At 37.5% G+C, this 126,124-nt stretch overlaps 1 long non-coding RNA gene across 4 annotated transcripts; it reads right to left on the bottom strand.

Moving 5' to 3' along the window:
• Positions 1-37,483: 37,483 nt before the first annotated feature.
• On the bottom strand, positions 37,484-88,530 carry LOC131410181 (uncharacterized). 4 transcript variants are annotated; one of them, XR_009221182.1, is made up of 6 exons: positions 88,230-88,530; positions 72,164-72,287; positions 71,338-71,459; positions 51,705-51,768; positions 37,685-37,829; positions 37,484-37,564 (listed from the first exon to the last, which is right to left on the bottom strand). It is a non-coding gene; the product is annotated as an uncharacterized LOC131410181 (long non-coding RNA). The 4 variants fall into 4 exon arrangements; XR_009221181.1 differs by having other exon boundaries at positions 37,484-37,829; XR_009221180.1 differs by lacking the exons at positions 37,484-37,564; positions 37,685-37,829 and adding an exon at positions 47,516-49,467 and having other exon boundaries at positions 72,164-72,272.
• Positions 88,531-126,124: the final 37,594 nt, after the last annotated feature.

The following is a 126,124-nucleotide window of genomic DNA, read 5'->3' on the forward strand; positions in this document are numbered from 1 at the left end:
AAAATTGCCTCCAAAGTAGATACTGCCCCAGAGGAGTTGAAGAAAATATCTAAGAAAAGCCACAGTTTTCCACTGACTTAACGGATGGTTGTGGCCATATGAAAGCCAGAAATGACAATGGTAACAGACACAAACCATGTTCTAGAAAGCTGAGAAGTTAGAGGAGAACACCTGCCAGTTCCAGAGTCAAGAGCATGCAATTCATCCAAGGGATGCTGGAATAAGCAGATGTGGTGTGAACACAGCTAATTTTAAACCCCTTGGCTTACAAAGCATTAGAAACCCAACTTGGATACTGAACAGTCACTCTTCTACGAAAGCCCTTTGACCATCGCACGTATCCAAGTATCAGGACAGGACAGCCCAAGGGAGAGGCAGGTGTCTATGTCTGCATTTGAGAGAAGCTGTATAGGAATCTGGTTCTGAAGCATCCTCATTCTATGTCCTCTAATTGCCATCAGCCCAGCCCTGCCTAAGAACATGATTCCCAGTCTAGCCCTTGTCTTTTCCCCTGGGTTAGAGAAGAAAAGGGAGAGCAACAGTGGGACAGTGACGATGAGAGGACAAAGGATGAACAATTAAGGTTCTGAAAGGGCAAACTGAGATGGAGGCTGCTGCCAGAGACACTGAACTGGGAATAGCCATTTATCTATGCATTCAACAAATGCTGATTGAGCCACTAATACGTGCACAGCATTCTGTTGAGTATCTCTCATGTTTGAGTGTCTTAAAGGGGGATTGTTTCCAGAGCCTTTTTTATTGAGGCTCACTGCTTCATTGGGTAAGTATCGGCTTTTCCTTATGGCGGGTCACACATCTTAACCCACCTTCATGCAGTCAGAGGCTCCCAGCCCTGGAGGCAATGAAAGAAGAGGAGAATTCCGCCACAGCTTTGGGCCAGAATTGCCTTAGATATGGTCAGCTTCTAAAATCAAAGCAGGGACTGGGTTCACGCAGTGTTCAAACAACGTAAAACACGCTTCATTTTCACTGCAGATCCCTGGAGGGACATTTTTGGAACAGAAATTTGAGAACACTTGGATTATTCACTAGAGCTAAAAAAAGGAAGCCAGTGAGGGTAATTTATAGTATTACAAGAGATTTTCGAGTTCAGCGATCGAGGACAGAGTCTATAAGATTTCAACACAAGTTAACATAAAGCAAGGGTTGTATGTGGTGAGGCTGAATGAGGATCCATTTCATCTTCTGATGGAAGAAAGATGCCCGAAGTCCAGTTTCCATTTCTCAAAAAGACCTTATTTCGCCTGTAGTTAGGCAATTGGAGAAAACGTTGTTCCAAAGCCACAGAATTCATCTTTTTTTTGATCTAGCAAAAATGTGCCCATCTGTGACAATGCAGATTTGGGCAGTTAGACAACAAGATCTTAGACAAGGAAATCTCAGCCACTATTTTCCGAAAGCTATCCTCAAGACGGAGACTAGGGTCGTTGCTCTCATTGACACTGTTTATTGGTCCCATCTGTGACAATGCAGATTTGGGCAGTTAGAAAACAAGACCTTAGACAAGGAAATCCCAGCCACTATTTTCTGAAAGCTATCCTCAAGACCCAGACTAGGGCTTTTGCTCTCCTTGACACTGTTTATTGGTCTATCTTTCTTTTCTGTCAAAAACTATATCTAAGAAAAGAAAAAAAAGTAACAGTGAGCACCGACAAGCTAATGTCCTGTTGTACCTGTACCTGCATGAGGCAAAGCTGAGAGCAGATAGTAAAAAAGTACCCCGACAAGGACTGCAGCAAGGGAGAGCAGAAAGCAGAAGATGCCTCCTTTCTCACTTCAGTTAATGTTTTGTTCCAAAAATACCCCTCTGAAGCGGTCTGGTTATTTGTCTCATTAAATGAAGCAACAAACCACTCTAAAACCAAAACCATAAGGCACAGCACAAAATAACTTACATTATTATTAGTCCCATGCCTTGAGTCTGATTAGGAAGAGTCGTTTAATGGTACGAACACTGAGAAACACAGAACGGCTGACTGCCTAACTCTAACCTATAGTTTATTTGTCACCTGCTTAGAGCAGAGGAAAAAGACATTGTACAGGCCAGTCCAAGAGCCTAAAATGCAGAGTTGGAGGTGAAGAGGAAGGAGGCTTTGGGATAAAAGGTGACAGGTTTCCAATTCCTTATACGTGGATTTCCATGGAAATGACAAATGGAATATAAAGACAGGGCAAGTCTGCATCAGTACTGGCAACTAGAAAGGGAGCGTCCACTGTCAGAACTGCTGAGGAATTTCTGGTGGACACACTGCAGAGGCATAAGGTCTGAACCCCCCTTTCACCCCACACACAATTCCTTCCCACACTCATGTACAGCAGTACGCAGAGGAGACCCTGACAGAACGCCACCAGCACACCTTTACGTGGAGGGTGAGGGCAGGCCAAAGGGTGGGCAGTCACACCAAGTACACCGAGGAGCTTCCCTCACAGGCGGCTGCAGCACTTGGCTGTGCCCTGCATGGCCACATAGACAGAAGAGGGCAGTTCCTGGCAGAGACGGTCCGCAGAAATGAAGTGGCCAATTGTGACAGTCTAAGACCCTGCTTCTTCATCACTCTCTCCACCCTCATTCCCACAGATGCCGGATCTCTGATACAGCAGTGTAAATTTACGTCAAACGTAAAAGTTTCCTATTCCTGTCAGTTGAATCTGAAGGATTCATGCAGTTCCCCATACCAATTTCTTATAGATCCTTCCTCAACTCCTACTTCAATTGCATGGTAGGCTTTCTAAGGGTCAATTGGCAGTAAAGTTGTGCCACTTGCATTTAGATTTATCTTACCTGATTAAATGTTGGGTTATCTTATGAAATACCACAATGAACAAAGAGATATTTCCTTGAAAAAAGCAAATCGAATTCTTTTAAAGAATCAATAAAGATGAGTTGCTAAGAAAATCTGCTCTTAAATTGAATGTGAGTGAGACACTGTTAATGCCAGGGAAGAAGAATAAAAATACACAAGGATTCTGCACCCATTATATAACAAGTGTCTTTAAGATTTTGCTCCTGTTTAAAGAAACTGAAACTGGAAATCATAGGTGATTTGTTATGAGTATGGTTATGTAAAAGAGATGGTATGCATAATCAGTCACCCATTTTCAAAGAAAATGCCTTGACCCTACACTAAAAGATGGACTAATAGAATGTCCGTCAATAAGCTTTATTTTAAAAGATGTGTCTGTATCATTTTCTATGACTCCCCATCTTCTCATGATTAACCAGCCTACTGGTTCTGATCCCAAGATATAAGAAGGCTACTGCTAAAGACAAATCAACAGAACTATTAAAAGATATTATGGTTCAAATAGAGAGGATAGACCTGAAAAACAGAAGGAAATGCTTGCCTTTGATTTACTACAAAGAAGAGAGGACGTTTTAAAATTTTTTGGAAAATTTTTTGCCAAATGATCAGTCCTCTGTTGACTAATTCAATGAACAACCAATTGGCTGAGCAATTATCTGACAAATACTTTAGACAGGGCATTTGTCATAGCCATTACAGCAGAGGCACAGATAGGAACAGAAGGAGAAGTGACAGGGACAGGGGCAAAAGTAATTAAGACAAAAATTAATGTTGATTTGATCAACACGATCATTCTATAGAAATTGTTGAATACTCTAGAAATGCTCAGGGTCTAGAATACGAAACACAGAATAAGTTGACCACTACATCTCCAGAAGAGCTCTAGTGACACTAGAGCAAAAATAAATTTAAAAAAAAACAACTCAATGTTTTAGCAAATTCATCATTTGGTCAAACGATTACTGGAGAATTAGCTTTTTGGTGAGCTGGCAGTCACCAAATGGTTTTTGGCAATTTCATGTTGGGTGAAGTGACCAGCTTCCCAGGTGAAAGAGGAGAGTGTTCTGGCTTGCACAAAGAAATCACTTAACTCCGAGGTCAGTTCCATCAGGTAAGAGACCAGGTCTGTTTAGTTTACTGCTGCAGCAACAGCATTTATCTCAGGGCCCAACACACACCAGACATTCAAAAAACATTTGTTTCACAAATAAATGTTGAAGACTAATAATGGACAATAATATTTGATACATAGGTCAGGACCCAGGCAGAGGAGAGCCATGGGTGTTAGGCTATGAATGCTGCACCTGATCCTATCTGTAAGAAGGAAGTCATCCAAGACTTCTGAGCAGCCAAGTTATATGACTGAAGTAAAGCGTAGGACGATTAATCTGTTTGCAATTAGTAGAATATGTTAAAAGAGGAGAAATTACAATCCAAATGTCCCTTGATGGATGAATGAATAAACAAAATGTGGTATATACATACAATGGAATATTATTCAGCCTTAAAAAGGAAGAAAATTCTTACACACACTACAACATAGATGAACCTTGAAGACATTATGCTAAGTGAAATAAGACAGACACAAAAGGATTATATTATATTATATATATTATAATATTAAATAATTTCACTTATGTGAGGTACCTGCAGTAGTCAGATTCATAGATACAGAAAGTAGAAGGGTGGTTGTCAGGAGCTAGGGTAAGGGGAATGGAAAGTTACTGTCTAATGAGTATAGAGGTTCGGTTTGGGAAGATTAGAAAGTTCTGAAGATAGATAGTGGTGATGATTACACAACAATGTGAATTACGTAATGCTACTGAACTGTACACTTTTTACAATAATTTACCAAAATTTTTACCAAAACTGTTGGAATGGTAAATTTTATATTATGAATATTTTACCACAGTAAAAAAAATCTAGAAGTCAGAGAGAGACTGGCTAGACTTGGAATCTGCATTTTGCCACATGACTGGAGCCAAGCATTTGAAGTGTGCAAGATCTGAGTTAGAGTGGTGATCAGACAGCATATCAGGAGGAGCCAGGCAACTATGATACGAGTTTGGACTTGGTACTGATGTTCGAATGATTCTAACTAAAATGTTCATTCATGGGGGAAAAAAAAAGAGGAGAAACTGTAACAGCAGGATCCGGGAGGCTATTTTATCCATGCAGGGTCTTGGGAACGGGGATGGAAAGAAAGGAAAGAACTGATGTCAAAAGTATCACAAAGGAATTATAAATGATTTGTTGATTGATTGGACGCGGGAAGGGAAAAAAGAAAATATCAAAGATTTTAGCCTGGGGGCTATAAAAATGATTGCAGCATTAAAAGAAAAGGTATGGCCAGAAGAAGGAGGTGGCTCACAGGTAAAACCGATGATTTCCCTTTTTGACATGTTAAGTTGGAGGTGACAACAGAAAATCAAAATGAGGAAGTCCAGTAAGCAGCTGGAGATGTTCCAGTAAGTGATGAATAGAGGGTAGCTAGCTCAATCTACCAAAGGTAGGCTGAGGACATCACCCTCACCAGGTGGCAGCTGGTGAATTAACAATGGCTTTCAAGCAAAAAGAATTAGTGGGGCCGGCTTGGTGGTGTAGTGGTTAAGTTTGCGCACTCCACTTCGGCAGCCCAGGCTTCACGGGTTTGGATCCCAGGCACAGACCTACACGCCGCTCATCAAGCCATGCTGTGGCACTGTCCCACACACAAAACAGAGAAAGATTAGCACAGATGTTAGCTCAGGGCCACTCTTCTTCACCAAAAATAAATAAATAAATAAATGATAAAAAGAATTAGTGTGAGTGCAGTAAACAAACTCTTCAATGAAAAAGATTGATTACTACCACAAAAACAAGTTATTGAAAAGGTTAAGAAATAAAGAATAGTATATACTACACCCTTCAGTCTAAAATTAAGCACATTTAGATGAATTATAATGTCCTTCATATAGTATGCTGAAATAATTTTTGAGACACATTTCCTTGGCTGGATTAATGGAATCAAAAGAGAAAACTTTAGGATCTATCAACTTTTCAATCCAGTTTTCTGAATTATTCAATCCAAGATTTCTTAGTTTAATATCAACATACATTCTAACAACACAATGTATGAAGGATTGCCACTACCCTATCCTTTGGTGATATTATCATTAATTTAGTCATTCAACAAACATGTACTGAAAGCTCTGTAAAGACACAGACACAGAATTAGAGTGGCAGGAATGCAAAGGGAAATGCCATGTATCCCATGCCTTGGAACAGCTCACTGTCTAGAGGGGAAAATAGCGTAGATGAGGCATTGATCCTGATCTAGCATACTAGTACTCTTATCCTGGCTCCCGGTGTAAGTCTCCTGGCAAAAACGCCGACCTGTAGTATTTACCTTAGTTTTTAGAAAGGCTCAATCATTTTATCAGTTGATTATAGCAAACTGTTACAATCAACTGTTACATTCTTGGTTAACCAGTACATATGTAATTATTGTAAGTATTACTTTAGATGTATGGAGAAAGCCAGGTGATAGCACTTAGCAAGAAAGGAAAGAATGAGCTTTCAAGTTACCAAATAATTTTGAAGCTCCTCTCTACTTAAATATGCAAAAAGTATTCTTTAATTAATCCAGAATCAACAATCCTACACAGCCCCTCCAGCTGGAACTTTTGCTACTTTTACTATCTACGCACTTCAATCTGGCCATGTTAAAAAGAAGGACTGATTTATACTGTTAAAAATTATTTCACGAATGTATCCATTTCTCCCCAGATATCATGCCAGCTCCTTAAGAATAAGAATTATGCCTTATTTTTCTTTTGAGGCTTCTATGAGTCTAGAATGGGTCTTAATAAATATTTGCTTAATCTAATCAAAACAAATTAAGTCTGTGCCTTGAAATCCTGTGTCAGTTACATTATATTGTAGAACATTGCCAAATTAGTAATTAAACATACCGTCCTTGGTTAACACCAAATGATTTCTTCACTTTTTGTTGTTTTTTAATATCCAAAGTGCTACTTCTCTTTCTCACAGCCAGTTCCTACAACTTTGGAATTTACAGTATTTTCATATTTCCATAATGACACCTGCTGGTAGGAGAAGAATGGATGAACTGCAGGAATTTTATTCAAGTAGCTCTAACTAGTTATAGTCCAGTCTGAAACAACTAACGTTCCTGAACACACAAAGAGTAAATCTCAATGACTCCAAACACCTAACTATTAAAAATTTGACAAAAAAAGATAAATACTATTTCAATGCTATTTTCCAACCAGAATTAAAATTTATCCCTATAATCTCTGTTCAAAGTAAAACTGCTACAATTAAGGGTAGTTATTATTAAGGGTCTTAAAACTATCAATTCACTTCTGTTAAACATTTTACTCTGAGAGTTGGCATTGAGATCATGGCTATTCAAAAGATTATCATTCTCTTAAACTTTTTCTATTCTTTTATATGATTAATTAATGGATCAAGATTTAAGTGGCCCAGAAGACAATGACTGGGGCATTTATCTCATGGGTACCCTGCGTGTCTCGCCCTTTAGCAGGGCAAGCGAAAAGAAGCAGCAAGCCTGGCCACCTCTGAAAACACTGCTGGGAAGCTTAGTATAAGCCGTAGGTCTCCTGCAATATTCAAGAAACACGGCTGCTCTGTTCATCTGTTCTACACTGTAAGCTTCAAGAGGGACAGGATTGTGCCTGGTTCACATCCTCAGTGCTCAGCATGCTCCCCAGCACACAGTGGACATCGATGAATATTCTTAAACAAATGTGTGTGCACGTGTGTGTGTGTGTGTGTGTGTGTGTGTGTGTGTGTGTTTAGCAGCCAAACAGACTAGATCCTGGGTAGATCTTACCCAGACACCAAGATGTTAATGAGATTAGGTAGGTTCGCTCTGAAAACACCTAAGCGAGTTTACTTAGTAGTTTAGAAAGCAAGAAAATTAACCAAGATGGCCTCAAAGAAAATACAGGTAAGCTGTATGCACTCACGTTTCTTAAACAATTACTAGGTAAATGTATAACTCCTTATGACACATATCACACAGACTTTCTTATTTAACCAACAATTCCTCTTCATTAGAAATCAGCAGTCTGCCAGAGACGGGGACAGAGGTGGTTTCAGAACAAGTTTTCTAACTGCCTGCCGGAGAGAGTCCACACTGGCCTTCACTCAGTGGATAGTCTGCTTGCGATTGTTCTGTCTTTACAAGTATGCTAACTTCTCAGACTTCCCTGGACTTGCTTCAGTTTGATTTCTTTCACACAGAAAAGGAAAAGCTTAGAGGCAAAGTGTGTGAAGTAGATTGTTTTTGATTCCCCATTTCAAAAACATTCCCCTTCTTCCAAAACAGCAGGGCAAGGGACATAATTATCGTGCTTATTAATCAAAAGCTGTAGTTTTCTTTCAAAAAGGAAAACCCTTTGGGCACTTTAAAAGTCTTTCTTTTCACCCCGACTGTATGTAGACTATCAATCAATTCAATAAATACTACATACACCTACTATATACTAGCCCTGCTAGGCACCAAAAAAAACTATTCTTGGATTTTGCCTTCAAAGAAAAGAGTTCATTGTCCAGCATCAGAGGCAGTAGCCTAGTCTGCTATAAGGACTAACTCATACTCTGACAGCAAGTCTGTATTTAGCTAACTTTGTGTTTCCAGTTCCCACTGCCACTTCACAGACGCTCTGCACAGGTGGCTGAAGCAAACTTATTAGAAAGACTGTGCTGTTCCAGGGTACTGTGGCTCATTAGGACACCCCATGAATGGAAAACCATGGGTCCCAGATTCCTACTTGTCATGAGAAGCCAGCATCTGGCTTAGGGCTTTGCTCATCAATATTTTTTGATGGATAGATGAAGCTTTGTAGAAAAACTGCAGTGATTCAGAATAATCTAATCCTTGGGCTATATCAAATAAATGTGAGTGAGTGAGAGTGTATGTGTGTGAGCGTGTGTGTGTGTGTGTGTATAAAGGCAGACACACCGAATTGGGACTTCTGGCCCAATACTCTACACAGCTGATGAAAGCACTTCATTCTTTGTGCTTTTTATACCCAGAGAAAATATCATTGTGATTCATTTTGTCCAAGGCTTTTTAAAGACAAGAGTCACAGGGGAAACCCCAACTCTCTTTTTCATACCTTTATATCAAAACTCATTTTGAAAAGACAAAATATTTCCTCACCTGGGTCCCTGACCTAAGATAAATCTGCGAATCATTCGAGAGAGGTCGAGGACAAAAGGGAAATAATATTTATTGAGTGCTTATCACATGCCAAGCACTATGCTAAGTGCTCCTTTAGGTCTCATGACAATCCTGTGAAGTACTATCACAAACTTCACAGCTGAGGGAACTAAAGTTCAGAGAGGCTAAGAAACTTGTTGAAGCCAAACAGCTTGTAGGTAGTAGAATCAAAGTTTCGCCTTCCATTACAGCATGCTGCTTTCTCTCTACACACGTACTCCCAGCTGCTAATGAATATGTCCACATGAGAGTGAAGGTATGGAACTGGGCAGATATGGGTTTTGTGGGGCCTAAAGCTTAGACAAACTTTGTGTCCCTCTTTAAGGAAAACAAAACACAAAGTTAGATACAAAAATGAACATTTATTAAGAATGAGTACAGAAATTACGGGTATTACAAATTTTTTAAAAGATGACAAATATCACAAATTTGTTCTTTCAATTTACACTTTTGGCTTTCAATAGGGATATGTCCTTCCTTTCATATCTGAATTTCTGTATGAACAATAATTCTGAAAAAAAAACCCAAACATACAAAATTAACCCGAAATTAGGGACACACAAGAACAATTCAAATGTTCCTCCACTGCATTGAGCTACATAACTGAATTCTTCTTGCACTGCATACTGTGACTTACAGATGAATATATGTGAGGTTTTTGTCACCAGAACACTTATTTCTCTGGGCATTTCTCTTTATATATGTATATGAGTTTCTAAATGTATACTCAGCATTGTAAAGCATATTCCAGACAGGGGAGAATACATTTGGCTAGGTATCAATCTTCTCACAATCTTATATCTGCTGAAGGTAAGGAATTTTCCACAGTTGAGCTTCTCAAACCTTGCTTCAAACGTTTTTTCCTCTACTACCCCTGAACTTCCAGTGACGAGTGCCATAGGATTGGTTCATATCCTTAAGAACACCAGCCCTCGCCTTTGCTCACCATCCATGCTGGGCGAGTCATCCAGTGGGTGGTAGGAGTATTTCTAGAAGCCATTCCTCACCCAGATGGCCACAAAAGGGACCGGAAACTACATAAAAATATCCCACTAAACTACATGGATCCCCAATTCAACTTCTTCTTAGCTAGACCCAAAACATGCCCATCACTCAGATGTCAGCTGACAAACTGTGATGGAGAAGAAGTCAGAGTAAAAGAGGTGATCCTGAGTGATTGCACTTAAACCACCTTGCTTTTGCAAAATTGAGAAACACACATGCCCATGTGAACACACTGGTAGCACCCCTTGCAGAGCCTTCATTAGATTGCTGGAGCCTGGCTGCTGGTGTGGAGTAGATCGTATTATAGGAAAACAGAATTGGAAGAGAAGCAAGCCAAGGGCCAAGAGGACATCTGATGAGCATAACAAGGTCTCCGGGTGCCCCTACCTATCAGACAAGACTTGGTTCAAAGCAGACACAGAGTCAGGGAAGAAGAGTAAAGGTTCAGCAATCATCTATGTTTCAATGATTTTAATAACCCACAGTCACCCAGGGAGACTGAGAATCTCCCCCAAACGTCACCTCCACAATCCACTCTAAAAAAACTTGGGAGATCAATACAGTACAGTTCAATAATTAAGATTAGCTTTCTGGCCTTTTTTTTCACCCAGAGTGGTAGCCTCTTATCTTCCTCATGTGCACATAATGGGCCACTTCGTAGAAAAACCAGCAGTACTATTGTCCCAGGCATTATTTTTAAGAGCCTGACATACACTGGAAGGTTGTGGTTGTGTTTTTTTTTTCCCACTCTTGTCAACTCATCAAAGCTTACATGTCTAGTTTCAGGGAAGGCAAACTGGTTTTCATCAAGGATTGAACAAATAAACATGATCGCTCACAAAAAGACAGTGCGAAGTCCCTTTATGCCATTAGATATTGCCTGTAGAGTTGATCCTTCAAAGAGAAATATCCATTAATTTCAGCTCCAAAGGACGCACAAAATTGACCCCTCAGGATTTGAGGCCTTCATTTATAGGTCTTATATAAACAACTGCCTCTTTCCTCGCCTATTGCTACCTGAATTGGGTGAGATGGGCCAGTGAGCTTGAGAATGCCTCTCTTCTCAGACACAGACATCCTACAAACTAACCCATGCTTGCCATGCTTGCTTGAGACTCCACAGCCAAATCACATCACAGATTCTCTTTCCATAATGCTGCTTCACAAAAGAAAGGAAACACAAAACTTAGCTGCTAGCTACTGTGTGCCAGGAACTATCATACATGCTTCATCCATACTCTTTTGAGGTAAATACTATTATCCATATTTTATAGATAAGGAAACTGAGGCTCAGAGAGATTAGGACATTTTCTCCAAGATCTTGTAGCTGTAAAGGTGCAGGAGTAGTATTCAAACAGAAGACACCAGACATCTGGTGAAGCGGCACCTACAGCATAAAGTGGAGAGACCATGGGCTTTGGGCTTAGCTCCTGGCTCTGCACAGAGGAGCAGTGTGACCCAAGACAGATGATGATGCTCCTTTCTTCATCATAAAAAAGGGGTAGGAAGAGCATCCACCTCAGGGGTGTTGCTAAGGTTGAATGAGCTGTGGATGTTAAGAGGCCAGCACTTACAAGATACTCAGTGATTTTTGTTACTTTCCCTTCCTCTCAGCTTCTTGGAGGCAGAGGCCACATGTTTTTTCTTATCTTGCACACACTCAGCCCTTAGCAAACATCTGTGGAAAGGAAGCCTGCTGTGTCCAGTGCTTTCTGGTCACAGCTGACGTGGTGTTTTCCAAAGTGACACTGGCATCCATATGCCCAAAATATTAAAATTCTCATTTCGACAGACCGATTGGATGAAATACCTCACATGACAATGCAAATAAAGGAGGAAATGGTGGAAAAAGCATTTGCAATTTATTAAATCATCAGTTTCAGCATCTTTTTTTTGTTAAAAAATATTTTAAGCCAGTGGAATGTAAGGTGAAACAATACTCAAGTTGTCAAACATTCTGAGCAGCATCACACCGCTACAACAGGCATGAATGGCTAGTGGGCCAGGATTATATCTGATCCAATCAGGTGATCCAGTGAGGCCTGGCTTCTAGGGTTCCGAACCAGCTGCTCAGACACTAACCTAAGCACATGAATGCTGAAGCCAGCCCCCAGTTCTAAATGAAGGCTACACTAGCATATGAAAAAGAGTTTGGCCTACAAATACACATTTTGGCAACAACTGGTCCACTTTTCTCCATTTCCACTTCAAACACTCTAGTGTAAGCCATCATTATCTCTAGCCTGGAATTCTGCAATAGCTTCTCTAACTAACATCCTGCTCCTGCCCTCGACCTCTTTCATCCATTCTCACACTGCAGCCAGAGAGAACTTTTCAGACTGTATCAGTCCCCTGGTCTCCCACAGTTCTTGGAATAAAAACTAAACTCTTCATTACGGCCTGGAAGGCCTAAGGGGATCCAGCTTATGCTTGCCTCTTTATTCAGTGAATGAATGAATGAACGAATGAATGAGTGGATAAACAAGTGAATGAGAGACATACAGCAACGCACCACCTATCTAGGATGAAGCCCAGAATGTCTTGCATAAGACAGGTGACTGTTACTGCTCTCACTTAACCTTTATGGAATGTCTTGAGCACACTGGGATGTGTACAGAACAACAAAGATAATTCAATCCCTGCATTTCAAGAGCTGTATTCCAGGAGGTGGCTTTCCAAACAAGAAGGAGGGGAAGGGTCTTGCTAGGCAACACTTTTTTCATTCTCTTTTTCCTTCTTCAGACTTAGAGACAATGGTGTGTAGAGAGCCATGAACAGCTCTGAGAAAGAAACTAGGAATACTAGGAAAAAGTAGATGTACTGCTAGGAGGGAGAGAGAGAAATCAGTAAAAAAAAATAAAATAAAATAAGGAATGGGGCAGGGAGGTCAGAGAAGGCAAGAATCAGTGAGGAAGAAAGGAAGAACCCATATATGGCTCTCTGTCTCTCTGCCTGAAACAGTCATTTGACTGGGACTCATCTGAAAAAGCAGAAATGAAGGTGAGTCCCTGTGACCTCAGACACACCTGTGACCAACCAGAAATGGACTGCAGTAGCTAGAGGAGGACATATGTACACTCAGCTCTGGGTAGATGGACAGAAGGCAAGAGCTACAGTTGGATAATATTCTCCCATTACTGCCTTCACTCCCATGTCTGAAAATAATTTTCCCATCAGTCTCCAAATTTCCATAGACACTGACAATACAAGAGCAACACTGCATGAACGAGGAAGTAAGAGATGAGTAAGCCTTCTTCCATTCCTCCTATCCCCTTTTTCATAGGGTTTTGGAGTCCTCGACCACTAAAGTAAGAGAAGTAGACTATAGATATTTGAGCTCTTTAAATAATCCCACTGTTCCTTCCTTTTTCTAAACTACTAAATCATTTTAAGTATCATGTATCATATACTGTCATCTTATAATTTAACTGGTTCATGAATGCCTTGTCTCTCTTAATAAATTATAAGTTCCTTGAGGGTAGAAACCATGCATTCCCTCTTTCATTTGTATCCCCCACAGCACTCAGCAGTGTCAGAAACATAGCAAGGATTCAAGAAAAACTCATTGCACTAAATACGATCCAATGCTTTATCATCTTCCGAAATCCTCTCTGAAGGACGTGACAATTTACAGTCTGACATTAGAGAAGAAACCGAGCAAGAATCACAGCTAAAATGTCAACAGTAATTTCAACAAATCAATGCACTGAACTTTCTCATCTGGATAGCTGGTCTACCACAGCAAAAAACATTCTGATACCGTACCATGATGTGAGCAGTACTAATAATAGTTTATCCCGTTGCCATGTAAACACCGAGAAGCTAGCCCATCAGTAGATGTGCTGGAAATGCTGATCCAATTCTAAAAATATCACTTCCTTTTCTCTTCAAGAAGCAATTTTCCAGGTTAATACAAATATGAAGGAGAATGCTGAGGCCCACCAAGGCTGCTGGGAACTCTCGTAGATTCATTAGCTGGATGTCCCAAGTTCTTCTCACACTTGTGAGGACTGGACTGAGTTGTCACTGCCATTGCTGGAATGCAGCAGAGTCTAAGGCTGCAATGACCACTCCTTCCCCTTGGGCCATGGCAGGAATCACTGCATGATGGAATTCTTTCCCCTGAGTCTAGACTTGGCCTCAGAACTTCTCTTGACCCAGCATCCCAACCCAAGCAGCCTCAATCAAGCAGAATGAAGCCTTGAGATGAAACCTTTTCCCATATATAGGCTAAGGCCTTCTAATCTCCCATGAAGAGCTACTGTAAAGACCAAACCCCAAATCAGGCTGTGAAACAGGTTACATTTGTCTTCAGTGACACCTAAACCCTCTTTACAGGAATTACTCCATTGTTTCTATCATCCCCATGACCAACAAAGCCATCATTCTGGGATGTTTATGCTAAGTCAAGCTGCCAAAATTCCATGCTATGTGCCTACCCCTGGCCTGCCTTCCACAGATGTTATTATATTCTCAGGATCTTTCTTCCTCCAACTTCCTTTTCTGTTAACACCTGAATGTCTATCGCCTAACTCCTCCTGGATCCTTCTTTCTTAGTTCCATAGATAACTGCTTAGTTAGTCTGACAAACTCATCTAAACTAATACGCTAATGCTCCAAAGGAACATATTTGAATTCTAGCAGGGCCCTTCTGGAAACAATGGCCTGAATGACACTCACAGGGAAAATTTCAGACCCTAATGTTAATGGGCTAGAAGAGAGATTTGGGAGTCTGAGAGAGAAACTGCTCCCTGTCACACCTCCTTGATTTTCTCTCTGAGTGCCCAAACAGTAACTCTTTTTCAATCAGTCACTGCCCTGGGTCTTTCTAGATCCATTTCAGCAAGCCAACCTAACCACCATATAAGAACATAACCCATAAAACACCTAAAAATTCCCAAGAAAAGCTAAGGTAGTTGAAAAAAGAAGTACCTGATTTCTGTGGGCACATGCTAACTGGAAGAGTTTGCTAGAACTCCCCCAACCCCAAAATTTAAGATGGTGCCTCTATAAGCATTAATCTGGTACCTTTCAGAAGCTGAATAAATTAGCTATCCAATACCACTTAGGTTAAGTGGCTTAATGTTTTCACCAGATCTGAATAGGCCTAGACAACAAAGAGTGGGTGGGGATGAGCACGTATTTTCATTTCTTTCATGAGCCCCATTCTCTGTGGACTGGTTGTTTCTAAAACTACACATGCACAAAAAGCTTTAACTGCATGAGTAATTTTTGTTTTGCGGCACATTATTATTCACTTTCAATCATGCAACTCAAAAATGACTTACAGGATTACAAGAGTGTAGTATGAAGTTTCTAATACAATTCAATGGCCCTTAAGTAAAAACATGAACACCATCAACTACAGTTATCCTGTGCAATGGCAGAAAACTGTCAAGCCCAATTATGTGAAAATGCAAGGGAACTATTTAGACAAGCTCCTCACCAAGCCTTTCCTTTGCTCATACAATAAAGGATGCTTAAGATCGAAATTCTAATGACATTAAATCAGTTTTCTAACTATAAAACATGCTTTTCAAGCTAGTTCAACATAGCATTCTCTGTCCTAGTACATATATTAGGATAAACATTACAATAGCTACTCCTAGAAGTAATATCACAGAAGCCACTTGCCAATCAAAATGTGTAGGTTCCAGGTGAAGCTAGAGAAAATTCTTGAGGCAAATTTACTAATGAAAAGTGATTTAAGAATGCAAAACTACTTGAGATACACACCCCCTCCCCAGTTATGTGTCCTGTTTTATTAATGTAATCCACTTCCTTATATACTTGCTCAATTGAAGTTTTGGAAAACTATTACATTAACATTGGGCACACTATAAGTGCACAAAAAAAGTTCCATAAACGAATGAATGAATTCTTAGATATACTAAGGAGCTCCAATAAATGTAGAAAACTGAGAACCATAACATGTGGAATCATATCTCACTTTCCTCAAAAACACTATTACTACTCTGCTGGTTCATTACTCTCCTTAAGGCAATTTCTCTTTTTAAAATGTCAAGGCATTTATTTTCCCAGCGATGAATTAAATGTTGGTTAAGCATCTGCACATCTATACATTTAGATATAGCATGTATTTTTTTTCCTATTTCATAGATTTCATAAAATGCAAAAGTTATACAATCCTGCCAGCATTAACTCATTAGCAAAGATAAACTCATGAGCTTTGTGTTTTAGTTTATCGCGCATTCTGTTTCATAGGCCAACCAGGTTTCTTAATGAAAATTTCCCTCTGCTGGTGCCTCAAATACTTTGTTTTTAAAATACAAATGATGTGACCAATATCACTGTGGTTTAGAAATGTTTTCCTCCCTGTTGGTCTCTGCCATGATCTCCTCTGGATATAGTTCAATTAGATGCCTTCTCAGTTTTTCACAAGTAGCCTGTTTTTGTAAAAGTTTGAAAAACTTTGAAAAAGAACTATAAAACGTTTTCACTGTCAATAGAAAAAAAAAATGGATTGCTTGAGCCAGACACAGCTCCCCGTAGAGCTAACCTTTTGATCCTGGAATCCTTTCATGCACTTAAGTCTTCTCTAGAGTCAATGGGAGTGTTGTGTATGCAGGGGCAGCAGGATCAAGTTCAGTCTCTTCTTTAGTACTCTGTAGCCAAGTGGGGTAGCCAGCTGAATCTGGTTTAGTTAAAAAAAAAAAAAACACTTTCCTGATGCTTTGAAGTTTTTTGGGCAGTGTAATAATATCAGGATTTGTAGGAGGTTATTTTGCATAATCCTTAATAAGATATTTTTATGGCTTCAAAAAGTTAGTGGGATAAGAAAAGCAAGAACCTCCTGTACTCATAGGAAGTATTTTTTAAAGTTTCGTGTAGAAATGACCCGAAATGCATTTCAGGAAGATGTATAATTATAGGACTGTCCAACTGTATGTCCAGGCAGGAATGTACCTAAAACTATTCTTGATTGATGGATTTCTACCCTATTTTTAAAAGAAAGAGGTATTATATAATATCCCTCAAAAAAATCTCCATAGAAAATAGAACGGTGGTTGCCAGGGGCTGGGGGGAGGGGGAAATGGGGAGCTAGTGTTTAATGGATACAGGGTTTCAGTTTTGCAAGACGCAAAGAGTTCTGGAGATGGATGGTGGTGATGGTTGCACAACAACCTGAATGTACTTAATGCCACAGACCTGTACACTTGAAAATAGTTAAAAGGGTAAATTTTATGTTATCTGTATTTTAACCACAATTTAAAAATACAAAAATAAAGTAAATTTTAAAAGGTCTCCAACTGCTTATACTATTTAGAATCAGGAAAATTAGAACTCTGTTAGGTGGACAACTCCTACACGGTTTGCAAACACTTGTTCATTTTTTTCTTTTAAATGATTACAAAATACTCTGATGAACACAAAGAAGCTTGGTGGAGGATTCTACTCTTTGTAAATGGATTAAGTATCCCTGTGACTAATCCAACTATTTGAATTGAAACACGCACTCTTTCGTTTACATTCATTATCACCCTAACCCCACAAGTACTCACTGATGAGGACGTTTTTCCAGGTGACGCCGGGGAGCTGAGCAAGGTGACTCCGCACTGCGGAAAAGGGGGCTGGAGAACGGAGAAGTACAGGGGCCCGTCAGAGAAGCCATAAAATCTCTCTCCTGGAAGCCAGTTCATGCTATTATTACCAAGAAACTGAGGTTCATTTTCTGGCATCTTGGCCTGGACATTAAGAATTTAAACTAACACCATTAGACACAACCTACTGTTTTTAACAATAAGCATTTTATTATCACTTTGTAGAAGGGTACTAAAACCCCTGTGATTTATTCATATTGGGACTCCAGCAGCAACTTGAGTCTGGAAAAAAAAATGGCCTCATTAATTAAGTGATGGTCCCAACACTAAATATGAGGTTAGGAAGCACTTTCTCTCTGGTTAAACACACACAGACACACACACACACACACACACATTTCAGAAGCATGGTGAAGCTAAAACAAACAGAAGGAAGGTGAACACTGTATTTAGTAGTGAGGAATAAAGTGTGTCATTTTATTTTATTTTTTATATATATATATATATATATTTGTTTTTTTGTGAGGAAGATCAGACCTGAGCTAACATCCATGCTAATCCTCCTCTTTTTGCTGAGAAGACGGGCTCTGAGCCAACATCTATTGCCAATCCTCCTCCTTTTTTTCCCCAAAGTCCCAGTAGATAGTTGTATGTCATAGTTGCATATCCTTCTAGTTGCTATATGTGGGACGCGGCCTCAGCACGGCCAGAGAAGCGGTGCGTCGGTGCCTGCCCGAGATCCGAACCCAGGCCGCCAGCAGCAGAGCGCGCGCACTTAACTGCTAAGCCATCGGGCCGGCCCAAGTGTGTCATTTTAAAATATATGAATAATTTATTTTGTCCCCATTTTTTGGAATCCAGATGTTGGGCAACCTAATCTTTGCTCCAAACGGCTATTTCCTCTTTAACAAATCTCTTACAACTTTAGTGGTGGACCTCAAGCAAAAAGACACTGCACTAAGAGGTAAAATCTCCAAATCCTCTTCTTTGCTATTTCTGACAAATGAGAACCACAGCTCCACATGTTCACTTATCAGTATACCCAGCTAAAGAAAGTATTTTGTTACTTGTTTGGAGTATATTTTAGGATTATAAAATTAAATTACTTCAGCAGGATAAAACAGGTCTCCGGTGTTTCAAGAGAAACCACTGAAGAAAGAACAGGCAATGTATAAAAGAAATACATAATGGCCAATAAATATGCAAAGAGATATTCAGCTTTGCTTGCCATGTAAGCAATGCAAATAAAACCAGTACAGCAATTTTTCTATCAGAATGGCAAATTCTACAAGATTGACAAAAATGAGAGTGTAGGGAAGAATGGGTGGAAAGAGATACCTCTTTGTACTGTTGATGATAGTGTAAACTGAGCATAAACTAAGCATAAATTTAGCAACGCACCAACTTTATCACTGTCGAACTGTTAAATATCTCTACCTTTTGCCCCAGCAATTCCACTTCTAGGAAGTTTCCTTAAACAGACCATTGTACATGTGAACAAAGAAGATGCAAAAGGATATTCATTGCAGTGTAATTTAAAATAGTGAAAAATTGGAAATAAATCATGTCCCTGAATAGGAGATTGGTTAAATAAATTATGGCTCATTCATTCATCAACTAGAGGTTGAGGGCCTACCAGAGTGCCAGGCAGTATTCTGTATACAATACACATAATTCACCCACTAAAATAATGATATATATCTATGGTTATTAGTATGGGAAAAGGTTACAAGATAGTTTGTATAGTATTATCTCATTTATGTAAAAGTGAATGTGTATTTACTTATATATATTGATATGTGAATGTATATATACATTGAGAGACATCTGTAAGGATGATCACCAATGTGTTATTATACTACCAGTGGTTATCTCTGGGACTTTTTTGTTGCTAATCTCTACCCTTTTCTATGCTGTTTGAATAATTTTACAATATAGCTATATCATTTTTATAATCTAAAAATATTAGAGTATATTCATTTTGAAGAGATAAAAATAGAACCACTGGTACAATTTAATCATATTAATATTCAGAAGAAAATACCAGACAGCCACAGAATTCCAGAAATCCAGCTGCAGTTCTAAGAAGTAAGATGCAAAAGCAGATGCTTGCCCACAAGGATGAGGTAAACAGGGATGAAGCACAACAGTTCCATAGAACTCAAGTGTACAATGCAGCTGAATGTACTCTACTAAACTAGAAATCCAGGCCAGCCAAGTCCCCAAAGACTGCGAAGCCTAAAAACTAATAACAATAAACATATCATACACAGCATTTTTATATAACTTGGATTTTATTTGCATTGAAACATTGGTCTTTTAACAGTTTGTACTGTTGCTTTTTAACTCTATATATCATTCCTTCTTCCTTTAAAAATGATCTCCCATGAACCTTCCCCATCCCTTTAATCCTTCAAGACAGTTTTTAGTCTGAGCAGGTGGAAAATACATAGCCTGGTTAAGAACTAAAATACGCTTGGCTTTACCTAATTTATGATTATCTTAGCCAAAGGATCAAGTGCATATCAATAGCATAATCATAATCCAAAATAATTCCTTTTTCTGCCATAATGAGTAGAATCAACAGGATGTGCATCATAAAGACAGATAGAGACCCCATAACACAGAATGATATACCAGAACTCATGCTAGAAATTCTCCCATGTATATGAATAGCTGGCCAATGTGAACAAGAGGACAGAAACATACAACCACATCGGATCTTTTAACTGTAAGGAACGAACATTCAAGATTTCTCATGTTAAATGCATGGAGCAGTTATTTAAAAGTCTGGGTTTCTTCTGTGAGAAGTGTACTAATATTCAACTTCGAATACTTTTTAAGTTTTTGTCGTTGTTTACTCTTATTGGGTTACTTTACATTTTTATACCTTGTACTATGAATGCATGATAAAACATCAGCTTTCTCAAACCTGTAGAAAACTTCTTCTCCAGGTCTTTAAGACAGAATCAAATCCCAGCAGTAAGCAAATACTTTGCTTTCACAGTTTTTACAATAAAAATTGAAAATGAAACATGAAGACATTTGGTTCAGTCAAACAGAATAAACAAAGCAAGTACTGTAGTCTAGTGTCTTTTATTAGGCCAACTTCCGAGTTCTGAGCAGCAAGATCCCTTGACCACAGAAGTCTTAAGAACAAGTGTGTGTGCGTGTGTGCGCGCGCGCACACGCGCGCACACTCCGTCACCTCTACCAAGGACCCATAAGATGCATCAAACATTCTAGCTTTGCTCCTTTCAAAAACTGTTTCAATGAATCAGATAACCTGTCAGCAGACTTTTAAAAGCTGAAAAAATATTTTGTAACATATGACTTTTCTGATTAGAGAGAGGGCACATACAGACTACTGACCAAACCCAAGCTTCAGGCTGCCATTGTTAGCAAAGCTCAAAGACTTGTTGACTTAACTGTTGTTACCTGGGCCAGAAGCATCAAGCTCTCTCTGGTTTATCGCCCTTACTTCCCCATTTGTTATATTCTTTAAATGAAAAATCCAACTTTAAGCAGTCTGCTGGTGTTCCTAAGAACAAATCAGGTTTTACAGACCTGAGTATCTTGTAAGAACAAAGAAAATCTAGGAAGCCTTAAGAATATTAGACTGACCCATTAATTTTTTGGACATTCACCAGATTAATATGAATAGGTCTGGTTACCCCTATTGGGGAAGGGAAAGGTAAGAGTTCAGGTTTCTGGGCTTTACATTAATAGTTCAAAGCTAGACAGTGGGGTGGGAGATTGAACGCAAGCCCCTCCTTGCCTGCCAAAGCACGTCCTCGCTGCAGTTGCTTCTTTCTGAATCTTTGTGAATGGAGCATTAAAGGCAATGACTAAAAGAGAAAGCATACACCATGTTCATCAGTCTGATGCTGCACAGTAAAATGTTACTTTCATTTTCTTTAATGACATTTTTATAGAATGAGGTCAGAAGTAAAGTTTAAAATACAGTTTTAATCTCAAAATTTTGCAGAATAGTTGAAAGAGAAAAATTTCTGGGCTAAAAACTGCAGTAGTATAATCCTTCATCTTAACTGTTTGGGAACAAAGGGTTTATATTTGGTTTAGTATGTGTGTTTGTCTGTGTGTGTGTTTTCATAATCAGCGTTGAGTATTGAATCAATCCCTTCTTGTGGTTCCACTGCAATAATCATGTTCAAAGCAACCAAGAATATTTTATTATCCAGTATTCAAATTTTTAGCACTTAAAACTGAGTAAATATTGTCAAATCTCTTAGATTGTGTCTAAATGAACTAAATTAAAAAAAAAGTTCAATTCAGTAGAAAGCATTGTACTAAACAGCTTATTTAACAAAAATAACAGAGTTGGTTAATACAATTTTACTTAAATTCTTATGATAATATTTACAATAATATATTTATTACTGTCATAGCAATACAATTCAAGGGTTATTAATAAGGCTAGAAAAACTCTTTCCCTGTGTTAAACTAAATGGTCTCCCCAAGAGTCCATCCAAGTCTAGAATCCTACAATTCTAATTAGTTTATTAATCAGAACTAAATGGAACACTTCTCCAAAGATATACACATACTTCTATATCTCAAAAGCTTAAAGGAAGGAGCAGTTTTCATGAACACACAGAAGCTATACTGTTGAGGAACAAAGTATTTGAGGCTTTTAAAAAAGAAAGAAAAAAATTACAAGGGCCCTTCACACTTCATAGACCTTACCCTTATTCACTCAGAATTCTTTGAAGGAGAGCTATGTATGTTTTACCCTGCGACAAGGCTGTATTCTTTACCTCCTTTCCACCCCTGCCCCAATCACTACTTTCCACCAAATAACAACTAGATACCAAGAAAATCAAGCCTGTGGCAAAATGAACACTGGCTCAGCATCTGCTAAAACAGTTGAAGGCGTGAACTAGCCTGGCACTTCTCCATACCTTGTAGGGCTGAGGTCCAGTTGGCTCAGTGTAGACTCAAAGGACCAGCAAAGGGCTTCCACAGGTCATCTGGTTGATTCTCCAGTGTCTCAGGCAAGGCGCCACCTATCTAAACCATTCCTCCCACATCAGTTTCTGTCTTATTTCCAAACATCTCCAGAAAAAGAGATGCCACAGTAATCCATTCCAGTGCTTAACAAACCTCGCTTTTGGGAAATTCTTCCCTACGTCCAACCTAGCTGCCTCCTGATGAAGTTAAAGACCATTTCCTTCTGTTCTCTTCTCAGCAGCAAGAAGAACAGCTGGTCTCCATACAATAACCCTTCATTTACTTGAAAAGTTCTGTCAAGCCACCCACCAGTTTCTCTCTTCCAAGCTGAATAATCCTAGCTCCTTTAATCTTCATAAGTCCTATTTTTTCAACCTTTTGATCAATTTTTTTCTTTCCTCTGTATTCTGTTCTTTCTCTACGTAATAGCCCTGGACTACTGAGAGTCAAATCCAAGGTGTTGAGGCTTTAAAGTTGAGTGGAGGTTTGAGGACTGTTCAACAGGGCCCAGAGATGGCAAGATGGGTTGACAGAAAACTGGAGAAAGATACACTAGAATTTAATTCATAAAGCCAAGATAGTCTTGGAAATATAAGTCTTAGTCATTCTAAATCTTCCACAATTTTTTGCAGAGTCATTGTATTTTCAAGACTAGCGCTGGATAACGTTACATTCAGTTGCAAGTTCTGTGAATGTCAGTCTTGTCCAACACCTGGAAAACATGCTGTCCAAGGCCCCCTGCAGTACAACTTCAGACTGCAATAAAACAGCCAGATAACATTGGCTGACTCAGAAGAACGCAAATCTCCAGTAACTCATCAGCTAATAAATGCCCAATGCAAATATTACAGGCACACACCACCAAGACACATGGTTTGACTCTATCCCAATCTTTCATCAAGACATAGAGTGTAATCAACACCTGAGATGAACATCCTGAGATGGTCACATGTGCCTTGCAGTTTTGACCTAAATCCCAGGTGACAGAAAGTCCCGAAGATGTCATAGTGTTTCTTAGAGCACCCTGAGTTCCTGTGCCTCAAAGAATGTGCCACACATAATAGACTGTGAGTTTTCTTCTCAAGCGGTTTTTTTAAATTTTTATTAAATAAGAATCCAAGAATAAATGCATTCAGATATATGAAGTTAAACTTTTTACTCTTGATTATGACAGGATATTTAAGAAAGAAAGAAAAAAGTTTTTCACAAGATTGAAGACGAAGCCTTCCCTACTTTGTGGCCTCAGTAAAGTTAAATACTGATTAGAGACACTTCGGCACGATGCTGCTTCTATCACGCCAATTTTGACAAGACAAACTGGGGTGGTTTACAAGTTCTTCTTTCTCAACTACCACATTTCTGCCTCAGACCTTTTTTCTTCTTAAGGCATAATTTTTTCCCCAAATACATGTGGTTCAGTTTGTATTTCTCAACTGTAGGTCAAAATCTATTCTTAAGTACCAAGGCAGGGTGCCTTAATAGCTGCATGTGTGTTCCTGCATCCATTGTGAATTGCATGTGTGAATGTGTATTTGGAATGTGTCTTTAATTTACTATCTGATTGTGTGGACAAGTTGGTCTTTCACTGATTGAAAAGGTATTAGGCTACTTATCAAAAACAAATTACTGCCATCTGTAAAATAAATGACTAAAGATATCAATACCATAATGAAATTCATGAATCAAGATCGATGAGGAAAGGGATACTTCTAATATCCAAATTTTGCTTTTCTTCTCCCCTCCAACCTCTGCATACTGAAAGAAGGTTCAGGCACCAATAACTGCAAACAAGATCCTTACCTCCTGCTGTTAAACCAAGGGTGAAGTTCTTGGCAGGCCTGGGGCATTTGCATTGCAATGCAAAACCCAGGGATGCCAGATGGAGGGTCGGCTCCTTTTATGTGTATCTTTCAGCCTGACTCCCCTGACTCCTACCACTGTAAATTTACGTGGGTGGCACAGGACATGGCACATAGTCATGGTCAATAAATATTTGCTTAATAAATGAAGAAAAAAGGTCATAGATTCCAGGTGATATCTTATTGGTACCAGCACTGTGCTAGAGCTGGAGAAACTTAGGCAAAGAGGAATAAAAGGCCTGTCTGTATGGCATAAACTGAACTTGGTGATCAGGTGTTCTTTTTATCCAGTTGTATTTTGACCACCTGATTTAATGAAGACATCATGAAGTGTTAGGATCCTAAACTGAATTGCTCTGTCTCACCGCTATTTATTAGATGCCTATATTGTAATTACCTACATTACCTGCCCAGAGTAATCCAGGCTATTAATTAATTCAGGGCCAGAAATCAAACACAAGCATCCTGGCTTAGGGTTGAACCTGCTCCCCATTACACCACGATCTCAATTCCTTTGTGACTAGCTACCGCTGCATTCCATTGTCATAAACTGAATCGCCACAGTAGAGTGCTATATTAAAATGGTGTTGGCTATATTTCAAAACATGGCCTATTTGGGAGATCTCTTTCCTAGGAAAAACGCATAGCAATAACTAGGGTGTATCTCCAGAGTCACAAAATCTAAAGATCAGGAGAACATTCGAATAAAATCGAACACATGACTTTTCTTTAATGACTGAATGAAACTGTGGCTTGCTACTAATGGTTACAATTCACTAAAATCAAGTGCTAAAGTGTGTTATTCAATGCAGATAAAATATGGTTAGCTTTACTGTAATATGCTTAAGAAAAGATTTTGAACCTTGGTCATTATAAACGCGAATGTATTTAAATTGCCATTTATTACACTGAATCTCCATTCGTCCCCTTTTCCCTTCCCCTAGGACAAGGCACTCCACCCAGTGATCTTGGGCTTTCTTCCACTCTCCCACTAATAATGATTTTTAGAAGCTCAATCAAACCAGACTCTAGTTACTGGAATAAAAATGACAATATCCTTTACAATGTTATCATTCTCAAAGGACTTTATATTTTAACAGAAAAGGAAATCTAAACCAGCCAGTTTCAAAATTTAAAAGAAGGAATATATAAATTAGTAATTTATTAATTCATCATACTAAATAAAAATAGAAATATAGTACAGTGAAACTTAAAATTCCTAAGGGTCCTTTACAAAGTCTCACCAGAATAATCAAAGATGATCAAGGCACCAGAGAATCTGAATTACTTTTTTTCCCTATACTTTAAAAGGAATGTCCTGGACTAAAATTAAGGTAAAAATTAGTGCAGTGGTGATGAAAATTTTGCCATAAATTTTGACCAGTTCAGAGTTGGAAAAGCGCAGGGCAGAGTTTCTTGTACATGGCTTGTGGGAACGTAAACCAGGATGACATTTCTGTAGGAAAACTAGCAATACACAAAAGTCACATGCATATAACATTTGACCCAGTCATTTTACATCCAGGAATTTATCCTAGGGAAATAATCAAAGATTCACGAAAAGATTTGGATACAAGATATTTATGCAACATGTTTAAAAGCAAAATAAAATAATTTCAAATCAACCACAATGTCTAGCTATAGGAGACTGATTAAATAAAAATGAGCATCCATGGAGGGGATCACTGTGTAGCCACTATGGTGAGGTAACTCTGGCTGCACACACTGACTAGAAAACATCCACCCTGTGATGCTGCCTGAAAAATCATGAAGTATGAAGTGGTGTGACTGGAATGACCTTATTTAAGGGAAAAAACTCTCACACACACAGACATACATACACACTTATATACTTAACATTTTTCTAAAATGACTGTAAGAATACACCCCAAGCTTTAAATGAAGTTATCTCCAGGGATTGTGACCGAGAAAGAGAGAGTGAGTGGAATGAGAGAAAGTTTAATTTTCTGCTTTGTAAAACTAGTTATTGTTTAAATCTTTATATCCAGCAAGTATCTGTTTTATAGTTCAAAAACAAAAATAAAAAGCTTTAAAAAATCATGTTTCAGAATAAGGATGTAGGAAGCAACTCATAATGTTGTCTCAAGCGAGAAAAAAAGCAAGATATAAAATAGCACAAATAATATGATCCCAACTTAGTAAAAATTAGTAATTATAATTAGTAAATCATATACGGCATAGAATATAACAAATATAGAGAGTGAAAAGGAATGAAAATATATCAAAATATTACTGCTTACTTCTGAGTGGTGAGATTAAGATCATTTTCTTTTCTGAATTTCATAAATTTTCTGCAATAAACACAGATCACTAGCATAACAGAGAAAAACATTAAATATTATTCTTAACATGTTTAAAATTTTTTAAATTGTCAGTTCAATAAGTGAATGGTATTTGCTTTTCTAATGCTAAGACTTACACCTTCTGCCAACATTGATATTCACTTTAAATGCTTAGCAGTGTTACTCAGAAGCTTGAGATGTCAAATTTCTACAGATGAGTATACTTTTAGCTCATTACGATGTGCATGTTCTAATAAAGACTTAAAATGTTAGATGAAAGAAAGGGACCTTCCATAGCAGAACAACGAAGCTGACAAAACTGAGGTCCAAAGAGTTAAAGTGGTTTTCCAAAAGCTCAAATCTTTTCATTTAATGGAAGAGCTGAGACGAGAACTGATTCTCCAGTCCAGTGTTTTTCCATGACATGATGCTGCTATGTTTTGGATGAGAATCACTGAAACCATAACAAAAATAGCACTTTAAGAAACGTACAGCAAAATGGCAAATGGACAAAATTTGTACGTAGCTTCACAGAGAACTGTTAAATACAGCAAAATCCAGGTTCCACTCTCAAAATCCCATTGGCCTTTCTGAGAATTCTATCTAGAGAAATGATTAGATTGGACCTAGAAGGATACTTCAGGAAACTTGATTTTTATTTTAATAGTAACACAATTCAAAGCTTAAATGAAAACATCTGGTTTCACTTTCTTTACTGATTATGATAGCTAGAGATTCTGAGACTTCAAGCATGACTCTGTCATTTATTTGATATGCAAATAAAGTTCTTGGCTTAAGTCTAAATCTTATAGTTTCAATTGTGCCCCTTGTAGCTAATTATTTTTTATATCCCCTCCTGGGTCCAAAAAAGCTTGAGGTAGAGTTATTCATTAAGAAATGCATCCTTCCCACAAAATGCCTACAGGCACAGTTCCCCCAAAAAAGTAGAAAAGAAGTATACCTTAATTAATTAGAATGCAGATCACTGGGATAATTGCCAATTCTGCTTTTTTCCACCTTTCCCCAAATGTTGTGACCCAAACTCAAGGATGAAAGCCCAAATGGGAGGGTAGGGGGGGAGACAACCGCATGGCAGAGGGATCAATTTCTATTGCAGCTACGAAGCAGACCCATTTATTAAGACCCAGGTACTGTGCTAAGTGATATTCAAAGATTACCAGGGTCAGATGAGAAATCTGGAGTTGTTCCCAAGGAGATCAGACTCCTAGAACTGTTCTCACACTGCCTGGCTCTCATCAAACACCCTCTACACATGAACACACACACACACACACACACACACACACACACACACACACAATAAAACAAACAAACAAAAACATCCATAACTCTCATTCCTCTCATTAATCAAATAAGTTTGATATAACAGAGTATTAGGCACTTCCACCCTTGCTAATGAAAACCTTGCTTTGGCTCTGTGTACCACAAAGCCAAATGTGTAATTCTGGATCTCAATGTGAACTACTTTTGAGACTTGTTGCAACACATCCTCATACTTCAAGGGGCTTTTCCTCACAGAGCATCCTCTCCTAGTCGGGAACTGGGCATATATTCATGGACATTTGCAGGGTACCAGAGTGTGGCTGTGTATTCCTTCATGTCAGGCAACATGACATTTCAGAAAATGGGGGACTGGGAGGACCCTGTCCCTCAGATTTTATTTCACCAGACCTAGATACAAAGTTGATAATTCCACCTGAACCAGAAAGAGACACTGAGGAGAGAACTCAGGAAATGGGGTACAAATATATACCTTTCCACAGTCAAGTGTCATAGTCTCACTTCACAGTAGTCCTAAATTTGAGGTGGGGGGGCCAAAATCCAGAATACTCCTTTATTTATTTAAGCAGGCAGAGATTAAATCAATGGGGAAAAAGAAATGACCACAAATCACAATTAACTACTGTTTAACTTTTTTTAAATAAACTTGTGAGTTCATATAGGTAGAATTTTTAAAAATATGTTCTGCAATCTACTTTTATGAGATGAGGGCAAATGAACAGTATTCAAACTGGCAGGAGGATATTCAAACAGGCAACTGCCAGGTTATAACGCTAAATTTGTATCTTTTAAGCCCAGTCTCCACACTTTCATGTCCAATGCTGCTGAGTAACAACTGCTATTTATAACTCATTGAAGTTCACTGTAGGAACTGTAATATCCTAAAATGCCTACTAAATGAATTCACTAGATTAAATTCTATTTAGTCATACTAATCAACGTATCTCATATTTTTCTCATATTTTAATTCATTGTAAACTAAGACACTTATGATAATACAGTCCAATTAGTCAAAAATAGCCCAATTCCAAACATTGAAAACCATGCTTGTTTTACAAATATGACAAAACAGAAAGAGAGAGGGCCACATCGACAATCCCAGAAGCTGTAAAAGCTGCCCTGACTCATCATCTGATATTACATACTGAAATATTTAACTACGTCCAAATTTTTACATTGGTCCAGATCTCACATCCCTAAACAGACATAAACTATGTTCTACGTGCAGAAATCAAGCTGGTTTCTCTCATCCCAGCTTCCTGAACACACTGACCACTGCCCTACCACCACCTCCCTCCACCACACATACCTTTTCACTATTTGACACACTGCAGGGTGAGGGAAAGAATGAGAAAGAGAAGTCTCATGACTTTTGAAAATGAAAAGAGGAATTAAGTTCTGAAAAGGAGAAAGAGAATGACAGCTTTGCTTAATGCCAGAATTGAGTAAATATTGTTGCTTAATTATTTTTTAAAAGATACACTAGATCTTTTTAGCCATTTCTCTCTTTAATTTATAAAAAGCGAAACTCTAATATAACGAAACTTATTCCACACACAAAAATCACTTCGCCCCTCACATCTGACAACATCCCCTCCACCTCAAATCACAGCTTGTGTGATAGGGCCCTACCTTGTGTCCTTAAATACCAAGCAACCTAAATGCTAAAATGAGGAGCCTAACACAGCTGAACTGGGAAAAACACAAAGTAGAAATTTATCCCCCTTGGAAAAATAAGTAAAATATATGTTAAGGAAATGGGTAATTCAGGGAACCAGAGTATTCAAATAAATTCCCAGATGTTTGTGCTGCTGTCTGAATGTTTTAAAAAGGAAACAGCTTTTCCTTACTTCATGAATCCTCCCTCATTGTGAAGATGATTTCAAAGCCCCTAGCATTCAAAAGAGAAAGCCTCAGAGTTATCAGATTCCTGCTGTGTCCTGGACACCACGAATGTCCCAGGAACCCATGGAGAAAGCTCAGGCCTGAAAACATGTCTGATTTTGACCTCCCAACCCCCAAGTCTATGTTAATATAATTAAGATAGATTTATGAAGCTTGGATAAAATCACATTTCAAATTTCCCCAATCAATATTTCAAAACAATCAAACCAATAGTCATATTAACATTAACAGCATGGATAGGATGGCCATAAATCCCCATACATTCCCCTGGACATCATAGGCCTTCACTGGGAAGCCTTAACTGCCTCTGGCAGTGCCAATGAATATGGTTAAAAATCAAGCAAAAAAAACGTCCGAATGTGCACACTCAGCTACATGATTTTCACTAAGACAAAAAAATTCTCAAACAATTTTCATCCAATTTGGCTTGTCTTTCTTGCCTCTAAATTGCAATACTGCCAAGTTACAAGTTAAAGATTCTGCCAGTTTCTCAGTTTTGTGAGCAACTCAAGTCAATGTAAAGTGTGTGTGTGTGTGTATGTGTGTGTGAGCTAACACTTGATTATAGCAGTATACTATAACAACATATGGAACACTTGTTCAAAATTTCCAAAATAACACACATACACACACACACACTCTTCGTGTACAGATCATGGAAAAAAAGTGTCAAACCCAGACTGAACTGAGAGGGACTAGGAGAATGTTTGTAGCTATAAATGCTAATATCCACAGCCATTATTGCTGCAATTTAGGCAGAACAATTCACCACCCTTCTAGATCTTTATTCTAATGTGACTCATATCACAAATGTGGTCAAGTGACTAGTTTCAGCCTCCACACAAATAAATTTAACTTCTAGAAAAATCCCCAAAGCAAATTTACAGCCAAAGACAGATTCAGTTCAGAAGTGGTGGTGGTCATGGTGGCAGAGGTTCTTCTAGGGTAATGTCTCATTTAGGCTGAGAATGAGGCTCTGAAGTCAAGAAGGAAACTCAGAATGCCCTTCAGGCATTAAGAGCCGCAGCCGCAGAGCCAGCTAATCAGCCTTCCTCGTACTTTGCTGCTTTTTAAGAAAAACAAAATATTAAGATAGACTTTTCTTTGTAAATTCTGGAAAATATCTACACTCAAGTCTTTAATATCTCCTTCTCCTCCTAGGAAAGTGGTGTGCTCACTGTCAGATACTGGTCATAAATAACCAGAACGTCATTGTAGATGACAAGTAAAGCTCTGGTGTGAGAAGCAAGAACTTGCATACCTCGTGGGCAGAAGTCTGCCTCGGCACAACCATTCTCGACGGCAATTTGGCCATATGTGTCAAAAGTCTTAAAAAATAGACATACCATAAATACTGAGACACAAACACACACAGATTAAAAAATACTCAATGTCACACTCTTCATAATAGTGAAATAAATGGAAAATAACCCAAACGTTCAAAAATAATAAATTTGACAAAATGGGGTACATCCTTCCATAAATTATGTGCAGAAACTTTAAAAATCATGTTATAGAACAATATTTAATAACATAGAAAATATTCATGTATATTATTTAGTGATAAAAGCAAGTTAAAAACATATTAGGATATGATCCTAATTTAGAAAAAGAATTCTACTGTATAAAGATATGACTGAACTGATAGACACCAATAACAGCATTATCTCTGGATAATGATAAGAAAAGCAAATTTTATTTCCTTCTTTGTGCTTTACTGAATTTCCAAACTTTCTACAGTGAAAATTTTATTTTTATAATCAGGTAAAAAATAAATTTTATTTTTAAAATTAATCATGTGTGATTCTTACACAGAAATGGTTTCCTTTCTTTTTGTTCTATCCTACCACCTACCCCAAAAAAACAGCCTGAATTTTGTCAGTTTTCCTGACTTCACCTGGGTTCTTTTCCTGATTAAGTCAAGTGAAAACAGTCCTAGAGGAAATTGGACTGTAAAAGCCAAATGCTTCATAAGCTCATGTTAAAAGAAGGGAAATAGGACCAAGAGTGGCCAAATAATCTGGTGATGAAAATGAGCCACTAAATGGATTATTTACCTTGGTCTGATAAAAATATTAGCAAGCTTTGCACTCTTCAATTACATTTTGAAGCAGAAATGATGACATTTCATTATTTATTCATTCAGTCAGTCATTGTCTTAGTCCGTTTGGGCTGCTATAACAGAATACCATAGACTGGGTAATTTATAAACAACAGAAATTTACTTCTTACAGTTTTGGAGGCTGGGAAGCCCAAGATCCGAGTGCCAGCAAATTTGGTGTCTGGTGAGGAGCTGCTTCCTGGTTCACAGACGTTAAGTCTTTTTACTGTATCCTCACATGGAGGAAGCGACAAGGGAGCTCTCTGGAGTCTCTCTTATAAGGGCATTAATCCCATTCATGAGGCCCCCACTCTCATGATCAAATCACTCCCCAAAGACTCCACCTCCAAAATAATATCACATTGAGGATTAGGTTTCAACATATGAATCTGTGGGGAACAAAAACATGAGTCCATTGCAGTCATCAAATACTTTACACCTCTTATGTGCCTACATGGTGCCAGGCCTGGAATCCAAAAAAGGCAAGCCTAGTCCTCACAGGCTGCTGAATGCACAGCTGCATGGTGGTTTTCAGGGCACCCATCTCTTCCTCCCCTATCCTCTTCTTCAGCCACAACAGATCTTCTTTATATATCAGCCTTTCACTAAAGTTTCACTTGAATAAAAGTTTCTTTGGCTTAAAAAAAAAGAAGAACAGTTGGAACTCTCTGCTGTACTCTTAGTAATCAACTAGAGGCTCCGGAGTTGAGTGGCAACTACTAACAGTTTTAAATGAACTCATGGGTAAAACTATTAGCCAAAATACTGGCCCCCCCCGCAATAATTTATGTCATCTATAACTACTTTGAAGACTTCCCATCAACCTTTCCCACCCCTTAGCACACTTATTCCCTAAGGGGTTTGGATTCTTAACTTTTGCTGGTAGAGTATAACCACATCCCTCCACATTATCAGGGGCTGGGGGGCTGTTTTTCTTTAGGCCACTTCACTATAATCGAGTGGTCTAGCTGTTTTCCCAAATGCTGGTGTAGCCAGGCTTTATAAGAACTGCCGGGGAATTCACTTAAAATGGAGAGTCAGGCCCCACCTCCAGAAAAACTGACTCTACAAGACTCTAAAAGAAGCAGGATTCTACGTTTTTAACAAGCTGCCCAAGTGTCTTCTAGCTTGAGAAACAATGTCAGGAAACAAATTTCTAGCCTGGACAAGGGAGGCTCAGAATGTTGCTAGATATCAAAAGACCTTGGGTATCTGTTATAGCACATTTTCATAATTTACCTGTTTATGTCTCTTTCACCCACTAGACTTGAAGCTCTTTTTGGAGAAAAAAACTTGCCCTAATCTCCATGTCTACAGGCTCAGTGCAATTCTACTGTGCCCAATAAGTGTTTGGCATTAAATTAATAAAACAAAGGACAACAAAATTTCATCAAAATCTGATTCTACTGGACTATAAGTTTTTTTCCATCAATAGATTATAATAAACCTGTTACTAGAGTTCATATGCTTTTTCTCCTGTAAGATTAAATTAAGCTAAACAATTAGGAACAGCTTCTTTTCTTAAAAATTTTTTACAGTGCTTTTGGATTTTAAGAGTGCTCCATGAGGTAAATAGGATAAGAACAGTTACCCAGCTGTTTTAGTTGAGGAAACAGGCCAAGGAAGGATAAAATGACTAGCAAGTATAGTCAAGGATACAGTGTGGCGTAAAGAAAAAGCATAGTCTTTATTGCTGGGTTTGAATTGGAGCTCTGCCATTTACTAGACATGTGATCTTAAACAAGTTATTTAAATTTTCTGAACCTCCCCTTTGTGTGCATGTACTGTATAGACAGGGACAGGCAGCAGGCTTGTCTAAAGGATTCAATGAGTCCAGGAGAGTGTCTGGCACATAGTGGGAACTGAGCAAGTGTTGCTTTCCTTCCTTCCTAATACACTCTCCACAGCAAGGACTCAGTTTGTCTTGATCAATGTTATACCCTCAGTAAACAGCACAGTACCCGGCAGGTAGTATGTGTTTAACAGATATTTATTGAATTAATTGATTGAATAATGTCATCCTAGGATTTAAAAAAAAAAAAAACTTTCCCTTTTACCTATCAAATATTATCAATCTATAAAATTATATTATTACCATAATCCTTCCCCCAATCACAAACCCCAGATGGTCTACATACTAATGACAAGCCATCTTCAGTCACCACCCAGGGAAAGTGACCTACAGACTACAAATTAGAAAATCAATTTTTAAAATAAATTATTTTATTGAGGTCATATCTGCTTAGAACATTGTGTAAGTTTCAGGTATACATTATTATATACCAGTTTCTCTATAGACTACATCGTGTTCACCACCAATAGTCTAGTTTTTATCTAAAATTCAAAAGGAAATTTCCATTTAAATCTAAGACTATATGCATGTGCTTCTCCGTACAACAAAACAAAACTAACGTATAAGCATCTCTTTATTCTGAAATTTGAAAATGAATTCAATTTGTATAAAACATTCTTGGTGTTCTATTTATTGTGGTCACTTTAATTTTTATATTGGTGACCCTAAAATATAATTTGAGGGGTTTAAAGTCCTCAAATGTGAATGCTTTTAATATGATTTTCTTTTTTAGGATCATTGTTCTCTGGGTTGGGAGGAGACTCCATGAGAAGAGTGAAGAGAACACTGACTTGGAGTGAGACAGCTCTGCCACTTACTCACCAAGTGACCATGCATAAACTCACTGAGCCTCAGATTCCTAATCTATAAAATGGAAATAAAAACATCTACTTTATGGAGTTGTTATAAGGATTAGAAAAGGCAATACATGTGAAGTGCCTATGAAACACAGCAGGCGCTCAACCAATTGTTCCCTCCTGCCCCTACCAAAATGCTACAAAGAAATTCAGTAGCTCCAATTAAAGATACATCTAGGTATTCTCATAATTAATAACTGTTTTCTAATTTCTAGGTATTTTCATAATTAATAATTGTGACATCAAACTAACACTTTTTTACGTCTAGTTAGTGGCAAGGCCTGTTTTTGTCTCTTTGGAACAAAGTTATTAGGTTATAGCAGTCCTCAGACTCATGAATGTGAAGGCTCTGACATTTCCAGAGAGGATAAGGGCCATGTCAACCCACGAAAGCTTTCTCTTTCCTACGAATGTTTTCTCAGATTTCCCCATGGGACCTCCCCGAGCTACCTTGAGCTAAATGCTACACCTTTATGACCTGGCTTTCTGAGAATTTAAAGCCTGCCCTGTCTGCTGCCCTTTATATTCAGGGTTGTTGAACATCTTGGATTTATTTCTCTGTATCTTCCACTGGATTGTAAACTCCATGAGGACAAGACAATGTCTTCTTCACTATTAGGTTTAATCTCAAATATCAATTTTCTAATTGCAATATTTTCACAAAATTTTCTGGTAAATAGGTTCTCCTAAAGTTAGTTTTTAGTTGTTGTTTTTTTTTTCTTTTCAAAGTCTGAAGTATTAACCAAGTAGGTAGAACAGGGATAGATATGTTTTATTTGTCTATACATGCCTCAATGGGTCCTGGCACAGAAATACCAGCTCCCTTAAGAAAATAAAAGTGAATCCTTCAAATCTTAACACCAGAAGGGAAACCGCAGGGCATGTGATGGATCTAGTGCAGCACCATGCCCTCCTCAGTTTTGTTTCCTGTGCCACCACCATGAAGGCCCCATGATGTACTGCTCACCCTTTAACCTCTCCTCCTGGGTCCAGGCTAATCACCTGAGGCTTGCTCTCTACTCCCCCGCACCACCACCCTCCCCCAGTCCTCTCCTCTCCTCTCCATGCTCCAGAGATGCTGAACTTCTTGTAAACAGCTCTAAATAGCCATGCTCACTTCACCATGGATACGCCCATGTATTCCTTTTCACAGCATATTTTAATTGCCTGGTTTTTTCTCTATAGAGAAAATTGGATTGTAAACTCTGTGAGGACAAGAACTGTCTTGTTCACTATCCCATTCCTGTGCCTGGCATATAGTAGGCTCTCAATAAATAGCTGTTAACTGAATGAATTCTTTTCGGAAAGATTTCAAAAATATTTGACTAAAGAGTAAATAGAAAACAAATGGGAAAGAATCTTAAAATACAAGAAACTCAGCCAGGAAAATGCAGATTTCGAATCCTAGCTTGGGCTCTGGGAGCTCAGGCCTTGTCCACCTTTAGACTGGGCATATCTACCCTGTCTTCTTAGTCGAGGCAGCAAAACTTCCCAGGCCTCGTTTTCCTAAGGAGAGAACTATACTAACCACCCCTAGCCCACCACACAGGCTCAGGTCCTGTCTCCTAGTCCTTTACGTGCCTCTCTGCAGTCCCTCCCAAGTCTGCCAGACAGTCGCTCACCCCCATGTCAGACTAGGCCTGCAGGGGAGCCCACCTCCCCAGCACAGTGCAAGACCTCCCCTGGCAGGTCCAGGAGTGTGGGGAACACACAATGTCCCAAGAAGGAGGCACATACATGAACATGGGATGAATCCCTCCCAGGCCTGTAACCTACCTTTTGTCTGTGTGACCAGCTTACTTGAGGGAAAGAAGAAAGTCCCAAATTCACTTCTACAGGCAAAAATACCTATAGGATCCCAAGAAAGCAGTCCTGAGTTCCTTGATTGCCGATTTGGGAAACTTGTGTAATTCTTTTTTGGTCAAATAAGAAACCTGACCCTGAGCTAACCTCTGCCCAGAGGCCACGGGGCCTGGAAATACCCTTGTGAATTCTCTCCATCTAGGCCGGTGCCTGGGGGTTCCCTGCCGTCCGGCCATCTGCAGAGGCTCTCTCTAAGGGCGAGGCCGTCTCCAACTGGACGACCTGTGGCCAGACTGTGTCCAGCACCCAGAAGGTGGAGGCCGCTGCGCCGACTTGGCGGGGAGAGACGCAGAGTCGCTAGGGCCAGGCCCAGCTGAGGCCAGGCCCAGCTTCGCTGCTCGGAGCTCTGGGATCCTGCGACCCTCACCCCGAGTGTGTCTCCTTACCGCTCAGACCGGCTCGAGCCACGACGAGAACAGAGTTCCTTCCCGCCCCTTCTCCCTTCCCGGCCAGACTTGCCTGCGTCACGAAGCTCGAGAAGCCGTTCCCCCTGCGCGCCCCTCGCTCCAGGCCGAGCCTGGACACGCCTCGGACTTGGCTGCTGCGCGGGAGCTCGCGTGGGCTTCTCCGGGCCGCCGCTCCTCAGTGCCCCGGCTCGGTGCGGACGCCGTCCCCGCTGCCCAGCGCCCCTCGGTGCGAGGCCCGGTCAGGACACCAGGGGTCCTGGGAGCCTCGGCCCGCCCTGACCCCTGGACATCCAAGTGGGAGGACCCTGGAGTTATTCTCGGGCCTAGGGGGATGGGGTGGAGGATGGGAACTCACCTCAAGTCTCAGTGTGCAAAACTAACAACATGCGCTAGCCGCACTGATGCCAGGACCCCACGGAAGGCGTGCGCGTAATTCTGCGGGCCCTTCAGGCGTGGCGTCCAGTTTGCGCAAAGTAGAGTAATCCAGGACTTCCGCGCTCTGAGAAGGATTTCGAGGGGGCGCGGGACTGAGCCCCAGACAGCAGCTCCGGGCCGGACTTGGAATCTTTTTTTTTTTTTCTTTTTCAATTTTGACCCGGATCCGCGCCTCTGAACTTACTGTGACCTTCGCGCCCAGCCTGCGGCTCTGCGCGAGGGGGAACCCGGTACGGGACTCAGGAGGATTCAGTCGCACGCGGGGCTTGCAGCCCCCTGGAGTGGAGGGCCCGGAGATATTTCTGTCTATTCACGTATGGGGTATTTTCCTAGAACGAGATAAATAAGATGTCAAAAGAGTAAAATCCTGGTCTCTAAGCCACTACCGCGCCCCTGGTCTCTCCACAGATTCCCCACGGGCGCCTGTCGAAAGAGAAGATATTGGTGCCGCCAGTTTTCCTGACGCTTGGCGCGTGGAACGTGGCTACCGCGTTGGAGATGCGCGCGCTGTGCCCACGCACTCCCCTGGGCGGGAGCCACGTGCTGCCTAAGTGCCGGTGTGCGCCCGCTCAGTTGGCAGGGCAGCCCTGCTCCAGAAGGCTGAGACATGCGGCGGGAGCCGAGGTCACCCTCCGTGACTGCCCTCATCATTTAGGAGGAGAAAGGGCAAAAAGGCTGCGGGAACACTTTTTTAATACTTAAACAATTCGAGGCAGGAAAACTTTTAAGCGGAGGCGAACGTGCGCGAATTCTCTTCTGTTTAAGAGCAGTGCAAAGTCGCCAGGAAACTCGCTACGACGTGACTGTTTACTCCCGGCGAATGGGCCCCAAAGAAAAGACGCCTGGACCAGGTGATGGGGCAGGATACGCAAAGCCGCTCCCGGCGACTGTTTTCTCCAGCGACTCCGCAATCAGAGCAGGAGGAGCGGGCAGGTGGGTTTTCTCCGCCCGTGGGTGCTACAACCTCCTTCTCTATTTTCTCATTTTATTTTTTAAGAGAAAAAATGAGCACAAGTCTCGAAAGTGGATAGCTGAACAGCGTCCACATAAAATTTGCGCTATGAAAAATATGAGGTCGAGATAGATCAGTTCGTGGGTGAAGGCTGCTGTAGCAGAAACGCTAGAAGTGAGCAACAGCCCACAATTTTCGTTTTTACTGTAGAAATTGGCAAACGAAATCAAATGGTGATAGTTACCTATTATAGACACTGAAAAGTTCCAAATAATTTAATGTGTTTCGGATTTGTAAGTACGTAATCACTATACTTTTTATTTTTTCTATTTCCATTAAGTTTTCATAAGCTATTAAAGTTCCCTGGACAAATGTTGTGAGTTTTTTTTTTTTTTTGAGTGAGTGGAGATTACATGAACCAGAAGCGAAGTTTGAGCATGATTTCCTTAGCCACTGGGAAGTCTGTATCTCCTGCCAGAGTTTCCAAGGATGGGGAGAAGAAAGGGAGAAAGGAAGACTAAATAGTCATTGAGTACCTACTATGTGCAGGCACCCTGATAGGGTTAGCTTTATACATTTTTTTCGTATTAATAATTGTTTATCAATAAGAGCTCTTTTTAAAAAGACCAAACCGTCCTTCTGGTGCATCCAGACCTCAGATGGATAGCTTCCATAATTTTATTTTATTCGCAAGGATTTCGTTTTTATTACTTCCTTCTTCAGAGTGACATAATTGCCCAGGTTAATGAAGAGATCCATGTTTCATGATACTAAAGCCTATTTTGTTTAAATGCTTACATCGTTTAGTGTTAATCTTGACTGGAAAAAAAAAGAGGAGGTGAGTCAGCGCACACTGAATTTCTCCTAACTCTTTAGGTCTCTGTAAAAATAAAGAAATCCTGAACTGTTTGGGAGGAGAGCACCGTCACTGAAAGAGATGTGGAAAAAAAAAGCAAAGCAAAACTTTTCCGTCGCTGTGGATCAAAGAAACCGAAAACATGACCGTTTTGTGACGGCTATGCAAACACCGTGGTGCTTATATTGACCATTGATAAAGGCTGAGTTAGACTAGCGGCTGCATATGTTACAATGGATACGATGGAATTGAGCACCCGGAGCTTTAAAAAAAAAATTGAGAAAGGAGTTGACAACCAGATGAAGTGGGAAAGGAGGGGAGAATACAACCTGGAGCTCCAGCAGGCAGGTAAATCATCAAAAATTCAGTTCCTGCAACTAATGAAAAAACCAATTTGACTATAGTCCAGGGGAAATGTTCTCTGACGCAAGCCTGATGGTGAGGCTATTTGTCGTGTTTCTTTTCCGGACTATCAAATAAGTTAATTCGAGATTTAGCCAAATGTTTTGACTGGGAGACCGAAAACGGACGAAGCGTTTCCTGCTGTAACGCCCGGGCCGCAGCGGGGCCCAGCGCCGAGCGCGTCCGAGTCGCGCGCTTCCCGCCCCGGGGCTGCTCGGAAAGGACGCTCCCCGCCGCCCTGGGAGAAGCGAGCCCGAGGTCAGCCGGCGGGGGCTGCTCGGGTTCCACGTGGGGCCTGAACTTAAGCCTTCCTTTGGAGGGATACTCCTCTAGTTTTGTTCTGGAAGGGGAAATGGGCGCAGCTCTTAGAGAGCTATCAAGATTCCCAGTCGCTTGACAAACTTGGAGACTCTGGGAAGTTCTAAACTGAGCTTCTCTCCTTCCCTGAGTCCCTTTCTATCTACTTTACCAGGGCCAAAGGGCTGCTTGCCGCGGGGGTGCTCTTTTAGATGATTTTTTCCACGTAGACTGGAGAAGCGCCGCCGTCCGCTCTAAAGGCGACTCGCCGACCTCAGCGCCCTGGGCTCGGCGCGGCGCACCGCCCGCCCCTCCGCGCCCGCCCAGCCCCTCTGGCGGAGAGAGCCCGAGGGGGAGTATCTTCTACCGCGGGCCAGAGCTCGTGCCAGGGCGCTCTCCTGACATAACCCTGTCCAGGGGGGTGAGGACGTGCACTATTGCTTGGCTCCCCTGCTGCGGATCCCATCCCCATTACTGCCGGCATCTTACTTGGAACCAGCCCCCGAGAGTAGAAACTCCCGCCTCACACCTCCCTTTGGTCCCCGCTTTTCTGGCCCTTTCCGGGATCCCACACCCCCACCCCGCTTCTCCAGTGGGTCGGGGCGAACACTGGCACCACTCCCCACGCCCACCCGGCCGCGCCATTTTAACCCCTTAAGAGGTTTCCGCTGCGGAGGGGGCGGAAACAGTAAGTCCATCCTCCCCACCTCACCCCACCCCCACTCCGCCTGGGTCCTCGCCTAACGCAGCCTGGAGGGGATTATGAAATAACCCGATGGTGGGCGGGGGTGGGGGACACGCTACCTCTGGACTCTTGAAACTTTGGCAAAGTCTGGGGAACACTTGTGCTCCCCCAAGACAGTTTTTTTCGCCTGGGAGTGAGCGTGGGGTGTCCGAGTTTCTTAGCACTAACTGCGAAGAGCCTCTCCCTTTTCCCAGCCCCTTTAAGAACATCTGATCTTCAGCCTCAAACTTTCTCTTCTGGTCTAAAAGCTGCGTCAGCCGCCGAGAGCGACCCCAGGCGAGGCCGGGAAGGGAGAGTGCTGCGTGGGGTTAACCCAAACCAGGGCGCCCGGAGGTTGGCTGAGGCCCTGCGGGTCGAGGCCCCGCGCGCTGTTTGCAGGAAGGAGCCCCCGGGGATCCGCGCGGGGCATGTTGCCGCGCCTGAAACAGGCGTTCCCTTTTCCAGATCATATTCCCCATAAAATCTAAAGCCAGATGCATCGCTTGGGCAAGTTCCCATTTCACCTCGAAAAGCAGAGATTTGTTTCCAAACTAGACTCCAAATCGAGGTTTCTGGTGCGGGTTCCAGTGGCGTTCGCAAGGCCGGGCTTTCGATGGCTCAAGGGACTGCCCCGGCGGTTAACATTTTAGGCACTGAAGTCTGAACCTAACCCAGGTAAAGCATCATTTGCGAATGCGGATTTTTTTTTTTTTTAAGTAGCTTGCGGAATAAAAACAACTAGAGCTTCAAAGCCGTGTGGGTACTTTTTGTTTAAGTGGGGTGCAGGAGAAAAGACCAACTTCATAATTATAGACGCCCTGTTTAGCAAGATAACCTGATGGAAACTCTGTTTCACAAAAATAAGTTACAAGAGAAAAAATTTGCAAGAAAGTGAGAACAGTGGCCACATATGAAACCAAAGGGCGAGCATGGTGAAAGCAGGCATTTTTATTAGTCTGTTGCGTCAAAAACAGCTTTTGCTGAGTATTTTTAGAAGAAATAAAATGCTCTTTCCAAAAGGAATAGCCCAAGGGTCTATTTCACCTGTCGCTCTCCTCTCATCCATTGTCTAAAGAAATTTGGGTGGAGTGGGCCGTCATTTTTACTGTTAGAAGTTTCTAGTATTTGCAGTTGTGGTGAAGAGGAAAGGAATAAAAACAAGCAAAGCTAGTCTGGCATTGACTACTGCCTATTGCCGGCAAAACATTAGCAAGAAACCAAGGCTGCCTTCCCCAGGTTCCCCTAAGCGAACTCAATTTTGCATCTTTTAAAATGATAGCTGTTTTTGAGTCCTGTTGGTGAAATGAATAACAAGCGATGCAGAATCTAAACAACGCACACAAGTGCACAGTCCAAATCTCCCTATTTAAAGAGAGAAAGGGCGCGGTGGGAAAGCGCCTCTGAACAGCTAGAGGTGTAACAGCTGTGGGCTGCGGTGCATTATGTGCCGGTGAGAGAAAGCACAGATCCAGCAACTCGCACAGAAAACTGTATTTCCACATGCAACTCATTTAGGATCAAATGATTTTTTAACAGTTGCCAAAACCCACAGATATTGCTACAACAAAGGTGCCATTAAGTAGAATAAAGTTAATTGTTTATTAGGGTAGGATGGGGCTTTTCAGGAGTTTGGCTACATAAATGGACTGGAGTGACAGAGCGAGCAGCTTGCCGGTCAATCCTCCAGTGCGGGGGAAGGTGGGGGAAGAGAGGACGCAGTTTAGCTGACCAGACTCGGACTGGCTGCCAACTCGGAGAGGTGGTTGTGAGGGATTACCTACACCTTGTGACAATACTCGCATGCCTTCCCTTAACTGAAAAAGTCTGCGACCAGTAAGGCCGCCCACAAGGGCCGCGCCTTGTCCAAATCTGCGCAGGCCACCTTTGTCCCCGCGGTGACTACCACATGGGAGGAGTGCGGGCGCGAAGGATGTCACCAAAGTTTCCTGAAGTCTTTGTACCGCGTAGAATTCCGGCTTTGGGGGGGAGGCGGCGTGCTTATCCAGCGTCGGTGGAGCAACAATTCCGTGGGCCTCTAGTCCCCGGCGGCCACTGCGCGTCCTCACCGCGCTCCCGCTCGCCCGGGCCTCTCCCGGGGATCAGTAGCTGGGGGCCAACGCACGCCCCGGCGCCACACTCCTTTGCCTCTGCGTCCCTCTGCACAGTCCAAATCAGTCTCGAATTTCAACTCAAGACCTAGGGCAAACTTTTCCTTTGGGTATGGTATGTTATCAGACGTGTTCGCTTTTCCCCGGAGGAGGAGGAGCGACAGGGCTCTTGGCAGCTCCCGGGCGCCCTTGAGGGACCACCCCCCACCCGGTTTTTGCGGAGCTCGGGCGCCCACACTCGCCGCCGGACCCCAGACCTTGGCCTCCCATGGCCGAGCTCAGGGAAGCCGCTGCGACTGATGCGCCCCGGGTGCTTTCGTTTTGCTTTCGCTCCCTCCTCTCCGCAGCTGGGAAGACCGCGGAAGAACAAAGGGGGGGGGGGGGCGCGTGTCCTGACAAAGTGATGGGGACACCACTGTTCGGCTTGAACGGGGCGGGGAGTGGAGGAAGGCTAAGGGTGAGGCCTGGGCACCCCAGTTCCTTGCAGCGGCGGGAAGGGCCAGGCGGCCCTGACTTGTTTTCTTCATGCAAAGAAACGTGGTTTGAAGATATTGATGCAACAAAATTGGCAGGGAAACGAATCTGCCTTCTTAGGCGGGCTGTGTCTTTCAAATACAGACGACCAGGCAGGATAGAAAGGCGGGAAGATGGGCGGCCGGGGCCTTTAACTAAATTGGAAGGAAACAGAGAAAGCGCAAGAGCCGAGAGAATAAGAGCCGGCTCCCAAACCAGACTCAGCACCCTCAGGTGTAAGGGGACCAACGCACCGTCCAACATGCTGCGGGTCCACTCAGCTCTATGCTTTGGAACTCCCGCAACCACTGCACAGGTTCGCTTTACTTCATCTCGCCTCCCTCTTCATGGCAAACGAAGCACAAGTTACTAAATTGATGAACCTATGCCCTAAGGACTCCCCCTTAAAAAAAGAAGGGCCCAAACCTGGACGGGTTTCTCAAATAGAGGCAAACTTATTGCTGCCCCGTGTGGTGCGTGGGAAAGCGTTCCTGGGTTTGGATAAGCCCAGTGCCGGGCCAAGACGCGAGGCTCTAGGGGCGCGGGCCAGTGCAGAGTCCCGCCCCTCCCGCCCCCGGGCTGCACTTGAGCGCGAACGAGGGTGAGTGCACGGGAACAGCTCTCCGAACTCCTTAGAAAATAACATAACCCTTCCAGATTGTTTACTACACTGTCCAGCTGCCCGGAAAGGTCCGACGCGTTTCCTGCACTCGTCCCAGCTCAGCCCGGGCTTTCCTCCACCGTGATATGATGGGCTAAATTATTTCATTCCGACTCTGGAAAGTTAAACAGCGATCTAAATAAATCACTTAGGGAAAGGACCGGAAGCTGCTAAGGTAAATTACACTCAAACTAGCTACTTGCACTTGGTTTTGTTATCAGGCCTTCCTCTAGTATTTACCGCCCTCCTTGTTTACATTGAGCTCAGGAACAGAAGCTTTTAGGCCGGCAGGGAGCTCAGTTTCATTTCGGGGGTATCGCGGGGCCTATCATTTTGTCATCAGGTTTTGAAGAAAAGTTCAAATATTTTTGTCACAGATCTAACTTCCAGTAACTCCTCAAAAACTATATTCCCCCCCCCCCCCGCCCCCTGCGGCTCAGGTCTGCCACCTCCTTGGTGCCTAGCTGTCCGGGAAGCAGTAAGTGAGCTCGCGCACCGCCTGGTTGCACCTGCGGAGGAGGCAAAGCGTCTCCGCGCTTCTTGGAACAGCCGCACCGCGCTTCCCGCGTTCTGCCGGCCAGCCCGCGAGCGGCTGCGAGCCACCCCCGCATTCCTCAGTCCCCCGCCCTCACCCAATAGTGTGGGGGCCAGGGGGGAACTGGCATCCTAAGGTCTGGGGAAGCGGCCGCACTAGGGACAAGTCAGCCCCCTAGCTCCGAGGCGAGGCCTGAACGCACACACACTCCACCACCAGGGCGGTGGCGCTCCCGAAGCCGGAGGGGAGGAGGAGGGCGGAAGCGCGGGACGCTCGCAAGCACACCCAGGAGCTGCGGACCCAGGGGTCCCCGCCGGGTGGCTAGGGCGTGAATGCCCACGCTGAGCGCGTCGCCTGCGCCGCAGCCGGAGCCCACGAGCTGGGCGCACAGCTTGAGCAAGGCAGCCGCCGCCGCCGCGGAGCCTGGCGGGCGGCGCGGAGCCCCGGGGAGCTGGTTTTCCCGGGCGGGCACGTGACGGGGTTGGCAGCGCTCTGGCCCGGGCTGGGAGGAGGGGGAAGCGGCGAGCAGGAGACCGGGGGTGGGCGGGCGGCTGGCGCGCTGTGTACTTAGGTCGTGTGCTGGGGCTTTTCTCTCCCAGGAGCAGGCGGGGGGAGGGGGAGGAGGAGGGGCTACCGCTCCGCCTTCTCCTTTTCGCAATGTTGACGCAATCTATAAATAGTGGAACAAAAGGACCAACTTCCTCGGAGCTTTGCTGAAACTGCACAAAAAAATCGAGCTGGGGGGTTCCCTGGTCCCTGGCGATGGGGCGGGGAGCGCAGCGCCCGGGGAGGGGGAGGACGCGGCAGCGCGGGCCCCGCCGAGGGGGACACCTGGCTGAGGCGCCGCCGCGCCGCGCGAATCCAGGGCTCCAGTCCCTGCGCGGGCTGCAGAACTCATCCCGACCGGGGGTCTTCCTACGCCGATGACAGGTCAGTCCGTACCGCCCCTTTTTACACTAGGTTTTCTTTTCCCTCCCCAAGCGTCTACTTCTAGAAAGGAATTGAGGGAAAAAATAGAACGAGGCGCAGCAGTGACAGCCACCAAATCTGCAACCCCAGCAGTCCACCGCGGGTGGCCGAGGGGGCTCCAGAAGGCGGTCCGCGCCTGGCCCCTCGTCGTACAGCCGGTGCCCGCGCCGCGGCCCTAGACGAAGCAGGACTAGCGTGCGCCGCCCAGGCGGCAGGGAGAGCGGAGGCGGGAGCGCCGCGAAGGCGCGGACTGCTGGGCGGGGGTCGAGGGCGGGCTCCTGGCTGCTGCTCCCGCCTGGGGGCCGACCCCTGGTGGAGACGTGCCAGGGCTAGGAGGCCGCTGAGCACGCCTCGCCCCCTCCAAGCTCCGACCTGGCGTCTCCGCCTCGTCTTGCGGCTGCTGTGGGAGGGCTGAGCAGAGAAGCGCTGTCGCCGCACGCCGCCGCGCACCCCGGCTCCTGTGCCCACGCACCCAGCGCGCCGGGAATTGGGAGCCAAGGTGGGGACAGGGGGCACGCTCTCCTCCAACAGACCGGGACCTGAGCGCGAGCGCCCGCTGCGCCGCCGTGGCGGTTACACAGGGCGCGGGGAAGAGGGGCGGAGCTGGCGCTGTTGACAGCCGTGCTGGAGCGGGGAGGGCGAAAGTTGGGGAGAAGGGGCGGGGGAGAGGTGGGAGTCGGGGCTGGGGGAGGGAGCGCGCGCGCGGTATTCAGCGGGGGGGGGCTGGGTCACATGACGGGCAGACGCCCCCGCTACAGGCTGACAGTAGGGGTGACGTCACCATCCCCTGACTGCGGGGGGTGGCACTTCCGCTCCCTCCCCCAGCCCCCTGTATCGGCGGCTGCAGCCATTTGGAAGTGCGGGAGTGAATGGAGGGTAGACAGGGGTTTTCCTTACGGCCCTAGCCCCCGGCTGCTTCCCCAGCTGCCCGGAGTCCCGGGCCTGCGACCAGAGAGGGAGCCGCGGCCGCCCCGTCCCGACGCGCCCCATTGTGTGAGCCGGCGACGCAGGGCGGAGGCTGGTGCCGGCCCCCCGCGGCTCCCAGCTCGGGAGGGGGCGGGGACGGCCCCTGAGCAGTCAAAGCCGAGTTCGGCCGCGTCCCAAGAGCGCCGTCCGCGCGCGCTCGAGGTCCGACACTGGGAATCGGCGGCCTTGCCCGCATTCCCTGGGCGCCAGGTCGTTGGGGATCCACTCAGTGGCTGGGGCCTACATTCCAGCCCCGCGGGTGTATGGTAGGAGTCTGTCACCGCTCCGGGGGACGCGTTTCCAGCAGTCGTTATAAGCTATTTGGGGAGACTCCGGGTTTTGGTGACTCAGCGCGGTGAGCGCTATTTATAAGTTGATGCTTTACTAGCAGGGAAATACACTTTGCTCAGATCCGTCCAACCAAGAAATGCGAAGAGCTCCCTTATGGGGCAGCAATTAAAAGACGACTTGTCTGCAAGAGGAAACTTTTGACTGTTAGAGCCTGTGCTATAAGGCACAGCAGGTCTCATGAGGAGACTAATCGGAAACACAGTTTATCTCAACAAGTTGATCATCTTCCAGGGTACACAGAATTTTAGGGACACAGCATGACGGTAGACTTTTTTTGGGTGGTGTTGCGTGAACCAGGAGCAATAATTCAGACAAATGACCCAGCAGTCCTCCTAGTAGATTGCAGAATATCAGAACTGCGTTGTTTATTAATTACAGGATTTGTTAAATATATAACACCATGTGGTGGCTAGGCATAAAATAAAGGAAAACCGGATGATGTTGAAAATCACTATACAATATTCTGTAACAGGAAGGTGTGCGGTATTTATCATCAAAAATCTGCTGGCAATTATAAATTACATGTTCACCACCCAGTTTCTCTCCCAAGAAAGCACCACAAAAATGTACTGTATATTTAGCCTGAGGTTCTTCTACAGTAAGTGCTGCACAATTTTCAGTCACTGCTTGTTTTACAGGCTTTATGTTTTTTTTTTTCTATTCTCCCACCCCCAACCCCCACCCAAGCTTGGAAATCTAGGAGGCAGATGCTAAGAGAAAGAGCAATTGCTAGGCTGGCTTCAGGGAGGCAAGAGTTAACACTTTGCTTAGCCTGCACAGCCTTCTGTAGATAGCATGACTTGAGGTGTTTCTTGAAAGAAAGAAGGTAGTTTCCTGGATGGCAAAAGTTAGGCCAGCTAAGAAGAAAGGAAGGGGCATCCCAAGATGAGCAAGCAAGGCAACATGTGCAAAGGCCTGTAGTGGAGAACCACAGCCTGATAAGTATGGGTGGGAGGTGAGGGGAGCAAAGGGGGGGATGAGAAAGGAAGCCGGATGAATGACCAGGTCATGCAGGGCTTTCTTTTCCATGCTGAAGAGTCTGGACTTTAGCCTGAGACCTACAAGTTTTAGCCTTTTTGGGGGCACATACCCCTTTGAGAACCTATGTAAAGCAGTGTGGTCTCTTTTCAGAAAAATACACCTATAGATCTATACTAAAATACTCTTTCCGGGGGGGGGGGGTTTACTCTGCTTTGTGAGTAAATGACTATTGGACTTCAGGATTAAAACCTATAGAAAAGGAGAACCATGAAAGGATTTTTTTTTAATGGAAATGCATGCTCAGGTGTGAAATGATTACAGGTCTTTGAAATGATGACACTGGTTGGGTCCTGGAGACTTGAAGATGGACTATAAAACAGCCTGTGAGCTAGGTAAGAATCCACGAGGACCACTGCTGTGTACCTAGTGGCAGTGGGGATACAGAGAAGAGGGATTCAAGGAAAATAATTTAAAAGAGTGGGTGGAATGGGAAACTGGCTGTATGGAGTAAGGGCAAGGGATCCCCAGGTTTCTGGTCTAGGGTGTGGACTGGGTGGAGGCGTGGGCCTCAGGTCCAGGAGGAGGAACTCTGTTTTGTCCCTCTGGAATTTGAGGTATCAGGAATCTATCCCAGGAGGGTTGGAAGTAAGCTCTGGTTCTCTAGAGTCATTAAAATGTAGGTGAAGAGTGAATAAGATGGACCAGAAAGTATGTCAAGTGAGAAGAGGTCTGAGAAGGGAGCCCTGGGGAACACCATTTAGGGGAAGAGGAGGAGCAGGAGGAACCTCTGAAGGACAGTAATGAGTGACTAAAGACAAAGTGGTGTCCCTGGTATATAATTTTGATTAGTAGATCCTGCTTCCTTGATAAGGCATGAAAGCATTGTTGCTGGTTTGGTCCCTGTATAAGAATGAAGAGGCTTCAGTGACAAAGAAAGCATCTTTCCAAAGATTTGAATTCAGAAGGGAGATGAGGACAGGAGAGGATTAAATCTTGCTTTCCCCTCTTTTTTGAAACTAGGGATACCCAGGGGAGAAGAAAAGGAGAAAGGGAGGGAATCAAGCTTTCTCTTTTCCCTGCTCAGCCACTAAGCCTTCAAAGAAAAGGGGTCTGGATAGACTGGGTCCCCAAGATGGTGTTTTTGTTTCTATGGCACTTCAAAACCACACTTAATCTTTAGTACTAGGAGGTGCTAAAATCTCAGTCTGGCTAAGGAAACAAGGAAAAGTGGAGGGAAAGGGTTTTCTTTTGCTTCCTCCATCTCCCTCCTACTTGTTACAGCTAACTTAAGCTAGGGACTCAGTACATAACAAACCACCCCAGCACTTAGTGGTTCACAATAACAACAACATTACTTTACTTATGAATATGCAGTTTGGGTAGGGCTCTGCAGGGACAGCTTGTTTCTAATTCACTTGGCGTCAGCTGGGGCAGCTCATAGGCTGGAGGCTTGCATCATCTGAAGGCTTGTTCACTTGCATGTCTAGCGATTAGTACTGACTGATGGCTGGGACCTCAGCTGGGGCTATCAGCCAGAACACCTACACATGGCTTCTCCTTGTGGTCTGGGCTTTCTCACAACAGGGTTGTTGGGTTCCAAGGGTCCCAAGACTGAGAGCCAGGTGAAGCTGTATAACTTGTTATGACCTAATCTTAGAAGTCATGCAGCATCATATCAGTCACATTCTGTTTGTTAGAGGCAAATCACTGGCACCATACATATTCTAGAGAGGGGAATTACACTCTACCTTTTAATGGGAGGAGTATCAAAGAATTTGCAATGTGTTTAAAATCATCACACATTACCTTCAGATAAATTTATAAACAATGTTGTATATTAAAAATGTTTAAACATAAGAAACCAAATAAATATCCTCTTTTTGATATTAGAATGATATACAAAAACCCAAACATTTCATTGTTACAGTGAAGCTAATCCTGAGCCAATCTGAGTAGGCAGTTTGTCTCTTAATCTTCCCCCCTTTTTCTCTCTCATGACCATTCCCTCCCTCCAGGTCAGGCCTCCTGTACACAGACACCTCTCTCTCCCAAGCTAGGCAAGACCCCCACAGTGGCTATATCTCCATGGCCATGATCAGGTCCTACAAGTGTTTTTTGTTCCCTACTTGAATTGTCCTTGACTTTGGACCTCACTAGATCATTGGCAAGGCCATCAATGGCATGTCCTTACTTCTCAAAGTTAAAAAGCAAAATGCTATGAAGATTATTCCAATAAGTAATTTTATAATAAATTCATGTTACATAATTAAAACAAAATGATATTTCTAAAAGAGGGCTATAGGTTTTTAGATATCAGGATCTTGGGCTTGTTTATTCATAAAACTTAGTAATTCTAAAGGGATGGTTGAGATTTTAGGTATTTTATAAGAATTTGCATGTTTCTTTGAAGGTGATATACACTTGATTATTACAATACAAAATTTAAATTCTTTTCTCCCACTTTTACAATGCACATTGCATTATTTTTCTTTAAAACCAGTACACACAGTTTTTAGTACACATTATTTGGTCTGTAAAGAGACTCACTCAAGAGTTATTTTTCCAAGGAACTGAAAATACTACCTTTCTTTGAGTAATCAAGATGAAGTAATCTTTTCTTATAGCCTAGTATATTTTTAAATTCTCCTAAAGCTGATATTATAATGTATACATCTTCGATGTTCTCTTAGAAAGACTTCCTCTATGACTTAGAAATAGTGCTTAGGCCATTTCAATAATTCATACTCTCCTAAAGGCTGTCTAATACGTCTATACATTTTGATAATTTTTGCATAACTGTTCTTAGTTATATTGAGTCAAAAATCACACTGTGAATTCATACTGTAGAATGCAGGTTTTAAAATAAGTACATCTAGATAATGAGCAAATGTACATTTATGACTCCTTTATTTTTTGTGTGTATTTCTTAGTGATTTTTGAAGTAGCATGCTTTTTTTAAAAAAAAAAAAAATGAATTAAGTATATCTTTGTTTTTAATTTCTTATACGGCAATGATAAAAAAAAAAAATTTGACACAGTATTCACATTAAACTGATAGACTTTGTTATCAGGCCCCAAACTGTTCTAATTCTCCGTGACTTCATAGCTACCATGGAGGCAGCCCAAAGGAGCTTATGTAAACACTTAAATTACGTAATGCAGTTCTGAAGGAGGAACAACCCCAACCAAACTATACCATGTAGTTTTATAGATGCTATTTTTCTGTATGCCAGAATGCTTATTACCCTATCTATAGAATGACTTCATAGTAATGATAACATGAAAGAAAACTGGAAGTGGGCCAGTCTGTTTCTAGGCATCTTGAATGAAGGCAGGGTTGAGGAAATTATTTCAAAATAGTTATCTAGTGAATGTTTTTCTTAACCTTATAAACTAGGCATTTAGAAGCATTTTGGAAAGTGCTATAGTAAAAATAGCACATTAAGCCATAAATTCAATATGATTTCAATAAAGAAATTCAATAAATAAAATATGATATTGCTAGCTGATAGTAGTAATGTTCTGTATACTACTACATTAAGAATTAAATACAATCATACCTTTTATTAAGTAAAATAATTTGGATCTTCTTTATGTTATTTTTCTTCACCTTTCTATGTATTCAAAATATAATTTATTTTAAAAGAAACTTTGCCAAAGTCAATAAAAAAATACATTCTTCAACATGTGGGCAAGGATCTATGTTAAACATCATGGAGAAGACAGAATTATTAAGTCCTTGAGGTACTAAAGTTATTAATATGAGCAAAAATGCAACTTTATCAAATTAAATTACAGAAAGAGTCTCTCCATCAGATTGACAAATAAGTGTTAATAACCAGCGTTGCTAACAATGCAATGAAATTTACAATCTCATCTATTATATTACCTTTTCTGGAGTCTTAAAAATGTCCAAACCTTTGACACAGTAGTTCCACTTCCAGGAACCAATCCTAAGGAAATAATCAAATATGAAGTCAAAGATTTATATTTATTCACTACAGCATCTATACAGAGGAAAGAATCTGAATATGCAATAATAAGGAGTGGTTAAATAAATCATGGTGCAACAATCTAAGAGAATATTATGCAACCAATAAAAATACTTAATGCCACAGAGAAATACTAATATTTAATTTAATGTACACTTAAATTTTTAGGTTATAAAACTATTTCTCATTTATTCAAAAATATATTTATTTATATGCATAGAAAAAGGGTAGGGAAAAATATACCAAAGTGTTACGTGATTATGGTAATTTTTTACCTTATTTTTCATATTTTCTAAAATGAGCATATATTAACAATCAGAAAAAATCATTAAAATTAAAAGATTTCTTCTCAAATATGTAAATCGAATAACATATATTTACATTCTTACAACATTATTATATTTAATAAAGTAACACAACATATTAGTCACTTCTTATAAGTACCTGTCATTTTGCATACTTGTAAGTGTCCGCCAGTGAATAATCTCTGCTTTCTAAAATTAAATTAGATAAGGTGTAGGCCAAGTACAGAGTATTATGTGAAGGATATAATTTGAGGGGTAGTCATTGGTGGAAAAGTTGATTTGAGGAAAATCTGGTAGAGTCAAAATCCATCTGTAAAGCTGTAATGGCTGGATCTATTTTATATTATAGGTTTTATAACAGTATTTTTATTTTTATTTTCTTTTTAATTGTGGCAAAAAACACATAAAACTTACTGTCTTAACCATTTAAAAATGTACAGTTTAGGAGTAGTAAGTATATTCACATTGTTGTGTATAATAGTATTTTAAGGATATTGTTTTTATATACATGTTCATTTATAAATAATTCAAACAATTTAGAAAGATACAGGAAAGTTTTTATATTGCCTCAGATCCCAGATTTTACCATCAATATTAAATGAACATCATGGTAGGTATATTTCTATGCATTTATATAAATAAGATAATCTTATTTAAGATGAGAACATGTCACTACTTTTAAATAAAAAAGTATAAATTTACAATTATTTGAACTTGGTAATAGTAAGATAAGCTGAAGGAATTGCTGAACTTTTTAGAAAAATGTTTCTTTGCCACAAGAGATCTTATTTCCTAAAATGTCCAAAGTTCAAAAATTAAGAGTTTGGAGACTTATTTTATCAGTATGTTTCAAATTTAAAATGCCAATAGACTCTGCTATGAAAAATGTATATTTACTAGTTATGTCTATATTTTTACAAAGTGAAGGTTTTAATGTTTATTTCTGTTTTGTAACCCTAATTCCTTTGATCATTTGGTCTTGATCTGTATCTTAAAATCCAGTGTTCACAACACACCTTGATTCTCAATATCCTAGTTATTAATTTTGATTCATCACTTAATTATCTGCTCTTCAATAAGTAGGTTTTTTTTTTTCCCTACACGGATTCATGGATGCTATGTTTGCCTTTTTCATCAATTCTTAAATGACATTTATTTGGATATAATAGATTGAGGTCATGCTGGCTTTCCCTTAAAACTGCAGACATTTTTCCTTTGTTTTCTGGCTTTCAGTATTGCTTAGAGGAAGTCTAAGACCAGCATGACTTCCTCCCTCTTATAAGTTATTTAGTTTTCTGCCTAGTGGTATGAAAGTTTTTCTTTCATTTTTTATGGTTAACAGCTTAACTAGGATATGCCTCAATATTGAATAGTGTGTCCATTTTTCTTTGAACATTTTATTCTGCAGATTCAGTTCTTTCATTATTTTGTGGAAATTCTCTTCTATTACATCTTTAAGTGCTTTTTCTGATTCATTTGCTGCTTTATGTATTCAGGGAGATGAATCAAGCTATATTATATTGTCTTTGTCTTATTTGCATATTATCTTCTTTGTAAATACTTTGGTCTACTTCTGCATTCACTGCAATTTATTTATTAAATTTACTTGTCAACTGGAATTGATTAAGTGCCAGCACCAGTGGTAAATAAGATCATATCCCTACCTTTATGAAGCTATGAAGCTTTTAGTTGAGCATGGAGGAGGGAGAAATAGACAAACATAATGTCAGGTAGTGATAATAAGAAACCCAGGTAAGGAAATGGAGGGGTGGGGGAAGGAATTGTGCATTTTAGATAGAGCAGCCAGAGCAGGCCTCTCTAAGATGACATTTGAGAAGAGACCTGAATGAAGTGAGGTAGTGAGCTAGGCAAAGACCTGGGCAATCCAGATGTAGAGGAAAGCAAGTACAAAGGCCCTGCCATGGGAGAGTGGTGTGTTCAAAAAAGAATGATTAGAGCCAGATGAGTACCTGGAAAGTGGTGAGAGATGAGACTAGAGAAGTGGATAGGCCAGGTCACAAAAAGGGTTGTAGGCCCCAGTGAGGAATCTGAATTTTGTTGGAAGTGTGATGAGGAGCAAGGGGATGGTATATGCTTTAGACGAGTTACTCTGGCTGCTGCTAAGTATTTCAACAGCAGTAATTGAGTATAAAGAATTGGTTAAATAGGTGTGGTAGAACTGAAAATGCAAAAAGGGAGCACTGAGATAACAGAGTAACTTCAGGAAGCAGCTACTACCCCTAGTACCAGATAAACACAGGAAAGACCTGAAGTTATTAGAACCCAGAAGCTGGGAGGGGAGACTTGGCAGAGCTGGACCCCTGACCTCAGAGGAGGGGGTGCTGCCCATTTGCTGCTGGTACCTCTGGGAGAGTATGTTGGAGCTGGTTCTAGGAGAGTGGAAAATAGTTGAAATTTGGAGCTAACTGCCACTGTCAGGGTGAAGGTCCATAGCTGGGGGCAACCCTGACAGGTGAAGAAAACTAACAAGAAGGAGCGAGTTCTTTTTCCCCTCTTCCTGACTTTTAGTCTTTCTCTAATGCCTTCTACTGACAGATCATAGCTGTCAGGGAGCTGGCAAAGAAGAAATGTAGTTTGCAGAATCCCAGTGCCGGCATCACAAAGCAGAGTATGGAAGGGTTTATTGCTAAGAGATAACAGCTTAATAACTGGCACAAAGAGGAGTTAAGGATGATTTCTAGGTTTTTGTCTTGAGCAAATAATGTCACTTATTGACATGGGGAAGACTTGGGGAGAAGTAAATTGAGGGGGAGAATAAAATCAAGAGATTTGTCTTGAATGTGTTAACTTTGAGGTCCTTATCAGACACCTAACTGGCGTTCTGGGCAGGCAGCTGGATATGAGTTCGGGGCTCAATGGAGGTAGCTGGGATAGAATACCAATTTTAGGAGTCCTAAGAACATAGGCAACATTTTAAACCAAAAAAACTAGATGAGATGACCTAAGGGGAAATGAATGTTGATGGAGAGGGAAAAAAGAGTCAGGGATATGCCTGGGGATCCCAAACATTTGGGAAGAGGAAAAGTATCTGGCAAGAAGGTAGTCAACGATCTCAACAAGAGCAGTTTAGGTGGAGCTGTAGAGACAATACTAATAATAGGAATGGATTGAAGAGATAATGTAAAGTGAAGAAGTGGAAATTGCAAGTATAGACAATCTTTGAAAAGTGTGTTAGAAAGGGGAGCAGAAAAATGGGCTCCTACTCACCCTGTAAGTAGAGGGGTATATGGGGTCTTGGGTGATGGTATTTTTAGGATAGGAAATATTACAGTAAGTTTACTGGTTAGAATAATCCAGTAAAGAGGGAGAAATTGAGGATGTAGGAAATGGAGGGAATAATCACAAGAATGCAATCTTTGACTCTACAAGAAAAGATGGGATCAGGGCACAAATAGAGGGGCTTGCCTCAGCTAAGAGCAGGGATCGCCGATCCTTTATAAAGGAAGAGTCTATATGAGTACAGATGAAGGCAGGTCAGTAGACAGGGTGTTGGAAAGATGAGTTTCTCTTGTGACAGTTTCTATTTATCCATAAAACAAGAGTTTGAAGTGAGGCGCTGGGAGACGTGGGAGATTTAGGAGAGAAGAGATGAGGCATAATCATCTCGAAGAAAAGAAGAATGAATTGACTAGGGGAATGTGCTGGGATTGCCAGTCTTTCCTTTTGGTGAGAATTTGATTTCTAGCCATGTCTATTTCATTTCTTGCTGTTCCAAATTTATTTAGTTTGAAATAATAGTATTATTTTGGCCTCTTTTGGCTTAGGTTGTGGACATTTTCTGGCTGCTTCAGTAATGTTTATAAAGGAGTTTTTACTGTTAACTTTTACCGTTTTGTAAGGTATTTGGGGAGGAAGATTTTTGTGGTCTGCCTTCACTGCCCATCTTTATCTGGAAGTCTAGAATAATGTTTTTAAATAGACTGCACTTCATATTTTTTCAATTCATCCCATATATAGGAGTATAACAGACAAGAAGTCATAGTAATATTATATATTGTTACAATAGCCACCATTTACTGAATGCTTATGTGCAGTGTACTATGCCAGGCACTTTACATATGTGGTCTCTAAAACTTATAACAATCCTACAAGGTAAGTATTGTTGCCAGTTATTTCCACAAGAAACCTTTTTTAGTGATGATGTCAGATCACAGAATCTTACATGAAGCTCACAGCTGGCCAAAACAAACAAGGTAAGAGCAAATTTTTCTCTCTTATGTGTTTTTAAAAAATTAGCACTTAAGAGACTGTTCTTTTTGAGGTACAAAATAATAGTCTGCAAAAGTGAATCACTCAGGGCAATTTTATGGACAGCTTTTTGACATCATACTGTACCATTAAACTCTTGGGAGAGTTGCTAACTGACAGAGTCAAGGAACTTGGTATATTAATTGAGGTATCCCTTCTCAAACCACCTCCATCATCAGTGAACATACTGAGAGCTTGCTATGTCAAAATAATTAGTAAATTATACTAAACCATTATAATTTTACAAGTTATAGGATATGTATCAGTGTTTGTTTTGGAAACTCCATTATTTGGATTTAAATAATATCAAACTTTTCTTTTGGTTAACAATATTTATACTCATGTGATGATACTGAAAACATATCATTGGGACATAAACACATATCTATGACAAGTAATGGATTTCTTTTTCTGACTATAAAAGTAGTACATGTAAGTGAAGAAAATTCTGAAAATATATTTAAATAAAATAAAGAAAATATTTCTTAAAAGAACAGCAGGAAAAAAGAAACCAATAATTCCTTTATTTAGAGGCCACTGACTATTGCAGTTGACATATTTCCATGCAGTTTTTTAAGCTTATCAAGTTTAAACTGTTTGCTTGAGTACACTTCTTTTTTTCATAACAATTTATCAGAAATGTTTCCTCAAGTTATTTAAAATTCTTCAAAAACATTTTCAATGGCTGCATAATGTTCCTTGTATGGAGTACTATTTCCTTAAGTGGTCATTTAAACTATTTTCCTTACTGTCTTATAGATAATGTTGCTGTGAACTTTTTTATGCATAAATCTGTTTAGATTATTTCCTAAATTAGGATAAATTCCTAGAAATGGGCTAATAGGCCAATATTTTTAAGCTTCTTCATCTGGTAAAAATTTTGCTGTAAAAAAATAAATACCTATTTTAATTCCTGCATACTTTTATATTGAAAATAAATCTAAGGGGAAAAATTTATGTGGACTACTTTTTAAAACTGAGATTATTATTTAAATTTAGGCTTAGTGTTTTTGTTTTAATATCTCACCTTTAAAGAAAAATCCACTCTTCAAAATATTATTGACTTCTTTTTGTCAGGTTTGAAACTTACACTTAATTTGAGGATGTAAGTTTAAGTGTATACTTATTTCAGCCTAATGCTTCTATTTTTCAAGGTATTGCCTTCTCTTTTTTCCTGTTTCCAAATATGTTCATCCAATAGTGTTGCCTCCTGACTCATCATCGGTTTAACCTCACATGTAAACCACTAATTCATGGTATAAGTACACACATTCATCTGTGGATGAAAATCTAAATAAAATTACAGGCCAAGGTCATTCCCAAACTTAGCAAATCTGGCACAAGAGTTTTAAGAGTGCCTAAATTAATATTACAAAACAGTTCAATTGTGCTAGACTGAAATGCAGAGCATATGAAGAACAGAGCAGCTTCACCCAATTCTAAAATTAATTTAGAATGGTGATGGAATCACAAAACTCAGGAAAACATCCAGAAGAAATCTAGTCAAAGTAAATAAAGGATTACTCCATTTATTAATTCACTCACCAAATACTTATTGAACATCTTTTAAGTGTCAAACAGTTACTAGGCGCTGGAGTGAACAAAAAAGATACAGACCTACCCCCCTGGAAGATACATTCTATTGGAAGGGACAGACAAAAGCAAATGAATAAATAAATTAAATAGTTATATAAATGGTAATCTAGTCACTGCCATTACTCAGTATTATTTATGTGAGACAAAGAAATGCTTGTTGTTCTTCCCCCAAGAATTTCTAAAGTTGTAGTGAATAAGAAAAAATTTAAAGATTTAGAATTATTAGGAAATATAGATGATCTCTACAGATATTTTATGACTCTGATCATTATCATTCCCTTGTATCACCCCCTCCAAAAAAAAAAAGGATAGTCTAGGATAAAGTTCATACTTGTTGGCCTAACCTTCAATACTATCTATAATCTGGTCTGACCCAAACTCAGATGTAGCATGTTGTCGTAGAAAGTAAAATGTGTTGAATTTTGGGAGTAAGGAAACCTAGGTTTTAGCAAGTGGCAATGCTGGGATTGAGACCTTAGGTGAGATATTTAATTTTCCAGAGTGTCAGTTTCCTTTGCAAAATGTTGAATTTTGACTAATCTCAAAAATCCCTTCAAGCTTTAAAATTGACTGTCTATGCATCTCTGCTTAAAACATTTCTTCCATTATGCTCTTATTTATATTTGGGGTGGGGAGGAAATGGCATGAGGAAGAGTACAGAAGATGGAAAGAAAAAGATTGATTCCTGTTTGATAGGTATAAAGGAGTTATAGTTTATAATGATCATTTTCTCATGTTATTGAAAACATGTTTTTAACATCTGCATAGCATTCCAACATATGGATATACCAAAACTTATTTATCCATCGCCTCATTTTAAAGATTGTTTCCCAATTTCTGCAATTATGTAAGGATATTTTAGATTCTACGCTTGTCTACTAGTACTCAAAATACTATTGCAGGCTCTCTCTTCTGTCTTGTTCCTTTTGTGGAAAAAAAAAGTTACTGTGATTCCTCCTTCTTATCTACTCTAGCCTATACATCGCTTTCTCTTAACATAAAAATTCCACTTTGAACAATGTTATAGAGCCTGTCCTTTCTCCTTTCTAAAACAGTATCATCCCTGAATGAGGTCCATATTTCTGCAGCTCTCCTGCAGCAAAAGAATGTGAGTTAAAGGCAGTTCCATGCCTGCATCAAGACTGGATAATGTATATTTTAGCTGTAACTGAAGTTGAAATCTATGAAATTAAAACCCCACCAGCAGACAAATAGGTGAAGATTCATTTCAGTCAGCTAAATCAAAAATGTGATTTAGCACTATATATTCTATATAGAATGTCTATATTGGTAACAATTGTTATTACACTGAATCATTAGAGCATAAGTATACAATTAAAAGCAGTAAAATTTAAGGTTTTAACTGCTAAATTCAGTGAACAACTACATAATCTGCTATTTAGTTTTTTACTTTTTTTGTAATATATCATTTCAACAGATATCACATTCTGCCTTAGCTTTGATACTTCTCTACCTACAGTGTAAAGAAATCAGAGAGGTGACGCACTGCTTTAAAATTACTCTAAAAAATATCTTTTCAATTTAATAGTTTTTGTTTGGGAGAAGAGAAGAACCTCTGTTGTGCCTCTTTGACTGTGAATTGGTGCAAGTTAAATATCTTTTTTAAAACTTCAGGTTACTATTAAGCACCTCTGTATTATCAATTTGGAATCCAAAGGAACACTCACAGTAACAATTATTTCTACCAAAAGCTATGGACCTTATAGTCATAGACGGTAGAAATTTTAGTGAAGGGATCTTTGAGGTCAGATAGTCCAACTCTCATTTTACAGATGAGGAAAGGCAGGCCCAGAAAAGCTTTTATTACTCACAGCAGTAAGTGTGTGTATGTAGGGGGGCTCCTAACACCCTCCTAATGCCAAAGCGTAATAAGTTATAAGAAGAGTATGTAGCTACACAGTTGAATGAATCCAAGAAAGAGATCTGATTTGGACCCTAAGTATACATTTTTCCCTTAAGAGTCTTGTTGGATGATCCATTCCACCTTAATCTCTTAGCACAGATACAAAAAGGGAAGTACCTTTACACAAATTGATATTCATATGCAATAAAACCCAAGAGAGAAGTTGGAGTTAGCTTGGCAGAGCTACATCATTGCACAACTCCAGTGGGGGTGGGGAGAGGATGGACATTTATATATATATCCATATGTATACATACGTACTGTAGCTTCTTAACTGTGCTTCAGGAAATGCTATTTACATACATTACAATGTAAATGGTGCTCCCTGGAGTTGTGCATTATAGAGACACTGCAAATATAAGCTTTGTATATTGAATTAATTAGAATAGGCTAATTGCCGTAACAGATTAACCCCAAAATGTATAATGAGTCAAATTTGTTTCTTGCTCAAGTGAACAAGTAGTTCAATACTACTTAGTTTCCAAGGTCTTTCAGTACCTCGGCTTTCAGTACCAAACTTCCAAGGTCTCCCTGGGGTCTTCTCTATTTCAGTCTGTTGGAAGGGGAGTTTTTTAGGGGAGGGGACTCAAAGTAGTACGTACAGCTTCCATTCTCATTCTCTTGGCTGTATCTTAGTCACATACCCACACCCAACTGCAAGGGAGGCTGGGAATAAGTTTATCTGTTTGGCCAAGAAATGAGAACATGGATTTTCATGTCTAGCAAGCAGTCACTGCTCACGTGGGTGCTCTCTCTCTCCACATACACACACATTCTGAAGTGGTCACCAAAAAATAAACTAACTCACATAATTATGCTTCAAATAGAACAAGTTAATAGTGAGAGAAAGGAGCTTTTATTTAAAAATTGTATTCATTTCTACCCTTTCCCTCCTGCAGGTGAAACTGTTAATTAACATATAACAATAGTCAACTGAAATCTCAAAATGAGGAAAAAAAGCAAATTGTTGCAAGTATTACCTTTACGTATATGTATTAGAGGAGGTTTGGCTTGGTTTTCTTATTGCATTACCTAGTCAAATTCAGAACTAAGACTCATGTCTGGTTGCTTGTTTTAGGGGCACAGGCTATTAAGCTCCCTTTTAACTACTATTAGTAAATGATGTTTGAAAAACAGTCAATTTTTTTACACAACAAAGATAGCAATTCCACAAATGAATGCAGCAGTAAGTTTAGTGTTTTTTTCCTTTGGGTAAGTTGTCACTGTAATCCTCAAACTGTTCTCAATTATTCAGTTTTTAATAGAAGCACTGCATGGTTGCACTTCTGAAATCATAAACAGGAAGTGTGATATATAAATGTCAGTAAAACTAAAACTCAATTCTATGGCTTGATGTTTTTCTTCCCTTCATATTTTTATGTTAATGTCTGATTTTGTGTGTATAGGGAAATATCTGGAATAACCTAAATGTTGTACACTTTCATGGAGGAGGGACTGGAAATGACTAGAAACTGCTGTTGATTTGGCATTATTAGAAATTGCTTTAATGTATAGGTTGCCCAACTTTATTGTTGCCAGAAGACAGTGTAGATGGAGGGAGGCCAGAGAGTGAGTGACTCTTAATTTAGCTATTTGAAAATCCATTACAGAAAACACTCTCACACTTTGTACAGTCTTATGCTGACACCTCAGCCATTCCTTGAATATGTTCCACTACATTAATTCCTTCACGAGACAACTAAGAAATAGCTTAAATATTGCAAAAATCCAGAATATTACCTCTGGTTTTCCTCTGTGAAGAAATTAGGGGTCTTTTTTAAGTTAATAATATTTTCTACATAACACTATTTCAGTTTCTCTGCTACATGGACATTTCTATGGAAATTCCAAGGAAAGATTCAAAGTGATCAGTCGAGAACTTTTATATTATATTAAATATTTCTGGAGAAATGTTACCAACCCATAGATGCTTCCATAACTTTAAAATGTTTTTCTTTAGGAAACTTCCTTTTTTTTAAAATTTGTTCTTAAACTGAACACTGAAGGAACACTTGTACTCAAAGTCACACAATATATGAGCGAAGTAGCAAAAAACAGAACCTATATGTATCTAAACTCCCTTTCAAGGCAGATCACACTGATCCAGAGAATAGATCTTAAAAGGAGGTAGCCTGCCCATCTATTGAGTGTCTGCCTTTGTGTAGCACATGAGGCACTGTTGAGCAGCACATACAATATATAACATTTGAGGCATAATCTTTTAGTTGAAAATATAACATATATAGAAAAGATGTGGGAGTACATGTAAATTAACATAACAAGAGTACATTAATCAAGTGCAAACTATAGATAATTGCTAAGGGGATGTGGAAAATGAAGTGATTTAAAACTAGATTGATAATGGATAGAAGTTTACTGGAGTTGGCAAACCTTATGTAGATTTTTTTTAAGTGGCGATGGATTTGGATTGCCAGAGAGAAAAGATAACCATTCATTCATTCATCAAATACTTATTGAGTACTTACTATGTGCTATGTCCCAGGCACTGTTTGAGGCACTAGAGATACAGTAATATACAAAACTACTGCAGAGCAGCAACAGGCAGCTCATCTCCCAGACGTGATACTTTGATAGCAACAGAGAACACAAACATGAGAGCAGAGAGAAATGAAATAGAAAGGAAAAGAACTATGTGAAAGGCCTTAAATACCAGGATGTTTCTAAATGGGAGAAAGACGTTTGGTGTGAATTGAACTCCTGTTGTCACTAGAGACAGAACAGACTGCTTTCCCATCTCTGAAGGTGGTCAGCTCTCCTAGCCTCCTAGATAACTTTATGATGACCAGAACAACACAAACAAAATAAATACTGCACATATAGAGTCCCAGCTGAGGTATATGGAAAGCAAAAAAGGGAAAGAATGGCTTTCTTTCATAAAATTCAACTTTCCCTCAAAAGTTGAATTTTTTTTTGAGGGAAACTTTTGAGGGAAAGTTGAATTTTATGTCTCCTTTTATCTTTCCGATAGTTATCACCATGTATTATCAGTCTCTTCCTAGCAACAGTCTCCCATGCCGTATTTGTCTAAGTTGTGATTCAATTCCTGAAGGTTCTGCTCTTCCTTCCAGATAGAATCACTGAAATGAAAGCAGATTCCATTTCAATTCCCTTTTTCTAGTCAATCAGGTTTTCCCTATTGACCCAGCAACACTTCTTTACAGCGTGTTTGAAGAAAAGTATTTTATGTTTTGTAATGGCTAGTGGGGAAGCGGTAAGACAGGATGGGGGCAAGGGAGAATACCAAAAGGCTGCAATGCAGTGCAATGCGATGCAATACAATACAAGAGCTACAATACAAATTGACGTTTAAGAGCTTGGATTAAATGGGCAATTTTAAAAATCAAAAGGGACATATCTGACGTACATTATAAAGAAATAACTATAAGAAGTAACAAGTTTAGCAATTGTTTTCATATGGGAGGGAAGAAAATAAGGAAATGAACCTAAGATTGTAAGTTGGAAGGTCCAAAAATTTGTGTTGTTAGCAACAATAGCCAAGAAATTTGGAAGAAATAGCTTGAAGGGAAAAAATGAACTTAATGTCAGATCTAAGTGGGATGTCACTAGAAGACAGAGGACTGAAGCTTTCTTGATAAGTTACTGGGCCTGTTGTACATGTGAAAGTCATCATCATATAGAAATTGATTGAAACCCTGTGGACTAATGAGGGAATGCGATGAAGAAGATCGATGGCTATGTATGAACTTTGTTGTAAGACAAGGTATCAATTTCAAAACAATTTCTAGGGAGGTGATCTAGCTTTGGAACTCTCTCCCTCAGGTCAGACAAAGCTGTCCCTTATTAAACATTACCTCTTCATTTTGGCTGACCCCTTAATGGATGAGAATAACAAACTGAATGAATAAAATTGAAAGACACAGTTTTTCTGGATTATCTCACTCGATGTTCTGAATTTTTAATTGAATGTCCTTCCTAGCTATCTTACAAAAATTATGTCTTAAGGTAAAATACACAAATACCTGCAGCTTTTCTTAGACTGCAGTACTTGTGTATAAAGGCTATGGCTTCAAAAAATATAGAATATAAAAGACACATCAACACAAGTCATCTAAACTATTTAGCTCTTAAATATGGAATTTGTTTTAATGTAAGACTGTCAGAGTCAACATGGATTTCCATCCCCAAGGCAAATCTTGGCTATGAAATTATGGAAATAGGAAACTACCTTTAAAGAGGGTTCAATTTTAGAATGTGCTGTGTTACATGATTCTTTAAATAGCAATGGATCAAGTTTGATGCTCCCTGAGCTAAGAGTTTTTAGAATCTATGTGATACATTTTCTGTAAACAAGAGATTATATCATAAAATACTTTTAGCATTTCATCATTATCTAATCTAATATAGCTTTGGATTCCTACATTTATGTAGCAGTATCTTCCTAGTAGCTAACAGTGGAACATTTATTGAGTACTTACTGTATGTTGGACACTGTGTTAAATGCTCATATATTTATTATCTCATTTAATATTCACAACAACTCTGTGAGGTAAGTATTACTAACCCATTTCACAGATGGGCAAAACTGAGGCCCAAATTAAGTTACATCTCTAAGGTAACATAGCTGGTAAGTGGGCAGAGCTAGGATTTGAGATCTGAGTCCAATGCCACTTTTCTTAACTAATGCCCTGTTCTGCCTCCAAAAGTCACCTAAAAGTAATTTTATTGTAAATGTTTTATGTCTATTGAACTCTATCCAATAATGGATCACTTTTTTTAGCAATTTAGGAATGTTCCTGTGTTCTTGCTTACTCTCTTTACTTCAACCAAGAAAATCTCTTTGGGGCCACTTTGACCACATATCAAACCGTATCTTGCAGACTAGTAACCATAAGTTAAAGTGCACACACACACAGAGGAAAGGAAGATTTCATGGAAAAGGAAAAAATTTCCTCAAGTTCAGTTTTAGGGATATAGGAACATATTTGTTTAATTCTACTTATAGAAGTGTATAGATAAGTTATTGGTTTTAATATTAGCCTGAAAAGATCCTCCAAGGTCACACATTCAATTTCTTAGTTTTCAACAGACACCACTATACTATGAATATTGAAAATGGAATTGTATCAAAACAAAGCAACAAATAATTTTTGAGCTCTTAGTTGCTTGCTGGTGCTATATATATTCTAATTTATACTCAACATGCCAGACAACATATTGAGTGGTAAAAGGGGTTTGGGAGAAGCAACACAGTCTGAGCTATTAGTTATCAATAGTTATTATAGCCTCTGTCAGTCTTGCTATTTAACCAGAAATTTAAATGGGGGCAATCTAGTGTAGAAGAATGTATATTTTGGAGTAAAACAAATTTGAGTTTAAATCTTGACATTACTTACAAATTCTGTGATCTTGAAAAAATTACTGCCTTTGTGAGGCACAGTTTTCTCATTTTGTAAACTGGAAATACAACTATGTAGCTTAATGGATGTCATAAAGATCTGTTAAAACACCAGACTTCCCAGGTTCAAATCTCAGCTCCCCCACTCAGAAGTTGTGTGACGTTTTTGCCTCCATTTCCTCATCTGTAAAATGAGGATAATAATAGTCCCCACCTCAAGAAGTTGTGAGGATTAAACACCTTAATAAATGTAAAGTGCACATAACGGTGCCTGGCACATAGAAAATGATGTATTTGCATATACTGTAATCCTTAAAGCACCTACCCAGTTCTTGCCTCTTAGTATGTTTCTAATAAAGGTTAATTCTCTTTTATATTTCAATTGAAATTATTTTCCTTTATTTTTTTCTAGATACATTTTTTTTTTTTTTTTTTTGTGAGGAGATCAGCCCTGCGCTAACATCCGCCAATCCTCCTCTTTTTTTTTTTTGCTGAGGAAGACGGCCCTGGGCTAACATCGGTGCCCATCTTCCTCCACTTTATATGGGACGCCGCCACAGCATGGCTTACCAAGCAGTGCGTCGGTGCGCGCCCGGGATCCGAACCAGCAAACCCCGGGCCGCCGCAGCGGAGCGCGCGTACTTAACCGCTTGCGCCACCGGGCCGGCCCCTTTCTAGATACATTTTTAAAATGTATTTATTAAGCTTGATAAAGCTTTATTAAAATATAACTGATATTCAATAAATAGCACATATTTGTGTACAATTGATGTCTTTTTTTTTTTTTTTTGGTGAGGAAGATTATCCCTGAGCTAACATCTGTTTCCAGTCGTCCTCTTTTTGCTGAGAAAGATTGGCCCTGGGCTAACATCTGTACCCATCTTCCTCTACTTTATATGTGGGATGCCTGCCAGAGCATGGCTTGCTAAGCTGTGCGTAGGTGCGCCCACAGGATCTGAACCTGCAAACCCCAGGCCACCGAAGCAGAGCGTGAACTTAACCACTACACCATCAGCCCGGCCCCTACAATTGATAACTTTTAACCTGTGTATTTAAAGTGTACAAATGATAAGTTTTAGCATGTATACACCTGTGAAACCATCACCAGAATAAGACAGTGAACATATCCATCATTCCTAAGAATTTCTCTTGCTTCTTTATAATCCCCAGGCACCCACTGGTCTGCATTGTGTTCCTAAAGATTAGTTTGCATTTTCTAGAATTTTATATATGTGGAATCATAAGGTATATTCTCAATTTTTTGTCTCTATTTCTTCACTCAGAATATTATTTTGAGATTCATCTATGTTGCATGTAACAACAGTTCATTCCCTTTTATTGCTGAGTAGTATTCCATTGTATAAATATATCATTCTTTATCTATTCACCTGTTGATGGACATTTGAGTTGTTTCCAATTTGAGACTGTTAAAAATAAAGCTGCTATGAACATTCATGCACAGATCTTTGTAGGAACACATGCTTCCTTTTCTTGGGGAAATACTTAGAATGGAATGGCTAAATCATATGTTGGTGTCTGTTTAGCTTTTTAAGAAACTGCCAAACTCTCTTCCAAAGTGGTGGTATCATTTACATTCCTACCAGGAGTGTATCAGAGTTCCAATTCTTCCACATCCTCAACAACACTTTTTATTTTAGCCATTCTAATAGATGTGTATACAGTTTCTTGTATATGGATATCCACTTGTTCCATCATGGTTTTACTTTGCATTTCCCTAAAGACCAATGAGGTTAATAAAAAATGAGCTCTTTTCATGTGCTTATTTGCTGTTGGGTATTTTCTTAGTGAAGTGACTGTTCAAATCTATTGCCCATTTTTTAATTGAGATTTTTGTTTTCTCAGTATTGAGTTTTGCGAGTTCATTATAGTATTCTTGATACAAATCCTTTATTACATTCTTTGCAAATATTTCTCCCAGTCTGTGGCTTGTCTTTTCTTTCTTTTAGCAATGTATTTTGAAGAACAGAAGTTTTAAAATTTTGATTAAGTCCAATTTATCAATCTGTTCATTTATGGATTGTGTTGTCACACAATTTATGGATTCGTGTCACATCTAAGAAATCTTTGTCTAACTCAGAGTCACAAAAATTTTCTTGTTTTCTTCTGGAAGTTTTATAGTAATTTTAGGTTTTACATTTAGGTCTGATCAATTTTGAGTTAATTTTTGTATACAGTGTGAGATATAAATCGAAATTCATATTTTTGTACATGAATATCCAGTTCTTCCAGCACTGTGTACTGAAAAAAAAATTTTTTTTTTTTACATTTGCACTTTGTCAAAAATCTGTTGTCCTTATATATGTGGGTCTATTTCTGGACTCTGTATTCTGTTGCATTGACTTGTCTATTTTTATACTTATACCACTCTGTTTTGATTAAGGTAGATTTATAATAAGTCTTGAAATCAGGTAGTGTCAGCCCTCCAACTTTGTTCTTTTTGTCGAAGTTAATTGTTTTGGCTATTCTAGATCTTTTGCATTTCTGTATAAATTTTAGAATCAGCTTGTCAGTTTCTTTTTTTAAAAAAAAAAAGCCTACTAGGATTTTGATTTGGATTGTGTTGAACCTATGGATCAATTTGGGGAGAACTAACATCTTAACAATATGAACCCATGAACCAGGTAAATCTCTCCAATTATTTAAGTCGTCTTTGATTCCTCTCAGCAATATTTGCAGTTTTCAGTGTACAGGTCTTTCATTCCTTTTGTCAGATTTATTAAGTGTTTCATATTTTCTATGCTATTGTAAATGCTATTATTTTTTGCATTTCCATTTTCAGTTGTTTGTTGCTAGAATATAGAAATATAAATGATTGTTGTACATTGATTTTGAATCCTGCAATCTTGCTAAACTCACTTATTAGTTCTAGTAGCTTTTTATAGATTCCACCAACTGAAAGATGGATGAATTATGTTTTATTTCTCCCTTTCCAATCTTTTTTTTTTTAATTTTTTTTTTCCCCCAAAGCCCTAGTAGATAGTTGTATGTCACAGTTGCACATCCTTCTAGTTGCTGTATGTGGGACGCGGCCTCAGCATGGCCAGAGAAGCGGTGTGTCAGTGCACGCCCGGGATCCGAACCCGGGCCGCCAGCAGCGGAGCGCACGCGCTTAACCGCTAAGCCACGGGGCGGCCCTCTCCCTTTCCAATCTTAATGTGTTTTCTTTCTTTTCTTGCCTGATTACACTGGTCAGAACCTCCAATGTTGAAGAAAAGTTGTAAGAGCAGACATTCTTATGTTGTTCCTGATCTTAAGGGGAAAGCATGAAGTCTTTCACCAGTAGGTATCAGGTTATCTGTAGGTTTTTTGTAGACGCCCTTTTTCTGGTTGAAGAGGTACCCTTCCATTCCTAATTTGCTGAGAGTTTTTAAAATCAGGAATGAATATTGATTTTATCAGATGTGTTTTCTACATCTATTGAGATGATCAGTTTTTCTTTTTTAAAAAGTTTAATACGGGGGTCCGGCCCGGTGGCTTAGCGGTTAAGTGCGCGTGCTCCGCTACTGGCAGCCGGGGTTCGGATCCTGGGAGCGCACCCATGCACCACTTCTCTGGTCATGCTGAAGCCGCGTCCCACATACAGCAACTAGCAGGATGTGCAACTATGACATACAGCTGTCTACTGGGGCTTTGGGGAAGAAAAAAAGGAGGAGGATTGGCAATGGATGTTAGCTCAGAGCCGGCCTTCCTCAGCAAAAAGAGGAGGATTAGCACGGATGTTAGCTCAGGGCTGATCTCCCTCACAAAAAAAAAAAAAAAAAAGTTTAATACGGTGAATTACATTGATTTTTGAAGGTTAAACCAATCCTGTATTTTGGGGATAAACCCACTCAATAATATTATCCTTATTTATTGTTAGATTTGATTTGATAAAATTTTTAGAATTTTTACATCTATATTCATAAGGGAAACTAGCCTGAGTTTTCTTTTCCTGTAATGTCTTGTGTGGTATGGGTATCAAGGTAATAATGCTGGCCTCAAGGAGCAAGCTGGGAAGTATTCCCTTCTCTTCACTTTTCTGGAAGAGTTTGTGTATAACTGGTATTATTTTTTTCCTCAGTGTTTGGAAGGATTCGCCAATGAAGCCCTACGGACCAGAAGTTTTCTTTGTGGGAATGTTTTAAACGACTAATTCAATTTTTTGAAAATAGATATTTAACCATTCAGGTTATCTGTTCTTCCTGAGTGAGCTTTAGTAGTTTATGTCTTTCAAGGAATCTGGCCATTTCATCCAAGTTGCTGAATTTTTTTTGCCTAAACTTGTTTATAATATTCCCTTATTATCCTTTAAATATCTGTAGAACTTGTAATGATATCACCTCTCTCAATCCTGATATTGGTCTTCCTGATGTGTGTCTTGTCTCTCACTTTCTTTTTTCCTGACCAGTCTGGCTAAAGGTTTATTAATTTTACTGATCTCAACCAGGTTTTGATTATATAGATATTCTCAATTGATTTTTGTTTTCCATTTCATTGATTTCCACTTTGATCTTTATTATTATTTTGTTTCTTTTGCTTCTGTGTTTAATTTGCTCTTTTCTAGTTTCTTAAGGTGGAAGTTGAGGTCATTGATTTGAGACTTTTTGTATTTTCTAATATAGGCATTTCATTTACATAAAATTTGATATGTTGTATTTTTAATTTCCTGCAGTTCAAAAAACTTTCTGATTTCACTTTTGATTCCTTCTTTAATCAATGGGTTATATAGAAGCTGTTCTTTTGTTTCCAAATATTTGTGGATTTTCCAGGTAGCTTTCTGTTATTGATTTCTAATATAATTCCATTGTGGTCAAAGAACATGCTTTGCATGACTTGAATCCCTTAAAATGTATTGAGACATGTTTTATGGTGTAAAACAGAGGTAGGCATACTTTTTCTCTAAAGGGTCAGATAGTAAATATTTTAAGCTTTGTGGGCCACATACAGTCTCTATCACAAATTTTCTTTCTTGTTTTAGTAACTTTTCAAAATGTGAAAACCATTCTTAGTTCATAAACCATACAAAACCAGGCTAGATTTGGCCCCAGGGCCATAGTTTGCTGACCCGTGGCCTAGAATATGGTCTCTGGGTAAATGTTTCATGTACACCTTGAAGAGAACATGTATTATACTATTTGTGGAGTGTTCTAGAAAAGTCAATTAGGTAATATTGGTGGATAGTGTTCAGTTTACTATATCCTTGCTAAGTTTCAAGTTGTTCTAGCAATCATTGAAGGAGAGGTATTAAAAGCTCGACTATAATTGTAAATTTGTCTGTTTCTCCTCACAGTTCTACCAGTTTTTGCTTCACATATTTGAACCTCTTCTTATGTGGGGCATAAACATTTAGGATTGTTATATCCTGCTGATTAAATGTCCCCTTTATTATTATGAAATGACCTTCTTTATCTCTGGTAATATTCTTCGCTCTGAAATCTTGGTTTGTTTCTACTATGTTGATATAGCCATACTAGTTTTCTTTTGACTAGTGTCAGCATCAGCATGGTATATCTTTTTCCATCCTTTCATTCTTAACATTTTTGTGTCTTTGTATGTAAAGTGTATTGGGTCTTGCTTTCTATCTAATGTGGCAATCTCTGCCTTTGAATAAGGATTTTTAGATAATTTAAAATTAATGTGATTATTGATGCGATTAGATTTAAGTCTATCATCTTGCTGTTTTCTGTTTGTTCTATGTGTTCCATCTGTTCCTTGTTCCTTTTTCTGCCTTCTTTTGGATGGAGTATTTTTTTATGATTCCATTTTTTTTCCTTTGTTGGCTTATTAGCTACAACTGTTCTGTTGTTCTGCTGGTTGCATCAGGGTTTCTAGTCTACATATTTAACTTATCACAGTCTACTTTCAAGAGATATTACACCACTTCACATATAGCAAAAGAATCTTATAATATCATACTTCTATTTTTCCCCTCCTGGCCTTTATGTTATTGTTGTCATACATTTTACTTATACATGTTGTAAACACCATAATATATTGTTACTATTTTTAAATTTGATTATCTTAAAAGAGAATTAAATAGAAAAAAAAAAAAAACTTACACATTTACCAATGTAGTTACCTTTTCCAGGGCTCATCATTCCTTTGTGTAGATTTGTATTTCCAAATGGTATCATTTCCCTTCTGTCTGAAGGACTTTCTTCAACATTTCTTATAGTGCTTTCTGTTGGCAATGATACTGAATTTTCACTCTGTGACACTCTCAGGTTCAAAGTGGGTAAGCATCAATTAATCTACTCCCTGCCATACACTACTATAAATAGCCTTGGCTAAACTGTAGAAAAGAAAACTGAAAAGGAACATATCATACAACCATGAAATACCCTAGAACTTTGCCTCTAAAAGTCCAGCTTGGGGCAAGAGAAATTTGTGGTATGCCAGGGTGTTAAAAGCCACTGAATAAACATGGGGCATCTTCTTAGATATCAATTCTACCCAGATATTTTGAAAAAGCGTATAAGCATTATATTCATACTCAACATAGGACTATTATGGTGTATAATGCAACATTTATATTAAATTTATGACAAAAAATGAAACTAAAGAAAATCCTAGCTTGGGACCAAGCTTCTAGGGCACTTATTCATTCTTCTCTGCTATTATCCACACTTTTGTGAAAGTTTGAGTAGCAGTGACCTTGATGATTATTCATGATTTTTTAAAGCCTCTCCTAAAATGGGATGCTGTCAACAAATATAGATTATTCATAGAGGTTTTTATTTAATTTGAATATGCATTTCTGAATTGACCACTATATCCTGTTATTCAGTTCGTGAATCATTTTTTATTGTGGTCATGAAAAGTATACTTGATTCCAAGTTTTTAAAACACCGATCATTATTCCCACGAAGAAGGACTTTTACTTACCAGTTCTCACTTTTGTGGCTGTCGGTGTGCCTGCATCAGTCAGTACCTGCAACACTGTCCAATTTTCTGATTCCAATCCAGGATAGAATAAGAATGCACATGAACAAGCCTGTTAGAAATAGGCCTAAAATAAAGATAAACAGGCTCGCTATGAAGACCCTACCAAAAAATCCACTTCTAAGACTGCATCCTAAGGAAATAAGTAAGGCAAAAATTTAACTTAACTAAAATCTAATCATACTATTAGCTTTTTCCTTTTACTAGTAAATTGGTTAGAATCAATAAATACCCCCAAATAAGAAACTGCTAAAATTAATGGTAACATCCTTATGTTCTATAATAGAATACTGATTCAGCCATTAAAGTATATTATATAGCTGAATATTTATTGCTAGGAAATTAGGAACAACAAACAGGTATGAAAATTTAATAATGGGGTTAACAGTGGTTATTTCTGGGTATGGGATTATTGATTTTTTCCTACATCTTGCTCATTTGTATTTTCTTTAATATCAATTGCTTGTAAAAAGAAAAACCCAAAGTTCTCGGAAATACTTATTCACCATGAATAAATACGTATTCAAAATGATGGGGTCATCATTTGTTTATTCATTAATTCAGCAAATATTTACAGCATTAAAGAAGACACAGTCCTCGCCCTCAGAACTCTTAATTTGAGAAAAAGGGGCATGATCAACAGTCTTGGTAATTTTTTTTTTTTTTTTTTTTTTTTTTGTGAGGAGATCAGCCCTGTGCTAACATCCGCCAATCCTCCTCTTTTTTTGCTGAGGAAGACGGCCCTGGGCTAACATCTGTGCCCATCTTCCTCCACTTTATATGGGACGCCGCCCAGCATGGCTTGCCAAGCAGTGCGTTGGTGCGCGCCCGGGATCCGAACCAGCGAACCCCGGGCCGCCGCAGCGGAGCGCGCGCACTTAACCGCTTGCGCCACCGGGCCGGCCCCAGTCTTGGTAATTTTTTATTCCTCTCTTTCATTCTCATTACTTAATTGCCCAGTCATTCTCTCCCTTATTCATTGAGGACTTTGGCACTTGGCTTCTAGTATCTACCTCCCCTACATTTTCTGCCATCGTGTGCCACTTCAGTGTCCATAGGGACAACCCATCCACCAGCCCTGAACTCTGACTCCACCAGCTTACAGCCACTTCATTCAGCAGTCCACACCCAGAGCCACACTCGCAACCTTCTGATCACCAGAAAATTGTTCCACAGCCTTAGACTCCAATATATGGATCTCTGACGACAACCACTTATCATTCCAGGTTTTTTTTTCACTCCATTACTCCCTAAACACCTGCTTTCTAACCTTATTTTAACCTCCATTCCTCAACTATTCCCTTTTCTTTCAAACCACAATCTCCCACACAGCTTCATATCTTTTCCTATCCAGCCTAGATTCCCAGGTACATCAGTCTCTCCTGCTAATAACCTTGCTCCCTGTTTAATTCCCTCTCCCATTCCTTAGAGCATATATTTTATAACATCTTACTTGCTACTTCACCTGTGCCCTTATCTCTTTTATGTCTCCTTTATCAGAAAAGAAAAAACTATCAGCTGTGAACCTCCCTCACTGAGTCATTCTAGACATTTCCCTCTTCTCTATCCTAACCATTACTTCCCTAGTCCAAAATCTCATTATTTCCCTCCATGACTGTAAAACCACACAAAAATATTTCCATTTAAAAAAATAATAGGGGCCAGCCCCGTGGCATAGCAGTTAGTGTGCACGCTCCACTGCTGGCAGCCCGGGTTCGGATCCCGGGCATGCACCGATGCACCACTTGTCAGGCCATGCTGTGGCGGCGGCCCATATAAAGTAGAGGAAGATGGGCATGGATGTTATCCCAGGGCCAGTCTTCCTCAGCAAAAAGAGGGGGATCAGCATGAATGTTAGCTCAGAGCTGATCTTCCCCCAAAAAATAAATAAATAAATAAAATATTTAAAGCACATTTCACAACATTCCTGCTAGTATTGAAATTATGAAATGACAACCATGCTACCTTATTAGGTAAGGTATACATACAAACATACACAGAAACATATCTAGCTTGCACTATTCCCAGAGGTCAGAAACCTTGTTTATACCCCCATACCTAATAGTGTTTAGCATACAGCAGTTGCTTAACTATCTGTTCACTTCTGAATAAAGTAAATGTGGCATATTTAAAGATGCCCATAATAATTATTAAGCTGCATGTTAAATGGTTCAATAAATAATACGATTCATATTAATTTTATATAACAAAATACAATTTTTATACCTTCTTAGTTCACCAGAATTTCTTTAAAGCACACACCATGCACACACCTACACTGCATCAGGAATTAGATTCCCTATAAACTGAGATTTCCTTTCACTGCTATCTATTGTCATAGACAATACTTAACCTATCTATGCCCCCTCAGTTTCTACCCATTCACCCTTAGCGCATGAATAGTGTGACCTTAGTGGATCACAGGGATCCCAGTGCCTTCCTAAGTCTCCTACTTTGCTCCCTGATGCCTGAAAGATGGAACCTTCTATTCCCACAAGATACAAACTACAATTTTCCTGAAGAAGAGAAACAAAGTACAGTATTAATTAATACTAAATGAATGAAATTCAATAATACTAATACAGTATGTATACAAAAGACAAATATAGAGCCTTCCTTTGTCAACTGGGAAGGAAGGAAGAAAGTGATATATTGTTAAGGGGCCTTCAAAAGCAACATCTTCCAATCATTTCTGATTGTTTTTAAAATTTTCTTTAATGTACATGTATTTTATAATTAGGGGATAAATGTTCAAAAGCAAGTCTATAAGTCTAGTTTTAAGAATAAAAGTTATATAAAAATGTATTTTACATCAAGTGACTTAAAAGCAGCTTTGAACTTTATCACAGTTAACAACCGTATGTACTAATATTTTTTACATCTAAAGGATTAAACTTTAGGAATTTCAATTTTATATAAAAGGAAAGGAAATTTGAGTATAAATAAAGGTAGATGGGGGGATCATTAGATTTAGTCACATGCTACAAGAATTTCTTGTGAGGAAAAGGTTTTGTACATACCATACTATATTAGTAGTTTTGCAGTTTATTAAAAGTATTGCAGTTAAGTCATATCAGCTTTGGGTTATTTTGCCAATGGCATAAACATCTAATTGTAAAAAAATACTAGGCTTATAAAAATATATCCTCCAAAAGGGGAAAAAAGTTCTTTGATTAGTATGTATGACACTTCTCTACATGGAAAGCTGGAATGAATTTAATCTTCTGTGTCACATCAAACCTCTTATTTTTCTTTAAGAGTTTCTTTAAAATTAGGTATATGGTCTGTATATACCATCCTGAGTTCACTGGGTCAAAAGTTAACAGTATGGGGTCATCAAGTAAATTAAATGTTAACAGCAAAAATTAAAGGACTTAAATTAAAAACATAGGGCCTAATCCTATGATGAAGAAAAGTAAGGAAAAAGTGTTCCCACAAGAGCTGTAAACTGTTCACCTATTTAAAATAAATTACTTCTTCAGAGCTGCCTTAAAAAGTTAATTTGTTTTAAACACGTAAGCATTTCTTTGCCAAAAGAGAATGTGCTGTATTTTATTTTCCTTATTTCCCTATAGATTTGTTCTACAAGAAATAATTTTTTACATATTAAGCATAGAAATGTAACAGGAGGCTCAACTGTCACAGAGAACTGGTCACACATCCTCAGACATGTTACCCAGAGACCAGAGGGTCTCAATTTTACTTCTGTTTACTAAAAATAAATAAGAAATGAATGTTAATAGATTCCTGCTTCCCTGTCCTCCTCAACTTCCAGGACAAGGCTTATCCCAAGTCAATCGAGTCTCTGAGAAAGTCATGAGTTGTAATTTTTAAAAGTTCTTTACTCAATGTAAAGTTTATTTTATTAAAACCCTCCAATTTTCTTTTGATAAAAGGTCAAGACTAGATCCATTTCTACTATTTACCTGTCCTTTTTATTATCCTAAATTGCTCCCCAAGTTCAAACATTTTAAAGGTTAGGACAAAAAGTTAACCAACCCTTGATATATTTCAGCCCATATTTGGTATATGATTTACCCCATGTATATGACATTCTGGGTGTCACTTTTTGAGAGGGGCCCTGTTAAACTGGAGAATAATCAGAAGGAAGCTAAGATGGTGAAGGGTTTAAAATCATAAAGTGAAACTAAGGATGTTTGGAGTGTGGGGTTCAGTTGTCTTCATGGTGGAAGATAATAGTGGTCATATTTAAAGGATTATCACCTGTAGGTGGGAATGAATTTGTTCTCAGTAGCTCCAGAGGGCCCTTTGACAATGGGTGGCTGTTACAAAGAGGCATGTTTTAACTATTACGATTCTATGATTCCAAACCTGAATACGCTAAATTTCCTTTACTAAGAAAGTTTACATTATTTTCAAAACAATGTTTCAAAACATTGTATTTAATATTTCATCTAAAGCCAGCATTTTCACACTAATTTTGTAGAATGTAGATAACTGAAACAAATAGGTTTATCCCTTTTCAGGTATCCTTGTTGGTAACAGAGGAAAAAAAAAAGTTCATACTTGGGGCCGGCCCCGTGGCTTAGCAGTTAAGTGCGTGCGCTCCGCTGCTGGCGGCCCGGCTTTGGATCCCGGGTACGCACCGCTTCTCTGGCCATGCTGAGGCCGCGTCCCACATACAGCAACTAGAAGGATGTGCAGCTATGACATACAACTATCTACTGGGGCTTTGGGGAGGGGGGGGAAGTTCATACTTATTCAGTAAATATTAACCATTAACTGTAAGTGAATTTTACTTCTGTCCTATAATCTGTGGCCAAGAATACGGAAGCAAAGCAATTCTTCATATAGGGAAAAAACCTCATACCTCCATAATCTTAACAGAATCAGAGTTGAAAATTCTATATATGAATCTAACACATCCAGAAATTGGAGCTGTAAATCATGCAAAGTAAATTTCCCAGGACAGAAGTACATTTCCTGATGCATGTATAAATTTTATCCCATGTGACTAATATGGATATACTTTAAAATTTGTAAAGAGTCATCCAAAATATTTATAGATAAAAAGTACTTATATTGATATTTCCTCAAAAGAATCTACACAGCTGGAGAATAAATGTTTCTAAACAGTATGTTCTCTTAAACTGATACCTAATTAAATAAAGCCTATAGTTATGAACCATTTAGGTAACCTCTAAGGAGGATTTTATAATTATTTTTTAATGTATCAATTAGCTACAGGGAAAAGAAACTATCAAAGTTAATTGACAGAACAAAGATAGTGTCAATATCTAAAACTACAAGCTTGCATTGTAAAAAGGGAATGTGCATGGGTGAATTTGTGGGGGGAAATTCATCATGTTCCTACCAGCAAATTTCAGTAATGTTACATAGGTTTATGATTTCAGTAGTAGACTAGATGCTGTATCTAATTAAACAGTTGTTGTCCATCTTGAGGTCTGACACTTCACAGACCTAAAAAAGATAAAAAGTACTTTTTATGAATTGGTTAAACAAAAAAAATACAGAAAAATACCTAGATTTGGTATTTTTACCAATATATACAATATTTTTACCAATATATACAAGTGTATATACAAATATATACACTTAACATGATTAGAAGTTTACTTTGAAATTTTCATGTAAATAATAAATTTGAAAACTCATAGTAGAAAATAAGTCGCTATGGATATATGACACAAATAAGAAACATTTTCAAACTAGCCATTATTAAACTTTGTCCTTTTTGCCTTTCTTACAATCCTTCTAGTTTACTAGTTATAATATTCCCGGAAGGGAAAAAATCCTAAGCATAGCTATTTATAGCACAATGTTTTAAATATATGATAATAAACAAGTACAAAACAGTCTTCAAACAGAATACCTTGTTCATAATAGATACTCAGTAAATATAAATTTATTTCAATTAGAAAACAGCCTTCACATTCAATATATAACAAATATTTGCTGTTTTATATTCTTTACAATTTTAACACAAATTATAAGAATACACAGAACATAATACAGTAAAACAAGTAATTCTCAAATTTATTCATGTGGCAGAGCAATTGGTGATCCTGTCTCTCTTTGCTGAGTACCATTCATTCCCATTAAATATTTATCAATGCCAGTAACTGTGCTGAAGACACAGAACAAGGACAGACATAGTCCCGGCCATTATGAAACTCTCAAGACCAGGAAATATATCTCTATATATGTATGTATGCATATGCACTACCACAGCCACACATCAACACACATACAAAATGGCTGTTTAGATATATTAATTTCCTACTGCTACTGTAACAAATCACCATAAACTTAGTGGCTTAAAACAAGAGAAATTTATTATCTTACAGTTCTGAGGTTAGAAGTCCAAAATGGGCCTGAGTAGGTTAAAATCAAGTAGGCAGAGCTACATTCCTTTCTGGAATCTGTTCTCTTGCCTTTTCCAGCTTCTAGAAGCTGCCCTCATTCCTTGGCTCATGGCCCCCTTCTATCTTCAAAGCCAGCAATAGCTGGTTGAGTCTTGCTCACCTCTCATCTCTCTGACACTGACTCTTCTGCTTCCTTCTTCCACATTCAGAAGAACTTTGTAATTAAATTGGGCCTACTCAGATAATCCAGGATAATCTACTTTTAGGTCATCTGAATAGCAGCCTTAATTCTGTCTGCAACCTAAATACCTCCTTGCCGTGTAACATAACATATTCACAGATTCTGAGGATTAGGATGTGGACATCTTTGGGAGGACCGTTATTCTGCCTCCCATATGCGTGAATAGTTGCTCCTCTGTTTTTCTTCAGAAACTCATCGACCACCATCCATCTCTGAAATTATATGCAAACTGTTCATATATGCACATGATTCTAGACAAACCATCTATAACTTTCAACAAATTCTCAACATTTAAGAAGCACTGGACTAGCTCATGGAACACCAGTGTTCCTTAGAAGCATAGTTTGGCAGTATCAACAATGCCAAATTTTAGATTGGCTTTTTAACGTGTATATTTTTAACTTTGATCAGAAAACTGTGATATGAGTTGAAAGTTTTTTCTTGTATTTTTTTCTCTGTGTGTTTTTAGAAGTAGTTCTAATCATCCTAATTACGCATCTTTACATTTTGCAATTATAAACATTTTTCCATGTTGGTATGCATCATTCTGTGATGATGCTAACAGTAAATCCAGTGGATTTCCACAAGTTACTCAATAATCTTACGACTATTAGACATCTCATCTCCCCCCTTTTTTTGCTATTATATTTAATACGCTGGAAGGAGCATCTTTCTGCATAGATCTTTTTCCATATTCTGGATTTATTTCACCTACACTAGATTCCTGAAATTGGAATTTGTGACAGGAAAGATATGAATATTTTTATAACCCTTTTTATATATTGCTAAATTACTTTCCAAAAGGGCGGCTGTTTGAATGTACATTTATTCACTCATACCATCGAGGTGAGGAAGGTTTTTTTTATGTCTTTGTGCATCAAAAAGATTATTCAGAGGTCATTTAAATTTTTATCAAAGTTAAGAAGTAAAAAACTTAGTTCTTCCTTAACTTTTAAATTCAACTTGAAAATCTGGTTATTCTTTGTAAAATTTAACAGCAATCACTTTTAAGAGGGCTTTTTAAGGTCCTTTAAACACTTAGCATTTAGAATTTTATATCTTCTATTTCCTTAAGTACTTACTGTTTTATTAATAAACAAAACCTCTCTGAGTACACTCTTTTAAATCTAATAAATTAAACTTATAAATACAGAGAATCTTAAGTTCTTTTAAATGTCCTAATACTTTGCACAACTATAGTTGAAAATTCTCTTATACCTTTCAAGATTAATCTCGTATATACTCTAATAGGCCTAATTTTCTTAAACATTACAAGAACTTAAAATACGTAGATCATTCCCAAGCCATAATAGTACATGCTTGATTTACAAAATCATTCTACATTTAATTTTATATCTTCTTGTGGTTAAAACTCTGACTCACTGATAAAAACTGCATCATCTCAAGCAAGTTAGGGTTGCCATTCCTGGGCACTGAAGTTAATTATCAGAGTCCCCCAAAAGGGGGGGTGATCTTACAGACATATCTCCCATATTCAAATTACATATAACCTAAGTCTTCCATCTACCACTAAGATTGTAGCTAACACTCATCACCACTTAGTTCATTTTGTGTATCTTTGGATAACTTAAGGTCATCCAATTGGATTCTCCTTATCTTTCAAGTTCTGTGACTGTAGTCGCAACACTAAAGTCATGCTAACAAATGAGATCTAATTTTTTAGGGAACAAGAGAAGCAAATGCTTTAAAAAATAGATTTGTAAGAATTATGTGATCCATCAGTCTGATAAAGACAGTCCAGTCTCTTAACAATACATGTCCTCAATTGTTGACTTAAAAAAGTAATTCAGTAACGATGAGATAGGATGGTGAAAACTTACATATCTCTTCTCTACATTTACTTTGATGTTGTGCCTTTTCAAATATTCATTAATTATTTTTTGTATTTGTTTTTCTTCTTTTGTTAACTTTATATTTGTTAACTGTTCTATTTCCTTATAAACATCTCTTTATATACTGAAGATATGAACACTTTATCTGCTTTAATGTTAAAAATATTTTTCAGTTTGTCATGTATCTTTACTATTTATACTGAATTTTTTCCTGTGTATACATTATTTGTGTAGCTACCAAACAATGTTCTCCAAGATTCAAGAGTTCAAGAGTTCAAGATTGAACTCCAAGGTTCAAGATGTTGAACCTTTTTATCATTCTACATACCTCCCTGAGTGATCTCATCCAATCCCATAGTTTAAACTACCATCTACAATTGGTCAACTAGTAAATCTATAGACAACATGCAAACCTGACCTTTCCCCTACATTCCAGACTTGTAAATCAAAAATCCAATCCTAATATCTAGTTAGCTTTAAAGTGAGGACGGGAGGATGTATTAGCCCACAGGCATCTCAAAATCAACACTGCACATATCAAAATTCATCAAACTTGTTCTGTCTTCCCGATCTCAGAAAATGGTGCCAACAGCCACTGGCTTGCCCACACCAGAAACCCAGGGGTCATGCTACAGGCCTCCTTCTCTCTCCTCTCCGTATACAAAGGCTCCTCAACCTCTTTAGTCTCAGCTTTCAGCTTTCTCCATCCTTACTTACTCTGCTCTAACAATGTGGGAATTGAATTTACTGGTCTCTCTTGTTCAGGACATTAACATATGCTCTTCCTTTGCCTAGAATGTTCTTCCTTTCTTTTTGGCCTAGCTAATTCCTAAATCTCAGCTTAACTATCTCGCTTTAGGAAGGGTTTACTTAAATCTCTAGTGTTAGGTCCCCATGGTATACGCTTTCATGGCATCCTGTATTTTTCTGTTATAGTTCTTATCACAGTTGTAGTTTGTAGATTAATAATTTAATCTTTGTTTCTCTCACTAACTACACCCTAAGGGGAGGAAGAGTGGCTGTTTGTTCACCCCTGTATGCTCAGTACCTTGCACAACACGTGATACAGAGTAGGTGCCAAATAGTTATCTGGGAATACTTACATATTAATACTGACTAAATAAATCCAATCTCTTTTATACTTCATTTCATCCCATTTTTACTTCTTTAGTTCAAGGACTCTTTATTTCTTGCCTGGATACTACAATAGCCTCTGAAAGACTCTCTACCACTGCTGTTGCATTTTCTAATCTGTTCTCTGGGACCTTGTTAAAGTGAATTTCTAAAATATAAATCTGATCCTATTACTCATTGGTTTAAGATTTTTCAACTGTGTCAATATAAAGGTGACATGAAAGGCCTTTTATGGTTTAACCTCTATCCACTTGATCAGGCTGACCTTTCTCAGTTCTTCCAAAGGCACCTAGGCAACAAACCACACAAACGACCTGAATTTTCTTGAACGTGCCAGGTTGTTTCTGACCACTCTGTTTTCTTACGCTCCAGTGATTCTGCCTAAAATGCTTTCTATGTCCTATTTCTACTCTCTCTTTTACACTGGAATAACTCCAGTCCTTTTTTTTTTTTTTGGTGAGGAAGATTAGCCCTGAGCTAACATCTATTGCCAGTCCTCCTCTTTTTGCTGAGGAAGATTAGCCCTGAGCTAACACCTGTTTCCAATCCTCCTCTTTTTGCTGAGGAAGATTGGCCCTGAGCTAACATCCATGCCCATCTTCCTCTACTTTATATGTGGGATGCCTGACATAGCATGGCTTGATAAGTGGTGCGTAGGTCTGTGCAAACCTGCAAACCCCGGGCGGCTGAAGTGGAGAGCAGGAACTTAACCACTACGCCACCAGGCCAGCCCCTACCTCCAGTCCTTTAAGGCTCCACCAAGATATCTTTCAAGACAGCTCCACCAATGTATCCTTCAAGACACAGCTCAAGTGTCACCTCCTCCTGAAAAGCTTTCCTGAGCCACCTATTTCTAACCTGGGTGAAATATTCTTCCTCTATATTTATCAAATTATAATTTTTAAAGACTTTATCTTTCTTCCCTTAGACTTTTGGGCTCCTTGCTAACAGGGACTACATATTTTTCATTTCTGTATATCCAATTCTGGTATGGACTTTGGTAAATGTTTGATTAAATCTGTGTGCCAGTATACATCAAATCCATCAAAACATACCTACCTTTGGGGAACTGGTATTCCCACTTCTGGGAAATCTCCCAATAAATAAGCAAATAAATAAGAAAGTCAATTAGGAAAGGTACATGCATAAAAATGTTCACCTCCAAATTATTTATAATTGGAAACAACCTAAATGTCCAGCAATAGAAGAATGGTAGAATCTGCTAAATGATATGTAGCAGAGTAATTTAAAATGAAGATTGTAAACATGATATAGTAACTCAGATGTTTATGATATGTTAATTGGAAAAAGACAAAGAAAACTATTTCACACTATGACCCTATAAAATTGTGTGTACAGACACTGACTAAAAGGGAACATGAAAATTGTATGAGTTGTTTGTGTGGATTGTGATTTCACTGCCTTTATTCAGAGCTTCATAAATGTTTCTATGATATCTTCTCAATTATTAGGAAAATAATTTAAAATTAAACCCATGTTATTAACATATGTGTATATATTAGTGTATGCATATTTGTACATATGTATATATGTATATATTTCCTAGCTCTGTCTCCTGAAAGGTCCAAGAAACAGAGACACCTCAGTAGCAATGAGCATATCTAGACTTGGTCTCTACTACTCTACTACCATTCTTTTTTTTTTTTTTTTTAAAGATTTTGTTTATTTTTATTTTTTCCCCCCAAAGCCCCAGTAGATAGTTGTATGTCACAGCTGCACATCCTTCTAGTTGCTGTATGTGGGATGCGGCCTCAGCATGGCCGGAGAAGCGGCGCGACCGTGCGCGCCCGGGATCCGAACTCGGGCTGCCAGCAGCAGAGCGCGCGCACTTAACCGCTAGGCCACGGGGCCGGCCCTCTACTACCATTCTTCACTAACAGGAAACAGGGCTCCTTAGAGAAAAGGCTAATTCCTGGGGCAGGGTAAGGACAAGGTAAACGTGGAACATCTTATTAGACCAGACAGTAAGGAAGTGCCCAAGAAAAATGATATAGACATATCACGAAGACATGGGACCCACACTAAAGGTGCTCCCACTCAGTAAATCTGGGACATCAAAATAATTAAATACAGACTTAAATATTTAGGGGTGAAAGGTCATGATGTATGTAACTTACCTTCAAGTGGTTCAGAAAAAGTGTACAAAATATACACATCAATATAGATAGAAAGAACACATGAAAACAAAGCTAATACAGAAATGGAAAAACATAGGAATTCATAAGTTAATGCAGATAATAAATAGATAAATAGGGGAAAAGAGAGGGCTCTTTGTTTGTAGTAGAATGCTGTGGGCTAACTATGCCTCCTGTAGAGAGAGTATTAGATTTGTTGAATCATTGTGCAGCCATCATGGTAAAATTATATCGGCAATAATGGATGCTAAATTTAAATGGGAATTTAAAGAATTTAAAATGGAATGAAGCTCAGGATATATCTTCAAATGTTTTCCCACAAATTGCTTATTAATTGCCAGCAAGAAAAAAAAACAGGAGCTATACAGTGGAAAAGTCAGGCCACGTATGGACCAGGTGATCAAAATTAACATCATCAATGAGGGAGAGATGGATATCATGTGCTTCCAGAAGTGATACCCAGAGAATGACACAATACCACCTGTGCAGTAGTTCAGCTGAGAATGCATAACCTCAGTTTAATCATGAGGAAACATCAGACAAAAACAAAATAAGGAACGTTCTATTAAAAAGGAGAGTGGAGGGAGAAGCTGTATTCTTCAAAAATGTCAAGGTCATAAAAGATAAAGAAAGGCTGTGGAAATGCTCCAAAGTAAAGGAAGCTCAAGAGTCATGACAACTCAATGTAGTACCTGACCCCAGACTGGCTCCTATACCGGAGGGGCAAATGCTAGAAGGATCAACCTACAAAACTGGGATATGGATGGTAGACTGCAGTATTTCCATGTAAATTTATGAAGTTGATAGGAAATACAGCCTCAAGTATTTAGGGGTGAAGGGTGAGGATGTATGTAACTCAAGCTTAAATGCTTCAGAAAAAAATTGTACATAAATTTACATAAATGTGGAGAGAGGCCTATGCACAAGAACAAGCAAATGATATGGGTGTTCTTTGAACTATTTTTATTTTTGCAACTTTTTGTAAATTTGAAATTATTTCCAATTAAAAAGGTTTTTTAAAATTAAGGCCACCTCAGAGAAACAAGACCAAGAAGAAAAGATACTTTAAAACCCATCTAAGCAAGTTGTTTTTAAAACATTCACCAGTGTACACTAAGTTTTCAAGTTCCTGTTCAAAATGTTTTCTTTGAGTCTTCATTCTTTCTTAAAAGATGAACAGACTATAGTTTTCACAGTTTTATCTAAATAAGTTAATATGTTGAAGCCAACATTCCATCAGTTGTAGCTTACTCATTAGAAACAGCAGGAGGGAAAAAAAGCATTGAAATTACAAGACCTCTGTTCTCCACACTACCCATATTTACCATTCGTTTGCTGGTGATTGCATTCCAGTCTCCAAGTAAAACCTCAGATTTTAAATTATGACTTCAGTTCTGCTCTAATGACAAGTAAAGAAGAGTATGCAGAGACACAAACTGGGTGTGTGGACAGGGCTAGGAATAGGGATGATTAACTCTTCACTGTACTGAAGATGAAAGAAAGCTGAAAACTTCTGCCCTAATTGAGCACAATACCTAAATGAGTTCTTTCTTCTCATATTGTACATCATCATGTGGAGTATTAAAGCTGGGGGAATGTATTCTTACTAGGTTTTTACTTGTGAATTTGATGATCTGAAGTAAAAGTGCTCTTTTTCTTTTTTTCTTTAAAATTCAACTCAGTATTTTGCACCCCCTTGTGGTCAAACATAAAATTCTTCATTTTCAAAACACCATTTTTGCAGCTGGGCTTTTTGTTAAGGCATAGGAACCATGTTACTTGATTTTGTTTTCTCCCATTTTAGTCAATCAAGAAGCTTTAATGAAGGGTTTTTATTTATTAAATAGGATTTTAAACAAAATCCTTAAGGACTTAAATCTTCTAAGTGACCTCCACATAAACTTTAGTCTGTGCAAAACAGAGATAATAATTGCACACACCTCATGAGTTATGAGGATGCAAGGGGAAAATGTATATATATGCTTAGCTGACACATAGTAGGTACTCAATAAATGTTACTATTTATCAACAACATCATGGTCACTTTAGAATTCTCTTGACAGAATACATCTAAAAGGGGGCTAGATCAAAAATTTACCCGTTCATGAAGTTCTAGTACAATCTTACAAATAAGTTCCCCAAATATACCACTTATCCAGACGTTCTCTAGCCAATTCTCCCCATAGGTATATATATATATTTTGTGTGTGTGTGTGAGGAAGACCAGCCCTGAGCTAACATCCGATGCCAATCCTCCTTTTTTTTGCTGAGGAAGATTGGCCCTGGGCTAACATCCATGCCCATCTTCCTCTACTTTATATGGGATGCCGCCACAGCATGGCTTGGCAAGCGGTGCGTTGGTGCGTGCCCGGAATCCGAACCTGCGAACCCCAGGCCGCAGAGCGTGCGCACTTAACCGCTGCGCCACAGGGCTGGCCCTCCATAGGTATATTTTTAAAGTACAAACAATACGTGTTTATCTCTGATTGACAGAACTTTGGATGGTTTTTACTTTATATATTTTAGACTGGCCTGGTCTTTTTTCCTTTAGTTTTCTTTAATAATCAGAAAAAGCAATAAAAGTATTCCATTTCCATATTTTACTCTTATGAAATAGTAAAACAAATTAATATCCTTATTCATCTGACAGAAATCATTACTCATATTTGGCAAAAATAATTTGTCAGGCTGATTTATCATTTTAAGGGGCTCTTGAACACAAATGCTAACTCCTAATGGCACTAACTGTAGTTTGATTTTTAAAACACCTCTCAAGAAGCCATTTTAAAAGATCACTGTTAATGAGTCACTCACAACAACAGCTAACATTTACTAATATACCAAGCACTGTTCAGATGTCTTTTAATATTTACATTTACATTCTTACAACAACACAATGAGGTTACTAGCATTACTCTTTTTACGAAAGATCAAACTGAGAAAAAGTAACTCATGTCGGGTCACAAAGCTAGTAAGCAACAGAGCTGAGATCCAAACCCAAGCAGTTTGGTTCCAAAGTCCACTCACTTAACCAGTGCACAAAAGTAGCATAGAGATGTGAACCAAGCATACTACTCTGCCATGTTAATTCTTGATGATCTCAAATTATTATGATCTCAAATTATTATTCTCTTCCAGTTGTACCTCAATAATGTGAACCATGCTAGCCTTCTCCCATTTCCTTAACGTTTTAGTACTTCAGGCACTTTCATATCCATTCTTATTTAACCCTCACAATGATATATGTCTTTGTACACTCAAACAGTTATGGTTCATCACAAGTTATTTTGAAAAAAGAAACTGGAAAAAACGTAGCAATACCCCAGATTTTAAACTGCTGGATTATTTAGAAAATTCATTATAACTTGGGATCAGGAAAAAACGAGTCAAAAATAATCTTAAAATTTAATCATTTAGGATCAATAGCAGTTTTTTTTTTTTTTTTTTTTTAAATTTTCATCTTAACTAGCTTGGTGGCAAGGAGGATAACTCTCCCAAGTAAATGAATGATTAAAAGAGGTTTTTAAGGAAGTGCTAAAATATTGACAACTTATCATTTATTGTCCTGTCATAGCACCTAGTTTTTGAAGGTGGACACAGATTTGCCTAGGTTTTGTGCTTCTACTTACTAATTTAAGACTTTAAGTTTCTTAATCTGAGTCTCGGGTGGCCTCGTGTAAAATGAGGATAATACTTACTTCATAGGGCTGTTGTGAGCCGTAACCAAGATCAATCTGTAAAGCGTTTATTTAGCACAGTGCCCAGGCCAGAGTATAATCAATACGTGGTATCTAGCTATTATTACTTTATCAATGCGTGGCACACGGAAACCTGTCTTTGCTAGATTCAGATCCCTTACTACCCATTAAAAAAAAAAAATCACCCTAAGTAACACCTAAAGACTGCCCATTCACCTCTCCAAAACCGAGCAGAATGCTTAAGAACAAGTAAGATGGTGACAGAAACTGGATTCGATGGAAGCGCCTTCGCAGCAGCCTAGAACCGGGAAGAAGGGCTCCAACACTTAAGTAATCCTTAACTCCAGGCAGGCGCGCGCGTGCGCGCGCGCACACGCACACACACAGAGTTGCTGAGCAGGGGAAACCACCCCTCCTGTGGGTGCTCAGGTTGGCTCCCACAGCAAGGTAGAGAAAGGCCTGGGCTCTAGAATCTGACAGATGCGGACTTATCCACGTGCTTGCTACCTGTGCTTCCTTAAGCAAATTACTTAAAGTCTCTGAGCCTGGTCTGCAAACCGAGAATAATAATAGTACCTACCTCATAAAGTTGTTCTGAGGCTTAAGTGCGATAGCTCCTGTAAAGCGTTGACGTACAGCAAGAGCTCTGCACACAGGCGGGGCTGTTTTAAGTACACGTGTATCCACATACACAGTCTCAGAGACACATGTCGTTGTTAGGAGATTAGTCACTGGCAATAAGACGTTTTTCTTTTCGCCTAAGCTGCACCCTTATTTGTTTTCCTCGAACAGTAAAATAAATGCCTATCGACTGACATGTCATCTGCGGACCCTAGGGCCCGAAGTCCCCACGGTCCCTCCACCTCTGCGGCTGAGCAAAGGAGCTGAACGCACGCGCAAAAAAAGAAGGACTGAGACTGAGGAAGCGAAGAGAGAACGGCGAACAGCAATGATTCTGCGCATGTTCTAGGCGCAGGGGTTGGGGTAGGAGTTTGCGCATGAGCAGAAGTGTCGGGCAAGCTGGAGAAGGGGTGGTTAAGAGGCGGTATTGACAGCTGTGGAGGCAGCCCGCGTTCCCGGCATGCCCCGGGGCGGCGGGGTTGGCTCTAACGAATTTGAATGAGGAGCCTCAGCGCTTTCGGCGCCATTTTCGAGTGATGCCTGATCTCATCAATCTAGCGGGAGAGACGGGGTAACCTGTCCGAGAGTATAGCGCCACTGGGACTTCGCCGAAAAATCACTAAAAAAATCGCCAAAAATTACTTCGAGCAAAGGGCAATACGCAGAGCTTCGCCAGGGTTGGCGCAGTCGGTAAGAGCCTGAAGAAGTGGCAGAGCGGGACTCGGGAGGTGGCAGTGGTGGGACCGGCAGGCGGTAGGGGGCTGCAGGGAGTGGGCACTGGGTCCGCCCTCATTTTAATCGCGAAAAAGGCGAGGAGATAGGGTTGGGGGTAATTGGGTGTCTGCAAGTGGGCGGCGGCGGGCGGAATGTGGCGGGAGCGCGGGGCGACGGGGGCGTGGGGGGAGGGGAGTTGTAGTTTGAGCGGGACGCGGACGGGCTGCGGCGGAGCGGCCGCCGCCCAGCGGATCTGTCAGCAGGACCCCCCGCCCGGGGCCGGGGCCGGGGCGCGGCGGGGCTCCGCAGGCCGCGGCTCTTTGACAGGAGGAGTGGGACGAGCGCCCCCTCCCCCACGGCCGAACCGAGCCGTCCTTTATCGCCGTTTTCCCGGCCCGCTGACGTCCGTCTGCTCCTGACAAGAAACTTGAGGTCGGCGGAAAATTGAGAACCCGGAGTAGCCGGTGCCTCCGGTCCGTGGTGGGGACAGTACCCCCCGCGGGACCCAGCCGTGTGTGTTGTCCTTGACGCTAAGGCGTGAGGTGCCCTAGGAATGTGAGTTTCCCCGCGCCGCCCTCCCGCTCCGCGCGCCTCGGTCCCGGCAGGGTAGCGCTGACCGCGTCTGGCTTTTCCAATTTGGGCAGGATGGGGCGGGGGCAGGCTTTTGAGGTTTTAGCGGGCTCCTAGGAAAGATGCTGGACTTTCGCTTTTTGCTCGGGATTTTGGTCATTTGCTCTCACGGTCTTGTCCTTTCTTGGGGGGCGGGGGGTGTTCTTGGGTGAGATGAAAGACGGGGCTTCGAGCTTGTGATTGCCTTCTCCGAGTCGCACTTTTCTTAGAAGACTTTTTCCTTCTCCAGTCTTTGAAACATGTCGCAAGGAAAAAAGCAATCTGTGAAACTATTGATGTTTTCCTCCCGAAAAGTCTTTTTACCCGGACAACTTAACGGTAATTTTGCAATCCCCACCTTTTCTTGGGAACTCTCTTGACTCTGAAGCAGAGGGAAGAGTGCTGTTATTTGTCTTTCCCTTTGGTGATTTTTTTTTTAAGCTCATAGTTTCTACCAATTCTTACTCGACAACTCTTCAATGATTTGAGCCAGTGACGGCTTTAAGTAATACTTTATAGATAATGGCCTTTGTAAAAATTCCTTATTAAAGAATATATTGGATCTTGAATCCTTTTCTGCGCTGGAGGCACCACTAGATTAACCCTTTGCTGGTGTGTTTTGCGTGTGGGACGCGCGGCTCTGGGCTGCGAATATGCAGGAGATGGTTTTTGCAGCTACTATTCAATTGTTCGCAAAGAGGAATAACGCTTTCTGGGAACCGCAATCACACACTCTGTAGGACCGCCTGCCTAAAGAGTTTTTCCCCCTGGAATTGATGTAACGATTGATTGATTTCTTACTTCTATAAAGACTGGAGGACCCGCCCTCACTTAGACTCTTTCTCCGAGGAGAATAGGAGAGCGCAATGTGATGTTTTTCAAATTGTCTCTAACGGAGCTCCCAAAACACCGGACTTGTTACCCCCTGATTGGCTGGAAGGAAGCGGGACTGGGGGGTTTGAATGTTGAACACCAGATTACAATTCTGGACTTTCCGAAAAATTATACTTTTAGAAAACCACGGAAATAGTTACGAAACGTTAAGACAGGGAGTTTAAAAAAAAAAACTGGTGTTTAATATTTTTTTTCTTTCATAAAGGACTTTCGAGTGGTTTTGAAATGTATATTAAAAGTAAAACTGAGGAGGCAATTTTCGCAAAATTGTTATTCTGCTGGCTGAAATTACAAGACTTTTATATATTTGTCCCTGTTCTCTACTGGTTAAAAACTGACTGTAGGATTTAGGTTTTTTATTCCTTTGACAGAAATTTTTCATATTAAGCTACATATGTTTGTTAGATGCAGATGACAGGAGAATTGTTTTATTTCGACGAAAAGAAACTTTAATTTTCTTAATGTTAAGAATGAGCTTTTCCACATTTTCCATAAAAAATGGATATATTTTAAAAGCTTTTCACATCTAATTTGAAATGTATAGGTTTAGCTAATTAAGCCATTGCAGTGGCCTTAAAACTTTATTTACAAGAAATTTATGTTGCTTAATTTAGACAATACAACAGGTAAGTACGTACAGGTGCGTATATGTGATTTCATTCCTTTGATAAATTCATTATGAAGAAAGATATTGCATACCACAGTGTAGGTGTGTTGTTTTATTTGGTTGGTTTTCAGTTGATTTTTGTTTAATGTTTCTTGAGACAGCCGTCAATATATTTCTATTTATTACCAAGCTTGTCATTCCATTTAATTGCATCTTGATAAAAGGCGGGTGTGGTTTTCAAAGAAAATCGGTAAACTCACTGATAAACGAGATAGCTGTAGATGCTTTCTAAAAGATCTTTAATTTAATAAGAATCTATATCCTTTTATGAGTAGTAGTTGAAATTTTGAAACTTATAGTTTGTATTCTCACATTAGGTCAAAGATGCATTGTTAGAAAATATTCAAATGAAAAAAATCCTACGACTTTTATAAATCTCCATAGAGCTGTAAATATGATTTATATTAATAAGTGGAATAGCAGAGTTTATAAATCATACTATTTTGTATTGCCTTCATAACAAGAATTGCAATTACAGAACCTATGTTTATTACCTTTTTTCAAAGCTATTTATTTTGAGAATGTCATAAAAAGTGCTAATTATCCTCTCTATAAAATTTGATTTAATGAAATTGTAGGGGACCCCATTTCTATTTTAAATGTAATTTTACCTACGATACCAGAACTAGTGGGTTTTGCTTTTTTACTGGTTGTTTTGTTTTTTGTGTTTTAATTTTCATTCAGATTATTATGTGACTTGGAGAGTTTTGAGGGTGGGGTGGGGGAAGGCTTTAAATTCCACCAGGCTGGTTAAATTTAACCATATTTTTTTTAGTGCTTTGGTTAATGGGGTTTTTTTGTTTGTTTTTGGGGGTGATGGGTGAAGGATTGTTTTTGTTTAATAAGCCATTTTTAAAAGAAATGCAAGATTCCTTTATTTTAAATACTACACTTAAACATTGAGAACACACTAGCGCCTAAATAAAATCCACAACATTCAAAATATTTTCCCTTTTATGTGATGCTAGATAAGAGGAAAATTTTGGTTTTAGATTTGTGGGCATGCAGGTGTGAGTTCCAACAGATATATTTATATTATTATTATGTATAGTATCCATATTTCTCTGCAGAAATGGATAATTCCAAATTATTTTCTATTCTATTGTAAAGCCTAGAAAAGTCATATATTACCACAGGAAAACAGTGGTGGGGAAAGGTGTTGCTACAGTAGCTCAACTCTTTTTAAAGCTGTGTTTACATATTGTGGGGGAGAGGGAACTAGAGAAGGTAAGGTATCAATCTTCCTGGTAGCATTGATTTTTATGCGTTTGCCCTTTATACTGTTTTTAAAAATCCAAATAAAAGTGCAATTTTAGACTTTGTTTTAATGTTGTTTACTTGTCTTAGTTGTACATTTACGAAATGTAGCCTCAGGTGTTTGTATGTGACACTGCATTTTTTTCTAATCAGATTAATATCACTTTTAACGTTTATCAAGAACGAGAGCTAAGGATGAAAATTTCAAAATAGCTTTTATATTCTGGGTCCCTTGTTTCATCATGCTTTGTGTACTACGTTTTTGTTTGGTTTTCGTTTTGTGGAGACTTACATATATTTTTATTTCTACTTAATTATTGGTATGTAGTAATTATTCAGAATGTCACAAAATACTTCAATCCAGAAATATTAGTCAATTAATTTGGTTTACATAAAGAAAAAAAAATGCCCAGAGAGTGTATTAGATATTTCCTGTGCCTAATACATAGCTTTCTCCAATTAAAAAATCAATTAGAGTATAAATTTACACAGTACTTTGAAATTTTATTTTATAAAAATTTGTCTCTTTTATTTTAAAAAATTACTGGCCTAAAATTGGCTCTTGTCTTTTTTTTTCTTTTGTTTAATGAAGCTTAATAATCCCCACATTGATTTCTTTTTAACCCTTTTTTAAAAGAAACAGATTATTGGTCTGATTATAACTAGAAAACACATCTTAGAATTGTCATATTAGAGTATTAGTGTACATGTAGTTTTCTTTTTTTCTTTTAATTCAGCAAACTTAGAAACACTATGTGCCAGGCAACTAATTATGGCATGTAATTAGGACTCAAACTATGACTTGCTAAAATTTGGTAGCCCCAAATCTCCTAAGATCAAAGGAAATCAGTAATAAACTACCATTTTCTTTCAAATAAGTGTCGAAAATGAGATTAAGCTGTTTTTGCATTTAATTTTTACAAGTGACAGTATTAGAACTTTAAAGTCGTGATTGTCTTAATATTATGAGTAACATCAAATTTAGAATATCACGTTACTAATATGTGTTTATATAATTGTCTGATTATTTGCATGTACAAATGACTGTAGAGCCTTCCTATAAATATTACTTTCTGGTAGGGAAATGATTTTCTTTTGCCTTTTTTTTCCCTTGCCTGTCTTAGAGATGCTTTAAATGATCTTCTTTTTAGAAAGACAAATTTAAAATATTGGAATTGATATTAAATATATATAATGAATTTTTATTCTTAATATTTCTTATCAAATTATGAGAAGTTTAATATGCTTTTGTTTAATCCTGTCTTATTTCACGAAAGAATCTTTGCACTGGACAGACTTGTGGTGTGTTCTAAGTATAAATAATAAGCTGTATTTTGTAACAGATTTGAGTTTTACTATTGCAAGGTTTTTTACATCATCTTTTTTTAATCGTACACATTTGGTTTAATATTTGTCTTATAGCCAAACCTCTTTTGTTTTTTATTATCTAGTACTTTTTGTTTCTCTACTATTTAAAAACTTAACATTTGGCATGGAGTACACAATTTTAAAATCTGTGGTTTTTTAAGTTGATACCTTAATTTTCAGAGTGCTCAAGTATAGAAACCTTTGTCTATATCTTTTGAGGAAGACTATATAGAATGATTTTATTTTTTAAAATGTTATGGTGTTTGGGTTGGTGTTTGTGAGTTATGTATGTGTGTTTTTTGTCATTAAACAATCAAATATTTGGTGGCAGAGTAATAAAGGTTTTTTTGGTTTTCATTTCTTTTCCTAAGCTATTCTTAAAGTGGAAAACTCAGAGCATTATGGTTCATATATAGTACCTTATAAACCTTTGGTAATTTAACAATTTAATATTTTTATGTAGTTGACTGCCACTAAATCATTAAGATTCAGGTGAAACAAATGAAAAAGCCACTTATATACATTTGGTTACACCACCTTTACTTGGAAACATTTAAAAAACATTGGCCCAATAGTTATCCATTTATTACTTACAAATATTTTAATTTGTTTAAAAAGTAAATTCTAAATTTTATTCTGTTAGAACTGTAATGTCCAAAAATATTTGGAAATATCAGTATTATTGTTCACTCAGGCATGGCAAAAGATGAAAGTTGAAAATAATGGTAATTTCTGTTATCATTAAAACGTTTGATAATTTGGGGAAAAAGGTAGTTAAAAATTTGTCCCTATCCCTTGAGTAATTTTTAAACTGTGGATTTTATGAGTTTTAGAAGCACAAACTATATTTCTGATATTTTCTTTATGGATTCCCTTTTACCAGTCCTCCTACACCTACCTACATGCACGCGCGCGCGCGCGCACACACACACACATACACACACACACACACACACACACACACAGTCATCTACACTGCTTTGAAAATGAATGCCCTAAGGAGAAATGAAAGCAGAAACATATTAATCTGATTTGTTTGAAGAGGCTTCGGATGATAAAGCATATCACAGGTGTTTCTAATCAAGTTATTTCTATTTAAAAAACATTATTTTCAAGTTAGGGTTTCTTTGAACATAGGCAAGATTGGGGTCAGTTTGAAGACCTTACCTCTGTGCTCAGGGATCAGCTGTGGAACTGCAGGAGGCGGAAATCTGTTGAGTGTCTTCATGCTATAATACATGACATTTTTATTGCAGGTTTTGACCTTTAGGAGAGAGCCAATTCTGGAGAACAACCTAACTTCTTTGATTGAACACTCACATAATGCATTGGAACATGATAGGAGATTAAGGTATACTAATGAATTTTAAAAGCATATAATTTTATATCTTTGCGATAAAATTGGGCTAGGCACTTGGTAAAGTTAGAACTTTTAAATGAGCTAAAATCAGTAAAGATTTATGAAAAGACAGAAATCATCCTGTGAAAGTGGCCAAGGTTGAGTTCTCTTGCTTATTAAAACTCCACATTTTTTTATATAGTTGATGTTCTCATCATCTTGTATTACGTCCAACTCCAACTGAATTTATTCTAAAAATAAGTACATATAGTGATTATTCTTTTTTCTTCTTAAGGTTGTTATTACAGTGTTATATGTAAAAGAATTAAATAGTGGACTTTTCATCTTATAAAATGGAAGATTTAAATCAAATGAAATTTGATGCTTGGCTGTTTGACAGGTTTAGTGATAGGTAGAGCCTACGAAATTAGATAAGATTAATGAGAATATTTTAAGAGAATTTAAGAGTATTCCAAGTACTGTCCTAACCAAAAGTGGCAATTTGGTTGAAACTGAAAAACCCACTTTCTTAAGCAGAAACTAGTATCTTACTCATAGGTACTCTGAGTAAAATATTTAAATTGTTCATATCAAAAGTTGCAAACTATATAAAAATAAATTGTAGAATGCCAAAACGTCAGTGACTTATTGTTTTTACCTCCAGAATTCCTTATCACAGAACTACTTTTCTAGCATATTTATTTTCTTTGATTTTTATAGCTTTAGTTGAAAATTTCAGATACCTAGCTAATAAATTTTTTGATTGTTTTCTAAATGGTAATCTGGTATAATGAAAATGAACTTATTGAACAGTATTACTAAGTATTACTTGGTTAATTTTTGCATAGTAAAGTATTAATCACATGGTGAAGTATTAACCATAATATATTTTTTAAAAAACTATTTGCTAAATAAAATGAGGTTTACTAAAATATAACATACTACAGTTTTTTCTTTAAATTTTTTTTCACCTAAAAATATTGACTCTGTATACTTAAGATATAGGAAGTCAGAAAGGTTTGTTTTCTTGAGAAAAGTGTAATTTAGTCTTAAGAGTGTAGTGTAATTATCATGGTCATAGAACTGCTTTTGTCTTTAAATAATGTTAAAATGTTTTTAAAGCAAATTCTCAGATGTATGTTTAAGAATGTTTGAACATTAAGATCTTTTCAAAATACTAAAACACTAACATTAGATATTTCTGTATTATTAGATGTTAGATGATAGATAATCCAGGAATGTGAATCCATTAACAGTTAAGGTTAAATAAGATGTTAAAATTTAGTAGAAATCAGTTTAATATAAGGGTGAAGTTCAGGTGTTGGTGTTATTATATTCTAAGGTGGTTGTTGGAGATAAATACAAGGTATAGACTGTCCTCATAACTTTGATTTGAGAGTGTTATAAAAAAGCAGCTCAGTTTGAATAGGATGAAAATGAATACAGTTTTTTCCTAACTTAACCAGTGTTTTCCAGGTTAGAGACCATTAAGATGAAAAGTGAAAAATATGGTTTCTGAGTGTTTGAAAAAAAATCCACGTTCAGTTTATCACTTTCAATCCAGATATCTTTACACACAGACTTAATGAGTTAAATGGGGGAAGAGAGACAGCTTTTGAGTTTATATTGTAGATAAAGACATAAATCCACAGAGTTGTTCCTAATTTAGAGAGTTTATGATTAGTGATCTTTGAAGTTGTCAAAACTTACTGTTTGGGCACAAATATTTAGCATCATAAAATTATCCTCTCTTTAGCTATATACTGGCCTATAAACTTCCAAATATTTAGCTTAGTAAATAATTTAACATCTAAAAGAATCAATGCAGATATTTATTAACAGTTTTCTTGTATTTGGTCAGTTCTTACAGGGTGAGAAACTTTAACCTAATTAGTAGTAGCTGTTATTTTAGAAGAGAGGTTAATAAGGGCTTTTACTGCTATGTGTGATTGGCTATCCTTTAACTACCCTTAAAGGACATTTCGTAAGGATTTTAGCTGTTTTAAATTTGCAAACCTGATTATCTATATCTAACTAAGCTTTGATATGTAGTTCAATATGTCAGAATTTGGGGGAAAGGATTTATTGTGTTATCTTTTTTTTCAGTGACAGATTTATATCTTATTTGTGCAAGATTTATATTTTTGTTTAAATGCATTTTCAGGGTTAAATAACATTAATTTTCAGGAAAAATTCTTAATTGTTCCTAAAATACAGTTATACTGCCAGTGTTCCTGTTTGATTGAAATAGTTATCCTTAGTGGGGAAAGAATATTTGGATAAACTAGAATAGAGGTAATTTAACATATCTACGTATGAAGAGACTTGAAATTATTCATTATTTGTCATTGATGTATAATGCTAGTTTATAAGGACAATTTACATTTTAAGGAATTTGTCAGCTCTAACAACTTTCTTTAGTAGAGGTGTTATAGTGTCACTGAGAATTCATTAAAGAGTAGATACAATTAACTTTCTTAAATTTTTTTCAAATGTTTGTTTGAAGCAGTTTTGTATGTGTATTTTATGTGTTTTTTCTTGACTAGCAAATCTTTAATCTATTTCTGTTTTTCTTCAAATAAAATCAAATGCATCAGAATTGTATTTTCTAATAAGCATTTTCAAAAGGCAATATTTAATTAATGTAAGGATTTAAATTTTTTATTAAATATCATTTTGAAGTAGAATTTCAGTTCTCATCACCACAAACCACACTTTTGATATTTCATTAACATATATGATTTGACTTAGTTTTACTTTCCTATTTTCATGGTTAGTCACTTTGAAGAGAAACAAACATGCAGCATGTTTCAAATGTAGTTGCTGAGACATTAATCTGCTGGTTAATAGCTTATTAATTTATTACTGTTTCCAAATGTCTTAATTTTTAAGAATCCATCTTTGATATTTGCTGTTAGTCTTTCTTATTGTATAGCTTTCATACTAAATAAATATATTTAGTAATTTTGTAGCCCTGTGATCCTCAGAATTATCTTTTATTTTTAATATTAGCGTTACTTACTTATTCAATTTTGATAAAAATATTGAGTTTTTTCTTTTTTTTTTTTTTTAGAAAATATTTGAATTTTAAAGATTACTACATTTTATACTTTTATTTTAATAAGTCTCAAACCTAGCCTTCTTTGACTGGATATTATTTAAACTTATCAGTCAATTCTAACATTTTAAAAAATAATTCATAAATGTCCTAATTTTCCTGACTTTTTAAATATTTTTTCAGAATCAAAAATCGCTTAAGGTATTAAAAGATAAGAATTGCATTTAAATTTAAAGTTAGGAGTCAATAAATAGCATCACATTTAAATTGAAAGAAAGTTTGACAGAACAGATATTTCTATATCTGTTACTTATCAATTGATATTATGTACTTACTAAGTTTTCAGCTTTGTATTACGCATTTAAAGTAGATCAATTACATGTGGAAATTTTTTTTTTAATAGTTGGAAGTATTGTAAAAACTTTATGGGCTAAAATCTTATTTCTTTGCTAAGAGTGTCTCATGTCAAACATATGGTGGTGATTAGATACATGGAACCTGGGAGCCTGGAGCTTTTTATAAGCAAAATATAATTTCATTTCTTGATGAAAGTTTAGATACTTATTTTCCAGGAGAATAGCTAGGGAAGATATATTCTTTATGAATTCACACTGAACCTGGTTAAAACTCTTCTGAGAATTTCAATAATTGAGCAGTTAAGTCTAAACTAGGAGCTGAAGATCATAACATGTCATTAATTTTTTTCCTTAGATGCATTATAGATTCCCTTTCTAATCAAAACATCAATTTTATCTTTTCTTCTCTCTTCATCCCACTTTTTAAAGAAAAAATTCCTTCTTAAATAATTTTATCATGTAGTGATGTAAGCAGACTGGCTAGTTAGGTGGAACTGAACCATTTTTTCCTCTGTGTGTTAGCTGCATATGCTTTTCTCTGCCTGCTGCTTCAGCAGCAGCAGCAGCAGCAACAGTGAATAAACAAGTATCACCACAGCCCTTGTTCTTGTCTCTTACAGCTGGGAGCAGGGGCTGGGAGATTGCTGCTGCTTGTCAGCTGTTGTACAGAATAGCATCGAAATGCAATAATGGTGGCCAAAGGAGCCTGAACCCACTGGCTTTTACAGACCAGGTGGGAAGGGCCCAACTGTCAGTGTAACCCATATATATTATAATGAATAATTGTTTGACAAAAAGGTATTTTTTTCCTCAAAGCAGCATAAAGAGAACAGTAGATGCTTATAGTTCTTAGACTCTTCTTATTTTTTAGTATTTACTCTCTGGTTTTAGTTCATTTAATTTTTATTCAGTTAATTCTATCTGTTTGAATGGAAAACTGTCTTGCTTCTGGAAATATGTATGGTATGTTTCATTTTTTCACTTTTAAGCTGGTAGACTGGAAAAAATTATTAATAATTAGTTGCTGATAACACAAATTAGGTGATATATTGAGGAAAGAAAAGTTGACTGTGGCCACACAGGAGTGTTTCTTTCACTTTTGGGCCATATTCTGAGCCCATATTTTCTTTGTTTTATAGCCTAGTCTAAACAAGGCCAAATTCTTGTTGATTTCACTATAACTAAAAAGAACAATACCCTATACTACTTAGTGCTGTATTATAACTAAAGACAAAGCAGACTGCAGGTAGAAACTCTTAAGTCTACTTTTTCTCACTACTAAAATAATGTCTTGTATCTGAACTTTATATCTGGAATGTTCAGATTATTCTAAATCTTTTGGAAATAAGACTTGGTAATTTCAAATAATATAGAAGAGTGTTTTTGATTTTTATGATTTGAATTTGCACAGATTTGGATAACCTAAATATCTGTACATTTTTCTCTTTTGTATTAAATAATCCTAATAGGTTGTAGTTATAGGGAAGTGAATATTGGATTTCTATTAAAGTTCTGATTTCGTTTGTAGCATTGTTGGTGGAAAACTACAAATGACATTTTATTTTAGTGTATAAACCTAATGTCCCAATTTAAAGTCTGACATTTGCAATAGCATTCTTTTAGAAAAATAACCATAGATTTTCCCGTGGTCAGTTTCATTAAAATCACAACTAATCACTTCCACTCTTAATGTTTTCCCTTACCAATCACAGTAAACTTAGAATATTAGTTCCCTGCTAATATTGCAAAAAAATGCTTTTTTGTAGTATGTGCTTAGCTATCTGAAATAATAAATGAGCCCACAACCTGATTTAACATTGTGAAGTCAAACGTACTAATCATAAATTGAGATTACTTTCTTTTTGCTAATACTAGAGTGTTTTCTTTAATATGTTGATGTAATTTAACAGATAACATATTAATTACTGTTTCCTACCCTTAACCAAAAAGTGAGTTACGTAATTCTGTGTATGGAAAATACCTTGTTTTTGCTACTAATTACTGTGTAAAGTGTCTATGGACCACCTGTACCGGAATAACCTAGAAGAAAGCATTTTTCCAGACCCGCTGAATCAGAATCTCTGGAGCTGGGTCTCAGGAATTTGTGTTTTTTACAAGCCCTGACTTTTTTGAGAAGTACCACATGTGAGAAGCACTGCCCAAAATGAAATGGGAGAGGATTCTTCACACCAATAAAGCATTTACATTTTCTGCTTTTTTTTCCTCTTTGGTCATCAAAGATTTAAGCTCAATAACTAATTATGAATCTTATAATTTCTGTCACAGTAGTTCTAGATTAAGTCTTGGTACTGCCTCAATCATATGAGGAAAATCTATGTTATGAAAGCTTTATTTTTGTGCAAGTACTTTGGGCCAAATTTTAGTCTATTCTGTTTGTTTGGAACATTTAGTATACCTTGGTTGGTATACTACACTTGGTGAAAACAGAAGGAATTGATCACTTTAGAATTTTTTAAATTTTCATTTAGATAGTAGCTATTTTTTCTTAAATGTACTTCCAGGTTCTGGAGAAAATACAGAAAGGGGAAGTTTTCATGTGCTGCTGTGGGACCATTTGGCAATATCCTAGTAAAGTTGAAGATGTACATAGGCTTGAACCCAACAATTCCATTCCTAGATGTTCTAGATAAATGTGTGAAAAATAAAAACTTGTTTATTTTTTACTTTTATATTTCATATTTATATTTTATTTTTAATAGGAAAAAAACAATGTAAATGTTAAGCAACAGGAGAAAGGCAAATTGTGACGTAGTCATATGATGAACTATTTATTATACTGCTATTAAAGTGTGAGCTATGTCTATCATCATAGATGAATGTCTTCAGCAAAAAAAAGTTGCAAAAGGTTATACACAGTATGATAACATTTATATAAAAGATATGTGGTATAATAACATTTATATAAAGCTTGAAAGCAATGATGTACATTGTTTTAAATACTTGAATTTGTAGTAATGGTGTAAAAGCATACATAGGAAATAAATACCAAATTCAGGATTATGATTGTATCTTAGGAGAGGGGGGAATGGGATCAGGGTAGAGTACAAAAGGGACTCAACTATATGTTTACTCTTTTTTCTTAAAAAATATAAATAAAGCAAAGTAAGCATGGCAGAATAATAGAATTCAATACAGCTGGATTGGAGGCCCAGGGGTGGGATATGGGGATTCATTTTGATAGTCTCTTGATTTTTTTTTCCTGCGGATTTTAAGTGTTTATTTTTTCAAATAAATGAAAAAAATGTGCTGTCCTTTTTTTGGTGAAGATATTCTGCAATAAGATGTACACTTGGAATGCTCCATTAAGAGCATGGATGGGTGTATTCCATTCTTTCTATTCTATGCCTTATAGTAAGTGCTTAACCATTAGTTGGTGTAAAAACTACAACTTATAATGATGGCCCACAGAAATCAAACATTCTGACCAACTTAAGTTACTAGGATATTTAAAAATTTTTTTATTTTTAAAGATGAGCTATAATGTTCCCTTCCTTTGCATACTGGCTTTTAATCCTTCCTACTCTTGTAAGTAAAGGACAACCATGGAAACAATTTCTCTTTTCTTATCACTACTCTTTCATTTCCTCGTTAATTCAGGTAATTTCACAACTATATTTTCTTTTGTTTTGGTCATAGATTATAGCATATTGTTTTCAGAGATTTCTTTATGCATTTTAAAGAAATGCGCCAACTTAAGCTTTGTATTTATACTGTATTACAATAGAATTCTTAGAATTGGGCAATATATGGCTTTTTAGATTTTGCAGTAGTATACATGTTGTATGTATTACATATACAGAAAAACAGATTGGTCAATATTGAGGTATGATCTTGAATTTATCTTAAAATATCTGCCATTGTGTCATGTCCCCTAGAAGTTCAGTGTGCTCCAAGTTAGGCATTTAAGTATGAGTTTTAGTTACACTTAACAGATTTGACTTTTAAATTTCGAGAAGGTAATAGTAATAGAAAAATGAATTTAAAAAACTAGTGATAATACTCTGGACTGAAATATATATATGCTGCTGCTAGGTGTTAATAATCTGATTGTTCTGTGCTGTATAAGGATCAGAAGAGTGATTGTCAACCTCAGTTGAAGATTTTCTAATTTATATAATGGGTTCAAATTTTTAAAGTCTTCACTCTTATCTTTTTCCTAGGTTTAATAATGATAAAATGAAGACTATAATAAAACAGCCCCCTACTTAGCCCAGCAATTCTTACCTTGTAAGTATTAACTCACTGTCCCCCTACCATTGCCATAAAAAGTTACTATTTGGTGTCATGCTTTGCTATATTTCTCAATTTGTTTTCTACCATCCTAGAATAACAACTTTCTAACCTCCCCTTCCCCCCTACACGTTAAAGTTTGGTATTAATTTAATCCAATTTAGAGCAAGAATAATGCCATTGCCTTGGGTAAGTTTTCTATTTTGGAAATTATTTACAGCCAGACCCTATCATCTCTAAATCTGAGAATCACAAATTTAAGCCCTTTTCCTTCAAAGGAATTTACAAATAAGTAATGGTCTTTTTTTATCATTATTATTCAGGTTTATTGACAGTTATTTTATGGTTTTATAAATTAGAAGTATCCTCTTCACTTGAGAAATAGTTTTTTCATTTATTTGTTTTTACATTTCATTAGATTACACTTCAGACTTCTTTGTGAGGTGCTTAAAATTTAGCTGTTAAACTTCAGGAGGGAGAAACATAGGAAGGCAGTCCCCTTTCCTTCTTTGTATGTATACCCATGCACACCTCTTTCTTAGAATAAGAAACATTTTTATCATGATTCATTTAACTTTTGAGAAACTTGTAAATTCTAAGGGAATAATTCTAACAAGTTAGCTGAAATTTTCGTATATCATATCCCTAGAAAAACTCTCAAATCAAAGTCATGGTAAATGCATAAAATACTTATTTCCCTAAAAGTATTTGAGACCCTAAAATCAATTACCAAAAAGATTAATTTTCGTCTATTCCTTGAGCTAAATGGACATCTCTAAATAAAAGAACTCGAGGGTAACTGTTTCTGTTCTTGATGTTGAGGGATGGCCCTGTTTAAATGAAAACTTAGTGCTTCAGATGCTTCTCTTACATTATCTCATACAATTACATTAGTGACCCAGTAAGTAATGTGTATATGTCGAGGAGTGACCTTATGATCATAGAACATCAGCCATTGAACAATAAGTAGTTTTTAGGGCAGAAATCAATTAAATATTGAAAACTTTTAACAATGAGCCAGTTTGAAGAGTAGTAGCCAAATGCTACAGGTCACTTCTTTTTCTGACTTTTTCCCTTTATATTTTTGTCTCTAGAAAACTAGAATGGAAACATTTGCAAATCCCCAAAGAATCCTATATAATCCAGGCTTGGGTTTCTTAATTGGTCCCTTGAAAGCTAGCTCAGCTTTTTTTCAACTTAACTCTTAGAAAAAAATCTTTTCTATTGGTATTACACTCGTACTGTAGACTGGAGGACAGTCCACTTTTCAAAAAGAAATAGATATCATTTAACCTCTAACAGATTTATAAGCACAGATAACGTCACATTCTTAACCTTATTTCATCTCCTTTATAAATTTCTAAGCAAACAGCCTTTCTTGGATACTCTCCAGCCTCTTTTAAACATAGGTCATTTGGTGTATTTCATAGTTGGAATGCTTTCTGTTGTCCATTCTAGGTAGTGTGCCTGGAGTTTCCTTTAATCTTAGGTACTTAAAATGGTGATGTTTCCAATTAAATAATACTCAGAAAAATAGGTACATAGTAACAGTAATCAGTGATTCTGTATGATTTTGTGTGTATCCCCTCTTCTCTCATTTTTTAATGTTTGTTTAATGCCATTCGTTCTTTAAGATAGGGATTTTTTTCTAAAGTTATTTACTTGTGGAATGTGGATGTTCCAGAAGTTGTGGAATATTGGTGTTCCCTATATTTGATGCTGTCAAAATTAAATAACAGCAGTGTTTTGGCGTTCATTTTTACAAATTGAATAAAGAGACAAAATATTTTTCAAGTTTGTTTTTCAATTTAAAGCCCTTAAACTTTTGTTGCTTAACATAAAACATTCAGAAATAGTCATTTTCTTTCCTCTTTTCCCACTTTTTCTTTTTTAAGCTATGTTTTGATTTTTCACATTGCATTTTTGGATACATACACTTAAATTACATATTTCTGTTATGTGAATTTAAAATAACTAAATATATCATTTGGTACTAAATAAAATAACATCTTTAGGTGCATTGTCAGCAGTTAAGATCATTGCTTCTAAAAAAAATCTGCAACAACAAAAATCTTAAGACATTGACTTTATAAGTAGAAAACAGAAGATAAAACAGAAAATTCACCATTCAATGCTGTCAGTGTTGGTAGTCCTGTAAACAGAAGTGATGGAGACACATTACTTTGTAATTCAGGAGACTTATTAAATTTGCTTGCTATAAAGAGCTAGGCTAGTAAAAAGAAATGACAAAAACTATTTCTCATGTTGAACTGATTATCAAGGTAAATTTTAGAAATGTTATTAAGTTAGCAATAGAATAGCAATGGCATATCATCATACCATTCTAGAAAATATTGTCAATTCTTGAATTATAAATATTGTAAACATAGGACTGACTGAAAGTACTGAAAATAAAATCAGAATGTTGTAGTCAGTAGGGTAGTAAGTAATCAATATAGCAAATGATAAAAAATCTGTTTTCAATAAAAATATAAAGCTTTTGGTACGAATCACTAGATATAGCTGAAAATTCTCCTACTTTTAATTTATTTGTGATGGAAATTTACTCTTGTATAAATTGCTGTCTACCTGTGCCACTCATGTGGAAATTTTAATTATCTTGAATAATTTCATAATGTGAATGTTTCTGGGAGAAAGATTTGTGCCAAAATAGAAAAAAATAAATTGCTCTTTTGGTACTTGGATTGGTAGTAAAGGGTGTTATAATCCAAAGCAGAGAAATTTATAAGGGTGCTAGGTACTGTCAGCATTTGGTGGTAAAGAAGGCTTTGCAAACTTTCTGATGTGATCACTTGATACTAATTTAGTAAATATATCAAATCTAGGCTCTTAAAGCTATATATTCTATAATTTATGAACATAGAGCAGGGTCACAATATGCTACAGCCGTTTTTTAGACATTGTTAAAATAGCTGCTATTTTTGAGAATTAGACAATGTTTAATCAAACACCAGGTGTTCCTGTCCTCAAAGTCTTATGTGTTTGGCATAAATGTGTTTAACAGAATGATTGAGTTAAATTTGAGCCTTTATGTTTAAGGCAAGGCTGTGTTTCTGCTCCCAACAAAATTGTAGCCCTAAAATTTGAATTTTAGTGCCAAAATTATAGAAAGGGGGTGGATTCATTGTTTTCCCACCCTGAACAACTTCTCAGTTCAAGATGAATGATTCAAAGAATAATAGAGAATTTCTTGTTTATGAAGTTACTTTGGATGTTTTCCTAGGAAAATGAAAACAAGGCAGAGTTAGTGCAGGCCTTGATTTCAATAAAAAATAAACATACAAATATAGTGAACTCTGGTGTAATAGGGATTTCAAGTTCTAGACGTAAAGACAATAGGTGACATCCCCAGACTGTTCTGTGCAGTCTTGCCCTTTGCCACTACCTGTTTGTCTGAAATTTGAATTTTCATCATTATCTCCATGTAAAAACAGGAATAAATTGAATGCAGAATTGAAATAAATATATGTCCAGTTGTCAGCAATCACCCTTGACTTTTTGCCTAGACTGTCAGTTTCACTCTTCCTGTTATAGCCAATAAATAAATTTATTAAAATTTTTTTTATTTGTTTTCTTTAATTTGGCTCTTCAAGTTGTTTCTTTTTGCCCATGGTATTTGGTGCCCTATAGTCAGAACTTAAAATTGGCAATTTGTCCTCCAAATCCTTAACAAGACAGCTTAGTAAAATACACTGAGTTTTTCTAAAAGTCAATTATTAAATTGATCTGTATTCATTTTATTGTAGCCTCAGAATATTAGAATTAGAACCATAATAAATAAACTTTTCCATAATGTTATAAATTACATTTATGTCAGTAGTAATTGATAGAAAATAAAATTCTCAGAAGAGAGCAGGTGTCAGTTTAGTATATAACTTCATCCTTTGGCCCTAGGTATATCTTGTACAATAGTTTTTATGTCTTTTTCTTTAGGCTGAACATAGTCAAGTCCTTCCACTGGTTCTCATAGTATGAATTCTAGACCATTAGTATCCTTGATATTCCACTTTGGATCTGCTACATTTTGTCAGTATTCCTTTTACAACATTGTATATAGAACTGAACCCAATATACTCAATGTGGTTTGAGGTACAAAATACCGTGCATCTTTTATGAATAAGATACTTCTGTTAATGCAGCCTGATTCTACTAACTTTCTCTTTGTCATCAACACTGTTGGTTCATGTTGAATTTCAGTCCACTGAAACCCTAAATTTGTCAGAAGTGTGTTTCAAATCCTACTGTAAATTTAGATTCAGCAGGCGTTTATTGAATGCCTATTCACTACTAGATGCGCTTATTAAAGTTTAAGATTGTACAGACAATCTTAACAGGGCTATGACGAAGGCATGAATAGGCCCATTTTACAAAGAGGAAACTGAGGCTCCATGTACTAAAATAACTTAACCAAGATAAGGATTCATAAGGAACAGAGCCAGGATTCCATCTTGGGTCTTCTGGCTTCAAATTCACTGTTCTATATGATTGCTGCCTCAATAAATTATTTCTTTTGCTTATTATATTGATAAAGTTAGAAATGCAGACATTGACCAGTGAATTCTTTTTTACTTAGGATGATTTTAGAGCTTAGGAGACATGCCTAGGATTTTTTTAATGTCTTTGTTAAATGCAATAATGCCTTATGTAAACAAGATGACCTGAAATTAGAGAAGTGTAGGATAGTAAATATGCCTAAACAAAAATGTTAATGGAAACAAAATTAGAGTTGTAAATCATTTATAAGGAGGTGAGGGGAAAAATCATTAATTTATGTAAAATTTGTGTCATTTATATTGTATATTAAAAATTTTATTAAATCTGTTACCTAATATAAAAAGAAAACTAATTTAAGGTATTTAAAGATTCCCATTTACTCGGATTCATGTTCAAGTTGACTTCTTAAGCAAGACATTCACTTATTTTGTCTCACCTGTCAATGAGTATTTTTTTCTTATAAGATCATAAGAATGAAAAGTTTGATGTATATCAAAAGCCAGTAGAGATCATTAAGAGCCCACAGGACAGAATATAAACCACCAGATTTGGAAATAAGACTATTGTATAAAGATAAAGAACAAGAACTGAATGGTTCTGTTTTCTGATTTTTTTTTTTAATAGCTCTGTTTTTTTGGTTCTGTGTCTGGCCATTAGGGTTCTTTCCATATCTAGTTAGGGAAAATGGCTTTTCTCTTAGCCAGCAACCTTGGAAGCAGAGATTGAAGGGATGGAGGCACTATGGTGTTTCCAGTGGACTGAGATATAAGAGTTGAGAAATGGCCTGGGCCATACCAGGAGGCATTGCCACGTTTGAATGGAGGACAGGTATGAAATAATGAAACCAATTATCTGCTCAGCACAGTACTTAATACTGAGAATAATTGTCTATATTCAAAGGTTCTTAGGAATGGACAGTTTAATATCAGCTAGAAAGGTTATCCACTGGAGAAGATAGACTTTAATTGTCCTTAAAACTAGGGATAAAAGGAAAGGAGATTAGCCTCCAGCAGTAGCTTCAGTGAAGATTCAGAGATCAGGTAGAAATATACAGCTTAGGGGAGGAAAGAACTGGAAAACAATTTATTATAAGCATCTCAGTTCTTCCAGGAGCCTTGAAGAATCCCTCAGTGGGAGAGGATAATCACTATACTAAAATGATGAGTAATTTTTTTTTTTTTTGCGAGGAAGATTGGCCCTGAGCTAACATCTGTTGCCAATCTTCCTCTTTTTGCTTGAGGAAGCTTGTCCCTGAGCTAACATCTGTGCCAGCGTTCCTCTATTTTCTGTATATGGGATGCTGCGACAGCATGACTTGATGAACGGGGATCTGAACCCGCGAACCCCAGGCCACTGAAGCGGAGCACGCGAACCCAACCACTACACCACCAGGCCACCCCATGAGTAATTTTTTGTTCCACTTGCTACTTATGTGGTGGCCATAGTAGCATCACTGCTTGATCAATCTTTTCTCCACTCATAGATACTTCATATGCTTCTCTAGCTTATAGGGACCCTTTTTTCCAAAATATATAACCACTAACCACTATACTTCTAACACACTAATAAAATTAATAATAATAATATCTAGTTCCTGTTAAAATTCCTGATTATTTCCAAAAGGTCCTCATACTGCATTTGGTTGTCACATCTTTTAAAAGAGACCTTTTCCTTGCAATGGTAGAGTGTTTTCATTGGAGAGAAGTAGGAAATACTGGATAGGTCCTGATTATACAGACCTTGATATTAGGGCAGAGAAGTAGAGACTCTACTTAGGAAACCACAAATATATTCTTGAATGTATGAATATTAGGAAGTTTTATTAATTGACTAAAGATAGGAAGTCCAGCTGAAATGCAATTGTAGGTATAAGGTATTTAGACCTAGTTTTAAGGTATGAAATTAAGAATGGCAAAAAAATTGATAAACTGAGATCTCAAAGAATCAGTTGGGTGTAAAGAGAGAATAGCAAAGGACAAGTATCCATAATTTAAGTGCAAAAGAAGAATGTATCTAAGAAGAAAAAACATGTTAATATAAATAGCATATTTATTTATGTTCTTATCAAACCTTTTGTATTACATTTCTTAGCTGATATGGTATATTTGTAACTTATTCATATCTAGAAAGTAGAGAAAGGTCATCAAAAATTAACTCAAAAAATATAAATGTTTAGCTTCTAAGTAGTTTAACTTTGTATGTAAGGAAACTATTGTTAGGGAATCTAATAATAAAATAACATATTTTGGGAGCTTATATATATAGCCTGACTTTCCTGGAATAAACTTAGTTGAAATCCACTTGACACACAGTTTCTAAGTAATCATTCATTGGTTAATTTCTCCATCAGAAAAACTCCAGGGAGTGTAGAAACGGTACTTTATAGTCACTTAAACTCAAAAACTAGGTTTTTGGATGATAAAACAGGTTTTTGGATTATATCTGAATATTATTTTATCGCATGCCTGTTTGCAACACTGATTTTAGATGTATCTTCTCTAGTTAATATGATTTTTTTGTTTTCAAGCATTTGTATCCAAAAACCAGTAAGTAAAAGAAAAGCAAATTTTAATCTATTGTCTGAATTTTATATATTTGGACATTTCATAAAACTTTCAATTTCTTAATAAGGTAATGAAAAAATTACCATGTTTAGTGAAATTGTCATGCAGTTTGGTTAGACCCCATAATTTAAGCCTTTGCTTAATGATAGTAAAGAAGGACTAATTTTAAATTTTTTCCAGGTATAATATCAACATATCATACCACTCATGTAATATTCCACTGTCCTGAGCAAGAACAGTCATTCTGTGGTGGTCAGCTCCTTAGAGGCTTGTATGCAGAATTTGAACCATCCTTGAAGAAAGTAATTGCTATTATAAATTGTGTTGATTCCAGATTAAAAGTAAAATTAAGTTATTTGAAAAATCTAAAGTAATGTAGTGACACATAAAGGATGTGTCTAAATAACAAAGCAGCAGCAATATTTTCATGCCATATATTAGCATCTGAATATCCCTATCATGTGACAGTGGAAAGAGTCTATAGATTCAAAGAAATGTTGAGTTTAAAATAACCCCTTCTTGAAGGCATAAAACCTACTTTGGCAGCCCCAAAGTAGAAGATCATTATAAGTGAGAAGAAAAAAATCAAAGCTTACCAGACTAGGAGATTGTTGTTGCTGTTGAACACAGGTAAAGAGAGATGTACCTTCTCCCTCTGGCTGAAATTGCTCCACTGTAATCTTTTGATTTATTAATACATTTAAATCAAGAATTTTCATAGTTTTCTGGATTGTGGAAATAAATTTTCTCTAATAGTTTAAATTTATCAGGCTTTCAAACAGAAAGCAGTTATTTTTTATCTCAGTTAAAAGTAGGAAAAAAATCTTCCCCTAAGGTGTTTATTAAAACATTAGTGATAAAATTGCAGTATTGTCATAGAAAGTAATAATCTTTAAGAGAAGAAATTCAGATGAGAGAAATTATAGCATGTTTGCTGAGAGGAATGATCCAATAGAGAGGAAAATTAAAGATACAGAGGAGAGTGCTGGAGGAATATCCTTAAGTAAGCAAGAGAGGATAAAATCTAGTATACAAGGGAAGAGATCGGTCTTATGAACAGTAATTGTTCATAATACAGAGAAGGAAGAGTTACATGGGCACAGGTACATGAGGGTAGATAGATGAGGTGGGAGTTGGAGAAAATCTCTGCTGATAGCTTTGTTTTCTGAGTGAAGGTGAGGATGAAAGGGGAGATATTGGAAGTTTGAAAGGAGAGAAGAGATACCTATCTGATGTTTTTCTAGAAGGATGAGAGAATGAATGGACCAAGGTTGCCAGACAGCTCTTGAACCAATTTCAGGTATAAGAGATTTATAGAGTAAAATTATTTCTGTTCACACATGACATGATCCTATATGTAGAAAACTGTTGATTCCACACACACAAAAAATCCCTGTTAATAACTAATAAGCAAATTCAGCAAAGTTGCAGGATTCAAAATCAACACTCAAAAATAGTTGCATCTAGGCGCTAACATGCACAATCCAAAAAGGAAATTAAGAAAATTCCATTTACAGTAGCATCAAAAAGAATAAAATGCTGAGGAATAAAATTAACCAAGATGATGAGAGACTTATACACTGCAAACTACAAAATATTGCTAAAAGAAGTTAAAGATGACACAAATAAATGGAAAGACATCCCTTGTTCATGTATCGGGAGTCTTAATATTGTTAAGATCACAGTACTACCCAAAGTGATCTACAGATTCAATGCAATCGCTATCAGAATTCCAGTGACATTTTTTGCAGAAATAGAAAAACTCATCCTAAAATTCATATGGAATCTCAGGTGACACCAAATAGCAAAAACAATCTTGAAAAAGGAAAACAAAGTTGGAGATCTCACACTTCCTGATTTCAAAACTTAATACAAAGCCATGGTAATCCAACCGTGTGGTACTGGCATAAAGACAGACATAGAGACCAATGGAATAGACTAGAGAGCCCAGAAATAAACCCTTTCATATATGTTCAAATGATTTTCAACAAGTGTGCCAAGACCATTCAATGGGAAAAGGACAGTCTTTTCAACAGGTGGTGTTGGGAAAACTGGATATCCACATACAAAAGAATGAAGCTGGACATTTACCTCACACCATATACAAAAATTAACTTAAAATAAATCAAAGACCTAAACATAAGAACTAAAACTATAAAACTCTTAGAAGAAAATATAGGGGGAAAGCTTCATGACATTGGACCTAGCAATGATTTCTTGGGTATGACACCAAAAGCACAGGCAACAACAACAACAAAAAGATAAATTGGACTTCATCAAAATTTAAAACTTTTGTGCATCAAAGGACACTACCAACAGAGTAAAAAGGCAACCTATAGAATGGGAGAAAATATAATTTGCAAATCATATATCTGATGAGAGATTAATATCCAGAATATATTAAGGACTCCTATAACTTAACAAAAAACAAACAACCCAGTTAAAAAATGAGCAAAGGACTTGAATCAACATTTCTCCAAAAAAGATAAAAATGGGCAATAAACACAAGAAAAGATCCTCAACATCACTAATCATTAGGTAAATGAAAATCAAAACCACAGTGAGATACCACTTCATGCCTATTAGGATGGCTATTATCGGAAAAAAACAGAAAATAAGTGTTGGCGAGGATGTGGAGAAATTAGAACACTTGTGCATTGCTGATGGAAGTGTAAAATGGTATAGTCACTGTGGAAGACAGTACGGCAATTCCTCAAAAAATTAAAAATAGTATTACCATATGATTCATTGATACCACTTTTGGGTATATACCCAAAAGAACTGAAAGCAGGACTCAAACATATTTGTATACCATGTTCATAGCAGCATTAATTATAATAACCAAATGATCACAACAACCTAAATGACAAATAAATGGATAAACAAAATATAGTATATACACAAAATTGAATACTACTTAGCCATCAAAAGGAAAGAGTCTGATATGTGCAACAATATGGATAAACTTTGAAAAAGTTATGCTAAGTGAAATAAGTCAGATGCAAAACGACAAATATTGTATGATTCCATGTATATGAGATACCTAGAATAGGCAGATTCATGGAGATAGAAAGTAGAATGGTGCTTTCCAGGGGCTGAGGGGATGGGGAGAAATGGGCAGTTAGTATTTAATGGGTACAGTTTCAGTTGATCTAGATGAAAAGGTTCTAGAGATTGAGGGTGGTGATGGTTGCATAACAATGTGAAGGACTTAATGCTACAGAACTGTATACTTTAAAATGGTAAAATTTATGTATATTTAACCACAATTTTTAAAAATATAATAATAAATGAAGACAGTCTTAATGTAAAGTGTTTCAAAAAAAGATTTATAAAATTGACTTTGCATTTTGCACTGTTCACATTACTTTCTTTCAAGTTTGGCACACTTGGCTTAGTTTAAAATAGACTTAGCAAAAGAAAAAAAAAGAAGAATTGGAATTGAAATGATCCAGTTGATTTCTTCTTGATTTTGAAATAATCATTCATTTGATTTTGGAATAATCATTTAATGTATATGTCTACTATGCAGGAACAAAGAACAATATGTAGTCTTGAACAGTTATTTATTTGTTTCATGATTTTGTGTCTTATAATTTAAATTATTTTAAATTCTTTCTGAGCAAGAATTGTATCTGTTTGGTACACTAGTGTACTGACTCATGTAACAATTGAGACAGTGCCTTGCGCATAGTAGGTCTTCAATAAAATATTTGTTAAATGAAAAAATGTGTGTATATATATTTTTTGTATATTTGAAAATGTCATGTTTACATTTTTGTCTGGAAAGTGGGTTTGAGGGAGGAGGGTAGCCTCAAGGACAGTTCCTTAACATCATTGACCAATACAAATATGTGTTATGTATTTCTCAAGTCATTGCAGATTTATTTTGGTTTTATATTAAAAGTTGTGCAGCAACTTGAAACAGTCATAGAGTAGTATGTGAAACATGGGTTGCTCAGATAGGAGATGAGCTACATATATATATATATATATATATATATATATATATATATTTTTTTTTTTTTGTGAGGCGATCAGCCCTGTGCTAACATCTGCCAGTCCTCCTCTTTTTTTGCTGAGGAAGACGGCCCTGGGCTAACATCTGTGCCCATCTTCCTCCACTTTATATGGGACGCCGCCACAGCATGGCTTGCCAAGCAGTGCGTCGGTGCGCGCCCGGGATCCGAACCAGCGAACCCCGGGCCGCCGCAGCGGAGCGCGCGCACCCAACCGCTTGCGCCACCGGGCCGGCCCTACATATATTTTTTAATGGGAAAATATTCACAATTAATGTGGACTATATGACAGTTGTGCTTTGTATAAACAATTAGATTATTAGAAGGGAGGGGCAAATTTCAATGCACATCACCTCATTCTGTATTGTAGTATTGAAGTATTGTAGCTTTAGCATAACCATTTTGATGATGAGAAAACTGGGGCAAAAGAGCTTCTCAAGGCTTGAGCTAGAATGGTGGCAATTTTCTGGTATCTTTTAGAAAGAGAAGTAATTTCATTCCTATGTCTAAGTAAGTGGAAACTGTTCAGGAGTATACTTACTTGCCTGGTGAAGAGTGGAGACAAGTAGGGGATAGGAAGATCAAGAGCCACAGGATTCTTGTTTTATTTCTCATCTCTGGGTACAAACACCTTTCTAAGACATCATATTCTCAAATTACTTCTTATAATAAATTGATATCTAATTCTAACAGTAACTTCTAATAGGGAAATAAATGTTGAGTGTAAAATAATATTCAGATTTTTTAAAAATATAAATTATCTAGGAGAAAATTGGTTTGTTTTGGGTCTTTTGCATATTTTTACTTTATTTAGTATTAAAATATTGTACAACTTCTAGTCTTTTCCGTTAAAAGTATATTTGCATTTTGCTAGCTTAAATTTATTGAAACTTAGCTCTTGTGTATCATTTCTTATTTTTCCCTTGACATGAAGTCTTACCTACTTGATGAAGATATCTTTTGAAAGGTGTACTGCAAGGAATGAAATGCTATTTGTAAATTATGCTTTTACCAAGGTAAAGACCAAATTTTATGAATTCACTTTTTGTTTGTAAAAGGAAAAACTAACTTCATATATTTAATACATTCAAAAGTTTGATTAAATATTTAACTGTATTGACTTATTAAGTTGACCCAGGAAAAAAATGCTTTTCTTTTCCTCATATTATACATCTTTGTGTTCCTAACTTATAACAAAGTGCTTAGCCCATAGTAGGCTTTCCTTAAATTTTTGATGTAGAAATAAGTTTTATTATGCTACTTAAAAGCTTCTAAGAAAGAACTAATTATACATACTATGTCAATGTTAGAATCTTTAAATATGGATTTTTTACTGTCTTTACCCTCTTTTTTTCTAAAAGAAAACTTTTTTTGTATCTTTAGGTGCTAATCTGTGTTTAAAAAAACAAAACCTTGGAGTAAAGTAGCAGCACATAATGGTTTGTGGATTTTGAAAAGGTGCAGGCCATATTGTGCTGCCTCAAAAATACAAGGATCTGATCTTCTGAAGAAAATATATTTCTTTTTATTCATAGCTCTTATGATAGCAATGTCAGCAGTGCCTTAGCAGCACGTAAATATTGGCGTTAAGGTTATAAAATTATCTCCAGTATTAACTGTGCTGCTGAAGTAAGGTTGGCCATACTCTACAGTCGTATTTTAATATGTATTAATATTACTGATGTATTTTCAGTTTTATTGACGATATAGTTTCAGTATTATTGATAATCTTGTTATGTTTAGTATGATTCTATGAAAATAAGTTAGTATACTAACTTTTCAGATGTATTGAGTATATTAAAATAGTATAATTGCAATTTAATAATTGTGTTGAATGTCATTAAGAGTTTATTGAAAGAGATTATACAGCATCAAATAAATTTAATGCACATTTATATTCAATGTAAACATTCAGATTTACTTAAGATAAAAGAGAAATATTAGTTTTCCATTTGTTGCTGTAGTAAAAAGAAATTAAAGATATTTGTTTATCTCCAATAAATGTACATTATAAAATACACATTTTGAACAGAACTTAGAAGACAATTTTTAGTAATGGTTCTAAATATTTTTTTATAAGGGAAGGGGGAAAGTATCAAAACATGTGAATTAAATTTCTGAAATCCTGTATCTCAAAGTGCACTTAATCATAACTTTAAAGGTAGGAAAGACCTTAACAGATGACCAGCCCATTTGTTGGGTAGCTCAGGAAACAGAAACTAAAATTAATTTGCTACACATGACAGATTAGGATCTTAATCCTATGGCTTCTAACTTTATCATATTGTTTTTTCTTGTTTTTATTAAAAATTTTTTTAAATCCTTAGCTGAAGATTTTTCTTTGACAACTCAAAAATATGAAGGCCTTGTTTGCTTTTTTTATATCCAATATTTAACTTCAGTGTTACGCCAAAAATTACTATTGTAGTTATTTTATAGATGCAAATACAGTCAAAATTTTTAACTTAATTAAAATTTGAAGGAAAACGTTTTCTTTACCTTTTATTCCTTATTTGTTGATATTTTATTGTCATTAAACTAAAAATTGATGTTCAGGATAAGATGAGTGTGTTTGTGTAGTGTACCATACTTCTGGTCTTATTTCCTACAAGGAATGTCTTACCCTTTTCAATTATAACTGAGCAGAAAATCTACAAAATAAAAGCAGTTCGTTTGTTCTTTTTTTTTTTTTTTTGAGGAAGATTGGCCCTGCACTAGCATCTGTTGCCAGTCTTCCTCTTTTTTCTTCCCAAAGCCCCAGTTCATAGTTGTGTATCATAGTTGTAGAGTTATAGCTCTTCTATATGGGACGCCACCTCAGCATGGCTTGATGAGTGGTGAGTAGGACCTCGCCCAGGATCCAAACCTGTGAACCCTGGGCCACCGAAGCTGAACACACGACCTTAACTGCTATGCCACCAGGCCAGCCCCCAAAAGCAGTTCTTAATCATTTCCAATTATAATTGTCTATTTTGGAAACCCTAAAAGTATTTCAGATGTAATTTAAGGAATTGTATTTGAGGATCTAAAAAGAAAATATTTTATAAGACAAAGCTCTCATTTTTAAGGACAATCTCATGTTTTTCCCAGCAAAAATTTTTTCCCAAAATAAGGAAGCAATGTACCATATATATGGTGGCTAGAATTAAATGCCAGCTTTTACATGGAAATAATATTGCTGTGGTGCTTTTAAAAACCGTTCATCATGCTCTTAACCTGTTTCCTTTATTTCATTTCAACCGTTTTATTAAAGACTGTAACAAATACATGATAATTTTTGGTTCCACTAAAAATATTCCGGCATCTAACACATAGAGGCTTAGAAATATTTATTGAATGAATTGCAAAGTTTGTCCAATATTTTCCAGAACAACCCAGGAGTTAGATTTCTTTTTTGTCTTTGTTTTCCTAAATGTATTTGAAGTCAGATTTTAGAAAATTATATTTAGTCTAATCTGCCTTCTAAATGACAGAGAGAAAACCTGTATTTTACATTTACTAGGTGAATCTTTATGTCTAGGTGCTCCAGAAGTGAAGACAGACCATTGGGGCTATTATGGCTAGATGAAAACTTTTCTTGTATTAATCCTAAGACTAGATTAAAGAAAAATTGAAATACTGGAGGAGTAAGAAAATGTAGAAAAAATGTTGCATTGAAATTTATTGTAACTGTATGCAGCTTCTTTCCAGTCTCATATTAGAGAAGAGGAAATAGCCTGTCAATAACTAATGAAATGCACATTTAAGTAACTCAATAGGACTGGAAGTTTTATTCGTAAGAGTTAATATACTTCCATCTTTGTGTAATTTTGAAACACATAAAAAGAAAATAGTAAAATAAAAGTTATAGCCTTTAATGTTAATTTTTTTGCATATGTGTGAGGAAGATCGGCCCTGAGCTAACATCTGCCAATCCTCCTCTTTTTGCTGAGGAAGACTGGCCCTGGGCTAACATCCATGCCTATCTTCCTCCACTTTATATGGGACGCCGCCACAGCATGGCTTGACAGGCAGTGCGTCGGTGCACGCCCAGGATCCGAACCGGTGAACCCTGGGCCGCCACAGCGAAGCGCGCGCACTTAACCGCTTGCGCCACCAGGCTGGCCCCGGTTTAATGTTAATCTTAATTTGGCTTTTTATTTTTCAAAGAAGAAATAGTTATATAGGGGTGTATATTAAATTTCATTTTTTCCATCTTCTTTGGGGAAAAAATCCTAATCTTTTTCATTCAGGGTTCTTTTTAAGTTGATGCCAAATAATTCCAATATCAGGCATCTTAAATCTGTTACTTGGAGCGTGGATTGAGTTTAGAGCTAACTCAGAGGACTTCAGGCAAGTACCCAGGAGGTAGTGATAGGAATATTTTAATAGTTCAGCAATTCGGTTTGCATCCTATATTCAAATACAAATCTCTTCAGATCACACATATTGATATGTAATAGTAGATTTGAAAATTTGCCCATAGACTAAATTCTGTATTTAACAGTAAAGATTTTCTTCCATCACTTATATGTCCTTTTGATTGTTATAGAATTATAGGTGTTTTTAAGCCAGTAAGTAATCATTATTGATACAGGCTCAGGTTAGCCATAATTGGATTAGCAAGATTATACTTTCATAGACGATGCTAAGTTAATGTATTTATTTATTTAGAAATTGACATTCTAAATCAAATTTTTTTTTTCCTTTTGCAGGTGGATATTACTATCCCTTATTCATGGAAAAAGTTTTATTCTAAGTGTTGTTCTCATTGAGTATTAAAAAAAAGGAGAAAAATTAATGTCCTAAACTTTTGAGATAGATTTGGCTCTAGTAAGTATTGAGACATACTGCTTGCATATCTGGGAGAAGAAATGAGACTATTATCAGTACATTTCCAGCTAAAAATTTTTATTTTCTTATCTCGTATCAAGGGACTTCTTACAATTTCTGTTTTATTACTAATAACTCGAGCTCCTTTAATGCAAAATTAACTCCTCTACCAGAAATTTAAGAATTTATGTTCTTTGTTTATTTGTAAAATATATCCCACAGATTTCTGATGTCTTTTTTTTTTTTTTAGGCTATATGCAATGAAGAAAATGTTGGCAAAATAAATAATTTTAAACCTTTTATGTTAAAATTACTGTGCAAAATGACAAGTTAGTCGCTGTTTTTTTGTCTTTAATATATTGAAATTAAATTCAACATTTATAATTTCTATTTGGGTCTATTTCTTGATTATTAATACATTGAATTCAACGCAAAAACTTCATGAGTAATACACTTAGATTAGCATATTGATGAGCGCAGTTCCCCCTTAATTCTGTGAGACTTTGCATAATCTGATATTTATTATTACTTGTAATTGGACTTCTGTGTTTTAAAGAAATGTAAACTGCCTGGAGAATCTTGTTATTGTTTATATTTATCTTATGCTATAGGGTTAGATTTTGTTTGAGAAATTGTGCTGAGAAAAAAAAAATTTTAAGCCACTTTTACACTAAATGTTCCTGAATTTAATTAACTTGTTATTAAAAGTAGTTTATATGTCTTTGTTTCATAATTTAACCATTTAGCATGGATTATTCTATTAAAGAATATCTTAAGGAAATGGTAGAAACTTTAAATCACTCCAGAGTTTGCTTATTTCCACATCTTATTATTTTATAGTTTGGGAATGATTATATTTATGGAAGTAACATTTGTAAGTTCTTATAGTACCATTAAAATTTTTTTTCTCTTTGGACTTAATGCATATGATGATAAACTATAGAGTAATTTATTTTTTTTTAGTTTCCATGTTATCAGTTAAAAATACCCTTGAAGCAATGAAGTGTAGAGTATTTGTTGTCCCATAGTATAAGTCAAGAAAGTTTAAGTACATCATTTCTTAAGAGAATTTGTAAATTTTAACATAGTCTGTGCAGATTTTTATACTAATTTATTTATATTTTCATGAATGTCTTTTCTGGCAGTGTGAAAATACTAATGTTTGACAAGGAGCATTAAAAATAGATTTAAGAGGCTGGCGCGGTGGCATAGTGGTTAAGTTCTCGCCCTCTGCTTCAGCGGCCCAGAGTTCTCGGGTTTGGATCCCGGGCGCAGACCTTTGCACCACTTATCAAGCCATGCTGTGGCGGCATCCCATGTAAAGTAGAGGAAGATGGGCACGGATGTTAGCCCGGGGTCAGTCTTCCTCAGCAAAAAGAGGATTGGCGACGGATGTTAGCTCAGGGCTAATATTCCTCACCAAATAAAAAATAGATTTAAAACATTTATATATAAAGAGAGTGGTACAAATTTATTTATTCTACTATTTAGCTGCTGAGAATCAGCATTGAACAAAACAGATAAATTTCAGCCCTCGTGGAGCTTACAATCTTGGGAGTGAGGCATCAGTAATAGAATAGACAAAACACTGATACGGTACTATATGTGGTATGTCAGATGGTGATAAGTTCTATGGAGAAAAATAAAGCAAGAGAGGTGGAAGGGATGGGATTAAGGTGTTTGGAAGGCAGGAGAGGTATGCTTTTAAATAGTATGGTCAGAAAATGCCTCACAAAGATGACATTTGAACAGAGACCTAAAAAACGATATGGGAGCAAACCATTAAGAGCCTTTCAGGCAGATGAAATAGCAACTACGAAGACTTTGAGCATTTTTGGTCTGTACAAGGAACAGCAAGGAGGTCTAGGTGGCTATGATCAAATATACAAGAGGTGAATCGTAGCTCATAGGATCAAAGAGTTTATAGGGGCCAGATCTTATGGCTGTTTAAGCTTTTATCTTAATCTACAGATTTAATTTTCCATACTTCTTTAAGAGAACCTTGACAGTTGTATTTGCCTCAGCCTATTTGACCTTTGTAGATAGAACAGATTATTTTTATGAATCTGACTCAAGGTTAGAGCCTTCATCTGAGACCATTTAGAATGTAAACGAAATGTTTAAATGGTTGGTTAATAGGTATATGTGTGATGATCAGGTTTTTACGATTTGTGCTTTGATGACTCTGAAATTGTTTTTTACTTAATCATTTTAGCAAGTCAAAGCTAATGGCTCCAAGAGACACTCTGAACTTGTTCATGTTTATCATTTACCCAAACGAACCACAATTATCTTTGACTCCTCCATTCTTGGAATTCCTGCCATAGTGAAATACTTCATTATTTCTCACTTATTCCTATTCTGCAGTGTCATAGCTGAAGAGTTCTTTGCCTGTAATTATTTTATCCACTGTGGTATGTCCCACTAATTTTCCTAAAACACTGCTTTTGCTTATAGTATAAAATGCAAACTCCTTAGCTTGTACCTCATGATCTTGCCCCAACCTTCTTATGTTTTTCCATTTTTCTTCAAGTGAACTGATCCTGAGCCATCCATTTTTCTGTCCCCATGCCTTTATTTATGCTATTTCACACCCCAGTTCTCTCTCAACTAATTACTGTACATTTTTAAAAATCAGGCCAAACTTCTCACGTGTGCTAAATTTTTCCTGATTTTAACAGTCTGGCATTATCCCTCTTTTGCATGGTATGAACAATCTCTATCTGTAGTTCTTATCCCTTTTCTCTAACTTAACATACCTGAGGGACATAACACTTCTATCATTAATTGCACCTCATTTCTTCATACATATTAACCTTTTAAGTGTACTAGCAATATGAATAAAAATTAAAAATTTGAGAAACAAAATGAAGGAAAGCAAGTGGACTAAGATATCCAGAACTTCAAAACACCAGCCTAAATATCAGGTCTCAAAGTTCAAATATTAATTTTATGCTGACAAGTGATATAGTTGGTTTTTTTCCTCGGTTATATGAAAAGCTATATATATCACACATAGTAGAGTGTGGACCAGCCATAATATATTTCAAGGATTTTAGCACAGTAAAAGAATAATAGGGGCCGGCCCGGTGGCGTAGCGGTTAAGTGTGCGCGCTCTGCTTCGCCGGCCCAGAGTTCGCAGGTTCAGATCCCGGACGCACACCAACGCACTGCTTGTCAAGCCATGCTGTGGCAGCGTCCCATATAAAGTAGAGGAAGATGGGCACGGATGTTAGCCCAGGGCCAATCTTCCTCAGCAAAAAGAGGAGGATTGGCATCGGATGTTAGTCAGGACTAATCTTCCTCACCAAAAAAAAAAAAAAAAGAATAATAAATTATCGATTTCAATTTTCTAATATTGTAAAAGCAATTGATAAATATGCTCTTTTAAGAAATAATCCATCTGTGTATTATAGTGTGTTTATAATATTAAAAGATTGGAAGAGTTTTTAAAGTGTCCAATAATAAAAGGCTGATTAAATAACATGCTGAGTGGAAAGCTATTTAAAATAATATAAGGAATATTTAATGAGCTAGAAAGTTGTTCACGATTAAGTGGAAAAGTTTACCAAATTGTATGAACAGATTCATTAGAAGAATACATTTGCTAAACTGTTGTTATTATTGGTTTACTATGGGTGTCAGATAAATCTTATTAGGGTGAGGGAGTGGATCTTATTTCTTGATTATAAATAAGTATATATGATTTTTGTGAGTGGGGGGAAAGTTTGTTTTTTGAAAAGGAGAGAGAGAAATCCTTGAAAAATAAAAACAATTATTTGAAACAGCCTTACCACCACAAAATCACCCTCTTTGGAAATCTGTAAATGGAAATCCTACTGGGTTCAGGAACTTTAGACGTGACAATGAAGAATTGTCTATCATGGGAAGAATTGAACAGATAATTTCAAAAATCACATCATTTTAAAGTCAGCTTTAGGGAAGCAATCTACTCTGTGTTCTCAAAGGAGTGTTGAAAAGGAATTCAAGAATCACTTCTTGAATTCTGTTGAGAGGTTTTGCTGTCATTTGTCCACTCTTCCAGCCCCCAGCACCTCAAAAGGTAAGTGTAAGAAAAGGAGTAGATAATCTATTTTAATTTTGAAACTATATTAATGAACTATGTAAAGAAAAGCAAATCTGGCTTATTTTATAGATATAAATATTTAATAGCACAATGAAACTGACTTTCAGATCTAAAAATTAAGGATTTTTCTGTTTAAAAAGTTTGTTTTAATTTTTCCTAGCATAAAAGTAATACATAGGCATAGAAACCTCAGAAAAGGCAAAAAATTCTATTTAAAAATCACATTTTTACCATCCAATGGCAACTACTATGATTAGCTTTATATTATTTCTTTCTAGTGGCATAGTTGTATTAGCAAATTTATTTCTTAATCCAATTCATAACTATGCCAGGGACTGGAAAGAGCATCTCCTTCTAGAGAAGAGATACGGGATATGCTTCTGGCTCAGAAATTTTTTCTTTACATTTATCTAAAATATACCTTAAAAATACCACTAATTTTATAATTTATTCCATAATGTTTTATTGTAAAATGCTTAAAATTTTTAATTTTTTGTCTCAAGATATTTTAGTAAATTTGAGAATATGAGAAGATGAATCTTGTTTACCCTGTGGCTTCCTCTACCACATCTGTATGTTATCCCCAAGGGTACCTTTCCGTAGTGTAAGAAGCATTCTGAGGCAAGGGAGGTCACTGAAGGGATTTAAGCAGGAGAGTAAGAAAAACAACTACTGAAATAAAATGTATATACTGCTCAAGATTTGTTCAGAGAGAGAAGTCGAAGACTGGTATGTTAATTAGGAGTTAAGTTTCTTCTTTTGTACCCCAATAATCACATCAAATTGATCAAAAAGCTGAGCTGTTCTAAAATTGTGGAATTCACATTTGATATTCAAAAAACATTTACTGATAGTTTTGGACGTTTCACTTCAAACATATGGCTATGGTTATCAAAATGTAAACATGATAAATATATAAATTCATAGCGTATGACTTACGGTGCTCATTTAGAATATAAGCAAAAATGGTATGTCTCAATCTATTTTTCTCACATGCTAATGTTTTATAATTTAACTAAAACTCTTGAAGAACAGTAGTAGTTTAATTTAGAAAGACAGGTTTAGAATCTGAAAACAACTTGGCCAATAAAGAAACTACATTATTTGGGACACTAAAAATCTGAATCTATCTGAGGGGAGGAGTTTTTATCACCAAAACAGGCCCATGGTACAGATTTCAAGTCAGACCGTCTGTTACGCTACTTTTGTCAGCATTTTAGTGAGTATTGCATCCTTTGAAGAAATAGGAAAAATACCCAAAAGTAAAGCCTCAGGTCCATAGTAGTTAAGCTGTCATGCCATTTTTTAAATTAGTGGTACTTAGATGTGTTTACCTCTAAAACTCAAGGAATTGGGAGCTTTAAAAAATGATGCCTTATTCTTTCTGGAAAGTTCTACATAGTTATACTCTTCAGGAAAAACTTGTGATGATTTTACAATACTTCCCATATTCATTAATAACTAAATTCCAAAAAAGAAAAAAGAGAATTCCTTCAATGTACTCTTCCTCATTTTCAGCAATACCAGATGGTCTTGGTTTTTGGATAGCCAAATTGGATAATTTAATTTGGAGTTTAGGTAAAGGTTCAACAAATTTCAAAACTAGCATGAAAATTCATTTTTTCAGGTTAACCTATTGCTATATGCTAATAAACACTTGTTCCCCCAAACCGTTGTTGATTAGAAGTCTTGGTGTGTAGGGCTCATGTCAGGCCACATGTAGAGTATGGATGTGAACCAACTAGAAGGCATTCAGAGAACTGAAAAAATATGAGGTGTTCAAATGTCATAAGGAGTGGTTGAAGGTATTGAGAAGCTTGCTTGTAAAAGAAAAGACAACAATCTTGAGACTTATTTATTCTGTGTTGCACTGGAGGGCAAAACTGGGGAGATGGAGTTTCAGGGATGCAAATATAAACTCTTAAAACAACCAAGGGCTTTCTACAAACTCTGGATGTGTGCATTATGGAAATGGACTGCTTTGCCAAGGACCTCAAAAATGATGAAATGGGGGAAAACGTAAGATTTAAAGACATCATTTGAAATGAAGAAAATCAGTACATCAGCTTGAACAAATCCTTGCCTTTAAAATGTAAGGGTATTTGTACTAACAAAAGACAATTTTTGACCAAAGGAAATTATAGGAAAACTTCTGGGTTTTTTGTTTTGTTTTAGGACAGTTTTTACTGAAAATGATCATTGTTTTAACAGAACTGACAGTATCTAAGGAAGGTACTCTAAGAAGTTCAGGATCAAGGTTTCCAGAAGCGTGTCACTTGTCTGAGAACTATGAAATAATGAAAATGTTAATTCATTCTCATTGTTAACATTTTCATTAAATACTAGAGTTGGAACATAATTTTTAAATACTAAAAGCTTTTATAAGTTTGCATTTGTTTTGAAGAAGGATTGCTTTTTGAAGGCTGTTGGACAAATCCAGGGTAAAACTGGATTATTCAGTTTTCGTTTTCCTCTTAAGACTTCAAAGGAAAATAAAGTTGAAGAATTTGGGTAAACAGGAAGGAATCGATTCTACAGAAATTGTTAGTCTTACCGTCTTGATTTGAGGAGAGTTGAGTTACAGTGTCAATGGGGCATTCTTTGATGTTTATATTCTAGGCTGCTTGGATGTTAAGAAGACAGCAGGGCCATAGTTTGGGCTTAGAATTAACACTCTTGGAATTCTCTTCCTGTAATTAAATGTAGGGAAATTCAGCTTCAGTTGGAGCTTATCTCATATTACCAGGCACATAGTAGGCGCTCAGTTATTTATTAAATGGAGTGTTCCCAGGAAGCTCAGTCTCACTCTGAAATTGGCAGGGGATCTAGTTGATTCTGGCATCAAATATGCAGGAAATAATCATTCTGTAGTGTCCGCCAGTCTTTTGAGACCAAATCATTGAGACTTCATTAAACAATGTTATGGCTTGGCTGAGAAGATAATTCTTATGACATCTTTTAATGCAGGCTTCTTAGTTTTTACAGTTCAAGTACTTTTCACATTACTCTGGTTCTCTTCCAAATTTTATATGACATTCTTGATAAGAGAGAATTGTAAATACAGTAATGAACATCAGCCCTGGCACATTTGTTAATGTTTATTTGCCCCTCTGGGAAATAGGCCAGTAAATTTTTATTGTTTATTTTGAGCGGTTATTTTAGTGAAAGTGACCCAAATCAATCAAATCAAAACATTTTAATACCTACCCCATAGGGTGCTTGATTTTTTAAAAGTGCATATAGAAAGCATCAAGCTTTAGGTGCTGCTAGTAGTGATAGAAATAGTAACTGCTAAGACAGTGATGTTTATTCTTTGCTAGCAGCTTTTACATTTAATAACCCAT

Source organism: Diceros bicornis, chromosome 9 (genome assembly GCF_020826845.1).
Source record: "Diceros bicornis minor isolate mBicDic1 chromosome 9, mDicBic1.mat.cur, whole genome shotgun sequence".
Taxonomy (NCBI): Eukaryota; Metazoa; Chordata; class Mammalia; order Perissodactyla; family Rhinocerotidae; genus Diceros; species Diceros bicornis.